The sequence below is a fragment of the Phyllostomus discolor genome, chromosome 6, assembly GCF_004126475.2.
Source record: "Phyllostomus discolor isolate MPI-MPIP mPhyDis1 chromosome 6, mPhyDis1.pri.v3, whole genome shotgun sequence".
Taxonomy (NCBI): Eukaryota; Metazoa; Chordata; class Mammalia; order Chiroptera; family Phyllostomidae; genus Phyllostomus; species Phyllostomus discolor.
Genome location: NC_040908.2, coordinates 62,660,902 through 62,805,080, shown reverse-complemented (window position 1 = coordinate 62,805,080; position 144,179 = coordinate 62,660,902). Strand labels below are relative to the sequence as shown.

Here is a 144,179-nt window from a genome sequence, read left to right as displayed (position 1 = left end):
AAATACTCTAAAATTATAATTTCCATATGAGCTCTCCATGTTATATGCTTCACACTATTGTATATATCATATTTTGTATACATTGTTGCTCAAACATACCTGCTGTATTTTATAGGCAATATTTAGTGATAATTTTAACTGTGTATAATTTTCAACTTACATGCTGGATTTGGAAACTAACTCCTACCCAAGAGACAGTAACTTGAGTGTATTTGTCTCAACCCAGGCCCCCAGAATGTCCTTTTATGGAGAATGAGTCCCCCTCGGGGAACCGCCTGTGGTTCTGCCCCCCACGCACCCTTTCCCTTTAACTCGTCCCCCAGTGATTTGACATCGATCCGTGGGGAGCTGGGTGCAGGGCCTTATACTTTGGCAAACCCAAGGGCTCTGAGGATCAACTGAGGCAGAAAAGGAGCTGGGGGTGCTCATGGGGGAGGCCCTGAGCTCCCCTCACCTTCTGCTCACAGCTCGGCTCCCATCTGTTGCCTATGGTTACACTTACCTGTGAGACAGCATTTGAACAAAAGGGTTTGTGGTTAAAAGAGCTTGAAAGCCACCTCTGGTTTTGCTCTGATGATCCAGGTGTGGACAAAATAATCCAAGGGCCTCACAGATAAGCTGTTCCAAAGTCAAGGTGCGATTGGGAGCAGACATCCTCAGCCTAGCCTCTAACTGGCCTCGGAAATCCGTTCTACCAGCAGGCCTCCAGCTTTTGGCCCCTTGGTGTGCATTTATGAAGAGCTTATCTTAGAAGGTACTGCAGGAAGTAACACTCTTCAAAGCTAGAGCCTTTTGGGCTGCTTTTGTTTAGCTTTAAAAGTTTTTTTAATGATTAAGATGGGCCCTAAAAACACACTGACACAGAACTCCTGGCCCAGGCTACTAACAGAGTGAAGCCCTGCGTCCTTGTTTGCCGTTTGCTGCAGGAATTCAATAGCGTTTGTCTGAAAATAAGTGGTTTCACAACCTGCTGTTGTTTTCAGGTTCTATAAATGAGCAGAGAATGCGCTTTGGGTGTCCTGCTACAACAACACGTTGGTCAGAATGAACGAGATCTGGAAAAACGAGAGACGAGGGACACGCTGAGTGAAAATCTCACTGACCCGCTGAAGCTGCCTGCTTTAACTCTGCACGTTCTTTCTGTGGGCCTTGTGCGTGGGGACAGCCTGTTAGTTGGGCATCTGGAGTCTTAGAGAGAAGGCTCCAGAGCCCCGGACACTTCCTGCACCTCGGGCACACTGAGCACTGAGTAAGAAATGCCACCCATGGCGCCACTTCCTGCTCCTGCACTCGCCCTGGGCTGGGCTGGGACCTCTGGGGTTGGCCGTCCAGCCACTGTCCGCAAGCTGTTTTGCCCTGGTTGGGCAGTGACACTGAGACCTGAGTCACAGCATAGCGCTGGGCTGGCTTCCCCTTGTTCTTGCCAGGCCGGGCTGACTGTCCTCACAGAGAGCCCAGGGGTCAGACGCAGCTTGAAAAGGAAGCCTCCAGGAGGGGCTGAGCTGGCCCCTCACAGTCTGGTCCATCTCTGAGGCCAGGTACTTGTGGTTTTGGGTGCAAGAGATCACTTCAGCTCCCAGTGGGAACTTCTTGGTCCTTGGTCCTCATTTTGGCCTTCTAATGGCTTGTATATTTCTTCTTTCACTTTCTGTTCTCTTTTTATACAAATGTCTTGGTTGTAAAAATAAAGTCCTGAGTAAAAAATCAAATGGCTCATGTGATATAAAAGCACAAAAGCCCATCTATTCAGCAAAGATGTTGATGCGTAGTTAAAAAGAAATAAGGATAAAACTTGGACGGCCCCACTGGTCCCCACAGCATGTCACAGTTCATGCTGTAGGCACAGAGAGGGCTGAGGGCTGGTAGGCACCAGGACACACAGAGCCAGACAGCAGGTCCCCCAGGGCTGAGGTCCTCTGGCCCACTTCCAAGCTGCCTTCACTAGCACCTGTTCATTCCTGTCAGGGCTGGAAACCCAGGGACTCCTGGCCTCAAGACCAGTGACCTTGCTCAAAAGAAAAGGTGAGAGGCACCAAGATCTCTGATACATGTCCATTGATTTTTTTTACTGTCTCTCAATATCGATGGTCAGAGAAGAAAAAGGCAAGGAGAAAAGGCTGAACTGGAGAGGAGAGTCAAGATGAAGACCCGCGGGCTTTGAAAAGGTCTGGGAATCCTACCTTAGGTCCCCGCCCTGGGCTTTAGCATCATAAGAGCTATTGAGCCAAAAAGAATGCAGCCTTAGCCTGCATTTACAGAAGCACCATGCCCAGGTCAAATGACAAGCGGGTCCCACCTGCTTTTCCAGCCCAGCTATGGACTGGGAGGTATGATATAAGAAGGGCATCGGCAAGCCAGATTCTGTTCAGAGGCCTCTGGCAGCCACAACGCAAAGAAGAGACGGTGCAGCCACCTCTGTCATCTGAGAGGTTCAGGGCTAGAGGGCACAGCAGGACTTGGTGTGGTAGGTAGGAATTAGAAGGACACAGATGCTGGACGTGCTCAAGAGAAGCAATTGCTTTCTGCCCGTCAGCTTCAAGGGCAACAGGACAGGCTGCCTCCCCAGGCTGGAGAGGGGGCAGGGGAAAGGGCCAGGGTCACCTGGACCAGACTCTTCCAGGGATCACTTTTAAGGTGGGCTCCTTGCTCAGAGATGTCCTATGTAAACCATGAGAAAGTAAGGCCCAGGCAGGCGGACTGCCCTCCCTCCGGAAGCACACCCAGTCCACAGTGAGGTAAGAATAGGCCGCAAGGGCCCTCATCTCACTGCAGGCTCTGCTCTGCAACTTAAGTGTCTCCCCGCTGCCGTCTCTGGGAATGTGTTTAGTTCTTTGCAAGTGTGTGGAGGGGGGCAAGGTTGTGGGGGCAGGGGTGGGGGTGGGGTGCTCCTTGGTGTTTACTGTGCCGCAGGCACCTGCTGAGGCAAGACCGCTCTGCTGGGCCTGCCCAGGGAACGGGCTTGGCTGCCAGTAGTGGGGGCTGCGGTGAGGAGGTCTGCACCCGGCACCTGGCTTTTGTTTTGAAGAAGAAACTGAGCTGTTGCTTCTTTTTAGAAAGCCATTATGGCAAAATATCAAAAAATAATTATTTTTTAATCCAACTGTCTTTTGACTATCAAGTCCACCTGTAGGCATATATCTTTTTAAAAAACACACATCTCAAAGTTAGATACACAAAGAAATACACACCAAATTGTTTCTTGTCTTTGGCTTATTAGCCAAAGATCAGAAACAACTCAAATGCCCACCAAAAGGAGCCAGTGAGAGTAACTGTGACACAACCTTGTAAGACAGTCCATGCCAGCTGTCCCCGAGCCAGGTCCATGTATGCTGGCATCAAGTGATGGCCACTCTACCTGCACATATTCTAACAACATCTGTATTGATTATTCTCACATTAAATCCAATACACGCTTAAAATTCAAGCACAGAAAAAATCAGGTAAGAGGCATAGACATTAGAAGTCAGGGCACGGTTGCCCTTGGTGCGGGGTGAGTATCACAAGGCAGCACAAGCGTGGGTGTCAGCACTTCTGCCGCTCAGTCCAGAGCTGGGCACAGAGTGCGTGCAGCTGTGAAAAGTCGCTGAGTTGTGCATTCACTAGATGTTAGCTTCTAAGTATACGTGTGACTGTAGATGCAGATTATACTTTAATAAAGAAGTATTTTAACATTCAAGTACAGGACATTAGAGAAATGTGTAAAACCAGTATTTAAAAGTTTCTTGCTCTTTCATATGTTTTCTGCATCCACTTTTTAAAACAGAACATTGCAATCTTGTAAAGTATATAATAATTAGATATAGAATACAAAATTGAATCTTATTATTCTGCAAATTTTATTCTTTTGTCTAATGTTATAACAAGATCTGCGAACATATTTGTTTGTATATGTGTAAAAGAAGGTCTGAAAAATATCTTCTAAGTTGTTAATGGCGGTTACTCTGGAGAATTTCCATTTCTGAGTTGTTTATTTCCATGTTGTATGAATTTTTACAATTCATACACTTGCAATTGAGGGGAAAAGGTTGAAAAAAGAAACAGTCTATTTTATTTTATTAGGTTTTATTTTATTTTAATTTTAGATATGGAACACTGCACGAATCTGTGTGTCTTTCTCACGCAGGGGCCATGTCCATCTTCTGTGCGTTGTCTGGTTTCAGCCCACATGCTGCCCAGCGAGCATGAAACAGCCCTTTTGAAAGAGGCTCTGGTCACTATAATGTTAAAAAATTGAAATCAGCTTAAATACCCATCAATGAGAGACTTGTTCATAAATTACGATTTTTTTTCCCAAAATCTGTCCCAAGGAAGTCTTGTGGTGCACGCCGAGGTGGCCAGAAGTAGGGCCTCACTCTACCAGCTGTGTGACCTGGGGCAAGCTGGTAACCCCTGTGTGCCTCATTCTCTCCTTTGAAACCAGTGACGTGTCCCCCTCCGTCTTGCCCTGGGCCTTGAGAGACTACAGACAGGAAGATCTGGGAGCAGGACTGGTTTCCTCCCCTCCCTCCCTCTCACTAAAGGTGAAGAATTCTGGGCAGCAGCCTGCAGCTGTGGCGCCCAGCAGGGCCACGTTCTAAGGGGGAAGGGGGCTCCTACAACACCTGCTTCCTTTCATCCTTACTCATCCCCACCCCGCCCCAGCAGCTTATGTCTCTACTGTAGGAAGTGGGCAACTTGTTTTCAGAAAGTGATCCCCGACCCTGTGTGGGCTGCAAAGCTGGTGCGAATCTGCTACCCAGTCAAAGGGAAAGAGAGAAAGAGCCCAGTCTTCAGAAGCCTTTCCAGGTGTGGAAGATAAAAGAGATTTCCTCTGTCACTTCTTGGGAAACCTCCTCAGATGCGTCACTCACTCCTCGGTGACCATGAGTCACTGGTTCCTAGAGTCTCCTGGCTACATAACTCAGTGCATTGACTCAAACAGAGGGAACCCGTATTCCCCAACACCACGGCAGCTGGGGGTTTCACAGCGATGTGCACGCCAGTGAACACAGGAGTGCCGCAAAGGTGCTTCTGCATTCCTGCCCAGCCTCCTTGGCTAGCCAGGAGTCCTTTTCTTTTCTTTTTTCTTTTTTTTTTTTTTTCATTAAATTACTGCCTTTGACATGCGAGTACCCATTTGGAGCTTATCTTAGGCTTCTGAATTTGAAAGGAAACCGGCTGCATTTCTTTCATATATTTTTAATTGCAGACCATCTCCCATTATGTCCCTCATTTATGAGTGAACTCACCCTGCTCCTCTCTCTGCAGTTAGCACTCCTATTCCTTAGGTCTTCTTGCTGCAGTTCAAATATAATTACTCAGGCACCTTCTGTGTGCCCGCCTGCTCTGTGCTGGGTCTGGGGGTGGCCAGGACAGACTCAGCCTCCAGGGCATGCATCTTGCTCTTCGCACTTAGCAAAGAGGCTTCCAGGCTTCATTTCCCTTCTTACTAGCCAGTCTCTCACCTCCTGGGGGACCAAGGCCTGGGGGAGCTGTCTTGCCATCTGTGGAAATGGTCAGCATCCCCAAGCCTGGAGGCCAGAATCTGAACGAATAAACAAAGGGAACAGAAGGCTCATCTAGGAGGTCCTCAGGCTCCCACAAGCAGACTCTGCTCCAGATGTCAGTGAGCCGGGAGACTCCTTGGTGTGCCCTGCCTGCCGGCACCCTGACCCGGCACCCCCACGCCCAGCTCCTCCAGGCTGCGAGGACCAGAATTCCCCACACTTCTGAATGTTTGCTCTGCAGACTGTAGTCGACAAAACCCGTGGAGAACACATTGCTCGACAAATTAGATATTAACTGAGCAGCTTTTGTGTTCTTGGAACTAACACGTGAACACATGCAGACACTGTCCCCCAAAACATGGGCTTACATGATCTTGAGAGGCACAGACACAAGACCAGCACTTGTGTGACCCCGAGACTGCCCTCAGCACCCTCTCCACCCCACCCTAGTGCCAGTCATGGACAGACAGTAAGCCAGTGAACAGGTAAAGCCAGGCGATGTGAACATGGGCAGAAGGCAAAAACTGCCTCCTCAAAAAAGTTGTGTTCCGCGATACAAGAGTTTGCAGCCTCTCACAGGAGATTTTGTGGAGGTCTCTGTGGTTGGGTGGGGGCAAAGTTAAGAGGGGAAGATTTGAAGTGTTGGCGGGGAGGTGGAGGCTCACCTTCCCCAGCACACCCCTCCCAGTGCCCCTTCAGCATCTTGTGGGCTGAAAGCTGGTGGTGCGGCTAGACCTGCTGGCTGGGTAGGACCAGGCCAAGCAAAGGGGAGGCTGGGACTCCTGTCCCTCTACTGTCTCCCATCTGCAGGCCTCGGCCAAACTTGGGGAGGAGGGCCTGGGGAGCAAAGAGCAATGGGAGACTCCGCCAGCACAAAAGACAGGACTGGCTGGAGATCACCAGGCCCCTGGGTGGGCAGCACAGAAGAAGGGGAGTTTGGGTTGTTCCTTCCATCCCTTGTCTTCCCTACAGCCACGAGGATGCTTTGGTTTCAGGAAGGGGAGGGAGGCTGAATTCCACAAGAGAGGCAGGCCTCTGTGGGAGTCCTCTCCTGGGCCCACTCAAAGCCCACCTCCCCAGAAACTCAGAGAGCCATCCCTGGCAGCCAGTCTTGTGGTGTGGGGGTTGAAGGAGGTGAGAAGAAAGGTGTGCTGGGACTCAGATGCAAACCAGTCCTTGCTCTAATGGTTTCTCACAGCTCCCTCTCTCAAGACTCTGCCAGCCTCCCAGCACATAGGGAGCTTATCAATAGAAATAATAAAAATAATACTATTGGGATTTTATCTATGTCACTTCAGAGTGAGTGTGCTCCTGCGTTCCATGTGCGGTGGGGGTGGGGTATCTGCCTTGTAAACCGCTCCTGATTATTGTGGTGCACAAGGCTGCTCAGTGGACGGCTGTCCCAGAGTGTAGCCTGGTCAGACCCTGCCGATGTTAACTCAGGTTCTCCCTGCCCACTCCCCTGCCTCTGTTAGTGTCCAAACCGAGTGAGGACCTCTGAGTGTGTCTGCGTGTTCAAGAAACGGAGGTTGATCCACATGTTCTCAGTGTTCTACCATGACCTCTGCACCAAAATTTCTTCACAGAATGAGTTGTGACTCAGTCAAGGTTAAAAATACATTCTCCAGAAATGTGGAAATTTGTCATTTGCATGGAAATGCCACTGGGTGGGTGAAAATGTGAAAGAGTGATCCCACTGTACCAGAGAGGACATGGACAAGGGCGCTTAGTACAGGCCTTTTGGAAAACAGTTTGGTAATACCTAGTAACATCTTAAAACAAATCACATACTTTAACTCAGCATTGTTAGGAACACATCTCCTGGAAAGCAAAAGCATCGTTATATAGCACATGGAAAAATACAATGAACATTTTTTTAATCTGGTGAAACCACTTTGTCCATCAAAATACAGTGATGACAAAGAAAATGGCTTTATATTCTTGTGTGTTCTGTAGTTGACCCCAAAAGATATGGTCATCATGTTCCGTGAGCTTTGTTAGGGGTGATGAGCGACTTTTTAACAGACCTCACAGCACACTCCATTATCACTACGGTTCCAGTGTGAAAAAAAAGAATAATTATATAAAGTTGATTATTTCAACGTCATGCTTTTGGACAAAATAAAAACTGGAAACAACCCCAAGTGCATTAATAGGGAGTCCTAAATGAACGGTGATCCCTCCACGCCCTAAGTATCATGCAGCCCTCAAAGAATGACTTCAAAGAAGGATCTGGTGAGACTGCCAGGAATGCTCCAGGAGGAAAAGCGGGATGCCAGAGCGTATTTAGAATATGGTCCTATTTGGTCAAGCAAGCAGTCACCTGCAGAGCCCCGCGCACGTCTAGAGCGGAGCACGAGTGTGACTGCGTGAAGAGGCCCCGGCCCCGCACGGCACCCACCGGCCGCCCGCAGCGGCGGATCGTCAGAACGCGAGCGTTCCCCTGGCAAACACGCTCGTTTCGCTTCACGCCGAGAGACTAAACCCGAAGCATTGTTCCTTCTATTTGATTAAGTTGACTGTTAAAACTGAATTTTACAATACACCAGAAAGCACCTTAGCATCAATGTAATTAGGAAAAATCGTCAATAATATTTAATAACTATGTGTTAAATAACTATGCTGTACACAGGAAACTAATACAAAATTATATTAATGTAAACTGTAATTTAAAAATAGAATAAAATTTAATCAAAATACTTATTTATCCTTGCACTGCCTGTTTGCTAACAGGATTCGGGGGCTCGGCGAGCCGGCACGCGACAGGAGCCCTGGGCGGGAGCACGGGGCGCAGGGGACTCGGCCTCTCGGCGTGCAGGGGCGGGGGGCTGCGTCCCACCGCCCAGCTCCTCGCGGACTGCGTCAACACCTGATGTCACCGTGCCCGACGTCTCGTTTTACACAGCTCCTCCTCCTTTCTGGCTTTATTTTTTGATCACTCACGTTAATTTCTTTTCCCCTCTGTACTCGCCCCCAGGTACAGCTCCACCCAGGCACACTGAGCGGCTGCGGCTGTGGGCCTCTGGCGGGACGCCCGGTCGTCCAGAAGCACGACCGGACGAAAGGCTCGCCTTCCACTCATTCACACTTTTGTTTACAGAGGTGCATTTGTTGTTACAGCAGCCAAACACAGTGTCAGTTTTGACATTTAAAATGGTGGCACTGCAAGCACAGGGACCGCAGAAGTTAGACTGAGTGAGGCGGGCCCTATGGATCTGCTTGTCTGTTTCCTAAAAGCTTGAGAACAATGCCCCCTTCGCTCCCCCAGACTCCCAGCTTTCAATTTCTTATCTGGGTCTCAGAACCCAGCCCACTCCTCGAAGTGGAGGAATCCCTGAGACTAATGCTCCGTTTCTACTGTGAACCCTGGGGCGGGGGTTTCCCTCAAGCTTTTTGCAGAAGCTTCATTACTGGTTGGCCAGGTTCTGCATTCTGGGTTCCTGCTTCCGCACGTGTCGCTCTGTTTTCCCATCCTCCAGTACTGGTAGAGAGAGAAGTGGAAGAGATGAAGGAATGTGACTCACCCATCTTTTTAGAATCAGAAAGATGTTCCTTCTCAAAGGCAAGAGCCTCTCCCTCCCAGTGGAATTGTCAGCTACTAGATACATAACTAGTCGATTCACAATTACCAATTCCAATGATTAAAATGAAGCGATACAGAAGATGTGTGGGTCACAGGATAGAAGTGGCACTCACAGACACGGGGAAAGAATGGGTGATACAAACAAAGGGTGCTGAGACAATTTGTTGTTAGTTCTTTGGAGAAATTAAGTTTGAGCCCTCCAATCTTACCAAAAAAAAAAAAAATTCCAGGTGGTTTAAATAAACGAATGTTTTAAAAATATACTGAAAGAAAGAAATCAGAATGTCAGGAAATTAAAGAGTAATAAACTCTAATAAAAATTAATACAGCTGGCAGAATGGCTCAGATGGAGCGTTATCCTGTATGCCAAAAGTTTGCAGGGCACTTACGGGAGGCAACCCATCAATGTTTCTCTCTCACATCAATGTTTCTTTCTCTCCCTCTCTCTCTCTCTCTCTGCCCCCACCCACCTCATTCACTCTCTCTAAAATCAGTAAAAGCATATCCTTGGGTGAGGATTTAAAAAATAGTAGGAAAATTAAATACAAATGTTGTAATAACTGTGATAACTATATATGGTGTCATGTGGGTACTGGAAATATCAGGAAAAACACTGTTGAAACATGTTCAGAATGGATTCGGATGTTGGAACATTTAAAAATGTCCTGGAGGTTCCTCAGCCTCTCCTCACTTTTTTGAATTCTTATTTCTTCACTCTGTTTTGGTTGAATATTTATTTCTTCCTTTTGGTCCAACCCGTTCATTCGAGTCCCCATTTCCTACCTTTCACTGTTGGTTCCCTGTAAATTTCCCTTTATTCACTTTTCATAGCCTTTACTTTTTCCTCTATTTTGCCACCATACTCAACTATTTCTGTGAGCATCCTGATTACCAATGTTTTGAACTCTGCATCTGATAGGTTGGCTATCTCCTAATCACTTAGTTGTATTTTTTCTGGAGCTTGATCTGTTCTTTCATTTGGGTCATAATTTTTTGTCCTCCAACACCTGTTAAGTAGTAAGGGGCGGAGCCTTAGGTATTCTCCAGGACAGGGCAACCCATGTCACTGCATTGTGGTGCTGTCTGTGGGGGAGGGGTCCAAGAGGGAACAATGCTGCTTGCTCAGCTCTTTTGGTCACTTTCCCAGCTACTTACAAGCAAATCGGGCCCTTCTGGTGCTGATTCCCGAGTGGGGGTGTTCATGTACATTCTAGGACCACGTGGGTCTCTCCAATGAACACTCCTGTGAGGCTGGGAGTTTCTCTGGCTGCCTCAACCCCCACAGGTGTTTTTAGTCAGAGGTTTGAGGCTTTATTTCCCCGTGCGGGACCCCTGGGTTGCTCGGTCTGTCTCGCTCCCCAGGTGTTCCTCCCAGTTTATCCACATGCAAAGGTGGGACTGACCAGTCCACCAGCCCTGTCTCACTCGGTCCACCAGCCCCTGCCTTACCCCAAGTCCTCTCTGCTGGGCTGCCTGTCTCTGCCCCCCTACGGGTCTGGATGAATGTTTCTTCTTTAACTTCTTGATTGTCCGACTTCCATACAGTTTGATTTTCTGTCAACTGTGGTTGGTTTTTGTTTTTAAATTTGTCGTTGTCCTTCCTTTGGTCGTGTGAGGAGGCAAAGCATGTCTACCTATGCCTGCACCTTGGCCAGAAGTCCTCTGACAAGATTTTTCTTTAAATGCACACCAATATGACAGCTGTCACAATACAATCTAACAAAATTGTTCCGAATGAAGTTAAAAAAATTAAGAGCTACTAGAGCCATCTTACAGGGAAAAAAACAGAAGAAACTTTTGGCCCATCCAATATATGATTGTCTAACCACTATTGCTGTATACCTGAAACTAATACAAAATAATATTGAAACTGTAATTGAAGACATTTAATTAAATACAAACTAGTGTCCAATATATGGCAAGGGGGGCAAAAGTAGGTTTAGAATTGTCTGTATGGAAAAAATGATAGATAATAAATAATAAAACAGCCCTGGCTGGTGTGGCTCAATGGATTGAGCACTGGCCTGGGAACCAAAGGGTCACTGGTTCGATTCACAGTCAGGGCACATGCCTGGGTTGCAGGCCAGATCCCCAGTCGGGGGCATGTAAGAGGCAATTACACATAGATGTTTCTCTCCCTCTCTACCTTCCACTCTCTCTAAAAATAAATAAAATTGTTTTAAAATTTTTAAATAATAAAACAAGAATAAACTCTGTGTTTCACATACTCACAACTGTAAATCTACTTTTGCCCAACCCTGTATGTAGATTTGAGTTGTTTATACAACAAACAAGAAAAAAAGCAATGCATTTATAAATGCATTTTACCAGATTACACCAGAATATAGTATTTCAGGTAGGTGAGAGAACTTATAAATGAGACCGTTCGTGTGCTGCTGCCAGGAGTGCAGCCTGGTTGCCATCATAAAGGACAATTTGGTAGTGTAAATCAAGAACCTAAAAGCTGTACATATTTCTTTGATCCGGAAATTCCACTTTTACAAACATATAATAAAAAGGCTATTATGGTCATGCACAAGGATTGTTAGAGGCAAAGGCAGGCATCACACTATTGTGAGCACACTGAGAACGTGCCAAAAGCCAGCAGTGCAACGAATGATAATCCATCCACACAATGTGACAGGAGCCATCAAAACGATGCCGTGCAAAAATGCTTCATAACTGGAAAGATATTCGCAATGTATTTTTAAATTTGAAAATCAGGTCATAAAATGTTAGACATTATTTGTACTAAATCTCAAAGGAGAGGGAATTACCTGTGTATAAGAAACATGCGTTAGAGAAAATAGTCAGAGAGCATATGTGCCAAAATGTTAAATCTGATTGTAAGGGATTTGGGGGAGGTGGCAGGTTATAGGTCATTTTTACTTTCATGTTTATGCATGTGCATTATCTCTACCTGTGTATCACATTTATAGCCAGGCAAAAACAATAAGCAATTTCAATTTTGAAAAAATATACAAGGGTGGACAAAAGTGGGTTTACAGTTGTTTATATGGAAAAAGACATGCAGGTTATGATTATTACAAAAAAAGAACAAACTGTGTTTCACATCCTCACAACTGTTTAAGCCTACTTTTGCCAACCCCTGAACATGAGAGAAATGTGCGATGACAGGGAAAGTTACTGTGTGAAAGTAGAGAACAACTAGAATAGGGCCCATTTTTAACAGAGAGGGAACCTGGAAGGCAGTAGAACAGAGGTTGCTGGTTGTATCATCGGGGGTAGGACTATACAAATATTTTTTTCTCTTTTCTTTGCTATATCCTAGATTTTCTCTAAAAATACCATGATTTTAATTTAGAAAATAATGTTTTTAAGGCTGTAAGTATTTAAAACATACTGGAACAGAGCTTTACCGTTCGTGTTGGCTTAAAGTATCCTGGGCTCGCTGCCCTGCGGGTTGCACAGCCCTGTACCCAGGGCCACGGAAGAGGCAGCGCACTTTCAGGAACAAGCTCAACTGCAGCATCTCTTGCAGCCACCAGCCTCCTTGGAGACAAAAACTATAACCAGCAAGTAACACAATAAGCACAAATTGTAAAATTGCAAAACATACTTTATACATCTATTTTTAAAAGTTGTCGAGCCCTGGCTGGCATAGCTCAGTGGATTGAGTGCGGGCTGCGAACCAAAGCATCGCAGGTTCGATTCCCAGTCAGGGCACATGCCTGGATTGCAGGCCAAGGCCCTCAGCAACTGCACATTAATGTTTCTCTCTCTCTCTCTCTTTCTCCCTCCCTTCCCTCTCTAAAATTAAATAAATAATTTTTTTTTTTAAAAAGTTGTCATCAGTTTGACTACACACATGCACACAGAAACACACATTTCTACGTGTTTTCGAAGAAGGGTTGACTACATCCAATCTCACAAAAGTCTCAGGCAACCAGATGACCCCATCTCCACATGTTGTTAATTGACATCGCTCTCACTTCCAGCCACCACCTCTACTTACTCAGTGTTTGTGACGTGGCTGGTGCTGTACTGTTTTGCCTGTGTTCTCTCAGCGCACCCCTTACGCATGGATGCACTCTTGCCATTTTGCACACAGGACAATAAACCTAAGCTCCATGAAGTCACCAGCCTAGAAAGGGAATGGCGAAGATAGAACTTTACCCACCACCATCCCATGAAACCTGGTGAGATATCTTGTTCCCCTCCCCCAATCCATGGAGATGAGAGCAAGAGCAATTTAATCTTAGGTCCTGCACAAGTTTACCTAATCTAGTCACTATGTGAAGTTCCAGAGTTCATGGTCCCTGCATGTAAGCCATCCCCATGGGCTCTTTCTCTACTGTACTTATGGCTAAAGCAGCAACAAACTGTAACTAAAATCCAAAAATCTTTGTGACTGGTTAAATCTGATCCTTTAGAGTTATAGACCTCTATGTTGGGAAAGGAACTTAAAGTCTATCTAATTCAGCTTCCAAAACAACACTTGAACACCCTTTACGATAACCCCGCCAAGTGCTTGTCCACCCCACATTTAAACACCTCCTGTGACGTAGAGCTCACTTTCTCCAGACAACCCACTTCACATTTAACTAGCTCTGCCAGAAAGTGTCTTTCTCAGAGGAGGTCCCTGCAAGCTTCCAAAAACCCCTCAAAAGCAAGTCTACTCAATGCCGTATGCTTGACTGCAGTTTTGGATCGTTAATGCACCAAGGTGGCCGTTTTATCCATGTGTGACCACGTCCATGGCCAGGTCCCCATGTGCCATCTACCATTCCATCCTTTCTAGCCCACTCGAGGAAGACAGTGACACTGTTTTATAGTAATAATCTTGAACCTGCTTCCCCTTTTTTTAGAGAAGTGGGTATTTTTAATTGCCACGCTTCACACCCAGCAGAGACGCAGTAAGGTATCTCTACAGAGAAAGTTATGAAGGTGAGAAGGAGTTCTTTCCATGTGGCAGGGCTCAGGGGACAAAACCACTTCCAGCAGTCTGTTGGAGCTCCCCGGGCCCAGAACCCCCGCAGCTTTCGGTGGTATCATTATGAATTGATCAGCGGTTCCTGCTTCCTCTGCATTTACAAACCCCTACCACAGATTCTCAGAATATTCCATTGTTTGCAAGAAAGTCACCTTTTAAAGTTGTTCTTTGTTTTGTTTATTGGGACAAGCACACTGGCTTTATAAATCCATCATCCTGCCACAAACCTGGGGTAGTGTCCTGGGCTAACCAGGGGGCAGGTGTGACTGCCTCTTGTCTCCAGTGACCCAGATGGAACCCTCTGACAACAGGGGTAGAGCTAAGAAGACAACACAAGCCTTTGCCTCTCCTGTGCAGCGCTTCCCCACAAGACCACATTTCCTCCCGGGTTTTCAAGGCACATCTATTGATAAGATACATCAGACATTTTTAAAACCACCTAAAAACATGAATGCCTCGGCCTGCTTGGTCTACAAATTTGTCAAAGCTTGGGGGAGCTGTCTTGGATCTCTTCCCCCAAGAGCACCAGCCGTTGACATCCACATATTCAGGTAAGTGCTCCCGTTCCCGACCGACGTGTCTCGTGTTACCTCCCTGAGGACAGGGTCTGCGGTGCTGTCCACAGTGTGTCCTTGGGAGCAGCTGACAGACACATGCTGAGTCATGCAGCCCGGTTCAGCCAGGTGGTGGCAATTAAAAGGCAAGGGTGGATGTGCAAAAGGTGAGCAGCGTGGCACCTCATGGGAAGGAAGTGGCCCTTTCTGGGGAGCGCCCACGCTTCTGGTCATGGTCTGCTGACCGTTTAGACTTGGAGGTGGCAGCCAAGAGCTCGTGCAGCACTTTTCTTCTCCCTTGTTGCTTCTGCACACATATCCCTTCCGCTGGTTTCTCCCACAGCCTTCTGGCTCACGGGCATCAATCAGCCAATCAGAAGCTGAATGGACTGAAGCCCAGGCTCCTGGGGCTGAGGTCTCTCCCAGAGCTCCAGGGCTTTTCCCAGCTGGGATGTGCTGGGTGGCACCCGCCAGGGCAGCCCTTCTCTGATTCCAGATCACAGCGACCAAAAGGCAGCCACAAGCCTCTGTGTTTGTGACAGTTACAGACTCGGGCTGTACTTCAAACAGAGTCAGATTAAAATGTGTAGGAATCCTGGTACCCTGGACTCTTTCCCTGGTTAGAGCATGTCCTTTAACAAAGGAAATAACCTTAGGAGGGGCTGGAGGGACCCTTGAGACAGGTGAGTCCCTCTCGAGCACAGGGTGCCAGGGAGAGCTGCTACAACCCTACATCCCCCCTGCACACCTGCCCCTTTTATGTGGGGATGCTATGTAGGGCAGCCCTCCCCCCTCAGACAGTGCCCCTCACCCCTACCCACCTGCTTGGGACAGAAGGAACCAGTTTATTTAGAAAAGCACATGCATTGTGTCAGCCCCTCGGTGGGGCCACCACTGCCTAAGGCTCTGTGCAGGGCCAAACCCACAGGCCCAAGGAAACTGCTCAGACCTTTGAAACCCAGTCTGGAGACCAGTCCTCAGGAAGCACCACTTTCAGTGTTATTAGCATTATTTCATAACATTGTTTATGTATTTTAGAAATCTCAAAAACAACCTAAATGATCAACAGTAAGAGGTAATTGTAATAAATGTGGTCCATTTACTTGGTAGACAGTTATTCAAAGTCCCACAGTTATGACCATGAAGAGTTTGCAAGCGACTCAGAGAGTATATATGCGAATGACTGGAAGGGAAAGAGGCCACGACACTGTATCCACAGTAAGTGAGGTCCCGGCCAGGCCTCACAAAAGAAGCACAAGAAAGCACCATTGCGTGTTCTCCGGAGAGCCTAGATTTTTTTTTTCTAATCTTCTGTGGTGGGCCCTGCTCCCCCTCCACTCCTCTCCTCCACCTACAGCCCTCCCTCTCTCTTCTCAGGGGCTGGCAGAGCGATGAAAAGCCCCCTTGCCCAGGACCCTGGGAGGGAACAGCCAGGGAGAGGGTGTCTTTTCTCCCTTTTCATTTGCTCCTTCATCCAGTCACATTCCCTCCTTACTCACTTGCTCCTCCACCTTGGGCAGCTGGCTTCTTGTCCCTAAGCCTTGGTTTCCACTCCTACAAACTGGAAATAACAATCGCCTCCCTGCTGAGCCCCAGACACTGTACACACAGCCACCCAGCCAAGCACACAGATCAAAGGGTGGTTCCACCTGGGCTGTGCCCATTTAGCGGCTCTAGCTTGGGAGAGACTGCATTGATCTGGGCCTCAGCCTCAGTGTCTGAGAACCCCAGCTGCTGGGTGCCTGGCCTAGGAAGTCATGTGGGTACAGACTGTGGCAGCCTTGGTGTCCAGCACCAGGTACTAGCATTTGTTCCTCACCTTGACTGTGCCCTCAGCCAAGCCCGGGGCCCTCCTTCCCCTTCCCAGGCCTGCCATCTCCCACCGGACCCACACTCAGACCCACACACACTCACAACAAATGCACGAGCTGCACTCGGGATCCCTCCACCTTCAGGCTCTGTGCTCCCTCTGTCCAGACACCCCAGGGGTCCCCCTCACCCCCTCAGGGGCCACTCCCCAAGTCATCCTACAGACACTTAGATTTTCAAAGAGGCCCCACCAGGCTGGCTGTTACCACACTCATCACGTTCTGTCCTCCCCTCTCTGTTTTCCTTGTTATCACTGCCCCACTACACTGTCTGCCTGCAAGACCACATGTGCTCGGAGCCTCACCTAACCCTCTGCCGACCACACTAGATATCACATAAGTGTGCAAGTGAACCTTACATTTGAAATGAAAACAAACCATGGACTTGGTCCTTATCTTCAGAGGGCTTTAAAAATGGTTGTGGAAAAAGGGCAAATGTATGATTACGCTTATAGGAGGCAGCTGAAATAGTCCAACCCGTGGAGACACAGAGCAGGTGGTGGTCACCGGGGCTGGGAGCCAGGACATGGGGAGCTGGTGTTTAGTGAGGACTGAGTTCCGTCTGGGCGGGTGAGAACTTCTGGAGACGGATGGCGTGAGGGTTGCACAACAATATGAATGCACTTACTGCCACCAAACTGTACATTCAACAATGGTAAAAATGGTAAACTGTATGTCAATATACATTTTACCACAATTTTTAAACATTGTTAATGGTTGTGGAGAAAGACACAAACATATTAGCCTGGAGAACTGAGAGACAGCACATGAACGAAGGGTACAGACAACATGGGGAAGGAGTGACGTGCGCACGGCCAGGGCCGACCGCCCGAGGCGGAGAGTCGGGCCGAGGCTGTCCCTGCCTGCGGCACGTGCAGCTGTGCCCTGGGCGTCTCTGCCCGCGGAGGGAAGTGAGTTCTTTTTAAGTCTTCCATTTGTAAAAGTAACATAATTACGACAAACTATTCTGAAGAAACTTAGAAATTAGAAAAAAGAGCAAGGGAAAAGCATCTTGTATTCTCCTCTAATGTTTTTAAAACCTTTTTGCATACTTGTAATCATGCTGAATGTGTGTTTATACAATATACCATCTGCATTTTTCTTGTTCCTACAGTTTCATAATTATAACTTTTTATCATTTTAATTCTTAAAATTGTATTGAATGGATTATCATAGTTTACTTAGATCAACCTTTTATTTCTGAACATTTCAACTGCTTCCAACATTTAAAATCTCTATTCATACCTTATTGTGCCAAGTCTAAAATTACATCTACTGGAGAAATTTTCCAGAGCGGTATAAACATTTTTATAGCCCCTAATGCTCGACACCCAACTGCGTTCCCAGCCCCCACCCAGCGTGCACCCAGTTCCACCCACTCTCGCCTTCTTCCCCACAATGGTTACAGTTGGGAAATACTTTTACAAGCATTGATATATAATTTTGTGTTAGAATATTGCCACATTTTTAAAAGACTATTTTTTTAAAGCAGTGTTAGGCTCGCAGCAAAATTGAAGGGAAGGCACAGAGACCTCCAACTTCCCTTTGGCCCCACACTTGCAGAGCCTCCCTGTTATCGACGCCTCCCGCCAGGGGGTACATCTGTAATGATCCATAAGCCTATACTGACACATTGTTACCACCCAGAGTCCATAGCTTGCATTAGGATGCACTCTTGGTGTCCTACATTCTATGGGTTTGGACAAATGTATAAATGGCATGTATCCGCCATTATAGTGTCATACAGAGTAGTTTCACTGCCCTAAAAATCCTCCGTGCTCCGCCGGTTCATCTCTCCCTTCCCCAGCCCCCCACAACCACTAATATTTTTACTGTCTCCATAGTTCTGCCCTTTCCAGAATGTCATCTAGTTTGATTCTTACAGTATGCAGTCTTTTCAGATTGGCTTTGACCACTTAGTAATGTGCACTCGAGGCTCCCTCACTTCTCGTTAGACTGAATAACAGTCCACTGTCTGGATCTTCCACAGCTGATAAACTGTGAGCACTCACCTGCTAACGGGCATCTTGCTCTCTTCCAGTTTGGCAATTATGAATAAAGCTGCTACAAACATCTGTATGGACATAAGTTTTCAATTCCTTTGGGTAAGTGACGAGGAGTATGATTGCGGGATTGTATGATAAGGGTATGTTTAGTTTTGCAAAAAAAAAAAAAAAAAAGGGGGAAAACTGCCTTCCGAAGCAGCTGCACCAGGCTGCACTCCCACCACCAGTGAATGAAGGTTGCTGCTGCTCCACCTCCTCACCAGCATTGGGTGTCGGCAGTGTTTTGGATTTTGGCCATCCTAATAGGTGTGTAGTGGTATCTCATTCTAATTTGAATTTCCCTAATGACATACAATGTGGAGCACCTTTTCTTATGTTTATCTCCTGTATATCACCACCTGTATATCTCCTTTGGTAAGGTATCTGTTAGGATTTCTGGCCCATTTTTAAATCGGGTTGTTTGTTTTCTTATTGCTGAGTTTTAAGAGTTCTTTGTGTATTTTGGATAACAGCTCTTTATCAGCTATCTCTGCAAATGTTTTCTCCCAGTCTTCGGCTTATCTTATCACTCTCCTGATGTGGGTTAGCAGAGCAGAGGCTTTTAATTTTAATGACGCCCAGTTTACCAACTATTTCTTTCATGGATTGTTTCTTGGAAGAAAACAACATTTTAAACTCTGTGTTTCCCAAGTGGTACATCTTTCCTTGAAGCGCACAGAACTGCCTGCTGTGTTTACAGAGATAAAGCACACAGCTTATGCTGGAAACATGACAGGAACTCCAACCCTAGCTAAGGCAGCTGTTTCACCTCCACCACGTGCCTGGGGCACAGGAGGGCAGGCCTCTCTGGGAGCCCTCATCTAAGTACAGGGGTGCACGCGGTCGCTTAGGGAGACAGCAGGAGAGGCTCCTTACCTGGGTAGCGGGAACATGGACAATCCAGAGCCTGAAAGCTGTGCCCACGGTGCACTTGCCTCCAAAACAAGAGAGCAGCAGGGTCAGAAAAGGCAAAAGGATGTGGAGCTAAAGAGTTAAGCAGGGAAGAGTGCAAGCAGCAGGGTTCACGAGCAGGCACAGCCCTGGCCAGAGGACTGCCCCTTCAGAGAGAACTGCTTACTGTGAGGGCTTTCCCCCTCTGCAGCGGGGGCTTGCTAAAAGTGAAACTGTGATTTTCCAAGGGTTCTGAAGGGGTTTGCCCTGGGGGGAAGATGTTCCACTTGGGGGTCCACACTGACTTAAAAACGATCCCCACCTGCTTTTAGGAGATGCTGAAATGGGCCCCAACTCGCCCTGTGCCCCAGCCTGGGCCAGAGTGTGAAGGAGCCCAGCTGTGTCTGACAGAACTAGACCCCTCCTGCCTCCTCACCACAAGACATTAGGGTGATACAGCTCCCATTTGCCCCATGCTTCCCAGGCACCGGCACCGTGCTGGGGACTGTGCGGCCTAATAAGGCAGAGAGCAGTGACCCTCTAACAAACGAGGAAACAGGCTCAGAGTGGCTCTGTGGCATGATCAAAATCACACAGTGTTTAATAAATCAGAGAGCTAGGGTTCAATTCGAAGCAGCCTGACTCCAATGCCTTCCCTACCCCCACACAAGGGCCAGACATAGCCCAGCTCTTCCCTGCCACTTTGAGAAGAAACAGGCCTATGAGTTTAGAGAAAAACCTGAGTTTAGGGGAAGAAAAACTATGAGTTTAGGGGAAGGCCTGTGTAACCTGATAAAAAGTCTGAGTTATTGGATTATTTGAGGAAGAAAACAAATAATTAAGCCTGGTTCTTTCAAATCAAATAAGCCCAGCTACACTGGAGAAGAGGTGAGGCTGGAGGGAGTTGGGTGGGAGCAAGTGGACAGAGGACACAACAGCTCAGTAGTCAGGGCAGCTGGCAGCTGCAGACCCCAGCAGCCTGTGTGACTGTGCACGAGTGACCTTGGCTATTCCCTCCCCCCGCCCCATTTTATTGGGATATAGATGGTACATAACATTGCATTAGTTTAAGGTGCACAACATAATAATTTGATGTATGCATATATTGCAAAATGATTACCACAACAAGTCTAGTTAACACCCATCACCTCACACAGCTACATTTTTTTTCTTGTGGTGTGAGAACTTTTAAGAGCTACTCTCTTAGCAAGTTTAGAGTATTGTTAACTATAATCATTGTGTGTACATTACAACCCCATGACTTAGTTTATTTTATAACTGGAAATTTGTACCTTTTAACCCCCTTCACCGCAACCACCAATCCGTTCCCTGTTTCCATAAGTTCAGTTGCTTTTAGATTCCACGTATAAGTGAGATCATGCAAACTTTGTCCTTCTCTGTTTGACTTACTGCACTGAGCATAATCCCTCAAGGTCCATCCAGGCTGCTGGCAGGATTTCCTTTTTTACATGGCTAACCGGTATTCTACTGTCTCTGTGTACCGCCTCTTCACCCACCCGTCCACCGACGAACACTCAGTTTGCTTCCACATCTCTGCTACTGTAAATAGTGCCGCGCTGAACACGGGGATGCAGGTGTCTCTGTGAGGCAGTGATCTTGTTTCCTTTGAGCATTTGCCCAGAAGCGAAATTGATTAATCATGTGATTATCCTACTTTTAATTTTCTGAGGAACCATCACACGTTTTGCACCGTAGCCATACCAGTTTACAGTCCCACAACAAGGGTTCGCTGTTCTCCACATCCTCACCAGCATTTATCTTTTTTATTTTTTCAGTGACAACCATTCTAACATTTCTGAGGTGTTACATCGTGGGGGTTTTGATTTGCATTTTTCTGATGATTAGTGATGTTGGGTGCCTTTTCGTGGGCCTGCTGGCCATTTGTATGTGTTCCTTCAGTTCCCCTCTGCTCAATTTTTAATAGAGTTGTTTTGCCTTTTGCTATTGAGTTGTATGAATTCTTTATATCTTTTGGATATTAACCACTTATCAGATATATGATTTGCCTGGCTTTTTTTTTTACGAACCTAAATCACACCTTCACTCAAGGCCAACAAAAGAATGTTTTATTAACCTTGGAAATTCTGGTCCTATTAACAACACAGAGAATGTAGAGGCACCAATCCCCCAGAGACATGAAAATCCAAGTGTAATTAGCATTTTAGCTGTGCCCAGAACACAGCAGGTTCTCATTACATGTAAGTATTCTACTGACCTTTTGAAGACAACAGTTTTTACATTTTTGTTTTAAAGTATGAAATGTGTCACTATAAAGGAAGTACCAGAATTTTATGAGATACACAGATACTCCTGTCAGATTTGCAAATTTTAACATTTTGTCAAATTTTCTTCAGTTTTTTATTTCATCAAAAATAGTTAGTACCTACTTTACCCCCATCCCACTTGCCACCACCATTCAGCACCAAGGCAGCCCCCATCCTGCAGCTTGTGGGTTTCACCGGCTCAGGCTTTCTTAGTTTTATGCTTGTAGTACTTTTATTATATAGCTGTGTACTTATAAATAATGACATAATAATAAATAAATAACACATAGCATTAGTTTGCATGCCATTTACTTTTATAAATGTCACATTTCATGTACACTTAAGTAATAATTTGCTTATTCATTGAACATCACACTTTTGAGACTTATCTGTTGAAGACTATGAGTCTAGTTTATTCATTGTGTTATTTAATTTATTACTGTTTATGTATCCACCTGTCTACTACTTATATTTAGTTTTTTTCCAATATTTGTTATTACAAATTTCCAGTTTCTGTTCTTTGTACCTTCGTGAACACTCTCATACGTTCAACTTCCTCTGAGTGATGACCCTAAAAGTGGAAGTGCTGGCAAGGGGGGGCTGGAGAAACTGTGCATCTTCGCTTTTACTAGATGTCGCCAAACCATCCCCAGGGTGGCTGCACCAGTTTATATTCCCATCAGCATTGTGTGAAGGTTCTGCGACCATCTCCTCTCTCACGCTGGGTATCATTAGTCTTGTTAACTTTTGCTAATCAGGGTATGAAGTGATAGCAATTGTTTTAATTTTCATTTTCCTAATTTAAATAAGGTTTAGTGTCCTTTTATAATGTTATTGCCTTGTTCAAGTGTTTTGCTCATTTTTGAGTTATTTGTCTTTATCTTATTAATTTGCAATAGTCTTACATATTATAGATAATGATCTCTTGTAGCTTCTTTGCATTGCAAATATCTTTTCCTAATCTGAGATTTGTTCTTTCACTTTGTACTTACTGGTTTTTGTCCCACGTTCTTTTTAAAAAAATTTTAATATGGTAACCATAAGGTCTGTATTTTCCTGTCTTGATCAAGAAATTCTGCCCTTACACTATGTCATACAAATATTTTCTTCAGAAAGTTTTAAAGCTTTGCTTGTCACATTCAGTCTCTGTTCTTCCTGGAATGCTCTTTTGTGAGTGGTTTGCAATAGAGGTCAAGTTTGACATTGTTCCCACACGGAAAGCCAATGGTTACAGCACCACAGACCAAATCCTTCACCCACTGCTGTGGACAGCCACCTCCAGCATGTCCATGTGTATCTTCTGGGCCCCTTCTCCCTTCCATTGGTCAATTACTGTTTAAATTCCTACAGCTTGTAAATCACAATATTTGGAACAGTGGTGCCCCCGTACCCTTCAGTAAAATTATCTTAGCTATTTTAGATCCTTTACTTTCACATAAAATTTATAATCAGCTTGTCAAAAATATCTGGTTGTGCTGGAGTCCAGCCTCGGCGGGTCTCAGGGTCCCCGAAGGAGGAACGGCTCGGCGAAGGAGACAGACACCAGATGGGGTGCCGGAGGACAGCCAGGCTCTCGGCCTGACTGACTCCCCGAGAAGAATCAATCTTTATTTTTATAGGGGAGGTTATACAATACTCAAATGGAGCAGATGCACAGTGTGATTATTAAAACAGAAAAGGTTACCATAGAAATAACTTCAAAAAGTACAGGAGGTTTTACAGCTCAATCAAGTTAAACAAAGAAATAACCGGAAAGTATAGGAGGTCCCAAAGACCAACCATGTTAAACAAAGGTTATTTCAACCAAGAGGGTTATCAATCAGCTAGCCAACGAAGCTATTCAGGCACAAACTTTCAGGTGCCAATTAGTAACTAAATGTCTACTAAGGTTCTATAGATTGATCTAAATTAAAAGGGTGCAAGGGGTGATTTAAAAGTCAGCTATTGTTTATTGAGGTTAGATCGTCTAAGCTAGATAAATGGTTTTTTGCCTAGGTCTATTGACTTATACATCTTGGAGGACCATGTTTTGCATTAGTTTCCATGTATTGAGATTATTATATTTAATTAAAACTCCTTTCTTCTTTACCCACCTGGTCCCATCAATAAACATTCCTGTCCAGAGTAGGGGAGAGGTAGTGGCTCTAATAAATCTTGAGCTTTTAAGTGGTGACTCCTTAGGGGACATTCCTAGCAATAGCTTCCTCCAGTGTTCTGGCAGCTGGTCTGCCCATAGTTTAATTTTGTCCTTAACTTTCCAGGTGGGGGAAGTAGGCAGCATTAGGGTTGTCAGGGGCTTCTATTCTGTGGTCAATAAGTCATTTCATGCAGAACCAAAGGCATCGTGCAGATTTTTTGTTATAAAGCACAGGTGTCCAAAATTCCCACCACCTATTGCTAGCAGGGAGGAGATAGACAGGAGATCTGGCCACAGTCACCGCTGCTGTGCAAATGTGTCTCATCCAACCCGACTGTGTCAAGGGTCAGCTGTTGGTAGGCTCCCGACATGGTTGACATTTAGAATACACTGAATCTGTATTACCTGAGGAAACTGACGCCTTGAAGCTCAAGCATTCTTGCCCAATATAATGTACCTCCAAGGGGAAGTTGCCAAACAAATTCACTGATACTTGGGACAGATGGGCTTGTCTTCCAACATGAGAAGGCAGCATCGACCCACCTCACCACCATCCTGGGAGAAATTTTAAAAGCATGAGGATGTAGCCCTGACCCACATGGCTCAGTTGGTTGGGCGTCGTCCTGCAAAGCAAAAGGTCATACCAGTTGTTTTCTGGTCAGGGCAGATGCCTAGGTTGAGGGTTTGGCCCCAGGTCAGGGCACATAAGAAAGAAAACTGATTGATGTTTCTTTCCCTCTCTTTCTCCTTCTGTTCTCCTCTCTCTAAAAATAAATAAATAAAATCTTTAAAAAGAAAAAAAAAAGCACGAGGATGTATCTTGCAGCTGTAGACCCTTACATCCTTGATTCCCAACATCAGGGAACTAATTTGCAGGTCACACCCTTCCAAAATTCATCTGATTAACCACAGTAATAAAATCCAGAGTGCTGCCCTAGAAGGAAGGGTAAAACCCTCAGCCCACTTCCCCAAATGAGATTAACTTGCTTAATTTGGGGGCATAATCACAATAAGTGATTCTGGGTGTGCAATTTCCTTTTTCTGAAGAAATAGAAACAGAGTTTGCTGGCTTCAAGGTCCTGAATTAAATCAGCTGGATCCCGCTGTAAACCCAGGCCTGTTAAGTGCTATAAACCTGGCTTCTTCTATGTGTAAGTTGACACAAATCTGACTGGCCGCCTGTGTAATAGAGAAAATCAATCTATCATGTAACCAGAGTGTTGCCAACTTGGTGCACATATGGAAGCCCTCTTGTCTTTTGCAGGGCCTCAGAGGAAAAGTGTTTCAGTAATTCTTGCTTCTTGTTGCCTGTCTGGAAATTTAGCCAAACTGTAATCTTACCAAACTGCTTGGCCCCTGGATCCCTGAGAAGCTTAAGGGCAAGCAGCACAGGTCCACATGAGTGGGTCTTTTCATATTTGACCAGATTCCCTCCCTCTACCACCAGGGGTCTTCCAGCACCCCATGCCCAGAACCTTTCCTGCCACCACCACCCCAAATTCTAGGATTCTCTCACTTTGCCCTGGTGAGCCCTGCTTCTGGCCTTTGTGAACTATAGAGTGTCCACCTTGACTCAGCTTGCCCAAAGTCCTAGAGAATTCGGCAACAGCAGTACCGGAATTGGCCAGAGCGTGGGAACTCCCTTGCTCCCCGTGCCTCTAGCTCAGATCGCCGGGGCTGTGGCGTGCCTGTCTCAGAGGAGCAGTCCCGACTCTGAGGCTGGAAAAGGCTGCTTGTGTCAGACAAACCTCTCCTTCAGAGGAAAAGCACTTCGAAGCTTCTTTCATTTTAAAAAAGCTGAATGCAATTTTGTCAGAAATAAAAATGTAACTAGCAGGGTTTTTTAGCTTTCTCAAATCTGCCATCATCACATCAGTTTGTATACCAGAGCTGTTTCTGTGCATTTACATACAGACACAAACGATTTTTATGTAAAAGAATCACGATGTATATATTGTTCTACAGCTTAGTTTTCACCGAACAGCATATGTTAGGGTTTGTCTTGTTCGAGGATGTGTGGATGGATCGGCTTACTTTTAACTGCCACATCGTATTCCTTCAGGGCGGCGAGCCCGGATTCCAGTTCCCACTGCCCATTGATGAACGCTCATCTGCTCCCCAAATTCGCTTTATAGGCACAAACACTTTTGTGCCTGCCTCGTTGTGTACGGGTGTGGGGAAGCATATTTTGCTGCATAGAGCTACACATAATGTTGCTCAGGCAAGTACTGGGAAAACATTGATAAATAATCATTTCTATGGATGGAGCAGGAGAGAAAAAAATAACCAAATAAGTGCAACTAATAGAAAACAGTTATAAACCTGATAGATACTAATCCAACAACATTAAAAATAGTTTTATGTCTCTAATATCTTACTTTTTATTATGGTAAAATTGGCACATAAGATTACATATATTTCAGGTGTACAACATTATAATTTGGTATTTGCATACATTACACGGTGTTAACTATTGCAAGTCAGGTTACCATCCATCACCATACTGTTAATCCTCTTTACCCAGTGTGCCCTCCCCCTCCCCCCTTCCCTTCTGGTAACCACCAATCTATTCTCTGCACCTGTGAGTTTGGTTTTGTTGTTGTTCAGTCTTTTTTTTTTTAGATTTCACATATAAGTGAAATCATTAGGTGTTTTTCTTTCTCCATCTGACTAATTTCACTTGGCATAGTGCTGCCAAGGTCCATCCAGGTTATCACAAATGGCAAGATTTTCTTGTTTTCTTAATTTTATTTATTGATTGATATTTTTAGAGAGAAGGGAAGGGAGGGAGAAAGAAAGGGAGATAAACATCAATGTGAGAGTGAAACATTGACCGGTTGTATCTCACACACACCCCAACAGGGGACCGAACCCATACCCCAGGCATGTGCCCTGACCAGATATCAAACTGCCAACCTTTCACGTTATGGGATGATGCTCAACTGAGCCACACCAGTCAGGGCAATTTCCAAGAAAGAAAGGAAAGGGAAGGGAAGGGAAAAGGGAAGGGAAAGGGAAGGGAAAAGGAAAGGAAAGGGAAAAGGAAAGGGAAAGGGAAAGGAAAAGGGAAGGGAAAAGGGAAGGGAAAAGGGAAGGGGAAGGGAAAAGGAAAGGGAAAAGGGAAAGGGAAAGGGGAAGGGAAAAGGGACGGGAAAGGGAAGGGAAAGGGGAAGGGAAAAGGGAAGGGAAAAGGAAAAGGAAAGGGAAAAGGGAAGAGGAAAGAGAAAAGGGAAGGGGAAAGGGAAGGGAAAAGGAAAAGGAAAGGGAAAAGGGAAATGAAAGGAAAAAGGGAAGGGGAAAGGGAAAATGGAAGGGAAAAGGGAAGGGAAGATGAAAGGAAAATGGAAAGAGGAAAGGAAAAAGGAAAGAGGAAAGGAAAAAGGAAAGGAAAAAGGAAAAGGGAAAGGAACAGGGGAAGGAAAAAGGGAAGGGAAAAGGAAAGGGAAGAGGAAAGGCAAAAGGAAAGAGGAAAGGAAAGAGGAAAGGAAAGGGAAAAGGGAAGGGGAAAAGAAAGGGAAAAGGAAAGGGGAGAGGAAAGAGGAAAGGGAAAAGGGAAATGAAAGGAAAAAGGGAAGGGGAAAGGGAAGGGAAGATGAAAGGAAAATGGAAAGAGGAAAGGAAAAAGGAAAGAGGAAAGGAAAAAGGGAAAAGGAAAGGAAAAAAGAAAAGGGAAAGGAAAGGAAAAGGGAAAGGAAAGGGAAAGGAAAAGGGAAAGGGAAAGGAAAAAGGAAAGGAAAGGAAAAGGGAAAGGAAAGGAAAAGGGAAAGGAAAAAGGAAAGGAAAGGAAAAGGGAAATGAAAGGAAAAGGAAAGGAAAGGAAAGGAAAGGAAAGGAAAGGAAAGGAAAGGAAAGGAAAGGAAAGGAAGAAAGCAGCCTTATTGAGATATAACTCACATGTAACACAAAGCTCACCCTGTTAAAGTATGCAGTTGAGTGTTTTTCAGTATATTCATGGAACTGTGTGTCCATCACCACTAATTCTAGAATATTTTATCACCTCAAAAAGAAATCCCAGGTCCCAGTGATAAGCAAACACTCCTCATTCCTTCCTCCTTCAGCCCCTGGCAACTGCTAATCTACTTTCTGTCTCTATGGATTTGCTTATCCTGGACATTTCATATAAATCAATCCATACAATATGTGGTTTGTTGATAATAAACCCCTTTTTAAAACTTTTTATTGAGTTTATTGGGGTGACTGGTTAATAAAATTATATAGGTCTCAGGTTCTACAACACATCATCTCTATATTGTTTCGTGTGTTCACCATGCCAAATCAAGACCCTTTCCATCACCATTTATTCTCTCTGTACCCTCTTCTACCTCGCCACACCCTGCTTTCCCTCTGGGGATCACCATACCACTGGCTGTATTTATGAGGGGTTTTTTTTTTGGTTTGGTTGTTTGTTGTTTTCTTAATCCCATCACCTTTTTCTCCCAACCCTGCAACCCTCCCTCCCCTAAAAATTTCCTTCTTTTTATGAGTAGTATTTCCTTGTATATATGTACCACTTCTTCATCCATCAATCCATCAGTGGACGACTAGATTTTTTCCATATCCTGGCTATTTTAATGCTGCAATAAACACACAGGTACATATATATTTTCATATTAGTGTTTTGGATTTCTTCAGATATAGCAATAGAATGGCTGGGTCATATGGTGGGTCTAGTCTTTTGATTTTTCAGTGAATCTCCACACTCCTTTCTATAGTGCCTGCAACAGTTTACATTCCCACCAACAGTGCACAAAGGTTCCCCTTCCTCCACATTTTCTCCAACACTTGTTATTTATCTTTTTGATAATAGCCATACTAACAGGTGTGAGGCAGTATCTCATTGTGATTTTTTTATTGATTATGATATTACAGTTGTCTCACTTCCCCCCTTCATTCCACTCCACCCTGCACACCCTCTCCCACACCCTTTCTCCCCCTTTAGTTCATGTCCATACGTCAAGTTCTTTAGTGTCTACATTTCCCATACTATTCTTGCCCTCCCTCTATTTTCTACCTACCATTTATGCTACTTATTCTCTGTACCTTTTCCCCCTTTCTCCTCCTCCCACTCCCCTGTGGCTAACCCTCCATGTGATCTCCATTTCTGTGGTTCTGTTCCTGTTCTAGTTGTTTGCTTAGTTCGTTTTTGGTTTTGCTTTAGGTGTGGTTGTTAATAATTGTGTTTGTCATTTTACTGCACATGTTTTTTTATCTTTTTCTTAGATAAGTTCCTTTAACATTTCATATAATAAGGGCTTGGGGATAATGAACTCCTTTAACTTGACCTTATCAGAGAAGCATTTTATCTGCCCTTCCATTCTAAATGAAAGCTTTGATGGATAGAGTAATCTTGGATGTAGAAACTTGCCCTTCAGGAGTTGGAATACTTCTTTCCAGCCCTTCTTTTGGGAAATCAGCTGACAGTCTGATGGGAACTCCTTTGTAGGTTACTGTCTCCTTATCTCTTGCTGCTTCTAGGATTCTCTCCTTATCGTTAATCTTGGCTAAGGTAATTATGAAGTGCCTTGGTGTGTTCCTTCTTGGGTCCAACTTCTTTGGGACTCTCTGAGCTTCCTGGACTTCCTGGAAGTCTATTTCCTTTGCTAGATTGGGGAAGTTCTCCTTTATTATTTACAATAACTTCAATAATTATTGTAGTTATTTACTACAATAACTACAATAACAAATAACTTTTCCACTTGTTGCTCTTCCTCTTCCCCTTCTGGTACCCCTATTAATTCAAATGTTAGAATGTTTAAAGATGTCCTGGAGGTTCCTAAGCCTCTCCTCATTTTTTTTTCTTATTTCCTCATTCTTTTCTGATTGTTTCTTTCTTTCTTCTGGTCCATTCGATTTATTTGAGTCCCAGTTTCCTTCCCATCACTATTGGTTCCCTATGTGTTTTCCTTCATTTCACTTAGCATAGCCTATAGGCTAGCTATCTCTTAGTCACTTAAAAGTATTTGCTCTGGGGCTTTGATCTGTTCTTCCATTTACGCTTTTTTTTTTTTGTCCTGTCGTGCCTGTTACCTATGAGGGGCGGAGCCTTAGGTATTCACCAGGGTGGGTCAGCCCAGTAGCTGGGTTGTGACACCATCTGTGGGGGTGGGGTCCAAGAGGGAACAATGGCGTTTGCTCTGCTCTCTGTTGGATTTCAGTCCCTTCCGCCACTTTCCCCAAGCAAACTGGGCCTTTCTGGTGCTGATTCCCATGTGGGTGGGCTTGTGCACGTTCTAGGACCCTGTGGGTCTCTCCAGCAAACTCTCCTGTGAGGCTAGGAGTCTCTGCCACTGCGTCAACCCCCACAGGTGTTTTCAATCGGTGTTTTGAGGCTTTATCTCCCCAGGCTGGGGCCCTGGGCTGCACGGTCTGTCTCACTCCCCACCTTGGCCTGGTTTGTGAGAGAATATGGGGTTGCTTGATCAGCCAGCTGCCCTACATGCCTCACTGGGTCTGCCTACTGCCACCCTACACCCAGGATCTGTCAGCCTCTGCCTGTGCGCTGGAGTCCGCAAGCCTTTGCTGTGACCCAACTCCGCCCCTCCTACTGATCTAGATGAATGTGTCTAACTCCTTGGTTGTCAGACTTCTGTACAGTTCAATTTTCTGTCAGTTCTGGTTATCTTTTTTATTTCTAAATTTTATTGTCCTTAATTTGGTTGTGCGAGGAGGCACACTGTGTCTACCTATGCCTCCATCTTGGCCAGAAGTTCGTGATCTCATCGTGGTTTTGATTGATGGTTTCCTTCACTGTACAGAAGCTTTTTAATTTGATGTAATTCAATTTGCTTATTTTTTTTTTGCTTTTGTTTCCCTTGCCTTTGTAATCTTACCCCCCCAAAAATTACTAAGACTAATGTCAAGGAGCTTTGTTTTGCCTGTTGGTATTGCCTGTTTTCTTCTAGGAATTTTGCAGTTTCAGGTTTTACATTCAAGTCTTTTATCTATTTTGAGTCTATTTTCGTATAAGGTGTAAGATAGTGATCTAATTTCATTCTTTGGTATGTTGCTGTCCAGTTTTCCCAACACCACTTATTGAAGAGACAGTTTCTCCCCATTGTATATTCTTGGCTTCTTTGTCGTAAATTAATTGTTTATATATATGTGGGTAGTCCTGGGCCCATACCACACTGTTTTGATTGCTATAGGCTTGTAGTATAATTTGAAATAAGGGCACAGGATATCTCCAGATTTGTTCTTCTGTCTTAAGGCCACTATGGCTATTTGGGATCTTTTGTTATTCCTTACAAATTTTAGAATTATCTGTTCTAGTTTTGTAATAAAAATGCCAATGAAATTTTGATAAGAATTGTATTGAGTTTATAGATTGTTTTGGGTAGTATTGAATTTTTGGAAAAGATTAAGTCTTCCAATCCATAAACATGGAACACCCTTCCATTTATCTGTGTTGTCTTCAATTTCTTTCAACAATGTCTTACAGTTTTCCGTGCCAGGTTTTTCTCCTCCTAGATATTTTATTCTTTTTGATGAAATTGTAAATAGAATTGTTGTCTTGCTTTCTCTTTTTCATTGTTTATTATTTATATATAGAAACCATAATTTCTGTATATCAATTTTGTATCTTGCAACTTTACTGAATTCATTTATTAGTTCTAAGTTTTTTTATTGAATCTTTAAGGTTTTCTATATATGGTATGAATCATGCCATCTGCAAATAGCCACAGTGTTACTTCTTCCTTTCCAATTTGGATACCTTCTATTTCTTCTTCTTGCCCAATTTCTGTGGCCAGGACTTCCAATACTATGTTAACTAACAGTGGCAAGAGTGGGCATTCCTGTCTTGATCCTAATCTTAAAGGAAAAGCTTTCAGTTTTTGTAATTGAGTAGGATGTTAGCTGTGGGCTTGTCATTTATGATTTTTATTATGTTGAAATACATTACCTCTATATCCACTTTGTTGAGAGTTTTCATCATAAATAGATTTTGGATCTTGTCAAATGTTTTTCTGCCTCTTCAATAATCACTTTAAGTGTGAATGGTCTAAATATACCAACTAAAAGACAGAAATTGTCAGATTATTTAAAAAAGACCCAATCATATGTTGTTTAGAAGGAATTTATTTTGAATGTAAAGACTCAAATGGGTTATTAAGAGATAAAGAAAGCCATATCATGTTGGCAGTAATCAAAAGCTGGAGCAGTTATATTCGTTTTAGATGGAGAGACCATCAGAACAAGCAAAACTATCAGTACTAAATAGGGGCATTATATAATGTTAAAGGAGCCAATTCTCCAAGAAGAATGAACAATCCTTAACAGAGGATTCTGGTTACATCCTCTTTGGATGCACCTAATAGAGCATCAAAATATGTGAGACAAAACCCAACAGGACTGCAAGGAGAAATAGGCAAATCCTCTACTATAGCTGGATACTTCAACATCTTACTCTAATTGATAGATCCATCAGACAGAAAAATCAGTAGTGCGCTAATTGATCAGAACAGCACCACCACCCAACTTGACTTAATTGACTTTTATAGAACGCTCCACCCAACAGCAGCACACACATTCTTCCCAAGCTCACATGAAATAGTCACCAAAACAGACTACATTCTGGGCCATCACATACACCGTAGCAACTTTAAAAGAACATAAATCACACAAAGTATGTTCTCAGACTACAATAGAATTAAACTAGGAGTCAATAACAGAAAAATATCTGGAAAACCCCCAAATAGTTGGAGATTACAGTAAACAAAATACTTCTAAATAACACATGGGTCAAAAAATAAGTCTCAAGAAAAATGTTTAAATGTTTTAAACTAAAAGAAAATGAAAACACAACTTTCCCAAATGTGTAGGATGCAACAAATGCAGTGTTTAAAGGGAAATTTATGGCATGAGACACATATGTTAAAAAGGAAGGAAGACATAAAATCAATAATCCAAGCTTCCACCTTAGGAAATAAGAGAAAGAAGAGCAACATAAGCCTAAAGCAAGTGAGGGCAGGTGGGGGGGGGGGGGGGGGAGAGAAATAAGAATTAGAAAAAAAATCAATAAAATTGAAAACAGGAAAACAGAGAAAATCAATGAAACTAAAAGCTGGTTCTTAGAAAAATATCAACAAAATTGATAAATTTCTAGCCAGGATAGCTAAGAAAAAAAGAGAAGACCCAAACAACTAATATCAGAAATAAAAGAAGGGTCATTTCCACTGACTGCATGGGCATTAAAAGGAAACTGAGGGAATAGTAGAAATGAATGGGGACACCTGTATGTGACAAGCTGGGCCATTTCTCCTCCTTCTTTGCCCTGAAAAAAGCAGAGACTCCCTGCACGCCAGGCCTTACTCTCTCTTCCTGACACGCCACACTCCCTTTATCTGACAAGAAATTCATGTAATCTCACTGGGCATCACTTTCCCCCCATATTTCAGCCCCATCACCCTAAATTCTCATCCCTCTAAAAGAGTTAAAGAAACCCCTCACCCAAGTTTAAAACCTTTAGGGCCCACAGAACCCCTCCCTGGTTTGTGTGTGCACTGGAAGTTCTGCTCAGGCCCAGGGGCACTGGGGAGAAAGGCAGTGAAGGTGAATTTGAAGTATCTACTTTAATAGTCTAATTTTTTTTCTTTTTCAATAACATGTTTTATGGTAGAATAACATAAATGTAATTCCTAAAATGTAAGAACTGGAAGAGATTAACCTCCTCAAGTTAAAAGTTAGAAAACAGAAACACAAAAGGACAAGAACAGACAATCCACATGTAAAAAAGAAAACTCAGCTGATTATCAGACCTACAGTCAATGTCAAAAGTCAATGTCAATACACATCCAGGAAAATTTTTTAAGTATCTCCGTTTCTTAGCCCTCTCAAAATAACACCATCTTGTTTTCCTTTTGTCCCCACTGCTGACCAGGGCTCAGTGCAGCAAGCCGCTCACGTGGCGGCCCACAGTGCACTGTCACACTCGTCAGGGGCCAGTTTGGCTTTCAAAGCCATTTCCTTCTGAAAACCCCGTCCAACAAAATAATTTAAAATGCATAAAAATATGTATGACCATATGTTTATTTGCTTATCATACTAACAGACATGTGGTTTTCACACTTCATGATATCTCTTTAAAATACAGAAATTAAATGGTCAAAGGACACAAACTTCCAGTTAAAGATGAATGTGAGTTCTGGGAATGTAATGTACAGCATAATTAACAAGACTGCATTGTATGTTTGAAAGTTGCTAAGAGAGATGATCTTAAATATTCCCAAAAATACATTTTTTGTGTATTTTGTGCAGTTACACACAAAAAATGTCACTATGTAAGGTGATGCATATGTTAACCAACCTCACTGGTAAATCATCTTGCAAAATATTTGTATGTATATGAAATCATCATGTACACCTCTTAAATTTGTACAATGTTATATATCAATTATATCTAACTAAAGTTGAAAAAATTAATAAATATGTAAAACACAAACTCTTCAAAATATAAGTGATAGAAATAATAATAAAGAAAATGGTAAATCCACAAACATTCTGAAAACTTACGGTTCTTTCAGAAATTAACAGATCAAGTGAATAAAAATAAAGAACATAGCAAGTATGGAAGTGTGATCTAATATGTAGAATTTTATACTCAGTTATTCATTCAAAACTATGCTGAAAGTTATATACAAAATCAACCATCAACCAAAAGTTCAATACATTCCAAAAAACATCAACACATCTCATATTCTCAGACCATAGGGCAATGTGATTAAAAGCAAATGGGAGAAATCTATCCACTGAAAATTCTGTAACATCCATCCGTGGCTGAACCCGCGGCCTTGACCTTTGTCTTCACAGCAACCTCCGCGTCCTGCGCAGGAGACCAGGGGCCTGACACTCCGCCTGCCCCCAGGACATCCCAAGCATCCGCACGTGGTCCCCTTCCTGCCGATGTTCCCTTCCCCCTTCCCGCCCAGGGGCCCAGGGACCGCCCCCCTTCTCGGGGCTACAGGTCACCGAGCTGATCGAGCGGCAGGATCCCCGCCTCGACTCAGCGGCCTGCAAGGGGGCCAGCAGACGGCGGCCAGGTTGGCCCCGGGCGGGGCTCCAGGTGTCCGGGAAATGGATCTCGAGTCCGGTACCCCCGATCTCCAGTCGGTCCCTTGAGGAAAGGAGAGTTGGGAGAATCCCAGTCTGACCCAAAGAAGGGGAGTTCTAAAACTGAGAACTCCTACCCACCATTAAAGCGTTGGCATTCTAGCTACTTCCACGGACAGTGCCTTGCACAGGTGCCTTAGTCCTAATGGGTAGATACCGAGGGGTTGGGGGAGGTTAGGAGTCCACCGAAATATCCTCCCGCCTGATCCTGGGCCAGAAATTCCATTTTGTAATTAATGTCACTCGATCCCTTTAAAAATGCAAATCCCGCTCTCAATCCCACCCCGTGCCCCCAACGGGAAGCTCCGTCGCCAGAGAAAAGCAGAACTCTACAGGCCCGTAACAGGACAGGCGTCGGGGGTCCGGAGGAGCGCCTGGGCCGGAGCCCCGGCGGGGAGACTGGAGCTAGGTGGGGCGCGCACCGGGCAGTACCGCTGGCCGGGAAGGAACACGCTCACCACCTGTCTCGCTGGCGATCCGGCACTGCCCGAATTCCCGTTCCGTCCTGGCCCCTACCACGCCCAAGCAGAGCAATGTCGCCGCCTGCTGGGCGGACGGTGCTCTCACTTTACTGAGGCTCGCACGCTGGCGGGGAGGGCGTGGTAGGCTGTGTCCATCTCAGCTGCTCCCAGCTGTCAGGGCCTCTTGAGATACTTGTAAAACCTTCTGCCTCCTTGGGCCCCCGTTTTTCTTCCTCCATAAAATAAGTGTGTTTGATCAGAGCTTCTCTGAGTTCACTTCCAAGTCCCGATTCCGGATCCCTCCTTTCTCTTCTCCTCCCAGGAGCCCTCAGGGGTTCTTCCCCTTTCCCCTCAACACAAGGCCCTGACCACCCCACTATGGGACCCCAGTTTCTGCCTCGGTGCTGCACGCTGAGCTCTGTGCCCTCCCTACCAGTGAAGCTGCGTAAGGCCAGGGACTTGACTAGTGCTTTCTGGGGTAAGAGAGGAAATGCGTTGACTGCCAATGATCGGGGCTTGCTATGCACAGAAAAATAACTTCCAGGGAGATATGGTGGGAAGGATCCAGGCTTTGGATAAACCAGGGTGGATATTTTAGACCTCTGCCAAGGCTGGCCCAGAAAATTGTACAGAATGAGCAACTGATCAGGGGAGGGAATACAAGCTCCTTCCACGTGCTGCTGTGAACCGGCCCCCACACTGCACCTGCATTAACCGGCATAATGGATGCTGGTTCCCCAAATACACTAAGCAGCTTCTGGTCATTGCGCCTTTGCAACAATGCCCGACTGCAGCCTGGCTCGCACCACTGATCCACCACGCCTGCTTCTTTGCCTCCTTTAAGACTGAGTTCAGGCACAGCGGCACCTAGTCGCCATGCTCACCCTCCCCCACTACCCCCCTTAGTCGCTGAAGAAGTCATCCTGGGCTGGGCTCCTTTTGTGCGGGTCCTAGCTGTACCCACCACATCCTGGAACCCCTATGTGGGTGGTATCACGTGTTCCCTTGTCTGCCCCCACTGCTGAGGTGTCCTTCCGCACTGGCACCTGCAGAACTGGAATCAGAAGGCCATGAAGTAGGGCACCAACTGCAAACTCCACCAGGCACCCCAGCTCCCTGTAGCTCCTACTTGCTGCACAGCCTCCAGGATAGGGGTGCGGGGGTATGGATGGGGAGACCTTATTTTGTGGTTGTGCCTCTGGACACATGTAGGAACCTTCCAGATGGACAGTGTACCTCAGTGTCTGAGGTATGGAGACAAGTTCATTTCTCTCCTTTGCTAAATGGAATAAGTGAAACTCATCCTGGGAAATTCTCTAATCCCCACCCAAAGAAAGAGAAGGAGGAGGAACTGGAGGGCTAGCTGAGGAGGAAATACTTTGGCTTCTCCATCTTTTTTTCTTTTCTTCCCAAGCTCCTCCTTTTCTGCCTCCTTCTCCAGGGTCACAACTCTCCTCCTTCTCTTCCCAGAGGTGAAAACTCTTGTAAGTGGGTCACTGTGCTACAGAAGGAGCCAGAGCCTTGTCAGCCTCAGGCTCTGGTGGTTAGCTAATGGAAACAATTGCTCTCCCCTCTTGCAATGTTTCCATTGCTGCTCCTCCACCTTCCACAGCTCACCCCACAGGCACGGGGACAGAACTGCTCAGATCCCCTCGGAAAGTTGCACGGGAGGGGGGGGGCAGGGGGGTGCTTCCTCCCTGCCAGGTCACAGTTTATAAAAGATGAGAGTGAAACCCTTATGGTTGAGTGGAGTTACTTTATGGATCCTCAGCCAGCACCCACTACAGAATGAAATATTTTGTGTAAAAGTAAAATTTTCCACTAACTTTTTAAAGTTTCAATTGGGGGTAAACTATTTCAAAACAATCTCTCTCTCTCTCTCTCTCTCTCTCTGTGTCACGCACACACACACACACACGTGCTTACATACTAAGATGAAAGAAATGAGCCTTTTGACAGGTCTATTTTATTTTGCCTCACGATGTTTTTTTCCAGAGTCTTAACTGCAAATACAGCAGGACCCAAGAAGGCTCATGAGCAAAAAGAGCTGAAGGCTCTTTGGTTGTTGAAATTAGTGGTGCACACCAGGAAGACACCACCACCCGATGGCCTGGGCAGGATGTTCCCAAGCTCTTGTTTTCCTGAGATCGCAACAGGCACACACGAAAGCGTATGAATATTGTTTCTAAAGGTTTCGTAGTGTTAGTCTTCCCTTCTGTTTTCTTGAAAGCTTGCAGACCCAGTGGCCAGGAGGTGTGGGACAGACCTAGCCTTACTCTTGCATAGGCTGTGGCTTTTCTGGAGACTTCCAAGCATCAGGACAGGGAATTAGAGTGGGTGTGCACAGGGAAAAGCATTGTTTAGCTAGCCCACTGGGGAAGAGCTTTCTGAAACTGGGGTAATTCTTTATAAAAATGTGAACAATGAATTTATTTTTTAAATAATAAATTTTTTTTTAAAACGGGAAACAATTTACATGTATATATTAATAGATCTTACAGTGAGTGAAGTAACTGTGTTTCTCTTTTTTCTTCTTTTGGTTTGTTTTTTGTTTGTTTGTTTGTTTGTTTTTCTGGTAGACTTGAGATGGTATTCTATTCTAGTCAAATATAAAGTTTTGTAGTGGGACCAGAAATCACTTATCCGATCCTCCCAACCTTCACCCCACCTCGACCTGACTCTGCTGGGTTCAAAGTTCCAGTCAGGCTTTGTCAGGCCACCTGGTGTCTTTCCTGCAAAAGGCAAGATGTGCAGCCATGAGCTGAAGGGTGAGCCTACAGACCCCAGCCCAGGGAGCAGACAGGTCCAGCAACCAGGGATCTAAGCTAACCACAAAGTTTTTCACACTGGGCTGTGAAGGTAGGAGGAGTAGGTAGGTAGCTTCTTCCCTCCTGAAGGGGGAAGGGGGCAGATTCTCACTCTCTGTTAACCTGCAGTCCAGGGGATACAGGCTCCGAGGCTCTGGAGCCCTGGAGCTCCGAAGCCCTGCCCTGGGGTTTCCCAGGAGCCCTGGTCCCAGGTAAATGTGAATGGAGACAGGTGTGAGGGCCTGTCCTCAACCTTGATGCTCCCCAGCCCCCGCTCCACACACCCAGCCTCAGGCTGTGCTACCTAAGAGTCTTTCCCTGGCCCCACACACAGCTGCTCAGTGGTCCTTGAATTGGAGGACAATCAGGTGGCACTTGCTAATGTGAGACAAAATGTCTTATTTGGCTGTACCTGCTTATGGTTTAGCTTTGTATTTTAAGAAAAGGAAACAAACTTGAAAATGACTTGTCATCATAGAAATAAAACAAAAAATAGTTATTGCCAGGTGAGAAAAAAAGAGAAATTAATGGTGCACAATTATTGGAAAGAAATCAGGTTCTCTAAGCACCAATAAAATTTGTCTTTTAAGTGATGTGAGCTCTGGAAAGCAGAGACAGCGTGGTGTGTGGAAGTTACATTGTTGCGGCCCAGCACAGCAGTGGGCACAGAATGCAAACAGGCACTTCCTCGGGAGAAGCAGGCTGGGTGGCCAGCCTGTGGCAAGATGCTCACTCTCAACCTCAATTAGGGAGATACAAGTTTAAACAACAATGAGATACCAACTCACACCTATCAGAGTGGCAGAGTGGCAGAAAAGACTGACAAAACCAAAAGTTATAAACCATATGGGAAGTGAAAACTCAGTAGCTACAGGGGGTTTTTTTGTTGTTGTTGTTTTGGTTTTTTCATCACCTGGTTTTATTAACTAGCCAAAGGCCACCTAGGAGAAAGAGTTAGTCTCATTCCTTTAAGTTTAGTTTTTAAGGCATGGTTACCATAACCTGGCTGAGTAGCCGCTATGCACACTAACATATTTCTCCCTGTAGGATTCTGTTTTAAAGGCTACCAAAGTATAACATAACCAGAGTCTATGATTCCACGTAGATTTCTACATCAGAAAATGTTTTATCTTTCCAACTCACTTTAACATCACTATCAATACACAAGTGGTAAACGCAAGTAGTTTTGCAAAAAGTTTCCCTGTAAAATCCAAATAACCAATCTCTAGTTTGGGTCTGCTTATGTGAAATGTTACCATTTGGGGAAGCTGGGGGAAAAGCGTACAAAGGTGTCCTGTATTATTTTTCCAGTTTACTCTGAGACTATAATTATTTCAAAATAATTAAAACAAAAAGGTTACTCATGAAAATGGGAGTATAAACATTGCAGCTCAAAATATAAAAAAAAAAAAATCCGAATAGGTTTTGGAGAGCTTGGGAGTCGCCTGACAGACATGATGCCTCAGTCAGGAGGACCCAGAGGTGCAATGAAAAGAAGCCTTATGTATGCATAATGCCTCTCACTAATTCTGACAGCGATAAACATCAGATGAATTGTCGCTTCTGCTCTCCCCAATTCCCAGACCAAGAATGCTCTGAATTAGCTTCAGCTACCAAGGAACAATGTGAGAGGGAGAAAGGCCCCCTAATTTTGTGAAAACCCAGGGAGAACATTCTGCATATAATTTCAGTCTGTCTGAATCTGAGGCTCAATCACACCAAATGCACAGTCCCGGGCAAACAGTCTGCCGAGTGTGCCAGGGCTCGGAGCTGGGTGGGGTCCCAGGGCTCACTGGCTTTCATCTCCCGCCCTGCGCGCCAGCAAATCGTCCTGGCTCAGGACCAGCTAGTCCTTCTCTTTCTGCAAGACCTGCCCCTCTCCCACGTAGCGCCTGGTCCACCTGATGGTCTGCGAGCACGACGGACTGATATTGCTCACGGAAGAGACGCTCACCCTCCTCCGAGTGCGGCTGATGGGGCCGGACGCGCAAACGCATGGGCAGGAGGAGGAACTTGTCCTCCTTGATGTCCCAGAGTCGCATCTGAGCCCCCAGCACCCACCAGCAGACCCACGAAGCTCATGTCCAGGATGTGGTCCTAGAACTCCGCCCCAACGGGGCTGCAGGTAGGCGCAGCGAGCCTGGTCGAGGTTGGCCTGAGCGCTGTACACCAGCGAGCAGACGCCCAGGTTCTCGTGCTAGGCGCCCGCGTCTCCGCAGCCAGAGCATCTGCTACGCGTACGCTTCGCGGTCGCTTTTTCTCGTAGCGAGTACCTGCAGCAGGAGTGTCCCTGAAGCATCGCAGCGAGCAGCGTCTCCTTCCAGGCCACGGTGCCGGCAACCTCAAGTACACCAGGGCTGGCCAGCGTGGGGCGGGGTAGCCGCCGCCCTAGCCCCGGAGCAGCAGCAGCAGCAGCAGCGGCGGCGGCGCGTCCCTGGGCGCCCAACCTCACCCACAAGCCTGGCTTCTTGGCTGCCGGCTGCCGACCAAAGTCAGTAGCTACAGGTTTGAAGAGAACCGTGGTCGAGTCAGTCATTGCTCTCTAAGTCAACTTGCTTCTAAGTCATTCCTGGTCATTCTAGGGTGGTGACCTCCTTCAGGTCACCACCCTAGAGAAAATCTTGTACATGGACTCTAGGGAATATGTATAAGGCTATTCTCTGTAGCATCTGTTTATCGCAACAAAAGCAGCCTAAAGGTCCACCAACAGAGGAATGTGTAAATAAGCAGTGGCAGCTGTGATTCATTCTTACTGTTCTTGCATTGTGCATCCTCCAATATATGGAAGACTATGTACTCCTACATTCACTAAAAAAAATTTTATTGTGGTAAAATGCGTGTAACATACTAACCATCTGAACCATTTTCAAGTGTACAGTTCAGTTGTAATAAGGATAGCTACATTACCGTGCAATCCATCTCCAGGACTCTTACCTTGCCAAACTGAAAGCCTATGCCCATTACGCACTAACTCCCCACTCCCCTAACCCCTGGCCTTGGCAGCCACCAGTCTATTTTCTGTCTCTATGATTTTGGCTACTCTGTGTAGCTCATGCGGGTAGAATCACATACTGTTTGTCTGTGACTGGCTTATTTCACCTAGCATAAGGTCCTCACGGTTCATCCACATTGTAGTATATGTCAAAATTGGCTTCCTTTTTATTTTATTTTTCATTTGCAAAAAAATGTGTGTACAATTCTATAGTACATCATTTGTATATTGTATTGTGTGTTCACCACCCCAAGTCAGGTCTCCTTCCATCACCATTTATCGCCCCTTCACCCTCCTCTACCTCCCCCAACACCCTTCCTTTTTAAGGCTGCAAAATATTTTATTGTACGGATGTAATGCATTTTGATTATTCACTCATTCGTCCACCACTGGGGATGGGGGTAGCTCACACCTTAGCTGTTGTGAATAAAGCTACTACCCACTGGGTGTGCTCCTTCACTCAGTTTTAACTTGACATCATTCTTCATAGAGATTGCTTTAAAGCATATAATTCCCAATGTGTTGTAAATGTTGATATTTTAAAATAAAGCTTTTACATCACTCTTTTAATTGTTTCTAATAGACTATAAATAAATGTCAATTTTATTTCAACTATCACCCATTTTAAAAATATAAGAAAAAGTTCTTCCTTAACTTTTAGAAGTTTTTTTTATTATTCTTTTTCTCCTTGAACTTACGATTCCATACACTTGAAGATTTTAAATTGATCATTCTTCTCTACCAAAAATGCATATAAGTTGACATTTTAATTTCCTGTAACCATAATTTCTAAGTATTAAAAAATTATTCAGATTACACCATCATTACAACTATTAGTAGTGCACAATTGTTCAAAAATAACATAAAGAAGTTATAAATCTCAAAAATTAATTATTAAACAAAAAGTAGCCTTTGGCAATATTGCACTATAGTCAAGCAAGGCGTTACCATCAGGGGAAGCTGGGTGGGTGAAGGGAATTCAGGATCTCTTTGTACTATTCTTATAACTGCAATGTCAAGCTACAGTTATTTCAAAATAAGAAATTTAATTTAAAAAGTAACTGAGCCTCTAGCCGGTGTCGCTCAGGTGATTGGAGTGTCATCCTGTAACGGAGAGTTTGAGGGTTCCATTCCGGTGAGGGCGCACACCTAGGCTTCTGGTTCAATCTCCAGTCCAGGCGCGTACTATTCCCGTCCTGGTGGGTTCCAGAGGCAACCAGTCACTCCTCACTCACACTGGCATTTCCCTCCCTTCTTCTCTCCCTTCCTCTCTCTCCCTGTAAAACAAAAGCAATAAAAAAATGTCTTCCAGTGACAATTATATATATATATATATGAACTTTGAGGAGAAATTCAGTTCTCAAAGTGCTGGATAGGTCTGGGCCAGGGTGAGTGGCAGAGGGATGGAGACCACTGTGGGTTGTGAGGCCACCTCTGGAGAAATTCAGTCAAGATTGGTAGATCACAGACCAGCTATGGAAAGTGAAACCCATTATTTTGTGAAAGAATCTAAAGAAAACTATGGCCTTGGAGAAGTGTGAGCTCTTGAAAATTTGAAGGGTATAATCAATGAAACAAATGAACACATTTTTCCCTAAGGTAGAGGAACAATGCAAGACAACTTACACCGAGTTCTCCAGAGACTGCAAGCAGCTACTGACTCGGGCTGCAGACTCTAATAGAGAAAGCAGGAGTAAAACAAGATTCATAATGACCATTTAATAGTAGGTGAACACCAGCATACATACAATGCAGTGTGAAGATTTCATGAAAAACAACATGACAAACAGGCTGAAGTGGGCGAAGAGCACAGAAAAGCTATGGAGAGGCTTAAAGAACAGTATACTGAAATGGAGAAGGACCTAGAAAAATTTTCGCCCTTTTAAGAGCTTGAACCACAACAATGACAAACTAATGAGAAACCATTGACATCCCCGGGAAAACTATTCCCACCAAACCATTTAGCCTCTGCTTCAAGCTTAGCAATATATGCATGGCACTCATATCAGAAACAAAGAATTCTACTGAAGTTTTAGTTAAATATTTGGTGGAAGAAAAGTGCTACATCTTTCCAGTTTCAAGTGTATTTATATGTGATTATTTGAATGGGGAGGAGTAGGAGGGAAAATGGGATATTTATTCTTTGTTAATCAGAATTGGTCTTTTTACTGATTATCAGAGAACTGTAAAGACTTCTTAGAGAGAAAAATAGTTAAGTTAATTCTTACAGAGGGTTAAAATTAGTTTATTGTTGTGGTTTAGACTGCAGATATAATAGTATTAGCCTCCTCGGCTACTGGAGCGATGTGTAAAGTGTTATTCCATGAGTCCTGCAGACACAAACAGCTGTCCTGGGAACAGGCCACATTTAAGAGCGTGAGCGGACTGCAGTCTCTGCTGCGGCGAGGGCAGTCTCACTGGCCCGCGAACGGCCCGTTGGGAAGGGCACAGACTGCGCAGGGCAGCACGATGCCACGTGTTTCCTTGATGACAAGACACGCTTGTTAAGTTTGTGGCCTTCAGCACTTAATATTTTCAGCTATTAAGTATGCTCAGATGGAAAGGCTTACCAAAAATATAGCTGACTTTCAGCCTGTCCAAGAACCATAGTATTTACCTCATTTTTGTGCCTGCTTTGCAGTGTGTGAGCCTTGTATAATAAGACAAATAATGCCTATACATGTTTCAACTGTTTGAAGTGTCATCAGCAAAATCTGCCAAGAAGTCCCTCTGGAACCAAATAAAGATCCTGGCTCAGACTAGACCAGGAGCATTTGCCCACATGGCAAATGACCCATGTTAAATGTTAATCGCTTTTAGTGTTTAATGTCTGTTCTCATAAGAAGGTGTATTATGATGAAACAGATACTGATTCTGTCATCACTGTGATCTTCAAAAATCTGCATTTAACAGTCTAATTAGGGAACTAAATTGATTGTTTATTTGCCATAAACAAAGCAAAACTAAATGCAACCATTTCAAGAGATTTATGCCAAATGAATTTGAGGTATGGATATATCTTTCAAATATTTTTTATTTTTCTTCAGGAAAGAAAGGCACAAGAAAGAAAATACCCAACTCTTGAGTGATCTCAGTGTTGCCGGCGGAGAAAGATGACAATGCTTGCTTGTGTGAATTACAGCTCACTGTCAAAGCTTCATTCTTGGCTGCATGTTGAAGATGTGAGTAAAGTTCATAAAAGAGATGAAAAACAGTTGGCTAGGTCCAATCAGTTAGTGAATCCATAGGGTAACATTACTTGTTGCTAGAATGAGAAAGGTTCTCTACCCCAGCCAAGCTGTGACTATGGATCCCTAAAACATGATTCAAACACTGTCTCAGCGTCCTCTAGCATTCTGGGATGCCTTCCTCTCATTGCTTTTGATGCCTTATGGTTCTCTTTGCTATGTTCAGAAAGGGATATACAGTATTTTCACTTGTTCTATTTGGCACTTTAAGCCAAAGGGGGGTTGGATTGAGGGTGGGAGGTGGGGGTGGGTGGAGCTGGGGAAAGTGGTGGCAGAAAAATGGAGACAACTGTACTTGAACAATAATTTAAAAATAAATAAGTACGCCCTGGCTGGCATAGCTCAGTGGATTGGGCGCAGGCTGCGAGCCAAAGTGGTCCAGGTTCGATTCCCAGTCGGGGTACATGCCTGGGTTGCGGGCCATGACCCCCAGCAACCGCACATTGATGTTTTTCTCTCTCTGTCTCTGTCTCCCTCCCTTCCCTCTCTAAAAATAAATAAATAAAATCTTTAAAAAAATAAATAAGTAATAAAAGATACAAAATAAATTAAAAACATAAGAACATGTGTCATTAATTGTGGAAAATCTTCAGCCATGATCCCTTCCAATATTCCTTCTCTATATTCCCTTTAACCTCCTTTTTCTGAAATCCTAGCAAACAATTCCCAGCGCTGACCCACACCGCCACAGCTTTTCACACTGCTTCTGTCTTCACCGCTTCAGTGTTTATCTGCCTGCTTTACCTTCGCTGTGAGTTCCTCACTGCTAGCTTCTAGTGTACTCACTTTCCTTTCATCTATATCCAGCGTGGAGTGTGTTCTAGTTTATATCTACAGTTTTCCTTTCTAGTATGCTCACTATTTATTGTTGTTCAGTTGTTCGTGTTTAATTTCCGCATTTTCTACATGTCCTTATTCTCTTTCTTTTAAACTCTGTCCAGGCTGCTACATGTACTGTGCATCTCTTTGGGAGTGACTTCACATCCAAACTGAGTTTGTGATCCTTACGTGCACTACTAACACATCTACCTTCTCCCCGCCTCCTTCTTTTCCTTTCGGCCACACCACAACTACGTGCTAAAGCATCATGTCAGCACCATCTTGACTAAGTCCAATGCCTTGTTCTAAACAACTTCTCTCCCAGTTCTAACTTGTCTCCAGACCAGCCACTTTGTAAAGCCTTTCCTGACCACACTCACCTGATATTGACTACCTCTGTCTCTTCTGGTTTGCTGCACCCTGCTTTTGCTTTCATTTAGCATTTACCAAACAAGGGTTTCTTGAAGACCAAGAGTGTGTCGTACCCTCTGTCAGGCACCACAGTATAAACATGAGCAAAACAAGGTCTCTTCCTCAAGGAGTCAAGGGTCGGTCATCAAGCCAGATGAATAAACAAACTACTGCTCTGCAAAGTAAGTGGTGCAGTCCACGAATGTCCAAGGTCCAGGTGGAGGGGGCATGGAGCTGAGCCCCACAGAGGGGAGATGCTTGAGCTGGGCCTTGAGGAACAGGAGTTTACTAAACAGAGCTGAGGACATTCCTGGCTGAGGGAATACCATGCTCAATGGCACTGAGGTGGAAAAAGAAAAGGACACTTTCAAAAATATCAAGACACCAAGCCTAGTACATGCGAGGGAGGTGAGCAGGAAAGGGTGGAGATGGGGCTGCAGAGCTGAGTGTGCAGGGCCTCAGGCAACATTCAGGACTACTGATGTGTCCCTAGGCACCATGCAAAGACCTTGAATGTTAAAGCAGGAGCTTGGCAGGACAAGGTTTTCACTGGAAGGAACCGGAAGCAATGGAAGGGACCAGAGTCAAAGTGGGATGACCAAGTAGGAGACTAAAGATGACAGCAGCCTAGATGACCTTGAAGGTCCCAGGATGGAGGAAAGTGGGAGTAGCAAAAGTGAGGTAGAGTTGACAGTTACATATCTGTGACTGAGATAAAGTAAGGCCTGACAACTCTAAAGCTGAAGGCCTTCCTCCACCAAACAAGCTAACCCCTTGGCAAGGGGAGCCAGCAGGCCACTCCCATAGCCATTATTCAGCATCTCAGGAGCTGTGGCACCGGGCCTTGAGTCATTCCCTACCATGGCCCTGCCCAGTTACACATTGTTGGATAGGTCTTTAATTTGTGTAAATTAAAGTTATTTTATTTCCATGTTTTAAGGACAAACGCCTTGGGATAAAAAACAGACCCATTTAAATTCAGCATAGAAACTGCTGACTGTCTTACCCTGTGTCTCTCTCTGGATATTTTTTTAAAAGTAAGGGGCTCACTTGGCAGAGTGCAGTTGTTCTCATTTCTTCACGCCATCCTGTGTGGGGGCAGCAGTGTGGGGGATGGGAGCTTACCTGGAGGTGAGAGGCAAGCCATATCCAGCTCTGAACACCTGGCCCTAGAGTGAGCAGGCATCTCCAGAACTTTTGTAATTGCATCTGCTCTTCTGCTTGATACAGAGCGGATGTCGTTGTGGTTACATTGAGAATCCACCACATTCTGTGAAAAATATCATTGGGGTCACAAGCCTCCTTGGTGGGTTTGACATGTCGCCATAGCATCCCCCCACCCTTCGCCATGCTCTGTATAAAAGGGCTGCCTCCAAGCCAGCTGCAGCTCCCTTCTAGGAGACTGAAATGGAACTACTCTATTTTCACACATTGCACCCCAAAATCTGACCATCAACATACTCACGGGCAGAGTTTCCAATATCCAAATATCTGTAGGTTGAGTCTAGCCCAACTCCATGCTTCCTCCACTGGGCAAGGTACACTTTCCCAGCTGTGTACTCTCATACCACCCTCTGAGTGCATCCTTTAGCTCACAGGGCCATCTGACACTCCTCCTTGCAATGGGAACAGAAATGAAGCAAAATGGGAAGCTGCTGTCTAAAATGAAGATTGCCATGTTGGAGACCTGTTTGGACTTAACTGTTACCTTCACTTATATGTCTACACAACCAGACACACACACACACACACCCCAACATGCCAGGAGATCCATTCCTATGTACCCCATTCATAACCATCATTACAAAAGGTTTCCTTCCCCAACCACCCTCATCTTTAGTTTAAAAATGTTACATGTATTGGTGCAAGTCCTCAATGATACAGATACATTATATCTACTACAGCCTTACTAGCAATGACAAAAATTGAAAAACTGCTTAAATGAAAATGCCCCCATTTAGAAGAATGGGGTGGCTCTACAAGAACTGACATGAAAAGCTTTCCATCTACTGTTAGATAAGAAAGATAAGTTGCAAATATATATGTGTGTGTGTATATATATATATATATATACACACACACATACATAGCACAGCTACACCTTCTAAAACAGTGTATAAACATCTGTTGATGAATGGGTAATATCTGAGGAACACACTCTAATGTAACAGTGATTTTCTTTGGAGAATGGACAACTACGAGGAGAGCTGAGCCGGAGGACTTCCCCTGTACTCTTTTTTGTGTCATCTGAAGTTTTTCAAGAACATGTAATTCTTGTAAGGTAAAAAACACTTTAAAAACATTTTAAATATAAAATGTTAAATTTTCCATGTTTTAGTAAACAACTGACTGCTTCAGGAAGGAGTACACAGCATTGAAATCAAGGTAATTCTTTTGAAAAGTCCATTTCACACTAAGTTCAGATTCCACAAAGGGAGTACAGTTCATAAACACAGCTCGGCCTAAGCTGAGGCGTGTCTGAAACAGGGTCCCCACAGGACAGAACTCGCAGGTGGGGCAGACACATGGAAGAGATAATTGAGCCAGGTGGCTTGGTTCTAGAATCAAGCAACAGGATGAAGTGCAGCTACCATAAAACTCAAAGTGAGAAGACCTGGAAACCCTGAAGAAATGGGAGGAGGGCACCCACTGGGTCTGGAAATGTTTCAGAACAGCAACAGACCAAAAGGAAGGGGACACATGTGTGCCAGGGCCAGACAGGGAAGACTGCCTTCACCCAGGCTACACCCATACCCCTGCTCAGCACCCAGAGCAGGGGAAACAGAAACGAGATCGGAGTCCCACAGCACCAGAGTGGGCCTCAGGGCTTAAGCAAGAAGTCTGACAAGGGAAAGGAACAGCAAAGGCAAGAGCAGCCCCGAGTGTGTAGACGAGCTCAAGCCGGTGCGAGTGCAGCGGTGGGGACCTGAGCAGAGGCTGGAACAAACCCGCACTCACACAAGGGCTCTGAGCCAGGCCAGGGGGAAGCTCTCATCCAGTCCTGCAGGTCATGGGAGATGGCAGGAATGATTCCATCACATCCCTGTATGAGATTAATGTTCACAGCAGATGGCTGGAGGACTGGCCAGGAGAGAGAGGGAGTATGGAGGCTGTGGCAATGGCCCTAAGAAAGGGTTATTAGCTGTGTGGCAAAGGTTTAGCCGCTGGGAGAAGGACCCAACCGGTGTGGTCCGCAGAGCACCGCCAGCCCCAGCCAGCCCCACAAGCCTGGGGTCGCGGATGCACCGCAGTCCCTCCTGGGTGAACCCCAGACTCTGGCCGAGTTCTTGAGAAGTGGGCAAGTCATTAGCGCCTCTTCCTTCTCGGCCCGCAGTACCCATTTTGCAAAGCCTCGTGGTAACAGTGCCAGAGACACTGCGAGTGAGCGCAAAGGAAGTGGACACTCCTCTCTGCCTTCCTGCTCACTCTTGCCCTCATTTCTCGAGGTGTCTAATCTCTCATTATCTTCTGGCACTCCCACAAGAATGCCGCGTCGAACTTCTCAACTGCCCCGGACACCCGCAGGGGGTGAGCCTAGACGGCTCCCACCTGCGGGCCCAGCCCCCTCGCTGGGCTGGAAGGTGACAACCGCGAAAGGAGGGCGAGTAGCTCCTCGGCGGAGCTTCGGGTGACATCACATCCTCCCAACGGGAAATCAGGCTCGCGGCCGTCCGAAGGACTCAACTTCCCCGCTCGGCGTCGCGCCGCCTCCTGCGCGCCTCCAGCGGGCGTCTGAGCGGGCGCCGAGCCGCGCTGCGGGAGCGCGCCATGACCTCGCGGGCGACACGGGTGGCCCTGCCGCTGGCCCTGATGCTCCGTGAGTTAGCGGCCCTCGGGGGTCGCGGGGCGAGGACGGGGTGGAGAGGCTGGTGGGGGCGCGGGGCTCGGGCTCAGCCTCCCCGCCTGCATGCCCGCAGACGCCGCAGCGGTGCTGGTCCTCGGGGGGAACGAGTTCCGGCTGACGCCGCGCCAGGTGACCGCGACCGTGGGCAAGCAGGTGGACCTGCGCTGCGAGGTGATGGTGAGCAAGTCGTCGGGCTGCACGTGGCTCTACCAGCGGCGGGAAGCTGCCGCCAGCCCTGTCTTCCTAATGTACTTGTCCAGTACCCGGAGCAAGATAGCCGACGGGCTGGACTCCAGGCGCATCTCGGGCCAAAGGGTCCAGAGCGACATCTACACCCTCACGCTGCACAGCTTCAGAGAAGAGGAGGAAGGCTACTACTTCTGCTCGGTCGTGGCCAACTCGATCGTGTACTTCAGCCCCTTCGTGCCCGTCTTCCTGCCAGGTCCGGGAGCCGAGGGCGTGGCACCTCTCGGTGTGAGGGTTGGGGCTCTCCTCTGAACCCGCTTTCACGTGGACGCCCCGCTTTCGAGCCTCTTAGTGCCCCTGGGAGCTACTTAGATACTGTCCTCATTTCACAGACGTGGAAACTGAGGCGAAGGCGTGGCAGGGTAGAGGCTAAAGATGTCTTTTTTAAGTCCAGCCGATCTGGACTCGAGTTCAGGTGCTGGTGAGGTCCAGGGCACCGCACTTAAATTCTCTGAGCCTCCGTTTGCTCGTCAATAAAATGCGGACATCAACCCAAGCCCTCAAGGGAGCGTGCCAACTGGGGCTGAGCCCTGGAGGGAGGCTGCTGGTGGGGAGCGGGCTGCTGCGTTCCAGTTGCAGGCCCCGAGGTGCCCTTCACGGAGCCTGAAAAGAGGGGCTGCCGCGCCTGCCGTGAAAGGGTCAGCGAAGAGCCAGGAGGTTCCCACCCCATCTCCCTCGCCTTGAGAGCGGAGTGACGCGCGGCAACTGTCCGTTCTTCCTCCGGTGGAAACCGGGAGGAGACGTCTCCTAGGGCAGAAGCGCGCGCGGAGCTGTGGGGAGGGTTTGCGTCGGGATCTCTAGCCCGACCCCTAACCACGCTCCATTGCTCCCGCAGCGAAGCCCACGACGCCGGTACCACGGCCACCCACGCCAACGCCCCCCAAAGTGTCGCAGCCGGTGTCCCGGCGCCCAGAGACTTGCCGGCCACCGGCCAGCAGCACAGGTGAGGCTCGCTCGGGGTCCCGAGGTGGGGGGTGGGGTGAGGGGGACCGGCCAAGGGCAGTGCAGACCGCTCGGACAGCCCTACTAGGGTCAGCCCTGATCCGAGAGGTAGAGCCGAGGGCGGTGCAAGTAGTGGGAAAACCGAGACCCGGAGCTGGGAGACGTGCTGGGGCTTCGGCAAGGGGTGGAGGATCGGATCCTAAATGTCTGTGTCTTCGGTGTCGTCAGTGGAAACGAAAGGGAAACACTTCGCCTGTGTTATCTACATATGGGCTCCACTGGCTGGCCTCTGCGCGGTCCTTCTTCTGTCCCTGGTCATCACCGCCACCTGCAGCTACAGTAAGTCCCAGGGAACCCAGGGGCAGGGCGCTCCGCTCCGCAACCGCGCATTCTGCTGCTTGATCCAGGCAGCTCTTTTGGGGAGATGGGGTTGAGATTTCTGGGACTCCAAGCTGCATCGCAGGACCAGAAACAACTGGTTTCCTCCTGGAGATGGGACGCGGGAAAGCCCTTTCCCACTCCTCTTCCACTCTGCTGGAAGTTTTTTAAATGAAGGACAGATCCCTACCGAACCCCCAGCGGCGGCAGCACTTGTGTTCCTTCTGCGCCGCGGGGAGTGCGTGCACAGGTTCGGGCTTACCACGGACTCCGCCGGGGAGGTCGCCTCTGGGGCCCGGGGCCCAGTGCCCACGGAGGCTGGGCCAGCTGCACCACGGGGTGATGTTTGTCCCTGGCCCCTCCCCATGAGCCCCCTACCCGACTTTGGTTCCCACGCAAGTGAACCACAGGTGTATTTGCAATGTGTTTAGTATGTTTGTTTTCAGTCTTTTTTTTTTTTTTTTTTTTTATGAGAAGAGGGATGGAAAAGAAACCCTGACCTGGACTCTCAAGAGTTATAAACCTAAAGAAACAGGAGCAGGGAAGGAGAAACCATATTTGGGGACTATTGGGAGAGGCAGTCACTTTACCCCTTCTTTTTTCTTTATCCAGGAAACCGAAGACGCGTTTGCAAATGTCCCAGGTGAGTCTCTCATAACTGGTGGGCCTGCTAACCCACTGAGCAGCCCTGGGCTCGGATCCCAGCTTCCCAAGCAGCAGACGTGGGAACCTTTCCCAGAGAGGCTGTGGCAGTGGAATCCTGGGAACAGGGAATCAGCACAGTGCTGGAGCGGCAACTGGAGAAAGTGGAGACCCAGGCTGGGCTGATGGGGGAGCAATGTGACTTCAGTAAATCTGCATCTGATTTGGCCTAGCACCTGAAAACCCATCTGAAGGATTCCCCCAGTTTACACAAGCTCTTCAAAAGACCTGAGGTCTCTTTACCTGGATGATCTCAGCTGGGTTTTGTTTTGTTTTTCTTAAGAAAGCTTTTTTCTCCCTACTTGCTTGATGTAGTTTTTTTTTAGAGTCAATCTTTTATCATCTGAACCAAATAAATAATGGCCTTGGTTCCTAATTTCCCTGTGTCAGCGGCAGGGCCTTGATTTGCTGCCAAGAACTGGAGTGAAAGAAAGAGGGGACCAGAGGCAGCTCTCTGGCCACTCAAATGGCTGCCCCACCCATTTTCAGGAGAGGATCATTCTGAAATGGCCATGAAAAAAAACAAGGCCTTGTCTCCTTTCTCTCTCTGGCTGAGGCCAAGGCAGCTCTGCGCTAATATCTAACAAGCAGCCCCCCTGGCCCTGCCCTGTGATACAGGTCCAACTCAGGATCTCCCTTCTCCTCACAGCAGCCCCGTGTGGTGGACACCAGGGTCCCGGCTCACAGATCTCCCACTCAGAGATCAGAAAACCTACCCAAGTGGGCAGAGACATGAGTACACTCAGATTATCAACAGTAGTAGCCACCATTGGATGAAATCCAGTTACCTGCCATAGAAATATACATGGATATTTATTTTCAATTTCAAGTTTCGTAACTTTTAAAGCAATTCCTATGACCGCTATTTTATGGATGAGAAAGCTGAGGCTTAGCACATGTAGTAACTGGTTTGAGGCCATTATGCCAGCAAGTAACAGAGCTGCAACTTCTGTCCAAAGCTCAGGCTCCTGCCTGTAGTTGGGTACTAAGAGAGGAGGGAGTTAAAGATAATCAATTATATTCACCAGTTCTTTTCAGTAGATGAAAACACTTCAGATTTTATACCTGGGGTTTGCATGTTTCTCTGCAGGGATCCAAGTTCAACATCTTACACATCATTATTTTTAACAATGCAGATGAATTTTCATTCATATATTATAATGCATATATTATAGGTGATAAATCATAATGAATTTTCAGTGCATATATTATAGGTGATAAACCAAGGGGATAAAGGCATTAAAAACAGAGAAGGATTTTTAGCAATTTCAATATTTGCAGTGCAGTGGGGAGCTTTTGGAAGACAATCATCCCTTATCTCTACCTTTTCTGAAAATTCTCATTTTGAAATGAATAACTGAGAATAAAACTCTGCCCTGAAATACAAAGCTGTGCAGATTAAGCATGTCTGAGGAGTCCATGTAGCTGAGCTAACACACCCAGGGATAGTGGAGGGCAGCTCAGCTCCCACAGAGAGGGTTTGGGGCGCGGTGTGTATAGACCTGACAGTAATAACTATCAGCCCATTTAGGAGGTGCTAGCCCCATACTGAATTAGCACACATTTCTAGTGTGGTTATCAAGGGGACTTTTAAATAAAGAGCTCTATTTGGCTGATGGTGGTGGCTTGCTCATATCTTCCCCTATCCCTATGAACCCTCCTAGGAGCTGAGAATCGAGCTTTTGTTATCAGCCTCTTTCTCTCACCTCTAATGGGGACCTTGATAAAGACCCTGGGTTCAGATCCTGGCTTCACCACCTCCTAGTTATGTGACCTTGGGCACGTTCTCTGACCTCTCATGGCCAGCACATACCCCTCAGGTTGCTGTGAGGACTGAACCAGATGGCACAAGTAAGGCACTTGGCAGGTTGCTGAGGTCATTCAGCCAGTCTGGGGCTGGTATCCCAGGGAGAGTGGGTGGACATGGGTGGATGCAGCACTGCATTGCAGGGGCTCTTGCTACAGTGATGGTCGCCTCTCTTCTAGGCCCCTGGTCAGACCAACAGGCAAGCCCAGCCCTTCAGAGAGATACGTCTAATATGGCGACGGGCCCTGCACAACAGCCACTACAAGACTTCAAACTGAGAACTCTCCTCACAAGGAGGGCAACAGTCCTTCCCTTCTGGTTTTTTTCAGCCTTCCTTCTTTATGTATTCATTTTCATTATTATTACTTTTTGTTGGGTGGGGGGTGGAGGGGTTACTCTTTCTTTGTCTTTAATTGACACAGAACAAAACCATATGTCTACAGTACACCATCGGGCACATGTATCAGGGGAAGGGACAGGCTGTGTTCTCAGAGCTAGGCCGTTAGAGCTGGTGGGGGCCTCACAACCACCTGGTCCACACCTCGTCCCTGGCCATCTCACAGAGGAGGAGGCTGAAGTCCAGGGGAGCTCGATCAGAGTCACAGCAGGGCTGGGGGGGCCCCTCCTCCACACCACTCAGATCTCTCTTCTGGAGGCGTCTGTCCCCGCGTGGGGTTCTGTGCCTCAAACCACAAAGGAACCAGTCATTTCTTGAGCGCCTGCGATGGACCCATTACTGCACCCAGAACCGTGAGAAGGTAATGAAATAAAAGAACCTCTGCCTTTCACAGAGTTCCGTAATGTAGTCGAACAGTAGCAGAATTTTTTATAAGAAAGCCTGAAATTGTATAGACAGACAGTAGGAATTCCTCAAATTAAAGTGAACTGAAGTCTGGAAAATGAATACCTCAATCTTTAAAGAAAACCTCTCTGACATCCCTAAGTGGAGGTGAAATTGTTCTCCCAGTCCTTCATTGCAGAGGGACCCACGAAAGAGGAGAGACCATCCTTTTACAAATATGATTGGAGCGTTGATAAAGTTGAATGGAGATCTTTTTGGATCTCAAAACTTCAGATGCCATATTTGAACATGCTCCTGGGACCACTGATGACTTTTTAGTTTGTAAAGGCAGAATTGTCAGAGAGCTGCCAGCACCGCTCTGGCCTCCTCTCAGTCAGGTGGGGATGTGGCAGATCAGACTCTGCCCTGGTGAGGAGGGGCGGAGTCTGTTTGCCTGAAGGGTTGCTCCCCACACGCACCCCCTCCCCTATGGTGGTGTACTAGAAATGTGTTCTCACTGGAAGAAAAACATTTAACTAGATAAGGAAATAAGAATCATCTGTAATTCTTTGCCCCCAGTATAACCCACTGTTAATATTATGGTATACATCTTCAGATTATTTTCTATGCATATATGTAAAATATATTCTTTGTTTTTTCAATGGAATTGCATTATGCTTTTTATAAGTGGCTTTAATAAACAAACATTTGCAGCATACTTTTTTAAAGTATATTTTATTGATTATGTTATTACAGTTGTCCCAGTTTTCCCCCTTTGCACTCCCCCTCTCCACCTAGTACTCCACTTCCCTCCAGCAATCTCCCCCTTAGTTCATGTCCATGGGTCATGCATATAACTTCTTTGGCTTCTCCATTTCCTATACTATTCTTATCCTCCTGTCTACTTTGCACCTACCAATTATGCTTCTTAATCCCTGTACCTTTTCTCCCATCTTCCCCCTTCCCCCTTGCTGCTAACCCTTCAAATAATCTCCATATCTATGTTTCTAATATAATTCTTGTTCTAATTGTTTGCTTCATTTGTTTTTGTTTTTTAGATTTAGTTGTTGATAGTTGTGAGTTTGTTGTCACTTTAATGCTCATAGTTTTGATCTTCTTTTCCTTCTTTTTTTTTAGAGAGGGGAAGGGAGGGAGAAGGAGAGAGGGAGACAAACATTGATGTGTGAGAGATGCATCGATCAGTTACCTCTTGCACGCCCCCAACTGGAGACCAGGCCTGCAACCCAGGCTTGTGCCCTAACTGGGAACCAGCAACCTTTCAGTTTGCAGGTCAGCACTCAGTCCACTGAGCCACACCAGCCAGGGCTTCTTTTTCTTAAGTAAGTCCCTTTAACATTTCATATAATAAGGGCTTGGTGATGAGGAACTCCTTTAGCTTTTTGCCTTGTCTGGGAAGCACTTTATCTGATTCCATTCTAAATGATAGCTTTGCTGGATAGAATAATCTTGGTTGTAGGTCCTTGCTTTTCATCACTTTGAATACTTCTTGCCAGTCCCTTCTTCCCTGAAAAGTTTCTTTTGAGAAATTAGCTGACAATCTTATGGATACGCCTGTGTAGGTAACTCTCTGCTTTCCTCTTGCTGCTTTTAAGATTCTCTCTTTAACCTTTGGCATTTTAATTATGATGTGTTTTGGTGTGGTCCTCTTTGGGTCCAACATGTTTGGGACTCTCTGAGCTTCCTGGACTTGTATGTCTATTTCCTTTGCCAGATTAGGGAAGTTTTCTTTCGTCATTTTTTCATATGAGTTTTCAGTTTCTTGCTTTTCCTCTTCTCATTCCAGTATCCCTATGATTCACATGTTGGCATTTGTGGAGATGTCCGTGAGACTTCTTATTCTCTCCTCATTTTTTCGAATTCTTGTTTCTTCATTCTGTTCTGGTTGTTTCTTCCTTATGTTCCAAATCATTGATTTGAACCCTGGCTTCCTTCCCTTCACTGTTGGTTTCCTATGGTTTGTCTTTATTTCCCCCAGTGTAGCCTTCATTTCTTCCCTTATGCTTTTGCTATACCCAGTGAGTTCTCTGAGCATCCTGATCACCAGTGTTTTGAACTCTGCATCTGATAAGCTGGCTATCTCTGTTTCACTTAGTTCTTTTTCATGGGTTTTGTTCTGTTCTTTCATTTGGGACATATTTCTTTGTCTCCTTGATTTGGCAGCTTCCTTGTGTCTGTTTCTGTGTATTAGGTAGAGCTTCTTTTACTCCCTGCCTTAGTGTACCTGTTAAGTTGTATGGGGCAGAGCCTTGGGTATTCACCAGGATGGTGCAACCCCCTTCACCATTTTGTGGCTGTGTATGTGGAGGAGAGGTTAGAGAAGGAGCAATGCCGCTGGCTGGCTACTGGAGGCTTGCTGAGGATTTGTGCCATTTCCAGTCACTTCTCCCTTTTCCTGTATGTGACTGGTGTCCCTCTAGCTGCTGCCCCGGAGGTGGTTCCCAGAGTGGGTGAGTTTGAACACATTCTAGGACTATGCAGGTCCTTTAAATGGACTCTCCTGTGAGATTGGCAGTTTCTTCTGTTGCCCCAACCTCCACTGGTTTTCACAGACAGAAGTTATAAGGCCTTATTTTTCCAGTGCTGGAAACCTGGCCTGTGTGGTCTGGCCTGGACCTGGGATCACTTGCTCTGTGGTGGAGTCCAGGTAGCAGAGTCTGCCTACTGTGGCTGAAAGAGAAAATAAATGCACAGGTGACAGCAGTCCTATGGAGAAAAAGGGAACTACACAGCTACTCTCTCAAGGGGAGAGAGAGCCTATGAGTGCCTCAGCCACACTCTCAAAAAGAGAGGACCCCGACCCTTGCCTAGACAGGCTTTTATTGTTTTTCTCAGGTCTTACATCAGAGAAAGATTTATTATCTATTATATAGAATATTGTCTACATTTTAGGTACAATCAAGGAAATGAAAATAACATGCAGAGGGGAATGGCAGCGAGCTGATTAGCTCTGTCCTTGGGAGAATTCACACAGGCTTTGGGAGTTACCTTGAAGATAGACAATACACATTTGTTGTTTTAGACCAGGGTGATAGAGTTTTTAGCAAAAGCAAGCCATAACAATCAGTATGCATTTTCTAGGCCTGATTCCCACGGGAAAACTCAGTTTGAAGGTCTGGCTCCTGCCCACCACTTAGCTTCTGTAGGTTTTCCATACAGAGCTGAGTCACATTTGCCAGACTGAAACAAACCGGTCCCCTACATTGCTCCCAAGGAATTCCTCTCAATTTTTATCCACCGGCACGTGAACGTGGAACTGCCCATTCAGCCAGCTGCCTCGCTGCCCCCACACCACGTGCTCTCCACCCCAGCTCCCCGCCTCCACCCCTCCTACCTGTCTGGGTGAATGTGGCTTCTTCAAATCCTTGTTTGTCAGACTTCCATACAGTTCAATTTTCTGGCAGTTCTGGGTGTTTTTGTTTTGAGGTTAGTTGTGGTCCTTTTTATGGCTGTGCAAGGAGGTGAGGCATGTCTAGCTACACCTCCACCTTGACTGGAAGCACAGCATACTTTCTAGTGGCAAAATAACATTCCAATTTTTGGTTGTGCCATCATTTATTAAACTCTTATTGACCACTTAATTGTTTCCAATTTTCCACTTCTATGGCACTACTAAAACTTTGTACACATCTTTGTTTCTTTAAGATAAATACCCAGAAGTAATTGCTGAGTCAATCCACCTTGGACTCCCCATTTTCACATAAATTAAAACAAATTAGCCTCTTCTTCCATCACCTTCTTTTCTTCTTTTTTAAAAAGATTTTATTTATTTATTCTTAGATGGGGAAGGAGGGAGGAAGAGAAGGAGAGAAACTTTGCTGTGTGAGAGAAATATCTATCGGTTGCCTCTCACATGCCCCCAAACAGGGGCCTGACCCACAGCCCAGGCATGTCCTGACCAGAATTGAACCAGCAAACTTCCAGTTTGTAAGACGACACTCAACACTGAGCCACACCAGTCAGGGTGTCCATCACCGTCTTTCCCTTTGTTATTTCTTTGTAACATGAGCTGACACTCCTCTGGCAATACATCGCAAAATCTCCACTCTTTTTGTTGGTGTAAAATATGTGTAGAGAAAACCACACACATCAGAAGTATAAGCTCCAAGACACCATTAAGTGAACACATACAGCTAGCACCATATCAAAAATAGAACTTCTCCTACCTTCCACATACTTACTGCCTTCTGCAACCTTAACTGGTAAAACCCAAATGCTTTTACAGAACAGAAAGCAAGAAGAAAAGGTACCCCAAGTGTCAGAGAGCAGAAGTGAAAGCTGAAAAACTTCCAATAAGAGAAAGAGTCTAATATGTCCTAAATTAAATCATAGCAGGCCAGAGACTGGTAGAGACAAGAGTAATTCCCAGTTAATAGCTGTGGGCCAACTAAGAAAGGACTGCTCGTGTTCCTGACTGTACGTTGGAGCTTTGAATCAATGGAGGGTGGCTGTCTAAAAAGTAGCAGCAGACCGTGAGATGCCAGCACCTCCTGTTTATGAGTGAACTTTTCGGACGGCTGCCCACAGCAATGGATAGTAAACATTTCTTCCTTATGTGCACCTATCCTAGAACTGACCCCACTTCACCTTTTCCCTTATCTATAGCCAATGTCAATTCTTTCAAAAGAACTTCCACCTTTTCCCCAAAAACCATAATGTGTTAAAAAGTCATCAGCCCCAAGGCAGTGGACGGTCTCCTGCATCCAGCCCCACTGCCGGCGGTTCAGGCTGCACGTCCCAGGACCAGTCCCTTGCCCTGCCAGCATGTAGCTCAATAAACACTTTCTTTCAGAAAAGCTTTTGGCTGGGAACGTTTTTAGCATTTCCTGTGAGACAAAGTCTTGCTTTTGCCCCCTCCTCCCTGAGTCTTGCTTTTGCCCCCTCCTCCCTGAGTCTATCCAGCTGACCAGAACCAGGGGCCACTACACCCCAGGGATAGAGGCTCAGCTCCAAGCGGGTTCTGAGGCCTCATGGGGAAGTAGGGCCTGGACTCTGGGCTGTTCTCTGGGCTGTTCTCTGGGCTCCCTAGAAAGAGTGAGGAGGAACATCCTGCACAGGCACTGGCCTGTTCGTGGAGGAAACCTGTGAAGATGGCCGTGGAGATGAGTGTGGGCGAGGGTGAAGACAGGAAAAGGGAACTTCCGCCATGTGCAGCACGTTGCTCGTCCACACGCAGCTCAGGCACCGAGCAGCTGGGGAGCCATGCTGGGGAGGCTACAAAGAGAGTTAAGTACTTACTGACTCTTTTTTCATACTCCCTAAAGAAGGGTTTCACTTACTACCGTCAGTAAAATAGTAAACAATAACTTGGAGATTAAAAGTATCAACAAAGGAAAAAGTATTCATTAGACCAGCCTTCAGAACCGGGTAGAAACTAGAAAACACATCCACAGGCCACTCGGCCTAAAGCATGCTGACACAGGCTGTGCACTTAGGAGGGGGCTCCCGGTGACCACTAACATGCAACCCACTTGCTGTACATGTGCAGAAGGAGCACCCACAGTTCAAAGCCAGAAGCCTCAGGTCCAAGAGTAATATGTCACTTGCCTGTTTCTAGCCTCAAGCATTGTTTCTATAAATATTTCTATGTGGAAAATGCCCACAATGCATTTTTTTGGACCCTGAAAAACAGGAAGTAGAGAAATGACTTCTCTATTATGCTATAAAGTTAGTATCAGACATCTGAAATCAAGTCTCAGTGTGGTTCATTTAACAAACCTTCCCTCATTTAACAAAAACATCCTATTTGTGGAAGAAATAAAGCAGATAAATTTGTCATTTTTTTCCCCCCAGCTGCTACACAGCTCTTAAGAGAGCCCACCCGACACTGGGAAATCCCCTGCAGCTCTTCAACCGGTGGGTCAGAGATAGGTCTCCCTGCCCTCCAGCAGGAAGCTGCCCCCTCCCTGCCCCGCCACCCCCGTGTGCAAGTCCTTCCCTGCCCATGATTTCACAACCACCTGGCAGAGGTGCCACTAAAGCTGCCCCTAAAAGCAGTGTTTCTCCACCAAAGGGAACCAAAGGAGGCCCTTATTGTCCTAAGTTACATGTAGAGACTCTGAGAGCAGCACCCAGGCTCCATTTAGTAACTGTGCTCTCTGGCAAGTGACCTAATGTCTTGATACCTCAGTGTCTCCACTTGTAAAATGGGGATAACAATAGTCCCAACCTCTATGGGTTGGTGGGAAGAATATATGAGCTTTATGTTTTTTTCTTTATCTTCACCTGAGATCATGCTTACTGGTTTTAGAGGGGATGGGAGGGAGAGAGAAGGGGAGAGAAACATCCATGTGGGAGAGAAACATCGACCCATTGCATCTCACACTGGGGACTGAACCTGCAGCCTAGGTACGTGCCCTGACTGGGAATCAAACCGTGACTTTTGTGGTTTACAAGACTACTCTCTAACCAACTGAGCCACACTGGCAGGCTTATATGTATTTTATTAAAGTGCTTAGAACAGATCCTAAAACATAGTAACAAATAATGCTGAATAAATTAATTTGTACTGAATTTTTCAAAACGCATGTCATACCAGTTAAACTAAATACAGCCACCTGTGTCTGATACTTCCCTTTTTTCTGAAAAAGCGTACCTGGTAACTGGTCTCAGTGGATACACGTTACTGTGTATACCCAGTGACCTCAGTGTCCCAGTGCATGGGAGGACAACCCTTCCCGTGTCTCACAAGAGCTCAGTCCCAGAGAGGCACAACCTCTGCACCATGTCATTTGAAGTTCCCCTCAGCCTTGCCTCCTGACCACCACCACCCACTGTGCTGTTGCAGGACGTACCCGTGTGAGGGCTCTGCCGTGTGTGAGCAGCTGGAGAAGGCTGGCAGAGCAGGAAAACCATGTGTTCCACTGTTCTGCCATCTCAGGCCCCATCCCTTCAGGAATACCTTACCTTTGCATAACAGTTACATTCCTGTTTTCTGCTCTCCCTTAGCTAGTTGTAACCTTCAGATGAGATGTCTTATGTTTTAATGACTTAATAATAGCTACCAGCTACTTAGCATTCACCACAGGCCAGGTATCTCATTTAGGCCTTGTTAGAATTATGAGGTAGGGCCCTGGCTGGTGTGGTTCACTGGATTGAGTGTAGGCCTCTGAACCAAAGGGTGGCTGGTTCAATTCCCAGTCAGGGCACATGTCTGGGTCCCCCAGGCCAGGTCCCCAGTTGGGGGCACATGAGTGGCAACCACACATTGATGTTTCTCTCCTTCTCTTTCTACTTCCCTTCCCCTCTCTCTAAAAAATAAGTACAATTTATCATAATCTTAGAAAAAAATTATGAGGTAGGAATTATTACCCTACTTCACAGATGAGGAAACTAAGGCATAAAAAGTTTTTATCACTTACCCAAGATGACACTAGAATCTGGTGACATCAGGATTTGAACTCAGGTCTAACCCTATCTTTTACACTTAAAAAATTATTTATTTATTTATTTTAGACAGAGGGAGAAGGAAAGAGAAAGAGGGGGAGAGAAACATTAATTAATTGGTGGCTTCTCACACCCCCCCAAATGGGGATCTGGCCGAAAACCAGGCACGTGCCCTGACTGGGAATCAAAACAGTGACCCTTCGGTTGGTGGCTGGTGCTCCATGCACTACTGAGCCACACCAGCCAGGGCTCAGGTCTAATCCTGTTGATGAAAGAACTTCCAGACTAAGAAGTCTTAGAAGAAGGAAAACAATTGCTAGAGAGCAAAATCTCACTGAATTGAGAAAATGCTCCAAAACATGGCAGTTATGCAGCTTACTTTATACATTAAAACCAAAGCAGGAAACATAAGGGAGGTTACATTAAATTCATTGGAGAGCAGGAGAAAGCAAAGCAGGGAAATGCTCTAGGATTGGATAAAAAGCCAAACAGAGAGACACATACTTCTTTTACATTGGCGGGACCGAGACAGTGAATAATTACCACTCACAGCACATAGAGATGGTATGTGGACAAGATAACAATGTGGTCCCACACTATGGTGCTGGTGGTTGTGACTTCAAGGCTTCCAGAAAATATTACTCTGATATCTCCAAGGTATGTTATCTTAGATGCACAGAGACAATAGACAACTTCAAAAGTAAAGGTTGACCTTTGTCAATAAAGCAACAGGCCTAGCATGCAACTTCCCATCATGATCCGTTTTTAGTTAAGAATTTTATTTTCAGACCACCTGTGTGGTTTCTTTCAGTCTCTAGGTTTGTAAGGCCCGCCATGTGAGCCTCCCCTGAGTTGTCAGGGTTAGTATCTGGCCCACTGGTCCAATTCTGTATTATTATCAAGACAGCTCTGCTATATTGAGCTTTTTATAGCCTGTTTTTAATTTTTAAATTAGGTGAATAAAACATTTTAAAATTCTCTAATAACCTATAAGCACCTTGAAACCAAAGAAACTTTTCCCCTGTGCAACCCAGATAGAAAACAAAGGTCACCACCTGCTGTGAGATCGCATCAAACGGGAAGGCATCCTTGCAGAGCGAGAGTAGAGCAGCGCCCCTGTCTGAGGTCAGGCCAACGCTTCTCCTTCTAACATGAAACCACTAGAGTCTAAGAAATGCGGCTGGAAATATGTCAGTGAGCTAACATACTTGAACATCTCAGGGCAGGTGAAAAGCTGCATTGATTACTGGTGCTGATGGCTTAGTTCCATTATGTGAATGAAATTTCATTGTTTCCTGGCTGAGATGCACAGTTAAGTGCGGCAAAGAGTGCAAGTTGCTTTGCTAACTTCATTCTCCCCTTCTTCCTTACAGAACACTCATTTTATTACAGGCAGCAATGTGCCCTGCTAAAAGACCATATTTCCCAGACTTCCTTGCAACCAAGTGTGGCTTTAAATTGCTGGGCAGTGCTTCCTGGAAAGACTCTTAAAGGGGCTAACTCAGCTAGGTTATTCTTACCCCACCCCCTTCTCCTTCATTCCTGGAACACAGTTATGATTAGACAGAGGTGAAACTGAGGCTACATGTTAAGGCCATGAAGCAGAAGGTTGGGAACGTGGTCTCCTGATGGCATGAAATCACCATACGGATCCTAGACTGCCTTCTCCACACACACCGCTACCTGGTACACACTAATAGAGGCAAAGGCCCTCAGCCCAACTTTACTGAACTACCTCTCAAAACTTTCACAATTTAGTAATTTCCCATGAAATTCCTCCGTAGGGCTGACTAGCTTACTTATGTAAAATAACTGAAAACAACCAGGTCTTGTGCTTAAGAATGAAAGGAAACCTAAAATGCATTTCTAATCTGTTCAGAAGGGGAAAGCTCTAGAAATGATTAGTCTAGATTATTGACAAATGTTTCCTTTTAAGGCACATTTTTGCTTTAGAGGGAAAATGACACCAAAGTCCTTCATTTGAATGGCAGCACTTGCATGGTGGCTGAATGTCATCTTCCAAAGGAGTAAAAACTCCAACCCCAATTGGAAACTGGCAAGCCACACAAGCCACACAGTGCAGGAGACCAATATTTGTAAGAAGAGTATGCTGAAGCTAGAAATACACCATCCTAGGAAATGTAGACGATAGAAAGAGGAAAATATTTGAGAAGACTAGAGCAAGAAAGCCCATCACTTGAGAGACGAGAACATCCTGATGCTCCTCCAAATTGCAAAAGGGTTCAGAGCACGAACTTGCTGTATTTTCATTACATTTCTCACTCTGGGATTATCTTGATCTCCACTGCATAGAAGCCAAGTCTGTGTTGTTCCCCACTCTACCCCCAGGACCTACAGTGCTCAACAAATACTAACAACTCATCTTACCTGCCTACTGTACTGGCCTACCTGGCTCTAACCTTGTCTCCTCTCCAACTACCTTTCACCCCCCTGTAGCCACAGTGGGCCTTAAAAATACACAACTTACTGCACCTCTTCCTTCTCTTCTCTTCTCTCCCATTATATCCCACTAGTTAAGTCGCTGATGGAGTTACCTCACTACGGGGTCTTGGTCCTCTACTCTTCTGTATCTATCAGTAGTTCATAAGATCCAGGAGGCCAAGGACCCTCTTTCCTCAATGCATGGAACTTAAAAAATCCCATCACATCACTGAGGTGCCATACCACATGGTAAATACTTTCTGCACTTGACATACACACACCTGTTTAAATGATAAAACTAATGGATTCTATTGAACAAGCGAATATTTAGCATGAAGCATTTTTCACTTTCTCAAGCTGGGAGGAGACATAGCTAAAACTGAAGAATCCTTGATACACAGGAACTCTTGCATAGGCAAGAATATTTCTAGTGTTTGGATATATTCACTAACATAGAAAAAACTCAGTAAGAAACATCCCATTGCAAGAAAAGCTTTTTTGGAAACATCTTGCTCTTGCTGCATGCTGGTGTTTGACGATGCTCCCTGCTTCAGATTTACCAACAGCATGAATCAAGAAAAAATAGCCAAACTTCAGGCTCAGGTCCAGATAGGGGGCAAGGGTACAGCTCACAGAAAGAAGGTGGTGCATAGAACAGATACAGCTTATGATAAAAAAACTTCAGAGTTCTCTAAAAAACTGGCTGTGAATAATATAGCTGGTATCAAAGAGGTAGACATGATTAAAGATGATGGAATAGTTATTTATTTCAACAATCCCAAAGTCCAAACTTCCCTTTCTGCCAAAAACTTTGCAATTACCAGTCATGTAGAAGTCAAACCAATCACAGAAATGCTTCCTGGAATATTAAGTCAGTTTGGTGCTGACAGCTTAACAAGTCTTTCCTAAGAAAGCCAGCTTGTTAGCTGTCCAGCTTGTTAGCTGAACAGTTCCCTCGGCAAGTGTTCAATAGCAAAGCACCAAAACCGGAAGACATTGATGAAGAGGATGATGATATTCCAGATCTCATAGAAAATTTTGATGAGGTATCAAAGTATGAAGCTAAATACAATTTTCCTGGTTTTTGGAAGGTGGCATGGACTAGATTTAACATCAGCTATGTGGTCCCAAAGTTTTACAGACAGAGAATATCCACTGGTACTAGTTCAATAATATAAATATCTTGTATATTAACAATGCTCTTTGTTCAGCATTTTTTGGTCATTTGGTTTTGCATTTTGCACTTCCTCTCAGGACCTACTCTTTTGGTCAAAATAAGAAGTATTGGTGAAGCTTAAGGGTGTTTTGATTTTTGATTCTTGGTTTGTTTGGGATATTGTTGGTGTGTGTATGTTTGTGTGTGCGTGTGGGTATGTGTATATACAGTGGAGAACAGATTGGAAAACAGTTCTATTTATCCTCCTCCTTCCCCCAGTAGAAATAAAACAAATCTTTATATTTACTTTTTTTTCTAATGCATAAAATTAATGAAAAGTGAATTAATTTTGGATTTCAAACCTGGAGAGATTTTATCCTTGAAGGTTTGGTTTTCATTCGCTTGGTTAACACATTTTTCATACATTTCTCTGGGTTTAAAATGTCTTGAGACATTTTCACCAGCTTTCTGCTGGTTTAATAGGTAGCATATCTTTGGTGCAGTTGCCTTAGATTCATTTACCTAGTCAGACCCAGAAGAAATTTCTGAATGCCTTTTTTCCTCTCCTTTGACCTCCATGTGACCTGGCCCATCTTTGGTAATGCTCTTCCTCATCTTATACCTAGCCTCAGAAGAATGTTCTCCATAGAGAGTTAAGAGAGTGCCTAATCCCTTTTTTTGGGGACTTTGTTCCCTTAAGAAATAATGCTTCATCTTCAACTATTTCCCCCTTGATTTTACAGTTTGTTAGATTTCAAACTGGAATAGCTAGCATATGCTTGCTAAGTAATTTTATGCCAGCCTTATCCTGTATACTAGCTGCTCTTAATAGCAGGTGCAAAAATGCTTTTTTTTAAGGAAGGTTGGAACTGGGAATGTCTTTTTGAATCAGAAAAAAAAAAAAGCCATATACTCATCCCCCAGCACCAAAGGTCATTCTGGGAAGAGTTATTGGCCCGAGGAGGATTTCTTCAACCACTCTCCTACTCTGGCCTTGAACCTACCTCTAGATTGGATCTTATTGCTGCTTGCAGCATCCTCCTGCATGCTTACTAGAGTAATGCTTTGGGGAGAACACTGGTAAAACATGGTATTTAATTTTCATCTCCTTTCAGAGGACTTGGAGGTAGGTTGTGTTCATTCAAGTTTCCCTCTCGATGTCTAATGATAAAAGCCTGCATTTTGCTACATCAGCATTTGTTTTAGCCAATATTTAAGAATAAGATTTAGAAAATCTATCATTTCCTGGCCCAACATCACAGAATATCAGCTTTGTTTCAAGCTTGATCTTTATTTGACATCTGAAGGGCAAAACCAACAACGTATCAAGCAATCTGTAAACACAAAGGCAAAGCTCTTGTGTTTTGTCGTCCAGACACCTTATTTTATAAATGTGTTCATTTTCCTGCTATGTTTTATATAATATATGGGCTTAAATACAAAATAAAATAACAAGAGGATAAAAAAACTTTTTTGGAAAAAGGAAAAAAAATGTTTTCTATCATACATGTATTGACAGAGATTTCAAAGCAGCTTTGTGAATGGATCATTTCATCATTGTCCCCTAATGCTAGGTTTTTTAAACTGTGGATCTTTACCCATTAGTGAGTCATGAAATCCATTCAGTTTTGATGAACATTAAATAGGAGAGGCTGAACATATCAGAGTGTATCACACATTATAAGGATTACTGATGCAGACACCGGCCAGCAGTGTTTGCGCCGTCATGGGTGAGACATGAGATACATTCACAGGGACTACCGAGTCCTGTGGAAGAAAAGGGGCGGCACAGCTACCCTCTCAAGGGGAAGGCATCTTGGAGCAGCCTGGCCACTCTCTCAAAGGAGAGCACGCGGATCCTTCCTTTCACAGGGCTTGTATTAGCTTTTAAATTGCACAGAATACAGGTAAAGCTCATTAATCACTATCAGACAGTAAGGATCAAACAATAGATAACATACAAAGAACTCTGAGGGCCTATTCTGAGTCAGGGTCTGTTAGCGAAAAGGCCACAAAACTTTAGGAACTTCATTTCCTGCTCGGACCCTTATCATTTAATTGAGAGCATTCTTAGCAAAGTAGGCTTCACAGGAGTTTATGAATTCTTTAGCAGGCCTGATCACCCTGGGGAACCCACCCTTTCCAGCACAGGGCTGCACCCTCCTCTGTCATTGTTTCAGGCTTAAGTCAGGCAGGGGAAGTAAGGCAGCCAAGAAATTAGAAGACTTCTCACAGACAGAATGAGGACTCAGGCTTTTTTAAAGCTGAGGGCAAGGGTCCATTACCCCCTTTTGCTGTAGCCCCCCAAGTCCATCCCTGGGGCCTCCCTGTGATCGTACCTGTCTTAGGTCATCCCTCCCTTGAGGAATGTTACCCGTTATTGGCTAACCGATCAAGCATTGGGGCCCAGTTATGGAAAAAAGAGCAGAAGCAGCACTCCTGCCAGGGAGATAAGCTTTGTCTCCTTAGTGGCTTCTGGTCCAAAGGTCGCTCACTCAGCCTTAGCCATGCGGGGGTTACAGCTCCTGAAACCAGGCAGGGTGGTTCACAACAGATTACATAGTTTTGTACAACTTGTTTTAGAAACATAACTTTAACTTCATACAGGGTTATGATAGTGAAATTATTTCTGAAAGGGTGCTGGAAAAAAAAGTTAGGAAAGGATGTCATCTGGGAAGTGATATTTCTGTTTGCTTGGTATATTCACATCAAGCTTCTCCACTGGGAGTGAGGCGCTTACAGGTTGTATTATCTTAGGTGTGTTTCCAGTCTTTGCCATTACAACATCCCACAGCTTCACACCTCTGGTGCTTCATCCTTCCCCACTTCGGTGGGGAGGAGGTAGAAAATATATTTTGCCTTGCGGCAAATATAACTCCCTCAATACCTAGATGCTCAAAGAAATACAGTCAAACCACAGTTCTCAAACGTCCCCCATCTCAAACAATTTGGTTCTTAACCAAGTTGCTCACAGAAATGTCTCAGTTGCCAACTTTGGTTCTCGACTCAACCCTTTTGTGCTGATAACTGTGTGAGCAGTCGCACACCTCTCAGGTGACAAAGGAGATTCAGTTTTTTAACAAATCACTTTTCAAACAGCCTTCCAGAACAAACTAAGTTCAACAACCCAGGTTCCACTGTATACTGATTTTTAAAGTAACTGTGCACTAAGTTTTCTCAAAACACACTAAATTTAACTCAGTCAAGAAATGGTAAAACTTGTACTCATGTTCAGTACATGTGATCCTTACCTGACACATTTAAAAGGGATGACACTTCATCCAGGAGGCTCTTTAAGGAATGCCAGTCTGCTCACAAACGTGCAGATTCTGACTCAGCAGGTCTGAGTCAGAGGCTCAGCATTCAACCTGTCTGACAACACTGCTAGGACCACATTCAGGGGCCCAGAGAGCCCCAAATGCTGCAGAAGTAAGTGGTGAGATCTTTGGCCCATCCTGCCAGACCTCATCTAGACTACCTGAGCCGCTAGCTCTAAATGCGGTTGGGTGGGACCCACAATGGTTTAGGTTTTATCTAAAATCTGATAAGAATGTATCTTCCCTAGAAAAATATACAAAAGGTGCACCAATAGATTGTTTCTATTACTTTAGCTTGTCATTGAGTAGGAGAGACAACTCAGCCTCAGTGCCTCCCTGACAATGCCGAGTGTCAGCCACGCTCCAACAGCCTGGGTAGAGCTTGTCACACTGGTCAGAGCAGGGCAGAGTCCTGGCTGTCCACTGGGTGGACATCAGAGGACACGCTAAGGTAACCCTTTTTTTTTTATTGAAGGGGTAAAGTTTTACTCATTCTCCAAGTGAGAAGAGGGGCATGGTGTGAAGAAACATGTCAGCATTGAGGGGTGGGGCTTTGAGCTTTTATTGGATTATAATTGGATTAAAAAGCTGGAGGGTTTGCTGTTGCGTGGCCCCTGTGGGCTGCAGGAGGTTCCAGTTTGTCCCAATGTTATCTTCTGCTTGTAGCTGTAGGGAGCAGTGGGTTAAGTCTCCTATTCTTGCTTTCCAGTAATTTCCAGTCCTGAGGAAGAGCTTCTACCCCAGCACTGACAAAACGTACCCTGATGGATTTATACCACAGCTGACATGTAGGTTTCCCCACTCGGTCACTGGCTATGACAGTGAGGGAGGAGGAGGATCAGAATCCTCCCTCCAGACCACACAGACACAAGGTCAAGGGGTTAGCCCGGGTCAGCTTCCGCTGCCTGCTGCTCCCCTAGTCAGAAGTCTCAGGAGGCTGGAGGAGAGGAGGAAATAGAGAATGTCCCCATACGGGCTACCAAAATATTAAGGTGGGTGGTGACGGGGCTGAAAGAATTGGTGAAAGAATTCACAGAGAAGAAAGTGTAGAGAGGAAGGATTTTATTTGCTCTCCAAGAGAGGAGAGGGGTGTGGTGTGGAGAGGTACACCAGCATGTAACCACTGATTTAGAAACTGGGGACTCAGCTTAGCCACCTCTTCTCTTCACACTGCTAGTGGCACAGGAACAGGATGAGATGGTGACAAAAGATATTTTCTTAAATTTTTAACATGCAGACCCTAAGCAAAGGCATTCAGCAACATTCTCTTCCCATAGCTGGCACCTCCATTCTCCCTCGCTCATACCCCCATTACATTTATACAAACTGGTTCCATAAAATTTTTTAAATGTCCATTTCTTTAATTTTAAAAAATATATACAGGAGAAGCCATGTATCTGACAAAGGAATACACATATTAACAAAGCATTTCTTATAGTTCCCAAAACTCTATTATCAGTCTGAAATTCATAAATTAAATATACCAGAACTTTTTTAAGTTAAAATAATTCCCTGTAACTAAATATGCTAGATTTTTTCCAGAAATCAAATGAACCAAGAATATGAATATGGTTTGTGTTAAATAAGGTTTATTGTTAGCTTTATTGCCTATTGACTATAATATGCAATTTTATTGTGCCTTTGCAAACAGGATACATTGCTTAAAAAACTGATCAAAATTTTCCATACATATATCTCTATATAATAGATTACAGTGCAACACTATTCTTGTTACATAATTATAGAAATACTATAGAACCCAAGAGCACAGGGTAAGCAAAAGAAATACAATCCTGAGCCATCTGAACAAGATGGATGAATCCTTTTAGTGTAAGTTCAGAGAACACAGAGGGGGAAACATGCACACTGCAGTCATGAGCAAAATACATTAATTACCTGTTCCTTGCTAGACACACGTGGGGGTAATGGTGAATTCAGAGACATGCACACTCACTCACACTCCCATTTTTTTTCTCCTGCTTCCCTCCCATCTCCAATACATTCACTCCCTCCCCTTCCCAAAAGAAAAGATCAGGCACTAAACCCTAGTGAACCCCACATCTGCCTTGATGCAGAACATTAAATGACTACTAAAATGAGTGTAGGTCCTCACCCATAACGGGAAACAAAGCATGTGCTGTAAGTCAATCCCAGCTGCTTTTGTCTCTATGGAAGTAATGAAACATATGCCTACTGCAGTTTAAAACTGTAGAGGGAAACGTCTTGAAAACAAAGCTTTGTTTTCTCTCCCTATGTTTTACAGTAAAATTGACAGTGGAAAACTCACCCTAAAACTAGATGCTTCATCTATTAAAATACATTTGTCATTTTGTTTTTGGTATGTAATCAATTATAATTCAATAAACAGTCCATGAAGTTTGCACCTGCTTATGGTAAACTGACCACAGCTAGACAGGTGTTCATTAGTCCTTGCGAACATTCCCTCAAGACCAGAATGTGTTAGCGAAGATAATGTATGTTGAGTTAAGTAATGAAAGGTATTTGGTTTGTGTCTTCACTTTATACAGCTTAGTGATGAAATCAACCAAATCATACCTCCATGCCTTCCCTGAAAATAACCTGAGTCTTCTGACTACGCAGACTTACCAGTGTGACTGGCAGTCCACTTCATCAGAGGTTGAACCGGAAAACCAGAGGGCTAATGTCTACGAGCAGTTTGTCTTGTGCAGATGACCAAGAGTTCTTGGTTTTTGCAGGATCTACTGTCCCAAAGGCTGAAATCACTGAGGTGGAAATAACTCACAGCATAAAGAGTACGGAACGTAATTGCATAACCTGCGGAACTACTTGGAGACAAAAAAAGGATCCTCATCCCCCACATAATTTGGTGTGGGTTTTAGTGTCTCTGTATACACAGCTGCTACAGAAAAATCAAAACAAAAGATTTACTTTATAACTTTCTTATTTTCAATTAGATGCTCATACACTCATAAAATACTCACACACTCTATGAATATGAGGTGGCTCTTCAAAATTTTAAAATCAAGAGGCACCAATACCCGTTCATTTATGTATTAGAAGTCTCACATAATCACCACTAAAACAACAGAAATGGCATCTGTGATGATCACACCACAGAGAAAAAAAGATCAAAAGACAACTTTAGCCACGGCACTTCAGATTGTACTTGAAAGCACAGATGCTCTGGCTAAATCAGAATCTAAGGATCTAATAAGGTTTTATTGGTTTAGCATAGTCCAGGACAGACAAATGGAAATGGCTCCTAAAGGAATTTAAGAAACCACTCTGAAATTGTTTTCAATGTACATTATTTTAATTAGTCTGACTGTAAAAAACCTTGGTTCTACCATGACCTCTTGCAAGTGGAACGCAGAGAATGATGAATCAAAGAGCATTCCCCCACAGTGCTGACATCCACAGCCTATGGACCTGACACCACTGGTGAGGATGTTTTTAGAGTAGCAAGGACAGCATATTCTATTTTAGTATCTTTGGTTAAGGCCTGGCCTCTTCAAATCCACCTACCCTTCACATTTAAGTCACCAGTGAATTTTAGTCCACACATTTAGTTAAAGGTCACAAGACATAATTTTCACGTTAAATCGTCATGTCAAGGGTTTCAAATATTTGGCCCTAACCCTGGCCAGCAGGAGGACTACAAGGACCTGGCACAGGAAACTGCCAACAGGATTCCCAACCCTGGGGGAAGGGCAAAGCGGAGCTCTAGCTTTTGTCCTTGAAAGTGGCCTGAGACAACTATGAGTCTCTGGCTGCCAAAAATATTTACCACCAGCCTCCAGTGCAATGTCTGTACTGTTCAAACCCTATGTGGAGCCCAAATGCCATGTAGGTGTTTCTGCTGGTAGGTGAGAAAAAGTTGTGAATAGCACTAAATCTGGTCTAGCAAAAAAAAGCTTAAAAAAAAAAAAAAAAAAAGAAACCCTGGGTTTTAATTCAAAGGAAAAAAATATATAATAAGCCAGTTTTACATCCTCAACCAGAGTATTGCCTTGAATACTCCACGTTCTCTTTTGGAGTCCAAGGAGCTTCTCTCTGCTTTCTTCCTTCACTGCTTTAGTGGAGAGAGGGGGAACTTTAGAGAGGGTTGTAACAGGAAAGCAGAAACACGGGGCAAACGTACTGCGGGGCTGAGAGGTTGAACAAAGCAAGCACTCTGAGCAAGCTGATCCTGATTCCTGGCTCACCCACACAGCACACAGTAGCCCTCAACCTAAGCCTGGCCACACACCAGTCAAGCAGGGCTCTCTGCAGTACCCTCTACTTTACAAACAAAACCCAACTCTCCCAGGTAAGCACTTCAGGACAAACCATCCAGGCTGGTATACTATGGCAAGTGCTGCCACTTTCCAATTAACTTAGCACCAAATCTGTTCTCTCCCTCCCCCCAAACTAAGTCAATCTGTAGTTTAAAATGTGAAGTGTCACAATTCTCTTTCCTTTGTTTTCTTCTTTTTTCATTGTCTCATGAAGTTTTCCTATATTGATGCTCAGTTCCATGTCAGATGAAATAATGTTCCAAAATATTTGGGGATCTCCATATAACATTCTTCTTACGATGACGTACTTAAAGGGTTGTAAGTCAAAATTATGTCCACAAAAGTCTTTTCCATGTAGTTCTTCATACAGAGAAAGACTCTTACACATGGCTATTTCTGGATAGTGCATTACATGAAGATGCCTCACGAGAGAAAAGATCATTGTGTCTCTGTAAGAATAACACAGAGACTCAGTCCACGAGCTGACACACGCTGCAGCGGAGGCATTGAACATTATACTACTCAAATACAGAAACAGCAAGAAACATATTTTGCGCTACAGAAAATTTGCTAGATTCTAACTGTAAGGATTTAATGTAATGACTGATTACTGCATTTTAGAACTGGAACATGCTTCTTCCCTTCCAGATGCACAATGTTTGATGCTGGTGCACACACACACGCACACACACAATACTGTGTCTGCAATGATATACAAATGCAATAGACAGCCAAGTCCTAAAGGCAAATTTCAGAGAACAGGGCTACTAAGACCAAGAGAGCAAATATCAACTTAAGAACACTTCTAACTTCAGAATTTCATTTTATTGAACACACTTTTAAAATAAGCACCTCTTGGCAATAAAAGCAAAGAAACAACAGTGCTCCTTCCACTCTATTCCAGCGGAAGACTTCTCACACCAACCTGCTAAATTCATGGTGGAATTTTAAAAATAGGCAGCCAGGCCACCAGCAAAGCTCAAATGCAGGTCTGCTGACTTTTCAGTGAGAACTGGAGCAGAGAAAAAGATCAAAAAGCAAACTCAGAATCTATCACAGCTTTCTTTCTTAAGCAAAAAAAAAAAAAAAGTTTTATAACCACAATTCAATTTTTCAAACTTTTTCTGAAGAATTTTCATTTAATTATGTACACATAACAGGAAATAAAACCTTTTCACAAACATTCTCAAAGCTTACAATTATCAAGAAAATGACAAAAGTAAAAGCAGGAGAAATACTAATCACATGGCAGGGAGGTCAATTTCCATTTCTGCTCTTAAAAAGTAAAAAAATTACCATATAATTAAGTACAAAAACCTGCATTGAATGACAACTGCTGGTGTATTTACTTGATCAGAAATGAAGACCAAGAATATAATAGAGCCCTATGATCATATTTATCTGGAACACTCCCTCAGTGTGTACACTAACGTGTTGGCAACGTCCCTGGAGCATTAGCTTATATAAACACGGGAGTCCTTGGTTAGCTGCATTAAATGGAACATTCTCTTCTGAAATGCACCCACAATTCAGTTTCACTTACAAATTACAAACTAAATTATTTCTTCAGAAAAATATCTGTTTGGCGTCTCCTGGACTTTGTTCCATTGGACAATATGGACATTTTAATCTGTGTAAACACAAGGAAAAAAAACACCGAGTCAAGGAACAGGATCAGTATTGAGCATTCCGTTTCATACAGTCATAAAGTATCTTTAACAATTAATACACACACAGACTTACTCACAAACACACACAATGTGTTATTCGAGGGTGAACTATGGTTTCCCTTCACGTAACAGCCAAGCTTTGAAGAGTCACAATTAAAATCATGTAAGCCAGACCCTAAACTGAAAGGCTCTTCTTCAGCAGATGTCAGCAAAAATCATTTGGTAAACAAAACAAAGACAACTCTTCTGAAAATTGCTTTTGGAGTTTTCAGACGTAAATCCAAGGTTTAGGATGCATCTGTCTTCAAATGAGTTTCAAATCTACTGGTCACACAATCCACTCAAATGCAGCAAATCAGATGCCAGCTGCCAAGCCCACAAAATACGTGGCCTCCCAAGAGCGGCTGATGTGTCTTGTAGTGGGGCACACAAAACCAGCATGGATGCATGGTTTGGGGAGGGCACAGACACCTCTGTTACATGCCAGGAGCTCCTCTTAAAGGAAAGACTTTATCATAATGGTTTGCAATGGACTCCAGTAAACAATTTTCTAGCTGCCTAAACTAAAAATAGGCTTTGAGACTTTTGAGCTCTAATGTATACAAATTATAAGTATATGTACCCTTTGAATCAGCAGTTTCAATTATTAATATATAAATAAAAATATATAAATATATATACACCCTTTGAATCAGCAATATCACATATAGATAATGTAATTCACCTTACAGTAATAGAAGTTAAATGCTCACCAATAAGGGACTAGTTTAATAATTATCATTTCTACATAATAAAATAATCTGCAGCTTTAAAAAGAGAATGAGGGCTCTTTCTGTAGCATATAAAAGAGCCCCAAGATGTATCACAAGTGACCACTCTATAGTATGCTACATGTTACCATCTGCGTACAAAGGCAGGATGGGTGGGGGCGATGACATTGTGTTGCCTACCCAAGAAGAGTTAAAGATCATGCTTAGAAGTCTAATCACTAAATTCATAAACAAATTTAAAAACTGACCAAAAAAATAAAAAATCAGGTACCACCCACTATGCTAAATGAATAGTTATGAAATCTATTTCTACATTCTAACAACATTTACTTATTCTCATTACTTTTCATCCTCACACTAAGTTACAAAAGAAATTTTTTTACTAACATTTAAAAAGCCAGACACTTACTTGCTACCATTAAACATTTTGTTCAGGGCGTCTCTTGATATAATATGACCACAGACCAATTTCATGGGTGGATTGTTATCTGTTGTTTGCTGCCGAAGAATGGGGCAGGCAAATATAGAGTGATACCAGCACTTTTTACCAAGGTCCACTTCAATCTGTTAAAAAAAAGTAAAAAGACTCAGGTTATAGCTCAGGACACCTTCACAGCAGTGTGCACGCACCGTGCGGCAGAGAACACTGACCCAATGTACTCCTTTAACACACCTTTTTACAGCACTCTTCTAACTTGAGAGGGACAGTCATAGGATTCAAGTATTATTTCATAATTCTAAATTAACCTTCAAATTTTTGTTATAGAGAATTTTTATGAGTGTATCTGAGCCAAACTGACGACAACTGCAGGGAAGCAAATCTCAATGGCTTGAGAAAATAAATTATTTATGATACTTTCAAACAAAATTTGATGCCTGAGAACTGAGTCAAAAGCAAGCAAATCAATGCTCTAGAAGTCAAACACGCTCGACAAGTCATTAGATACACCTAACAGTAAAACCCATCAGAAATCCCGACTGTTTTACAGCACACTTAGCTAGGTGATAAAACTCAGTGCATTAATTCCTTTAAAAAGAAACCAAACATGGTTTGTTTCTATATGAACTTCACATCTAAGTTTCCCATGCTTTGTGTATAATGGTCCACAGAAACCTCCTGAAACAAGGGCCTCACACTGAAGTTCAGCAGGTCCTCTCACAGTCACAGTCCACAACACTTGTGTCAATTACTTCTCTGTGCAGTGAGCAAAACAAGGAAAAGCTATGGAATCGCCTAACACAGAGGTTGGCTATGGTAGGGGCCCAACAAATGACAATTTGGTTTTCTTTCTTTCTTAATCTAAAATGGCTATCAATATAAAAGTCTTTCAAGAAAGCTGACAAAGTGTAACAGAAAAATCCTGAGAAAAAAACAGCCAGATCATTACTTCCAAGTGCTTTATTATCCTTGACACACAGACTTGAGGTGAATTCAGATTTCAGTGTGCTCCGTTCTAGTGCATGAGTATGAGAGGTATACATCACTGGGAAACTGCCAAGGTCTTGCAGGAACTTGCCTCTGCAAAGCAAGTGAAGGTTCAAGTTCTAAGGGCACTCAAAATGAGCAGCAGTCAAGCAGGGGTGCTGCTGGTGTCCTGACCACACTCAGGACTGGAGATGCACCTGTGCTTTGCATCAAACCAGATGTCTGAGGAGAAGCTGGGGTAACCAACCAACAGTTACCAGCTGGAAGAACAAGGTAACTGCAGATAAATCTGTGCACAGGTGTGGCGGAAAAGAAACAAAAAGCCAAATGCATGTTTTAGCCCTTTAGGGTCTGTGATACAACCATGCAAAAGTAACTCCAAAGTTGTAGTGCTTACTGTCAGAGGCCTGGTGGAAATACACCTACAAGAACCTTTGTCTCCCTATGTAAGCAAACCTGAGTACTTACTCTGTATCCCATATTATTCTAAGCATATTTATGTTTCCTCCAGCCTTTAATAGTCCCAAAAGAGAAGGATGGTCTCCATTTCAGAGATGAACAAACTACTTGGAGAAGTTAGGAACTGGCAAGTTACTGGAAGTGACGTTTAAAACCATGGCCTATTCCACGACAACAGTGGACACACAGTACTGGAGGTACACACTGATGACTGCAGGTGTCAAAGGATGACCTTTAATTTAATAGCAATGCACTTACTTTACTTGGTATTAGAAAAATATAAAAAGCACTGGCTGGTGTAGCTCAGTGGACTGAGTGCTGGCCTATGACCCAAAGGATTGCTGGTTCAATTCCCAGTTAGGGCACATTCCTGGGTTGCAGGCCAGGTCCATGGGGGGCAGTGTGCAAGAGGCAACCACACGCTGATATTTCTCTCCCTTTCTTTCACCCTCCCTTCCCCTCTCTCTAAAAATAAGTAAATAGCCCTGGCTCGTGTGGCTCAGTGGATTGAGCACTGGCCTGTGAACCAAAGGATTGCTGGTTCGATTCCCAGTCAGGACACATTCCTGGGTAGCAGGCCAGGTCCCTAGTGAGGGCCATGTGAGAGGCAACCACACACTGATGTTTCTCTCCCTTTCTTCCTCCCTCCCTTTCCCTCTCTCTAAAAATATATAAAATCTTAAATAAATAAATAAACAAATAAAACGAGCTCAAACCTATGATCTCATAAACAACAATACTAAGATAAAACTAAATCCAATCAAATTGACTCACTGCTTTTATGTATTTTTTAAAAATCATAGTATGTGGTGTGTCAAGTGCAAAACACATTACATGCTACAGTATTTCCCACCCTCCCAACTGCCAGTGTTTTCTTCATTAGCTTTCATTGCCACTCTAAGTCAAAAAATTAAGAAAACCCCTCCAGTGCCTCCAAAATGTACTTGGCCCCCCACTTCTATTATTTAATCATGTGAGCATATGCATAAAAAAAACCCTGTCAAAAGGCTATACAATAATGTTCCCCAGTTAAAAGGCAAGACCAACATTTTAAATCCTTAACATTCATATTCTTCTAATGGCAGGAAAGGTAAATAACCAATAGGAAATGGAACTCACGGGTAATTCATCCTTCTGGTTCCAAACTCCAGTGCACTGCCTCTGTTCAATCACAGCTTTAATGTTAATTAAAGCCGGCAGTGCCACGCAACCTGCTGAGAAACTGGGAGAACAGAAGAGGAAATGTCAGTGTCAGGCCAGTGTCAGACAGCTTGGTCCTACAAATGTCAATTCCTCCAGACTCTGTGTGCAGAGAGCTATTACAATCGGACAGGGCACAGAGCTCTCCGCTCTGCTAAATTAGCACATATGTGCACATGCGCACACATAGGTTTTAAGTTATACAGAACCACCAGACTTAACGGGCTCTATCTATCAGTCATTAATGACATTCTGAAACATTTTCTTGCATGGTTCCTTCTAGAGCCAGATCACCCCTGTTCAGGGCACAAATACTCAGATCTAGAAGTGCCACAGTCAATTCTCAGCACAGTCCCTCTTCAGGACTTTCCACTGACTAGGGTCACATCTGATGAATGTTCCACATGGATACAAAAGCCCAGCCCTGCTGTCCCAATATCAGAGGTCCTCAGGGATGGGTTGAGGCCTTTGGTTAGCCTGCATTCACATTTCAACTTTTCCCTCTGCCTAATCTTGCTGCTTTTATCCCCACCACAGGGACTGATCCCAGTAACCTCTTCCTGTCAATCTCGACCCATTTCAGAGTCTGGTCCCCAGACAACCTGACCTGCGGCCTGGGCCTGGGCCTGCATTATAGTTAAATGCACGAGTGTCTCCTGCAGTCCAATGGCGCACCCTATGGGACGCAGACTGTACCCCACACGTTGCCAGGCACACAGCAGAAATTAAAAACACTTGAGGAATTAAATGAAGAGTAAAAAAAGTTATTTTCTTAAAACAGGTTCTTAAACTTTTTGGTTTCTGGTCCTCTTTGCATACTTAAATATTAAGGATATCAAAGAGCATTTGTTGTGGATATTGCACTAGAAATTAAAACAAAATTTTTTAAAATATTAATTCACTTAAAAATAATAAACAATACATGTTATAAATTATATTCTTACTCAAAACCCCCTATTTTCCAAGCCCAAAGTAAATGTGTGAGAAGACCTTCAAAGAATTAGCATATCTAATTATACATTATCAAAAAAATTTCATTAATATCACCAAGCAAATCAGAAAAGTCTTTAAATATGGGAAAGCTGGCAAGCTTACAGTGGCAGTACAAGTTTTCCAAAATTTCTATCTTAGCTCAAAATTTTAATTTTATCATTATGGCAAAAGATACTGTCAGCTGCTTTCCTTGATAACAGGCTCACTTTATTTTAAAAAATGTATGCTAAACACCTGAATATGAATAATTATAGTCTGTCTTTTAGTGATTCTTTCAAGTAACAGCTGTGTTCCATAAAAATAAAAGAAAAAAACTAGCTTATTAGCTCATAACTCTAACAACATACAGGTGCTTTTTCCTGAGACGATAATCATATTTGGGCATGAAGCTGAAGTGTTTTATATGAACTTCCTACTGTGACACACAAATATTAAAAAGATGTGTACTCAAAAGTCAATATTTAATAAAACTAATCATTTTAATGTTTTATCAAGAACATTCTTAAGTAAAACCAGCATGTCTTAAGCCGCAAGTATGTGGTGGTGAGGAAAATGGGATTTTTCAGACCACTGCTCTGATCTGTGCTAAGGCTCAAGCAATTAACTCACCACTGTTTCTGCACCATCTGTGCAAATGTCCACCTAGTGGAAGAGTCTCAAGACCCCCCAGGTTCACAGATTACACTTTAGAAACTGCTGCTCTAAAATTGTCACTGTCAACCATGACAATCTCTTAAAATACCAACTGCACTCTTCTTTGGAAAGACAATCTCTCGACTTTAAACATCAAGAACTAGGAAACAAGTTAAGAACTAACCAGTATGATGCATATTTCAGTAATAGGACCAATTTCCATACCTGACACTGAGAGGGGATTCCACAGAAAGCCCCAGGAGGGCACAGGCATCCCGTGTAAAGATGTCACAAATGTCAGCCCACTGGTTTGCATCAAGCAGGTGAACATATGGTGAGTTCTCAATCCCTTGTCTCAGGTACACGAGGCTTCCCATCAACACCTGAATGTCTAAACAAAAGCAGCAGCAACTTAGAGGTGTGAATGATTATACCTGAAATAGAGCTGGCCTGCAGGTAATAATAGGCTGAGAAAGGCAAGAATCCCTGAAACTGACACAGCCTAAAATAATTTATTCACAATGTCTTTTAGAATTCTGGTCTTTAAGCTTGGCTTCTCCCTTCACCTTGAAGAAACAGTACAGAGAAAAGGGAGGGAAAAAAGAAAGCACTCAACATTGGTCTTGCAGTTATTTTATAGTTACAAATAGTGTAGTACAATTACCATTATTTTCAAGAACAATAATTATGCTATAAAAGGGGCCACCACATATTATTTGACTGTAGAACTACCCACTACTTCCACTGTGACACCTAGGGGTGCTCTGAAACACTCTGCTGTAGCAGTAACAGCAGCATGGGGGCCTGGGAACGGGGAGCAAGTGCACACTTCCCTCTTTCTCATATCTCCTCTCAGTTTAGTATCAAATCCCCCCAAATGCAAGGTCTCTTTCTGACTTTTTTTAAGGGAGGGTGACTAGTTATTTCAGAGAATTCCTCTCTCCACTCAGCCTCAGTTTCTCAACATCAATAACTTGATATAGCTCCACACAAAGTATCCACGGAAAGCTTACTGTTAGAGAGATCAGTAATAAAAACTTATTTCCAATGTTTACAAAAAAAATAGAATCGGAAACGTAACATGACTTTTACAAAGTCACAAAGCTTGGAAGTACATAGTGAGGCCAAGGCCCAGATACAGATCTCCTGAAAATTCATCCAATGTCCTTTGGCTACTGAGTAATTATGTATAGAGCACTGAAGAAATTACTTGCTTTAAATTAACTTAATCTAAGAGGGCTCTATGTGCAATCTTTATTCTTGAAAGACACTATTTGGTTTTGTACCTATCCAGGTGAAAAGTTGATGAATGTCTTGAAAATAAAGCAAGCTGTATTGAGTGTGCATTAATTTCTTGGCTAATATTTCAGTTCACTACATTAGAGCCATCATGATCTGAACGAAAGAGCATTTCTGCTTCTAAATACCTGAATTCCAATTTGAGGCCTGTCAATCTAACTGGACTCATAAGTTGGCTTCATCTGATTTTCTCTGTTTCATAACAATATAGTTTAGTATTTGCTAGGCTGCATTTGATCTGGCATTTCACTTATGAGTCTAATACTTTTTTTGCTCCAGACCCAGTCACAGCTTTTTCTGTGAGTATCATCTACAACTGTTTCCATTCACTACGAAGCACATATTAGATCTACTTAAGATATGATTCAATTCCAGTGGTGGCTACAGGTCTGCTGCAAACATTAAAAACATGATTCACTTAGACTTCCTGTCAAGATGGCCACATAGGTAAACATGGCTCACTTCCTTGCACAACCACATTAAAATTACAACTAATATATATAGAACCACCACCACCAAGAACCATCAGAAATCAAGCTGAATGGAAGTCTGACAACTGAGGAATTAAAGAAACCACATCCATGCAGACTGGGAGGAGGGGCAGAGACACAGAGAGGGCTGGTCCCACATTCACATTTGGTGGATAAACATTCGGAAGGAGTATTTAAGGGAGCAAGGGATTCCAGCCAACACCAGGCATCCCAGCCAAGGGTTCCAGTGCCAATAGGATAAGTCTCCATAACTCCTACCTGCAAAAATCATGGGTAATTGAGTCAGTGGAAAAACCTGCTGGAGACCCAACCAGTTTCTCTTAAGGAACCCACACACAGACTTACTCAGACTCACTCCCTCTGACCTCCAGCACTGAGGTAGCAGCTGGAAGGCACTGGTGGCATACAGAGAGGAACTGAAGTGTCTAGCATCAAGGTGAGAACTGGGGGACCAGCTTCCTCCCAGAGAGAAAGATGGACAGAGGCCACCGTCTCCTTTCTGAATCCTCCCCCGCACATAGCCACACAGCCAGCAGGCGAATGCCACATCTGAGATTCCATCAACCTGGCTAACACTGTTTGCCCCACCCTGGAGATCCCTTCAGACTCCATCCCACCCAATTTACCAGGATACCCAAACCGTTAACAATGATGTTTCCATATGTATGGCAGGTCTTGGCTTTAGCTTCACAGCTTCCTAAATCCTCTTAAACAAGCAACAGCTGGCCTCAGTGAGCCCCTAGCCCCCTGTATCTCTTGCTAAGTGGCCCCAGGCCTGGCACTAGCAGCAGCCAGTCTAGACTAACAGCTTAGCTTCATCTGGGAAACTCCAAGCTCAGCACAAGCAACAGCCATCTCAGACTGCTTTAGAGTCAGGCAGAGTGGCCTCAGGCAGAACAAAGGTGGGGGTTAACCTTGGCCAGCACCACCTGGGAAACCCCAGAGCAGTGCACCCAGTGGAGGGCTACAGACCACACCGGAGCACTACCACACTGCCCCTGCACGGCTGATCCTCCACAGAGGATGGAAGTTGGTGGTCAGTGGTCACAACCAGTCCTTGCAGCTGACTGGCCTAGGTAAATCCCTCCCAGTGACCTGCCAACAGTCATCATGGCTCAACTACAAGATGAGAGTATAATCAGCCCACCCAAAGGGTGCACGTCGAGTACCCAGTGTGGGTAATAGTGGAGGCAGTGCCACTGGAGGTCACCTGCTACATTAGCTGATACTACAAAGACAGGGAGTCATAGTAGCTCGACCTAAACATAAAAACAAACACAAGGAGGCTGCCAAATTAAACAAAGACAAAGAAACATGGCCCAAATGAAAGAACAGATCAGAACTCCAGAAAAAGACCTAAACAAAATGGAGATAGCAATCTATCAGATACAGAGTTCAAAACACTGGTTATAAGGATATTTAAGAATTTAGTGAGGACCTCAACAGCATAAAAAAGATCCAGTCAGAAACAAAGGATACACTGACTGAAATACAGAACAATTTACAGGGAAACAACACTAGAGTGGATGTAGCCGAGAATCAAATCAGCGATTTGGAACATAAGGAGTCAAAAAACAACCAATTAGAACAACAAGAAGTAAAAAAGAATCCAAAAAAATGAGGACAGTGTAACCAGCCCTGGGACAGCTTCAAGCATTCCACATTTGTATTTTGGGTATGCCAGAAGGAGAAGAGAAAGAGCAAGAAATTGGAAATCTATCTGAAAAAATAATGAAAGAAAACTGCCCTAATTTGATGAAATAAATAGACATGCAAGTCCAGGAAGCATAGAGAATCCCAAACAAGATGGATACAAACTCCACTCCAAAACACATCATAATTAAAATGCCAAAGGTTAAAGACAAAGAACCTTAAAAGCAGCAAGGGAAAAGTAGTTAATTACCTACAGGGTGTTCCCTTAAGACTATCTGCTGATTTCTTAAAAGAAACTTTGCAGGCTAGAAGGGACTGAAAAGAAATATTCAAAGTCATGAAAAGCAGGGACCTATAGCCAAGATTGCTCTACCCAGCAAAGGCATCATTTACAATCAAAGGGCAGATAAAGAGATTCCCAGACAAGAAAAAAACTAAAGGAGTTCATCATCACCAAACCATTACTCTATGAAATCTTAAAGGGACTTAAATTTAAGAAAAAGAAGATGATCAAAACTATGAACAATAAAATGGCAATAAATACATACCTATCAACAGTTGAATCTAAAAAACTAAGCAAATAAGAGGAACAGAAACAGAATCATGGATACAGAGAGCATTTTGATGGGTGCCAGACAGGAGGGTGTTGTGGGGGAATGGGTGAAGAGGGGAGGGCATTGAGAAGAACAAATAGGCAGTTACAGAAGAGTCACGGGGATGTAAACTACAGTACAGGAAATGGAGTAGCCAAAAAACCTATGCCTGACCCATGGACATGAACAATGGTGTGGAGATTACCTAAGGAAGTGTGGGGGATCTAGGGAGGGGGCAAAAGGGGAAAAAATTGGGACCACTATAATAGCATAATCAATAAAATATAATTAAAAAACAAAATAAAATACATTAAAAATATGTGACTCGGGACTCACCTTTTTGATGATTTAGGGCAAATGGCTGAAAATTTTTAGCATATTGCAATGCTTCCCGCTGATTTGTAGTTCCACCCATTAGCAAGCTAATAAAATACAGTCTATGTAGCTTAAATTCCAAGGAGCTGTTTTGGGCTATAAGCATTTCTCGGTTTGATACTGCCCACCTAAAGAAAAAAGCAAACACAATTTTAACAATTATTAACAGCTTAAGTAAAGTATTAAAAATTGTTTGAAACCTAGTAACATGAAAAAAAGTGTTTGGCCTGCCATCTTGTGGAAGTTGGTGGTAACATCAATCCCTAGGCCCAGAGACATTTGTATAAAAGCAAGCATAACAATTAAAACTGAAGAGGCTTTCAACCAATGAAAAAAAGAAAAAAATATTGTTAGATGACAATTACATACTTAATATACTTTTATACTAAGGCATAATTGACTCTGATAAGTTACATGACAGATCTGGAATTGTGCTGGCCACATTTTGAAAAAGGTGTCAGCCATGAGACTCACTACTGAATTGCCTAGATCCACTACTTTTTTCCTGTTAAACTGAAAATGAATCACCAGATTCTGAAAGGGAACTATCAGTCTTTAAACCTTTGTTAGGTGCAAGATTTTGTGCTACTCACTTTGGAATTAAAAACAGTAAACACCAGTATTTACTCTTAAGTTGCTTTCAGTCTGATCAGGCACATAAAGCCATATAAACATCATAAGCAAGGATGTCACACTCATTTTCACCTGGGCCACATTGGCCTCGTGGTTGCCTTCAAAGGTCCGAATGTAATTTCAAACCCTCAATAGTTAAGGAGTAGTCACATTTATACAGTCCTAAAGTTATTTGGCCCTTTGAAGGCAACCACAAGGCTGATGTGGCCCCTGGTGAAAATGAGTTTGATGCCACTGCTATAGTGTATTATACTGTGCCAGAAAGATATGAACAAACATAGAACTAATGAGAAAAAATACTGATGATCCAAACAACAGTGACTCGGGCCTCTTAGTACGAACAGTTTGAATAACCAATCTTGAGCTGGAACTACCAGTTCAGGTAAGCACTAAAACAGAAATGTGTAACAGCCAGCAGTTAAATTCAATTTTGGAATCAAGTGGTAAGAAGCATTATTTTGATTTTTTTAGCATATCAAGATATAGAAGCCATTAGTATTATATTCTTCTTTAACTTGACCTTTAGTTGGACAAATATTCCCCACCTAACACAATTTACCAAGGACCGCTGGATATGTTAAGGGAGGGGAAAAAATGGTGTGATGTATAGAGAAAAGTAACTTCTAGTTGACAGAATATTTAACATTAATGACTCCCCAAAAGTTGGATTTCACACATTATTTATCAGCTACTATAGCATCTACTATGATAAATCAGAACAGGACACCAACTATTTGAGCACCAAACACCAAGGGGCTAAAAACAACCGTGAGGACACACGAATGAACAGCAGCTAACAGTACTCCAGATGACAATGATTTTAGAAGTAGTCTATGCTGACTATGTCTTCCAAGTTTTCTACAGTAAACATGTACTACTCTTACATGTAAAAAGATAATACATAATTAAGCTAATGCAAAAGTAAACAAAATTTCTTCATTTTCATCAAAAAGCTAACAAAGTAATTGCAAATTACATTTCCTACAATTCAAACCACAAATTATAAATTCAAGTTTTTCAAGCTATAAATATAAGTGCCCTATTTTTTAACCTGGAGGTGTTTTAGACCATGTAATTTCTAATTTATTACTTGAATTTACTTGTACACATTTTCAAATTCTGTTATAAATAAAGCTACAAAATAATCAGAAAAAACTAGCATTGCTAATTCCTGCCCCTTCCCCTGAAATTTTTAGAAAAGTAAATTGACATCCATTACAAAAATGAGGTGATGGAATGCAGGAGAACGCAAAACCCAAATTCATAGGATACAAGTTTTCACATGTCTGTTTCTTAGTTTTATTTCTTGTCGTTCTATCTGAATGACAATAATGAATTAAATGTATTAAATTCATTTAACTTCTGAATATTGTATTAAGCCTAAATCTCAAAAGGGAAGGGGTTTAGAATAACTATTTGTAGGCTTCTCTCCCCGGCAAAATGTCATTTTCTAAACTAGGGATGATATACCCCCCAAATACATAAGCACCAAGGTGAAACCCTTGCCCGATAAGACCTCAGTCTCATACCCCCAGGCCTGTACTTTGGCAAACGCATTTATATTTTCCTGACCCCCCCAATTCCTTTTCCACAAATAACTGGACAGATAAGCATAGGTCATACAGTCACTCTGTGTTCTCTCCTAATTAAAAAAAAGGTTCATATACCTTTATCTCTTTTATGACCACTTCACGACCTACATCTTTTGTTGTATAAGTTCTTGATGGGGTTGTATTCCTTGGCAATCATAACATCCATCTTAGCTGATCTCTGAACTCTGGATATAAATCTCACAGCAACATTCTGATCCACACTAGCAGCTTCCCCAGATAACTTAACATTGGTGAATTCATGATAACTTCTGAGACAATGACATTTATTGAAAAAGATATAAAATATAAAAAACATCATACACAGGACAATGACATCTCAGTTCCCTACAAAGTAAGCACCTTGGGAACTCACACAGTTCTCCCAATCACCATCAGCTGCCCCATCATATTTTTCTGAATTTTTCTTTCAAATTTCCCTGAATCTCATCAATAGTCTGAAATCTCTTCCCTTTCAAAGGTGATTTTAGTTTTGGGAAAACCCAGAAGTTGCAGGGTGCCAAACCTGAGGTATAAGGTGGCTGAGTAACCTGGGTGACTTGATGTTTTGCCAAAAAACTCTGCATAAGACATGATGCATGAGTGAGTGTGTTTATCGTGATAAAGCTGCCACTTACTAGTTGCCCATAGATGCAATATTCTGAATCATCCAGTTTCCACAAAGGACTGTTCAAGCTTTAACGCAAAATCTGATACAGATCAGTTGCTCTACTCGCTCAGTCATTTGAATATGATGGCCACACAGTACACATGCTTACTCAACAGTATCTACTGCCCCAATGACCAGTGCAGTGAAGTCATCATTGTTCATGATGCACATTCATTCCAGTCTACTCTCCTTGGCTGCCAGATTACACTGATGTCATTCCCATTATATTAACAATGGCTGAACTTTTACCAGACAGACCTCATATATTTTACTGATTAAGTTGTTACAGTTCCCCCAACTTTTCCCCCTTTGCCCACCCCAACCAAGCACCCTGCACTCCCTCATGCAAAATGCACCCCTTTATTCATGTTAATGGGTCACGCGTACAATTTCGTTGGCTATTCCATTTCCTATACTATACTTTACATCCCCACGACTATTCTGTGACCCATTCAGTACTTCTTAATACTCTCACTTCTTCATCCCTCCCCTCACATCTCCCCATCCTGGTAACCAACAAAAAACTGTATCCATGATTCTGCCCTTGGTATTCTTGTTTGCTTAGTTTTTTAGATTCAATTGTTGGTATGTAATGTGTTTATTGCCATTTTATTGTTCATAGTTTTGATCATCTTCTTTTTCTTAAATAAGTCCCTTTAACATTTCATATAATAATGGTTTGGTGATGATGAACTACTTTAATTTTTTCTTGTCTGGGAATCTCTTTATCTGCCCTTTGATTCTAAATGATACCTTTGCTGGGTATCATTTGATATCACTGATAGAGCAATCTTGGTTGAAGGTCCCTGCTTCTCATGACTGAATATTTCTTTCCAATCCCTTCTAGCCTGCAAAGTTTAAGAAATCAACTGACAGTCTTATGGGCATTCCCCTATAGATAACCCACTGCTTTTCTCTTGCTGCTTTTAAGATTTTCTCTTTAAGGCTTGGCTGAATACTGTGTTCTTTTTCTCAGTAGTTTACACAGCCAGACATCATACAAAAGTAAAGTCTTCCCTTTAAAGTGGCTATGATGGTACGCAAAGTGTCTTCATAGCATATCATTACTTTAAAAAAAAAGATTCTCTCTTTATCTTTAACTTTTGGCATCTTAATTATGGTGTGTCTTGGAGTGGGCCTCTTTATATCCATCTTGTTTGGGACTCTGTCCTTCCTCGACTTGCATGTCTACTTCCTCACCAAATTAGGGAAGTTTTCTTTTGTTATTTTTTTCAAGTAGATTTCCAATTTCTTGCTCTTTCTCTTCTCCTTTGGGCACTCCCATGATGCAAATGTTGGTACATTTTCTTTTTTCTTCTTCTTAGCTTCATCCAAGAATCAAAGCAATGATATGCCCAGGTCTTTTTTAGCCTGTTGAGGTACTAAGTTCCTTGAGCATCCCCATAATCTGTGTTTTCAATTGTGCATCTGATAAATTGCTCATCTCCATTTCATTTAGTTCTTTTTCTGGAGTTTTGATCTGTTCTTTCATTTGGGCCATGTTTCTTTGTCTCCTAATTTTGGCAGCCTCCCTGTGTTTGTTTCTTTATGTTAGGTCAAGCTGCTATGACTCTCTGTCTTGGGAGCATGGCCTAAAGTAGCAGGTGTCCTGTAGTGGCCAGTGGCACCGCCTCCCCTATTACCCAACCTGGGTACTCGAGGTGCACCCTTCTGGTTTACTGAGTACACCCTCTCCTTGCAGTTGAGCTTTGATGCTGTTGGCAGATCAATGGGAGAGATTTACCCAGTCAGCTACAAGGATTAGCTGTGACTACTGACTACCAACTTCTACCCTCTGTGGAGGATCAGCTGTGCAAGGGGCAGGGTGGTGGTGCTCCGACATGGTCTGTAGTTGTTCACTGGGTGCACAAGCTCTGGGGTTTCCTGGGTGGTGCAGGCCAGGGTCAGCTACCACCTATGTTCCACCTGAGGCCACCAAGCATGAGCTACAAAAGCAATCCTCAGGTGACTGACACTTGTGCTGGACTTGAAGGTTCCCAGGTAAGGCCAAACTGATCCAAAGCTGACTGCTGCTAATGCCAAGCCTGGGGCTGCTTAGCCAGATGTATGGTGGCTCACTGAGGCTGGTTGTCACTTGAGAGGGCTTAGGAAGATGTCAAGTCTGCGCTGAGATTACCCATTCATACGGAAAAGCCACTGTTAACAGCATGGGTGGGCTGTAAATTGGGTAGGGCAGAGCTTTAGGATTTCCCCATGGTGGTGCAAACCATGTGAGCCAGGTTAATAGAGTCTCAGGTATATCCCCCACCTGCCAGCTCTATGGCTCTGTTGGGGGAGGGTTCAGAAAAGGAACAATGGCCTCTGCCCAGTTTTCTGTTTCAGAAAAAGCTGTCCCCCCAGCTCTTACCCTGATGGCAGCCATTTTTGTTCCTCCCCATATGCCACTGGATCCTTTCGAGCTGCTACCCTGGTATTGGAGCTCAGAGGGAGTGGGTCTGAGTAAGTCCATGTTCAGGCCCTTTAAGAGGCACTGTTTGGGAACTAGGCTGGGGTGCTCGGTGTAGGGCTGGGGCTCCTCGCTCCTGAGATATTCCTCCTGAATTTTTATCCACCACACATGGGGGTGGGACCAGCCCATTTCACGTCTCCATGTCACGTAACAGTCTGGATGGATATGGTTTCTTTGTGTATTTGTTGGACTTCCATTCAACTTGATTTCTGATGGTTCTGGTGATGTGTATTCTGTTGTTCAGTTGTAATTTTGACGTGGTTGTGTAAGAAAGCAAGCTGTGCTTACCTATGCCTCATCTTGACCAGAAGTCTGATCTATTTTCTTTCAATGAGGTTACTAACTTCAATGCTTTGGCCTGAATGTTAGTTAAACCGAGCTGTTTTTGTCTTTTTTTTTTAAGTCTTCAATCCAAAGCAGAATATATGATCCATCATTTAAACCACAAGGAGCTTTCTATTTCCTGTGCAATTTTAATTATAAGATGTTGAAGTAAACTTGATTTTTATATTCAGAAAACTGTTCTCATATGCTTTTTTACTACAGCTTTGTGCAGGCCTAGGTTTTGTCACAGCTTCACTTTGTTGTTTTCACTTTCAAATCTTTCTAATAACATTCTATTAAACTTCCAGTAATTCATTTTTGTTGACCAAGTCTCTCTTTAAATAATCCATGTAATATGTTACATGGGTTTATCACTGGGAGAGAGGTGCCAACACAACCACACACTTGCTGTCCGAGGGTGTGATATATAACAGATGCAGAGTGAACTAATCGCTGAAAGACTTAGAAAGAAGTGATGCGACTAATGGTGATCATGAGGCACACCTGTTATTTATATAGTGATTTGTAGACTGAAGAGTTGACATGGAAGTTATGTAATTATTCACAGTTAACATATATTACGGTAACTGAAATTTGAACTGTGTTGTTGGAGAACCAATGTTATTCAAACTGTGGTACATAAAATTTGGGCATATTGTACAGAGAGGGTTGTCCATAGGTGCAATAGAGAGAAAGAACATAGGGATCTTAGAGGCAGGAGGTTACTTCATAAAGACAAGGAAGGCTCACAGCGGTACAATAAAGAAAGATGTAAATTTGAGGAACTGATCAAGTTTGGGATTCTATGTTCTATTACCATGGACCTGGAAGAATTAGAAAAAAAATAAGATTAGTTTTCTATTTTCCACCAAGATGTCTGCCCCTCCACTCTTCTTTTTTAAGGCAAAGGAGGGCTAGGCTAGAAAACCAAAGGGTTTATGCCAGGAAGGGATATTATGCAAGCAGTGGATGAAGAAAGCAAGGGTTGTCCAACAGGATAAATTAAAGGCATCAGTCATGTAATATGAAAAATTAAAGAAGGAAAATAGGCCCACTGAGAATAGAATGAAGGTAGAGAGGTGCAGGCCAAGAAAAACATGCAAATATGTTCAGATAATCTGGTCTAGCAACTTGCATTACCATCAACAGTGATGTGTCCAGGTGAATTAAAGCTAGTCCAGTGAGAAGACTTGTTCCCTCTACAAAATTAAAAGCCTTTCTCCCAACATAGATGCTAGTTAATTTTTTACAAAAGTACAAACACAAATTGAGTAGCTGAAAATAGGGTTGAAAAATTCAAGGCCAAGGTTGAATTACCACACTTTCCATAATTTTCCTAATTTACTGAACTTTAGATGTTCTTCACTTGAACCTCTCACACGGCTCACTGTATAATCTACTTGGTAGGAAGGTTTCTGGTCTCATAAGGCAGGGATTATGTCTTGCTCATCTTCTCACACCCCCTACTTTGAATGGGATATACAGATAAGGAGTATAGGTTAGAAGAATCAACTATTTGTGGACTTAAATCTAGCTCTGCAGTGTGAATTTGGGCAATCTACTACCTAATTCTCTAAAAGCCTATTTCCTTACTATTAAATGCGGGCACTTGGAAGGGTTGTGAGCATTAAAAGAGGAGACTGGTTAAAGCACTGTACACAGAGACTGGCACAAAAAGACATTCAATAATAACTTAGCATGTGTTTACTGAATGGATGAACTGTTACCATTCTTCAAAGTCATATTTTCAGTAAGAAAAGTATATTTAAGATTATATTTTTTAAAAGTTTCATGGGTACTTCCATGTAATACTCTGTGCCACTTTACTTTTTATAGAAGCAACTGTATGAGAATATGACAATGTGCATGTATGAGTTAATCCCCTTAAAAAATGTTTCAAGTTCTTAGCTAGAAGTTCACACTGAGTATTTGGGTATTTGATCCATGGGGCAAAAATGGGGGTAGAAGATAGTCACAGGCTTAATGAACCTTGTAACAACCAAATCGAAAACCTGCAAAGCACAAAACTATAATCAGAACCAAAAGATTAACCCACTGTCTACAAAGCACTAGAAAACATGACCAAAAAGAGATGAATCTAGTTAGTGATTTGAGGATATAGAATGCTATACTCTGGATAATGGCATTCTAGCAGAACACTTTTGATTTTTAATTTTTAATAAACCAATCACCACTATTGCATAAACCAGCAGGCTAGTAAACATTCAGTTATATTATAACTTTACTGTGATTTTTTTAAAAAAGAAATTCTGCTCCCAAATCTCCAATGTAGGCTAGAAGAGCATCATCAGCTTTGGAACCACTCCTTTTTAGAGAAATACTGCAGACAAAGAAATGACACCCATTAAGGTCACAACGTAACAACTGTCTATCTCTGTTCACTGCCCCTGCATCCTCCAGACCTTTTGGGCCTCTTCCATAAAAAGACCCTAATACTTACTTATTAGCAACCCACATCTACACAGTTACCCCACAGAAACACTAAGCATTAATTATCCTGCTTGTCAGGCCTCTAAAAAGACTTGGCACATTGTTAGCTCCACATTTAGAATTTCCATATCATTCCAAAAATAATTAACACAAGATTCTACCTTCAGTTTGCGGTTCTCCCCCAGGAATCTAACTGACAGAATTAATCTGTTTTTCTCCCTCCTCTCACAATTTGGCCAATCTGTGCTGGTGTCTATTTCTGGTAATAGTGAAATAAAAATGCCTCTTGCCAATTCCCACAGTACACTCCACTACAATCTGTCATTGCATTTTTCAAGGCTTACGAGTATCTCTTTTTTCTAGTTTCCTTTAGGCCTGTAGTCTTGGGGGTAAAAAATGAAGTTCAGGGAAATGAGTGACATTTATTTACTCCACAGGTGTGGACTTGGCTGATCATTACTGGCGACTAAATCAAGTGCATAAAAATTCAGAGAACTGCAAAAATGAAAATGAAAGTTCAGCCAAAAGTTAGGAACCCTATAAACTTTGCTTTAGAGACTGAAATGGACAGTTAACATATTATTTGTGAGAGATTTTCAATAGTAATTTCTCAAATAAGAGTTGACTCCATCACTGGAATTACTAACATTTTACTCATCTCAGAACTGGTGTGAATCTTCGTCCTTAACATAGCACTTAAGAAACTGTACAAACTGTAGAATTACACATTTAAATCTACTTAAAAACACAATACAGACACCTCCAACTTTACATGAGTTTCTCAGAAATGCAGTTTGGTAAATGTGCCTAATAGCAGGTGTAGCAGGGGCCACCCTATTGATCAGCACAATTCTGTACACTGGTGGTTCTTAATACAGTACTTAAATATACCATTGCCTTATTTACTGCTAATTTCCTACCACAAAACCAAGAGATTTTATTAACCTAAGTTAATAATAAGCATTTTACAAGCACCAAACTCCAGTGTCTTTCTTCTTAACTCCCTGTCCTGGCCTAGTCTAACTCCTTCCTCTTTAAAACAATTCCATGGATAGTTTATTTCAATTTTCCTCTTATTTCTATAGAGATTCTCAAGTTCCCTATTGTCATGGCTTGCCTATTCAATTCCATGGTGAGAATATATCCAGATGAGTGCTATTCTTCCTCCTGAGGAGTATCTATTGTCTTAGAACTTCATTTAAATTTTGCCAGCAGCAACAAACATAAAACAGACCATGGAAAATGATATTATTACCCCAAATATGTTTTTCCCTCTTGGCCTTTACATTCCATTGTGTTATCTTCCCTTCTGTATCCTTTCCATTGGACACACAAACTCACAAATATAAGGGCAGGAGCAAAAAGTAGGCAGCTTCCTGATCTGTAAGTGTAATTAGCTGTTCTTCTGCCATTTCTCTCTACCATAGAATCATTCTTTTCTGCCTTCTTTCCATTGTCTCTCACTATTTGCAATTACTAGCTAACACTCTCCAGACTTCCTTCTCATCTACTTCTTCCATGGCCTCTGTCCACATTAATTTTTTTGGCTGGCCTATCTCTTCAACTGCCTAGGCTGCCTGGAAGAAACTACTGCAGCCTCTCACCTTCCTCTTTCCCTTCTTAGGTCATTCCATATGCTTTCCTCCCAAGAGGTACAAAAAGAAGATGCCACACAATTGAAAGATATTTTCCCCTTATATCTGAACCACAATTCCCCAAACTGATGTCCTACATTTTTCAACTTTTGCTACACACAGAGTGAATTTTCTCCACCTTACCCATAAAAGATGCTAAGTAAATACTGCTTATATCCAGTGGTAATAGGCAAGAATTGGAAGAGTTTGAGTTGTTGTAATAGAGATTTCCATTAAACTATCATTTTGCAAACTTATATTCCATAGAACTGCAATTTTGTGGGTTTTAATAGGCATTGTGAGAGTGTGGGTGGACAAGGATTCTTTTATCAAATATGCATGGGAAACACTGGACACAAAATTTAATGAGTTTCTTAAGGATTGCTGATGGACCATCTAATATACCGAAGTAAATCTCTTACAGGAGAGTATTAAGGAAATATTTTGTAAAGCATTTATCATACAACCTTTGACTCTGTATCTTTTGATTTTCAGGTAGTATGTTCCAGATTTCAATTCCTCTTCTGTAAAATGAATACCTACTTCATAGGATTATTATGAGGATTATAAGTTAATACATGTAAAACATCTGTTAAAATAATGCATGTTAAAGTACGTATTAATGCATGTAAAATGTTCAGAACAATGCTAAGTACATTATAAGTACTCAACACTATAATTATCACTACATCCCCCCATGCTGGTATATATCAATAACATGGCAATAGTCCCAGAAAAGTGAAATGAAAAAACTTTTACTGTAATTTACACTGTTACCACCAACTGGATGGAACACGTCTTCCCTTTGCCTGAAAAGCATTGCTTGAGACAACAGGAAACATTTACAGAAAAAACTGATGTGTATGATACAGTTATCAGTAAGACATTTAGATGTTATAGAAAAAGAACAAAGTTAAAAGGGTCTTATCAATTTCCTTCATTCCAAAAGGAAAAAGCATTGCATACTTTGCTGAGGAAGTCCAAATACTAAGTACCATCTCTGGTACACAGTAAGCACTCTCAATAAAAGTTCTGATGAAAAGCCTGGGAAATTAATGGATAAATAATAAATACTACTTTGAATAACATATATTATTTCCAAATCACTATATAACGTCTGGAAAATCCATATATTTTTATTAGGTTCTCTCACTCCCCTTTATAGATGTTTTAGCTATACAAAATAGGAAAGGAGACAGAAGAGTGGTTGCCATACTTTATTTAAGAGGTATTAGAGGTATATGAATTTAATCTTCCAGGTGTATCACAATCTGAAATCTTCTTTAAAAAAATCAAAAAATTATAAAGGTACTATGCATCAATAGCCAATGGTACCATTTAAGTAACATCTATCTTCAAAAATATAGTACCTACCTATCTCATATTTAACTTATACAGGAATTTATAATTTATAAATTTACACAGAAATGTATCTATCTCTACCTGTTTATCAGGGCTGGTTCAAGAACCCAATAAAAATAAGTTATAAAAATTAAATAGGTTAATAGAAAAAAAATGTGTTTTATGAAATCAACAAGGATCTTCCAAACAATTTTTTTCTGGTAATAATAGTCTCAAATACTGCCAACTTTAAAACACCAGGATTCTAAGGCCATGATCTCACAACAGCATCACTGTTTCTATCAGCTAGTTTCTTCCTTTTAGGAACTTTTCTTTTTCTCCCACCCCCTTTCTTTCTTTCAATAAATAACCCAGTAATCCTCACATTAAAAAATTCTAGGACAAGGGTCAGCAAACTATGGTCAAGGGCCAAATATGGCTTGCTGCTCATTTTGTATGCCAGATGGCCAAGCTGGTTTTTTACATTTTGAAAGTGTTGTAAAATAAAACAAAGAAGAACATGTGATGGAAACCTTATGTGGCTTGCAAAGCCTAAAATATTTACTATCTGGCCCTTTACACAAAAATTTGCTGACTCTCTCTAGGATGGTATTTATCATGGCTTAATAATTTCAGACAATTCATAGCGTAACAAGTTCACAGTAAATAATTAAATTTTACAGTGGTAATTAGAACAGAACTCCATCATAACAATCTTTGTTCTCTTTACACATACAAGTTAGCTACAATTATATTGTTTTTTAGAATACTAGTGCAGAGCCTGGCCCATTATGGAAGTTCAAATATCAATCTCAGCCTGCCTGAATAACAGTGCTCAGTTACTAGTCTAAAGTAATGGTATAGCCTGGCTACAGGAAACCCTTTCTCTCATGGGAATTCAGATCAATTGATAAGTGAAGTAAGCTCTAACCGTTCCTCGTATTATACATCTCCCATATTCCCTTAGCTAAAAGAAAAAAAATAATTCTCCCTTGATTTCTCTGACACATACCCCAGATGTGATACAGATCTCAAAATCTCTAATGTGTTTTCTAAAGAAGTCTTCTTACAGGGTTCTCTCAAAGTATTCAAAAGAAAACAAACTCAGTAACTTACTCCAGAGCAGGTCTCAGAACTCTGACTTTTAACGCTTCTAATATTCGATTTAACTCCACAAATGGTTCTTTCTGACTGGGGTCAACAGAAAGACCAGACTCCTAAAGAAAAAAAAAAAAAAAGACAGAACTTTTGTTAGCAGTTATTGGGATAAAGAGATATACTAAAAGCATATTATAAATTAAATATGGGACAAACCATTCAAGATCTTTTTTACATGTATTTCTATGGCAGAGACTGATGACTGAGACCCATTATCATTCCTTCTCCTTTTCCGAAGTAGCAGAACCCCTAAATTTTAGCTTGGCATATAGTCATGTGAAATAAAGCTGGGTATGATTGCAACACAAAGTTCTAGCCAATGACCTATAAGCATGTACTCTTTGCCCCTTCCTGGAATACCAAAAGGTACAGCTTCACTGGTATACTTGACCACGAGGACGGGGGCAGCTTAGAAACAGGACAGCTACAAAGAGCCTTGGTCCCTAAGAGCTTCATGAAACATAGTATATGCTGTAGATGACTTACTACCTCCTATTTCTGTGCAAAAAAAAATTGTTTAAGTCAATGGTATTTTGGGTCTTTGTCACTTATAAACAAACAATCCTAAATGACAATTTACTTGAGGAATTTTATATAGACAAATATAATTCTCATAAAGTATGGAGAAAGACATGAGTTATAGTTTATCTGTTTAAAATATAAAAGGACTAGAGGTTTTGTTTACAGACTAGCCTGTAATTAAATTATTTAATCCTTACACTCCTTCAACAGAAAATACAATAAAAAAGCTCCTCTGCGTTTTGGCTAAGATTAAGTGTAGTATCCGTTCTTATCAGAAAATACAATAGCACATGGTAGCAGAGGACTCAATTTGAAGAGGCATAAATTTGGGACTGAATCCTACCTACTTACTTTACTAAGAACCTGTATGGCCTTGGGAAAGTTACTGCTCCAGACCTCAGATGCTACCTACCAGGAGGACTGCCATGAGAAATAAAGGTAAGTGGTAAGTACTCAGTACACAGCAGCTGCTACCATTATGATTAGATGGTATTTGGTAAACTGTTCTGAGATCCCTATACTTATGTCTAATAGAAATAAAAGATAAATGATACCCATCTGAAGTAAATTTTAGCTTGAAATTCATCTGATGAAATTCTTCAAGTTGGACTAGAACAGAAGGCCAGATATAAACCTCTTTGTTCTTTTCTATATTAACCTTCCCTATCAAAAGAGTAAATGAAAACAGTAGCACCCCTTCTGATGATTTTTTTGAGGACTCAGAACCAACATTTTGGGGCAGGAATAAGGAAATAATCCAATCAAGAAGTTCTAGGATTTTTAATGTTCTCTAATTACAAAAAAGATCTCCTAGTAAAATGAGGTCAGTCCTGATAATTAAAATACTAAAAATCTATCTATGGCTAAAAGAAGACTCAAAACTCCACAAAGAGTTCCTTTGTTTCTTTTTCACCTTCTCACGGTTGGCACACTGTTACCTGGCAGAGCTCCTCGGCTACGTCCAGCATTCCTTGTCGAAAGAAGTGCTCCACCATCACCTCATTGAGAAGCCTCTGGCTGTCTGCCTGCCAGCAGCCATCTATTCCCACACTGCTTATGTCAGAATCAAAATTCTGAAAAAAAGAAAGTAACTCATGAATTGATTAGGATGCATCACTGTACACAGTTTTCACCCTATCTAAAAGAAAGAATGGCCTTCATTTCACTCTGAGATACCCCCAATAAGTACCTAATTCAAATTCATCTGTAGCCTGAGACAGGAAGTAGTTTTTTCCATTGCTCCTTTCTAAAACTTGACACTCATTGGTTATTGCTAGGAGAATAAACAGGTGATGTTTTAGAGGGCATTTCCCAAAAACATATAAGTTTAATAATAATTTCTGTGAGTAACTGATTTCTAGGCATTATACAATACCAATTATTTTCAGAGGTTCATAGTGATGCCTGTAAAATCATGTTCAATGCAGTACTAATAGGATAAAAAAAAAGGAGTGAAAACCCATATGCTCAATACAGAATTAGTTAAACAATCAAGTTTAACTTGACAACAACTGCAGTGCCACGGTGGGCAATCGAGGTAGGGGCATGACCAGGTGGTTAAGAAAGCAGGCTCTGGAGCCAGTCTACTTGGATTTGAATCCTGGTTCTATCCTTTATCAACTGTGTGATCTCGGCCATATTACACAAGGTTTTTGAGCCTCAGCTTCCTTACCTTAAGGGGAAAAAATAACACTACCACCCTATCATGGGCTGCACTGCATCCTCTCAAAATTTCTGTGTTGAAATCCTAACTCCCAATATACACCAAGTTAAAATGAGGTCTTTAGGGTGGGTCCTAATCCACTAGGACTGGTATCCTAATTTTTTAAAAAAAAGGAAATTAAGACACAGACAGGTACAGAGGGAAGACCATGTGCGACGGACTGAATGTTTGTGTGTCCCCCCGCCCCAATTCCTACATGGAAGGTCTAACTGCGTATGACTACAATTGTCCGTAAGGAGGTGATAAAGGTTAAATGAAGTCGTAAGGGAAAACAAGGAAGAAACACCAGGGCATGTGCTCTTGCATGCTCTACCCCCCTTCTTCTCCCTACCGCTTCCCACCATCTGAGGATGTAGTGAGAAGTAAGTCATCAGCATGCCAGAAAGGAGGTTGTCTGCCCTCAACAGAAAATAAATTGGCTAGGACCTTGATCTTGAACTTCTCAGTCTCCAGAACTGTAATAAAATAAATTTTTTTTGTTTAAACTATCCAGTCTATGGTATTGTAAAATGTCATAAGCTGACTAAGGCACCATGTGAAGACACAGGAAGAAGATGGCCATCTACAACCCAAGCAGAGAAGCTTCAGAGGAAAGCAATCCTGCCAACACCTTGATCTCGAACTTCTAGGCCTCAAGATTGTGGAAAATAAATGTTTGTTTAAGCCACCTCGTCTGTGATACTATTATAGCAGCCCTAGCAAATTAACTATACTCCCATACTGGTTAAATGAAATGGTAGTCGCTACTATTTTAGTATTACTATTCACAATTAAAAAGTGAGGTTCATTACTGTGTATCTACTAATATGTAAAAATGCCCGTAATACTTTAAGTGAAAAAAAGCAGCCTTGAAATGGGAGGGAGGAGGGGAGGGTTGGGTGGGTGGGTTGGGATGGAAGTAAAAGATAGAAAATCGTATTGCAACAACAATTTAAATAAAATTTTTTTAAAAAGCAGCCTCTACAAAATTATGACCCCATTTTTACTGTTGTTGTTTTTTTTTTTTAAAAAAAGAACACCTGCAAATGTTTAAGAAAAAATATGCAAGAATGTACACTAAAGTATTAGCAGAAACTACCACTGGAGATTACCACTCTCCACATAAAAAAACAAAATTCTTTTCATAATAAACTAATTCAGTTCCGGATAAGATCAAGTAAGCACACTCTACCCTGTCTCTCCCACTGAATGCAGTTATAAAATCAGGACAGAATAAATAAAGCAGCTATTTGGGAACACTAAAAAGTGAACAGTAGTACATGGATTGAGAAAGGTCATAGAACTGGTAGTAAGTTTACTACTTCTCTCTCCTCAAGATCTCTCAGATGGATGCAATGCAGCCAAAACCCAGAACTTGGTGCCCACGATGTGAACAGAGAGCTCTAGGGAAAGCCATTTTGTTTTGCCATAAGGAAGAGAAATGGGCTTTCCCACCATTCAGAGAATAAGGGAAATTGCATGCCTTTTACCCCTCCCTTTATTTTCTTCCACCTCTAGCTCAAGGCAGTCTGCAGGTATATTCATTTTCTATTGCAACTTAAAACACAATTTTATTACCTCACAGCTCTGTAGGTCAGAAATCCAATAGACTCAGATATTTCTCTGTTCCAGGTGCCACAAAACTGAAATAAAGGTGGCAGTGATCTGGCCTCTTATCAGGAATCTGGGAAGAAACCGATTTCTAGGTTTCTAGGCTGCTGTCAGAATTGTCCCATGCAGTTGTAGGGCTGGAGTCCCTGTTTCCTTACTGACTAGAGTAGTGGTGGTTCTCAATTTCTAAAGGCTACTCACATTCCAGGCCTCAAGCCCCATCTCCTATCTTCAAAGGCAACGACAGAAATGACATCCCTCTCACACTTTGAATCTCCCTGCCCACCTCTGCTGCTTTTAAGGGCTCATGGTATTACACTGGGACCACCTAAATAATCTCCCCATTTTAAGGCCAACTATTTAGTAATCTTAATTATATCTGTCAAGTCCCTTCACAGCAGTACCTAGATTAATGTTTGATTGAATAACAAGGGAACAAGAATCTTAGGAAGGTAGCTTTAGAACTCTGCCCACCACAGCAAGCTATCTAAAGCTCTGAAAGCGAGGGTCCTTTCCAGTCAGAGGAGTTATGGACCCAAGAGAGGGAGGGGGGAAACCCCCTAATGCATCTTTGCTCTCTGTCCTTCCACTATCTAGGCCCAGACACAGACACCATCAAGGCAAGTAAGTGAAGCCGCAGCTTTCTGACCAGATTACCAAAATAGTAGCCCTAGAGAACCGTAAAGTACCAGAAAGACAAAGAGAGGGAAGAACTTAGAAAAGTGACCCCTTAAAGTTGTTTATGAACTCCTTGGCTTATACTTGAGTTGCATGGGCCTGGTTATGACCCTAAGCAGCACACCACAGATTGAAAACTGAACTAGGGGACAGGTCTGGTTTCCAAGTCCTAAAATGGCTACTGGTTGGCACACAAACAGGACACAATGAAATAGCTCTGTAATACCTTTGTAAACAAAGCTGACATTGAAACTACAACTCAGAGAAAACTGGTCACAACTTGTGTAATGAACCTACCTCCAGGTCAACTGCATACTAAAACAAAAACATCAATATTTTCCATAGAATTTAAATAAAATGTAGAGTCTCATAACAGAACACTAAAAATGTCCAGGATACACATTTCACACAGAAGCAGAATACACGTTCTTTTGAAGTGCATATGGAACATTTTCCAGGATATATCACACGGTAAGCCAAAAAACAAGTATCAATAAATTTAAGAAGATTGAAATCATATCAAGAAATCATATCAAACATCTTCTCCAATCACAAAGGTATAAAAACTAAAAACCAACTATAAGAAGAAAACTAAAAAACACACAAAAACATGGACCATGATTTATCATGCTGTTAAATACATGGGCTAACAATGGTATGAAGAAATAAATCAAAAGATATTTAAGACAAATGAAATGAAAATACAATGACCCCAAAGTATCTATGGAACACAGCCAAAGCAGTTCTTAGAGCGAAATTCATAGCAATACAGGCTTACCTCAAGAAACAAGAAAATTCTCAAATCAACAATCTAATTTTACACATAAAGGGATTAGAAAAAAGAAAAAAAACCAAAGTAAGGAGAAGAAAGGAAATAATAAAAATCAAAGCAAAAATAAACAAAATTGAGTCTAAAAAATACAAAAGATCAATGAAACCAAGTCCTGGTTCTTTGAAAATATTACAAAATTGATACACCTTTAGCCAGACTCATCAAGAAAAGAGGGCCTAAATAAATAAAAACAGAGATAAAAGAGGAGAAATGACAACCAACACCAGAGAAATACAAAAGATTATAAGAACATACTACAATTACATGCCAACAAATTAAACAAACTGGAAAAAATGGGTAAAGTCCTATAAATGTACAATCTTCCGAGACTAAATAAGGAAGAAACAGACCAGTAAGTACTAACAAAATCAAATCAGTAATCAAAAACCTCCCAACAAACAAAAAATTTTGGACCAATGGCTTCACAGGTGAATTTTACCAAACATGTAAAGAATTAATGCCTATCCTTCTCAAACTGTTCCAAAAATCTGAAAAGGAGTCTAGGATCCCAAACTCATTTTACAAGGCAAGCATTACCCTCAGACCAAAACCAAAGAAAGACATTACAAAAATGAAAATTAAGGTGAGTATGTCTGATGAATACAGGTGCAAAAATCCTCACCAAAATATTAGTAAACTGAATTTTTCAATATATTAAAAATATGACACACAATGATCAGGTGGGATTTATTCCTGAGATGCAAAGATGGTCCAACATCTGTAAATCAATTAAATTTATAATAACTGCCTAAAACACAATAAGGATAAAAATCAAATGATTTTAGAAAAATATTTGACAAAATCCAACATTTATTATAATTAATACTCTCAGCAAAGTGAAGACAGAAAAAACTTATTCAACATAATAAATTCCATATATGACAAACCCATAGCTAATATCATATTCACTAGTGAAAAGCGAAAAGCTTTAAGATTAGAAAAAAGACAAGGATGTCCAATTACACCACTTTATTCAACATAGTACAGGAAGTCCTAGCAAAAACAGTAAGAAAAAAAAAGCATCCAAATTGGAAAGGAAAAAAAGTCGTTATTTATAGATGACATGATACTACATATAGAGAGACCCCTAAAAAATCCACCAAAACTATTAGAACTGATAAATGAATTCAGTAAAGTAGCAGGAAATGAAATTAATATTCAAAGTTGGTTGCATTTTTTATACCAATAATGATTTGTCAGAAAAAGAATTAAGAAAACAATCCCATTTACAATTAAATTTAAAAATATAAAATAGCTAGAAATAAATTTAACTAAGACCTGTACTCAAAAAACTAAAGACACTGAAGAAAGAAACAGAAGAAGATACAAATAGACAGAAACATAAACTGTGTTCATGATACAGAGAATCAACTTCATTAAAATGTCTGTACTACCCCAAATAACCTACAGGTCCAATGCAATCCCTAACAAAATACCAATGGTACTTTTCACAGAACTAGAACAAATAATCCTCAAATGTGCATGGAACCACAAAAGACCTTGAATAGCCAAAGCAATCTTAAGAAGAATAAAGTTAGAGGTATCCCAGTGAGTTCTTGAAGCATCCTGATAATCTGATATCAAACTATACTACAAAACTATAGTAATCAAAACAGCATGCTACTGGCATAAAAAGACACATAGATCAGTGAAACAGAACAGAGAGCCCAGAAATAAATCCAGAGAACTTCTGGTCAAGATAGAGATGTAGGTAAACATGCCTTGCCTCTGCATACAACTATAGCAAAAAAGACAGCTACACTACAAAACAAATATCACCCAAAACAGAAAATTAAGCTGTGTGGAAGTCCAACAACCAAAGATTTAAAGAAGCCACATTCATCCATACAGGTAGGAGGGGCAGAGATGCAGAGTGACACAGAGAGACACAGAGATGGGAACAGCTGGTGCCACAATTATATGTGATGGATAAGAAATGGGAGGGATACCTCAGGAGCCAGGGATCGCAGCCCAGGTCTCAGCACCAGGAAGATAACTCCCCATTACTTCTAGATGTAAAACCAGTGATGGTTGGGGCTGCAGAAGAAACTGCATCCTCTTAAAGGGCCTGCAACAGACTTAGGTCTCACAAAGACCCATACCCTCTGGGATTCAGCACCAGGGCAACAGCTGAAAGGGCACCAGTGGCATATGGGGAGAAAGTGAAGTGCAAGTGGGGAGACAGCTTCCCCCTGGGCAAAACTCCAGAGGCCAGGTAGCTGCTTTGTCCCCCTGCAAGCCCTCCCCCACAGAGTGACAGAGCAGTGACACAGGTTGTCCAGCCCTGGCAATTATTTAAGGCAATGACCCATACAACTTAACAGGTGCACTAAGACAGAGAGTCAAAGCAGCTCTACCTAATACACAAAAACTAGCACAGGGAGGCTGCCAAAGTGAGGAGACAAAGAAATATTGCCCAAATGAAAGGACAGAACAAAACTCCAGAAAAAGAACTAAATGAAATAGAGATAAGCAACCTATCATATGCACAGTTCAAAACACTGGTTATCAAGATGCTCTTAAGAACTCACTAGGTACTTCAACACCATAAAAAAGTGGCGAGGATGAAGCCAAGAATCAAATCAATGATTTGGAACACAAGGAAGGAAAAAGCATTCAATCAGAACAGCAGAAAGAAAAAAGAATTAAAAAAAAAAGGATAGGCTTAGGAACCTCTGGGACATCTTTAAACATACCAACATCCAAATCATAGGGGTGCCAGAGAAAGAAAAAGAAAAGCAAGAAATTGAAAACTTATTTGAAAAAATAATGAAAGAAAACTGCCTTAATTTGGTGAAGAAAACAGATATACAAGTCCAGGAAGCTCACAGAGTTCCAAACAAGATGGACCCAAAAAGGACCACACCCAGACATATCATATTAAAATGCCAAATGTTAAAGATAAAGAATCTTAAAAGCAGCAAGAGACAAGCAGATAGTTACTTACAAAGGAGTCCCAGTAAGACTGTCAGCTGATTCCGCAAAAGAAATTTTGCAAGCTAGAAAGTACTGGCAAGAAGTACTCAAAGTGATGAAAAGCATGGACTCACAACCTAGATTACACTATCCATAAAACATATCATTTAGAATGAAAGAGCAGATAAAGTGCTCCCCTGAGAAGGTAAAACTAAAGGAGTTCATCATCACCAAGCCATTATTATACGAAATGCTAAAGGGAATTAATTATATAAAAAAAGATTAAAATGATGAACATTGAAATGGTAATAAATTCACAGCTATCAATAATTGAATCCAAATAACAAACTAAGCAAACAAGCATAGATATGGAGATCATTTGGAGGGTTATCAGTCAGAAGGGGATAACAGGGGGAAAGATGCAGGGGGAAAGATGCAGGGATTAAGAAGCACACACTGGCAGGTAAAAATTAGGGGGATGTTAAGAACAGTATAGGTAATGGAGTAGCCAAAGAACTGATATGCATGATCCATGAACATGAACTAAGGAGGGAGATCACTGGAGTGAATGGGGATACTGGGCAGAGGGCAACAAAGGGGAAAAAACTGGGACAACTGAAATAGCATAAATCAGTAAAATATATATTTTTAAGAAGACATAAATCTATGCCTCTATGATCAATTAATCTATGACAAAGGAGGCAAGAATACACCATAGGGTAAAAACAATCTCTTCAATAAATGGTATTGGGTAAACTAAAGAGATACATACAAAAAAAAATGAAACTTTAACTTTTTTTTCTATTTAACTTTCTTATACCATATACAAGAATGAACTCAAAATGGATTAAGGAGACAGCATGGATGGACTTCAACAGCATTATGCTAAGTGAAATAAGCCAGTCAGAGAGACAAGTTCCAACAGATTTCACTCAAATGTGGAATCTAATGAACAAAATGAACTAACAAGCAAAATACTGACAGATTCATAGATAACCAGCCAGTTGACAATTGTCTGGGTGGGGGGCGGAGTCAGAAGGGGTGAAGAAATTGAGCAGAGAAGAAACTCATGGACATGGACAACAATGTGGCAACTGTAGGAGGTATGGGAAGGTGGGTGGAGAGAAGTGAAGGAGGGTATGGGGGATAAACGGTGATGGAAGGAGACTTGACTTTGCAGGGTGAACATACAATACAGAATATAGATGATGTGTTATAGAATTGTGCACCTGAAATCTATATAATTTTGTTAACTAGTGCCTCCTCAATAAATTCAATAAAAAGGAAAAAATGGATTAAAGACTTAAATATGACACCTGAAACCATAAAACTCTTAGGAGGTAACACTGAAAACTCTTTCATTGTTCTTAGTAATATTTTTATGTCTTCTTGAATATGGGAAACAAAAGAAACAAATAAATGGGACTACACCAAAATAAAAAGGGTTTGCATAGTGAAGGAAACCATCAACAGACCAAAAAATAACCCACTAGATGGGCATTTGCCAATGACATATCTGATAAGGGGTTAATGTCCAAAACATATAAGGAACTTGCCCTGGCTGGTATGGCTCAGTGGATTGAGTGCCAGCCTGTGAATCAAAGGGTCATGGGTTCTATCCCCAGTGAGGGCACATGCCTGGGTTGAGGGCCAGGTCTCCAGTGGGGTTGTGCTAGAGGCAACCACACACTGATGTTTCTCTCCCTCTCTTTCTCCCTCCCCACCTTCTCTCTAAAAATAAATACATAAAATCTTAATTAAAAAAACATATAAGGAACTCATATAACACAACACACACACACACACACACACACAACGCCTGAGGACCTGAATTAGACATTTCACCAAAGAGGACATAGAGATGGCTGGCCAACAGACATATGAAAAGATGCTCAACATCACTAATCATCAGAGAGATGTAAATTAAGACAATGAGGTGTGGTCACCTCACACCTTTCAGAATGGCTATCATCAATAAATCAAACAGGTGTTCACAAGGTTTTAGAGAAAAGGGAACCCATTTGTACTGTTGGTGGGAATGCAAATTGGTGCAGCCACTATGAAAAAAAAAGTATGGGGTTCCTCAAAAAATCAAAAATAGAACTAACATATGACCCAGCAATTTCACTTCTTGATATTTACCAAAAGAAATCCAAAATACTAACTGGAAAAGTTTATGCACCCCTATGTTTATCCAGCATTATTTACAACAGTCAAGATATAGAAAACATCTAAGTGTCAATCAATAGACAGGTGGATAAAGAAGATGTAGGACATATATGCAATGGAGCATTACTCAGCCATAAAGGAATGAAAGCTGGTCATTTGCAACAACACAGATGGACTTAGAGGGTACTATGCTAAATGAAATAAACCAGACAAAGATAAATACCATATGGATTCACCTTTATATGGAATCTACAAAACACACAAAACAGAAACAAACTCATATATAAAGAGAACAAGTCGATGGTTGCCAAATAGGAGAGGGGTTGGGAGACTGAGTGAAAAGGTGAAGGGATTAAGAAACATGAATCAGCAGATATAAAATAGTCACAGAGATGTAAAGTACAGCATAAGGAATTTAGCCAATATTGTAGTAACTATGTATAGTGTTGGGTGGATGTTAGAATTATCGAGATGATCACTTTGCAAGTTAATGAAATGTCCAATTACCCCACTGTACACTGGAAACTAATATAACACTGTATGTCAACTCTAATTGAAAGATGAAAAAAAGTAGAAAAATTAAAAATAAAATAAAAACATCTAGGATACAATGCAGAATTATTTGGTATACAAAGAACCGGGAAAATCTAAACTTTCATGGGAAAAGATGTTCAACAGACACCAATGCTGAGATGATGCAGATGCCAGAATCATCAAAGACTGTAGTGCAGTTATTCACATTTTGAAAGAAAAATGCAATCTGTTTATTTGCAAAGAAAATATTCTTGAAAGTAGCTAAAGAAAAGTAATGCATTCCTTATAAGAGAACTATGATTCCAATGACCAGATTTCTCAAAAGAAACCATGGAGACCACAACGAAGTGACATGACATTTTTCAAGTACTGAATGCAAAAAACTGTCATCCCAGAATTTTATATCAAGTGAAAATATCCTTCAGGAATATTCTCTGATGAAGGCAAGTTGAAGCTAACACCAGAAAACCTGCTGTAAAAGAACTGCTAAAGTAAGTTCTTCAGACAGGAAGGAAATGATACCAGAGGGCAACCTGGAACATCCCACATGAAGGAAGAACAAGTCCACCTTGTGATCTGACATTTTTCCCTGCCCGATTTTACTTCCACCCCCTTTACCTTTCATTGGCAATACCCTCAACAGACCTCTTGAATTTCTTTTTTTTTTAAGGCATATCAATTTAATTAGACAAGATCATTAGATTAATTGAAACTATAATCCAAACAACACAGGATTATTTTATAGTACATACAAGAACAGGTACAGGGTAACCTGCAGTAGAAACTGCAAAACTCCCACCATTTATACCACCAAAATGCATTAGAGGTCTCTTCTCCAAAATTAAGCACATTTTTCTTTAAAGAGCTATCTAGCCTATTCTTAGATGCCAAGTCAATAGCCTAAAACTAAATACATACATTAAAATTTGGAAATAATCTGACAAAAAACAAAAAGGTAAAATTACTGTCAGTCCTAATTTTTATTCATTTTCTTTTCATAGACATCTTCTTTGGACTAGTACGTGTTTAACTTAAAAAATGGAGATAATACAGAGTAACTAGATAATATGGAGTATGCGCATGAAAGCTAAAGCAACAGCTTTCATGCACATACTAAATAGATTACCCCTAGCTCTGAAGAGCGAGCATGGATCAAGTTCTCTAATTTCGTATCTGCTCCTCCAGATGCTTCTGCCTGTTTTGATGATTTTATAATAGTCCATCAATACCATTAACCAAATTATTTTACCTTTATGCTCTCTATGACAACTAGAACACTGGAAGTAGAGATGGTGCTTTGTTCCCCTTCTAAAGTAGAGGCCTACAAGGGTGACTGATGTCACGGATACTCTCATATTTTACTCCCCCAGAGAAAAAGGGTCATTCAAATGAATGAAGATGACAGATCTTATTACAAACTCAGGAATCTGCCAATAACTCCCTAAATGGCTAAGTGAATCCTATAAAGAAGAAGTGAGATTAATTAAGAATCTTCACCAATCTATCAACCTCATTCAATCCACATACAATGTTCAGATTTCTACTTGTTCATTTAATGATTATTCTCCAACCCTATCAACTCCCAACAAATATACCAGGTGTCTATTCTACAGTAAAGAAATAAAACAACTTTGCTCAGCTCAAAGCACAGATCAAGTTAAAACAGACAATTTTATTTGGCAGTATGCATTAAGTCAGAATGTTAATAACTACCACCAGAGTTAACTGTGCAGATCAAACAGAAGAATTCCTTCAAATCTTTCCTTTACGTACCAAAAGGAAGCTTTGATCATCTAGGAAACTTTAAAATATAAGAGTCTAATATTTCAACAAATATAAACAGTTTTACGACGATGCTTTTCATGTACCTTTATTTGCATGGCACCTTTATATACCACTGTCATATCTATACAGGTAAGCAAAATCATACACCCTTAACATTCAGGATAGCTCTACTACATTCAAATAATATAACTTAACTTGCTAGTCTTGGAAAATACAGCTAAAATGTGAATAAGCAACAAATTCAATGAAAATTTCTGAATTCCCTTCTACCATTCTGATTTTCTAATTCAAACCACTAAGGTAGATAAGTAAACTTTTTTCATAGGTTATTTTCTGTTCACCTATAGTAAAAAAATGAAAGCTAAAATTATTTTAAAAAGAGGATGAGGAAATGCAACACAGTGTGAGAACTCCTTTTGTTATAACTGCACATTCTTACTATTGCATCAGAACTAGGATCAGTTGTGGCTTCTGTTGCTAGGCGACCAACCTAGTTTGCAAGGCTGCCCAGAAAATCAGCAGCACTCTAAACCAACCAAGTGGCTAATGAAGAGATACATCTATTATTAACACTTCTGTTTTGTTATACTTTTTCCTTTTGAAAAAAAGAAGAGAAGCCCTGGCCAGGTGGCTCAGTTGTTTGGAGCATGGTCCCATGCACCAAAAGTCTGCAGGCTCAATCCCCAGTCTGGGCATGTATGGGAGGCAATGGATCAATGTTCCTCTCTCTCTCTAAAATCACTAAGCATGTCCTGGGGTGATGATTAAGAAAGGAAGGGAGGGAGGAAGGACCTGGAAAGATGTTCTTAAATGTGAAGGCAGGATTCAAAGAATCAAAAATAAAACACATGAAAGAGATATGGAAGGAGTAAGACAGAGAAGAACATCCTCATCCCAAGACTGAAGACTGTGAAGCTTATTATCTCTCTTCCACATTGTATTAGGAGAAGGTTCATTAGTTAAAATGCCTTGTCTTCCTATTTGATACCCACTTGACCCATAATAAAAGGACTATGTTAACCTTCCAAAAAAAAAAAAAGGAAAGCATACATTCAAGGGTGTGTGTGCCTAGAGAAGACGTTATGACTTGGAAAGAGAAATCCAAGACACACTAATTCATAAGCCATCTCATGTACTTTTAGCATCATTCACATTTGGACTATTAAGTTTTAAAATCGGGAAGAATAAATTATGAAACTGAAATCTAAACAGACCGTCCTATCACTTTAACCATAACATGAGCATGCTTACAAACTGGTCAAACCTTAGGCTTTCATTGTTCACCATCTAAAAACAATCCAATTCTGAAATACATTTTATAAAATTATTGAACACAGTGTTAACAGTACATGATCAAATGCAGCATTTGTTTTAATTCCTAAGGGCCAATTCTTTAGTACTATTAATTTTTTAACTCCCCCATCTATTTTTGAAAAAAAGTTGGCACTTTTGGGCTATTGTTGCACCTACCAGGAAAAAAATTTGCTTCTAAGCAACCAGCTAATCTAGTTTAAGAATAACAGCTGTACTTCAAAGAAAACTTAAAAGAGAATAAGATTTGCATTTTAGCTCCATTCAGTCTGAAATAATATCTACTTTACATATAACCCACAAAAGATTAGTATCCAAAAGTTTTTTAATTCCCACCAATCAAAAGTAAAGACCAACAACCTAACAGAAAAAAATAAAAGGTCAAAAAATAAGCGAGAAACTCACAAAAGGGAAAAATTGTAATAATCAAATGTAGAAAAAGGTGCTCATCCACATGAATAATTTAAAATTTTTTTAAAAGCTGGTAACACCAAGCATACATGAGAATCTAAGAAAGAAGAACTCATATGTAATGGTAGGATTGCAAATTGATATAAAACCTTCAGGGAAAAATTTAGCAACACCAATAAAGCTGATGATAAGGCACATACCCTATGATGAAATAACCCATATTTAGGAATATACCAAACAGCAGTGCTTTGCTAACTATAGACTAGAAAATAATTTAGTAGTGTGTCATAATCAGCATTTTCAGATGCATTTTTTATATGTAGATGCCACCTTTTTAGACATTCCATTCTCTCCACTGTATGATATTCATACCATTATCTACTTTGGTTTTCTTTTTTAAAATATATAATTTTATTGATTATGCTATTACGGCTGTCCCAATTTTCCTCCTTAGCCCTCTCCACCCTGTATACGCCATTTCTCATGCAGCCCACACCCCCTAGTTCATGTAAGTTCTTTGGCTACTCCGGGTAGGTTTTGCCAGATTAAGGAAAGGGGGTGAAGAGGGGGGATAAAGCCAAACTGATTAGTTTTTACTTTATAAACAAAGGAGAGTAATGTAGCATGGTCAGAGGTATGCCAAACTACTCTGCTTGGCTTTTAAGATCCTTAAAATTCTCTATAATTTAACCATCTGTCACACTTGCATACCCATCCCCTCATAATTATTTTGCACATCGTTTTACACACCTTTTGGTCTGGTGAGCTGCTTCTCTACCTATCTATTTATCTGAACAGAATAGAGAAATCTGAGTGACTATTTTACTAATTCTCCCAAAGATGGCACATACCTCTTACCATTTAGATAAAGTGGAGAGAAATTCAGGTCACTAGTGATTAATTCCCTCAAGGAATTCCACTTAAGAAAAGCTCCTCAAAGTCTTAAAATTTGGGTTTTTAGCCCAGCTCTTCCATTTGCTTTCTAGTTCTGTGATCTCAGGGAGGTTACTTAATCAAAGACTTAGTTTTCGCATCTCCATCTGCAGACAATAATCCCTACCTTACAAAACGTTGGTAAAGATGAAATTAATAATGTACACAAAACTCTACCAGGACCTATCCCACAGGAAGCCTTCGATACACAGTAGCTGATTCTGAGAGGCAGGTCTTGCCACCAAATCTTCCATTCTACATTTAAAAGAATCTTCATTTTAGAAAACATAAATCACTTGAATACAAATTACAGACTAGATTAGTTGACACAGCTTAATATGCGTAAAATCCTTTTTCCAACCTCTCAACCCAACATGACTTGGATACTAAACCAAGCACAGCTATTTCATTTTGTAGCCTCAGGCAAAAATGTGTCTGTACCACCTCCAGGTCCAGGAGAATTCCCTGATCCTGCATCCTAATACAAGATCTGATTGCAAAGGTCCAGGCTTTCCTCTAAGGACTAGACTATAATTCAACAAATAATTACTATTACCAACTAAATAATGTTGTTTCATTCTGCTCATAGCAGAAGTATAGTAAGAACAAGATAGGCCCATAGCTTAGAGCTAATGATGTAATGGGACAGAGAGCAGAGAAAGCAGAACTCACCTTCTCTTTTGAGAATGCTCTTGATACTGAAAGGGCAAAACCAATATTGTTTCACAGGCACTGAAAACCCAACACAAGCAAAGAGACCCAGAGAGCATCTAGCTGCTTGCAGGAGTCAGGACTCTTGGTTCCTACAAACAAGTACCTTTTGCTCAATGAAGCTGGATTTAAAGAAAGGCTCAGGTAACCAGGGTCTCTTGAAATCAATTGTAGGCTCACACATTCCCAGCCCTTCTTTCTGTAAGAGCTCTAATAAGAAAGACACTAGAGAAGCACCTTGAGACACCCTCCCTGCAACAAATAACTGTGGCCAAGCCTGGGGGAATCAAGCCCATTCTCAAGAGCATGCACTCTGGCCAAAGTGAATTGACTACTGAGAACATGGCTGGTCCTATTCAACCCCCATAAAAAACATCTTCCATCTTGACCACAAAAATATAAGATTTTAAGCCCTGGCTGGCGTAGCTCAGTGGATTGAGTGCGGGCTGGGAACCAAAGTGTCCCAGGTTCGATTCCCAGCCAGGGTACATTCCTGGGTTGCAGGCCATGACCCCCAGCAACCGCACATTGATGTTTCTCTCCCTCTCTCTCTCTCTCTCTCTCTCCCTCCCTCCCTCCCTCTCCCTCTCCCTCCCTTCCCTCCCTAAAAATAAAAAATAAGTAAAATCTTTAAAAAAATATATATATAAGATTTTAATAAATACCTTGCAAAAATTTAGACACATTGTCTACTATACTTTCTTGGATTACTCACTAGTAATTCTGAGGAGGGGACTTAGTTTGATGTTTTCTTTTTAGTGAAAACGTTCTTAGCTTTTTAATCACTGTTGTCTCTTTATAACTTTATTATTCCTTTCAAATAATTCTAAAAATTCTACCTAAAATATATATCAAATTATCTATCAGATATATCAGAACTCAGCAATTTTTCTTTTTAAGCTGAGTGAATTTTCTGTCTTTGTTATTCCCTTTCCCCTGCATTAACAGTAATATCTCTCTACTACACAAGGATTTACCCATTACATTAATAACAGAACTTCAGAGCTAGAACATCTGACCTCACCCACATAGTCTATCTAAACTACCTACCACTTAAGGCTAAACTCAAGACATTTTCGACCTCTGGTATGCTTTTTCTCCTCTCATACCTCAGTCATATCTACATAAAAGGCAGTTCCAAACTGCTCACCAGAACTATCTTAAAATATTCTATACTACTTTTTTTATAGCATTACTCCATTTGTTTTTTCAGTATAGTCAGCATTTGCATCATCAGTGTAGGTACTCCATCTAGGGGCAAAAGATCAGTTAAGGAAATGTGATTTAAAAATTTTTTTAATCATTATTCTCCTCCTTAAAACATCACCAGCCCTGCGTTGGCCTAATTTCCTACTATAGCAGTGTTTAAGAACAGATTCTTGAGATCTTTTCCACCTCCTGATTCATCACTTTGAAGTTGTACACCTGGGGTATGTTAATATCTCTTGAGTCTTAGTTTCCTCATATGCAAAAGGGGAATAATGTACCTGCATGATGAGATATAAATAAATATACTGAGCATAGTCAACACTCAGTAAATGATGGCCTCAACTGCTTTTATCATTCAATCTCTTTTCCCCTAATTCTCCTTGGATCAAATCCTTAGGCCCTCCATCATTTCCTGTCCCCCAACCTGATCTTGCTCTATTCCCGACAGGGTCAGCCACTCTAATCAAGTCCCTGCGAGTTTTTAACAGGACTCAAGCATATTCTCAATTGTCATTCAGCCCCTCTCCCAGACCAACAGAAACTACACCTCACTGTTCTCTTGCTCTAAATCTTACCCATTCTTCCAAGTCAAATTTAAGTCACCAACTCCACAAACCTTAAATTAATCAACAGCACAATGATCTTCCTTTTATTTTGTAGTAAGCAGAGTCCAACCCTGTTTCCTCAGAATTTTTTTCCGTTCTTCTACATATATGAAAAGTCAAACTACACCACAATCTTCTAAATAACATGTACTACATATCTCACTTTCAACGGTCCCACAAAAAATTTTAAATACCTTAAAATCTTAGCACCATTTATTTTCACACACATGCACCTCTAATGCGGTAATCATTTCATTGACTTTTCTTACTTAGGAAGTAAACTAAAAAGTCAAAAGACAAACAAAACACTGAATAAAATGCCCTTTAACAGGAGAGAGTTCTAAATTTTCTGAAAATAGGGGAGAAAATTAAAAACAGACCAACACACTGTTTTAAAAAAAATATTGCCACGGAACCCAACAGCTAATATTATGTACTTTAAATAGTGATCATAAAACTATGGACATCTGAAAAGAGTCAATATAAAAGCAGAAATCCTCCACATTTTATGTTTATAATCATTAAAAGACACAAAACACCTTGGCTAATACCACAAATTTCTTTTCTGCTTACATTTTCAGAGAAGTGATAACTAGAGAACATTAGATAACTTTAAAACACTAGAAGCATTAAAACACTAAAGGGGAGAAAACTCATTCAGTGTGTCAGAAATTTACTGCAGTTCCTTACTCAGAATGCCAGCTCACAGAGGAGTCCCAGTGTCTCTGGCTGTCCGCCTGGGAGGATGAGAACACTGTTCATCTACAACACGTGCTCGCAGGATGCTGGACAGCATTCCAGTTATTACTCAAGTCTGTCTGCTGTGGTTTTTAAAGGTTTGTGTCACGCCCTGGCCTGTGTAGTTCAGCTGGTTGGAGCATCGTCCCATAACCAAAATGTTGTGGGTTCGATCCCTGGTCTGAGAACGTACAGGAGGCAACTAATCAATGTTTCTCTCCTACATGAATGTTTCTCCCTCTCCCTTCCTTTCTCCCTAAAAGCAATGGGAAAAAAAAAAAAGGTCCTCAGGTGAGGATTTAAAATAACTAAAGGCTTATGCCACAACTGGTTCAGCTCCATCCTGAATGTTTACCACCAATTCCCGTAAGATTCCACCAAACCTTTACAGCAGGTGGTCCTGGAAACTTGTACAAATTTACCAGTTCAAAACTTAAAAAGAAGATGAAGAACATGACTTTATAAGTTAATGGAGTCTCTTATGACAAAAGCCTACACAGAGTTCCTCATGTTTGTGAGAAGCTCATGAACAATGTCTAGGTAGTTCTTGTGGACAAACATCTTCCTCTACAGCTGAGTCCAAACAGATGCCAATAAAGACAAATTGGAACCAGCCCTGGCTGGGTAGCTCGGTTGGTTTGAGCATCGTCCCAATACACAGAGGTTATGGGTTTGAGTCCCTGGTCAGGGCACATACAACAATCAACCCATGATGCATAAATAAGCGGAACAAGAAACTGATGTTTGTCTCTGTCTCCTTTCCTCTCTCTCTAAAATCAATAAATAAAAATTTGTAAAAATTGGGAGAGAATATACTAAAAGATGTTAGAGAACTAGGCTAAAAGATCCAGGCTTTTTCCTTTGGCCTAGGACTATGATTCAACAAATACTTCTCAGTATCAACTTAGGAACGTAGTTTCATATGATGGGTCAGAAGAATCTAGGTCACCTAGAACTTAAACAACTTTCATAAGAACATAAAACTACCAAAAAAATTACTTGAAAAAGTCCTTGTAACTTCTAAATACATGAAATAAATGTCTTCAAATGACAAATGAGTAAATTAAAATGTGTTAATTAGGAACATTCACCTTAAACACATCCCTACCCAAAAAGCCAGAATTGAGGTTACTCCCTATGTGTTCTCTTGGTATCCCTTCTCAAAGAGGTACTGCCATTTCTAGTACCAAATACATTTAAATGCTTTGTCTCAGAGATTAGCCAAAAATACCTGGCAAAAACCCTTATGAACATTTGTAAAGACTTGCTAAATCAGGTGGAAGACATGCTCGACAAGTTACCAGTAGATAGGGGGACAAGAGTAAAAAAGGATCGTGATGATAAGTATGACTGGACAACAGACACCAACTAGGAAATGGGGAAACCAGTGATTGAATGCAAAGTTGGTAAATTATTTGCCCAAATGATTCTTATCCTGGTGGCCAGTACACACTTGAGGTCTGGTTGCTGAGGCTGTCCCCACCTGTTCCCAGACTTTGGGATTTCTTAAGATATTTTTTCTGACTGGCTTCAGCTCTTCTCACTGTCATGGCATCTTCTGGTCCTGCTGTCCCATCCTCTGTCGTAACTGCAGGCAGCCTTGTGGTCAAGCAATCCCTCCAGGAACCTTCTGGAGTTTGAACCATCAAAAAGACTATAACACCTTGGGCACTGCCAGCCACTGAAATCTGAAGCTTCCTAAACACTACCAGTAGTTACTTCACCCTAGAGAAACTGAGGGTTTTTCTCACTCACAGTAATTAAAGATCATCTCTACAGTGCCTCACCACCATTCCAATATGTCCTTAGGCTAGTATACAGCAAGAGTCACTTCCCATAACAACTGAAGACTTGCAGTGCCATAGCCCCAAAAGGTCTGATGCCAAAGCCTCTTCCCAAGCTGGGTTCACTCCCTCAGAGTTACCAATCAGGCATCACAACCTCAAAGCTGTATCGAAAATGTTCACTGCCTTTCCAGCCTTTGCTGGCAACAGCCACCAATGATCCAGAAATGGGACTGCTGCCACCAATACCACTTCTCTGGTCTCTTTTGCTGAGTCGAAGCCCTCAGCACTATGGAAGTGATCAAAGCTCTCTGAAAAGTCACTATCACTTCTGTAAGCCACAGCTACCCAAACAGTTCCCAGAGCCCCTGCCCCTTACTGTCCTGACACACCACACCTACCAGTTAATGACATTTCCTTAGGAGCATATAGTTCTGACTTAAGCTGCCTCAATTTAGCCTTTCGACACTACTGTTCCATAGGATAGTTTCTAACAGGTTTATCCATGAGTTAGAGCCATTCTCTGGATTCCATGAGTTCCTTCTATATTACAGTTAGTGCTCTTGTGTGTACAAACTAATCAACTAGTTAGGAGATGGCTTTACTACAAAGAGCTCTCCCCAAAAGTTCTTCCTACTCTCCCAGAATTTTACAGTGTGTGAACAAAAGTGTCCATAACCAGTCACAAACCCTACAGTGGCTGAAGTGGTCAGGATTATCATCCCTTAGGCCACTTCTCTTAGGCCCTACTAGGGCTATAAATTTTAGCACTGACTCAGTGCTACAAATGACAACTGCTTATAAGTAAACCACTAATTCAAAAATTCAAGAGATGTTATAATAAAAATCACCCAACACCAATGACCAGCCTTGCTGGCTAGCAACCAACCCACCCATATAAACCAATACTGGAGAAAATCAATTAGCATGCACATAGGAAGACAACAGAAGTTAGGGTGATACACAGGAGACAAATGCAAGGATATTTCTTTAATCATTCCACAACACAGACAGAGTCACAGCCAGGAAATTATTCAAGGAAGTAGGAAAAGTTACGTCTATAAACAAATTCCTTCATAGTAGGCTAAAATTTCTTTGGGAATTTACTCATCGTGACATTAAGAACTATATTCATATAAACAAATGGATAAATAACAAGGATATAAAAAGTTTTTTATTTTTGATTTTTAAATAACTGCGACCGGTAACTTAAATAACATAGTAAAAAAAAAAAAAGATCTGTGTAAGTTATTAAAAATAGAAAGGAATAGCATAATTTGTAAAAGCTAACGTCATCAAAGCAGTGACAAGAGATGAAGGATGATGCTTAAAAATACCACAAACTTCCTTCAACACCATACCTTATCAATGGCTTTTCCAACCCGAGAAACACTGCTGTGGATGTCTTTGTGATCTGAGGCCAATTTCTGAACAGTGTCCTTTATTCTTTTACAGCACTGTGTCAAAACAAGTGAAAGTGTCCCTGACAACTCAGTATCTTGGCCTATAAAAAAAAAAAGAGAAAAAGATTGGTTACTCAAAAAGCAAGACCAAAGATGGCACATTTCCAATAGGCCCTTTGGAACACTGAAAGATGGAGGTGAAATAGATCAGTGTCTAATTTGAAGCCGAGGGCCACATTCATAACATTTTTCAAGTGAAAAATTAAGAAAGTTACCTTAATATTGTATTTTTTTGTGGAATAAATAAGAAAAATTTACCATGAAATAAACCACTTTTGTAATTACTAAAATCAGCACAAACTATAAATAATACTTCCAAGGCATTGTTTAGAAAATGTTTCAATAAACGAACTCACTTATTCAAACTGCTTACACTGTTCAAATCATTTTCAAGCATTTTAATTGTTATGAAATTTCCTAAAGAGAAGCTATTTAGTCTAAATGTTTTACATATTATATAAAGAAGTAGAATAAAAAAATAACAAACTTCTTTGGATATCATTGTGTGTAAAATAAGTTACCATAACACGCCTGAGACTGCTATCCTTAGAAAGGCCTGCTTGCAAAGCTGACCCTTGGCCGTCATCTGGGAACTTGGACTCCAGGAGGGTTCCCACCACCCTAACTGAAAAGAATGGTTCACTGTGCCTAAACTGCTGATACAATGTAGGTTATGCTAAACTCCTGCTTTCATTGGGAGTCTGGAATTTTGGTACATGCCAGGCAGATGGAGCCCACATGACCAGTCCCCAATAAAACATCCTGAGTACAATGTCTCAATGAGCTTCTCTGGTAGAAAACACTTAATATGTGTTATAATTTGATGTTGGAGGAATTAAATGTGTCCTGTGTGACTCCAATGGAAGAGGACTCTTAGAAATTCCTCCTGGTTTCCTCTGGGCCTTGCCCCATAAACTTCTGCCCCGAGCAGATTTTGCTTTATACCCTTTTGTTGTAATAAATCTTAGCCATGAGTGTGACTACATGCTGAGTCCTGTTTGTCCTCCTAATGATTCAATGGACACTAAAGATGCCATCATGGGGACTTCTTGAATCACATGATAAATGAGCCAAAATTTACTATAGTTTATATCCTCTTTCCCTATGCTACCTCCTCAAGAAAAGGAAATGAGAAGGGAGGGAGGGAGGACAAACTCAGTTATTATTTGTCAATTACCTCATACATCTACATAGCTCCACATGTAAGAAAAAGGCCTGGCTTCTGAAATCCTGCTCAATATTATATAGCAGTGGTTCTTAAACTTTAATTAAAAAAAGAAAAAAAACTTCAATTCATTTGCATCAGAATGACCTGGAGACTTAGTTAAAACAGAGTAGTTGAATACCATTTCCAGAGTTTTTAATTCAGGAGGTCTGGGATAGGGCCCAAGAATTTGAACAAGAACAAGCTCAAAAGTACAGTAGCCGTAGCATGTTTGTTCATTCAACAAACACTTATTGAGCACTCATTATGTGATAGGTACAGCAGTAAAACAAGACCACCAAAAATCCCTGCCCTAAAACTTACTTTCTGGTGAACAAGATAAACAATACACAAAATAAGTCAACTATATAGTATGATAAAGAATGATACATGCTACTGGTCAGGGGGCAGGAGGGGAAGCAGAGTAAAAGAGATAGGAGTATATGTGGGTTAAGCAACTGTAATCTTAAAATGGGTGGTCATGGCAGACCTCACTGAGAAAATGACATTGAGCAAAGACTTAAAGACAAAAAAGACAAAAAAAAAAAAAAAAAAAGAGGTGAGGGAATTAGCTCTCTGGTTATCTCAAAAGTAAAGGGTGGCAGGATAGCTGTTCCCAAATATGCTTCTTTAGCATAAAGATTACTTTGAGAAACAGCAAACAGAGAAGCAGCTCTGAAAACAGAGTAGAAGTTACCCTTTTGTAAGGAAAATTCACATTTATAAAAAAAAAACCCTCCATTTGTAAGGGTGTAACAGGAAAAGAAGGATAGCTCTAAATTACAAGAAACATTTACTGGCTTCCAGTCAACATGGCAGAATAGGTAAATGTTGTACTCGCCTCCTCCCACAACCACACCAATATTACAACTGAACTACAGAACAAGAATCAATGAGAACAGCCTGGCATCTAGCTAAACAGAAATCCTGTAACTAAGGGTATAAAGAAGAAGCCACGTCAAGACTGGTTAGGAGGGTAAGAGATGCTGAACCAGCTGATCCAACCACCACATGTAGCAGTGAAAAAGGGGGAGAGAGATGTCCCCCCCTGAGGAGCAAGGGGTCCCAGCCCCACGATAGACTCCCCTGCCCAGGGTTCCAGTGCCAGGAAGGTAAGTCTCCATAATTTCTGGCTAGAAAACCAGTGGTGATAGTGGCTGAGTGAGACTGAGCATCTTGGGAGTCCCAGGCATTCCTCTTAAAGGGCTCATGACAAACTTACTCAGACTCACACACTCTGAGCTCCAGTGCAGGGGCAATAGCTCAAAAGGCACCAGAGGCATACAGGGAGGAACTGAAGTGTCTGACATAAGGACAAGAGCTGAAGGGATAGCTTTCTCCCAGACAGAAATGCTGGCAGAGGCCACCGTTCCTTTGCTGAGACAGCCCACAGATCCAGCAGGCAGATGCCATTATCTGACCCCCCATCAACCAGGCAAACTCTGTTCACCCTGCCATGGTGATTCCCAGAGACCCCACTCCACCCACCTTATGGCCCACTCAAGCCACTTCCATTAGCTTTTCCATACAAACAGTCTGTTCTGTCACAGCCCATGCTGCAGATGTTCCTTACATCTTTCAGAGGTTCACAAACCCCAAACAAGCAGCATTTGGCCTTGGCATGCCTTGTACCCACTGCTGGGCAGCCCCAAGTAGTTGACCTTGGCCTGTACCTCCCAATAGGCCCAGAAATACCACAGCTGGTGGCTGGTGTCAGACCATGCCAAACCACTACCCAACCACAACCAAACAACACACTCAAAGGGAAGACTTAGCAGGCACCAGAGGCTTGATCAAGCAAATCATGCTCCACAGGGTCAGCCCCTGCACAACAGCTGTAGTCACAGCCAACCAGCCTAAGGGTCAATTCCCTCATTGAGGTGCCAACAGCAATCAAGCCTCAACTACAGCACCAGGGCACACACAATGTACACAAAGGATATTCCTGGAGAACCTGGCTCAGGTGATGAGGGAGGCTGTGCTATGGGGCCCTAGGGGCCACTCTTTCAAGATTGGGAGACAGCACCTCTACCAAATACAATAGAGAGAAACAAACACAGGGAGGCAGGCCAAAGGAGGAGACAAAGAAACATGTCACAGATGAATGAACAAAACAAAACTCCAGAAAAGAACTAAACAAAATGGAGACAAGCAATCTACCAGTGTTCAAAATACTGGTTATAAGGATGCTCGATGATTTCAGTGAGAACATCAACAAAGAGATAGGAAACATAAAAAAAAAGCAGTCAGAAATGAAGAATAGCTTAGAGGGAATCAACAGTAAATTAGATGAAACAGAGAATGGAATCAGAGATTTAAAAGTAAGGTAGCAGAAAACACCCAATCATAACAGCAAAAAAGAGTGGGGAGAAGGAGAGGAAGAAGAAGAATCCAAAACAATGAGGATACTTAAGGCAGTGGTCTCCCTATCTCCAGGCTGTGGACCAGTACTGGTCCAGGCCTATCAGGAGGAGGGCTACACACCAGGAGGTGAGCTTGAATGTAATGTGCTTGAATCATCTGCAAACCAACCTCCCATTCCCAGTCTGTGGAACAATTGTCTTCCACAAAACTGATCCCTGGTACCAAAAAGGTTGAGATACACTGATTTAAGGGGCCTCTGAGACAACATCAAGTGTATCAACATTCACATCATAGTGGTACCAGTAAGAAGAAACAGAACAAGAAACTTAACACCCATTTGATGAAATAATGACAGAAAACATCCCTAACCAGGTGAAAGAAATAGACATACAAACCCAAGAAGTACAGTGAGTCCCAAACAAGATGAAACCAAAGAGGCCCACACCAAGACATATCATAATTAAAATGCCAAAGGTTAAAGACAAGGAGAGAATTTAAAAGCAGCAGGGGGGAAAAAAGCAGTTTAGTTGTTTTCTGTTGAGAAATCATTTGACAGTCTTATGGGACCTCCCTTGTATAAAACTGCCTTTCCATAAAACTGTCAGCTGATTTCTCAACAGAAGCTTTGGAGACCAGAAGGGATCAGCACAAAATATTCAAATTGATGAAAAACAAGGACCTGCAACCAAGCTTACTCTACCCAGCAAAGCTATCATTTAGAATCAAAGGACAGATAAAGAGCTTCCCAGACAGGAAAAAGCTAAAGGAGTTCATCAGCACCAAACCAGTATTGTAAGAAATGTTTAAAAGGGACTTATTTAAGAAGAAAAAAAAATAAAGATAAAAAATGTGAACTACAGAATGGCAATAACTACATATCTATCAATAATTACTTTAAAGTAAATGGATTAAATGGTCTAATCAAAAGAAATAGGGTGGCCAAATCAATAATAAAACAAGCCCCTTACATATGCCATCCACAAGAAACTCTCGTCAGATCGAAAGACACAGACTGAAAGGAAGGGGAAAAGGTATTTCATGAAAATGAGAAAAAAAGCTGGGGTAACAATACTTACAAGAGACAAAACAGACTTTAAAACAAAGGCTATTAACAACAGACAAAGACGGCCCCAGTAATTTCATTTCTGTGTATTTATCCCAAGAAACCCATAACACTAATTCAAAAAGACATGTATGCACCCATGTTTACTGCAGCATTATATACAATAGCCAACATATGGAAGCAACCCAAGTGTCCATCAACAGATCGATGGATGAAAAGCAAGTGCTGCATATATACAACAGAATACAACTGAGCCATTAAAAAAGAATGTAACCTGAGTTCCCGCCAAGATGGAGGAGGCGTAGGTAGAAACCCTTCACTTCCTCGCACAATCAAAAGAAAGATAACAACCAATCTAAAATCAATAAATAACCAGAAGTGCCAGAAAAATCAAACTGCATGGAACCCCAATAACCAAGAATTGAAGAAACAGTCAATTAGAACAACCAGACTGGTAAGACCACAGACCAGAGAACCTGTGGCAAGGTGGCAGACCATGTGAGTGGGGCTGGCTTCCGTGAGGAGGCGGACCTTGCAGGTGGAGCTGACTGAACTGGAAACTGAGACTCAGAGCTGACTGTGGACTATGGTGGTTGCCCCAGTGGGAGAAACTCCCAGTCTTGCACGAGATTATTGTAAAGTAGGGCTAGAGCCAAGCAGGCAAGCTGCATTGTTCCTTCTCTGGCCCCTCACCCACAGGCAGTCCCGCAGCGCAGCAAGGAGGGTTGCCCTGCCTTGGTGAACACCTAAGGCTCCACCCCTCACTCTAACAGGTGCAACCAGACCAAAAAAAAAAAAAAAAAACAAGAGAGAGAGAGAGATATGGCTCAAACAGAAGAACAATCAAATCAAAGCCCCAGAACCCATCCTTTTAAGCAACCAAGAGATAGCTAACTAACCTATCAGATGCACAGTTCAAAACACTGGTGATAAGGATGCTCACAGAATTGGTTGATTTTGGTCACAATTTAGATGAAGAAATGCAGGATACAATAAGAGAAATGAAGGAAAATGCACAGGGAACCAATAGTGATTGAATGAAAGCTGGGTCTCACATCAATGGAGTGGACCAGAAGGAAGAAAAAAACATACAACCAGAAAAGAATGAAGAAATAAGTATTCAAAAAAAAATGAGGAGAGGCGTAGGAACCTCCAGAACATTGTTAAACAATCCAACATCTGAATCATAGGGGTACCAGAAGGAGAAGAGGAAGAGCAACAAGTGGAAAAGTTATTTGAACAAATAATAAAGGAGAATGTCCCCAATCTGGCAAAGGAAATAGACTTCCAGGAAGTCCAGGAAGCTCAGAGAGTCACTAAGAAGTTGGACCCAAGAAGGAACACACCAAGGCACATCATAATTACATTAGCCAAGGTAAAAATGAAGGAGAGAATCCTAGAAGCAGCAAGAGATAAGGAGACAGTAACCTACAAAGGAGTTCCCATTAGACTGTCAGCCGATTTCTCAAAAGAGACCTTACAGGCAAGAAGGGGCTGGAAGGAAGTATTCCAACTCATGAAAGGCAAGGACCTACATCCAAGATTGCTCTACCCAGCAAAGCTTTTATTTAGAATGGAAGGGCCTATAAAGCACTTCTCAGATAAGGTCAAGTTCAAGGAGTTCATCATCACCAAGCCCTTATTTTATGAAATGTTAAAGGGACTTATCTAAGAAAGGAGGATTTTAAAAAACATGTATAGTAAAATGACAGCAAACTCACAATCATTAACAACCACACCTAAAACAAAACCAAAAGAAACTAAGCAAACAACTAGAACAGGAACAGAACCACAGAAAGGGAGATCACATGGAGCGTTAGCAACAGGGGAGTGGGAGGAGAGAACAGGAAAAGGTACAGAGAATAAGTAGCATAGATGGTAGGTAGAAAATAGACAGGGGGATGTTAAGAATAGTATGGAAAATGGAAAAGTCAAGGAACTTATAAGTATGACACATGCACATGAACTAAAGAGGGGCAATATGGGTGGGAGAGGGTGTGCGGGGTGGAGGGGAGTAAAGGGGTGAAAATGGGACAACTGTAATAGCATAGTCAATAAAATATATTTAAAAAACACTACAATGAGAAACTACTTCAGACCCACTGGACAGCTATAATGAAAAAGAAGGATGACAATAGCAAGTGCTCGCAAGGATGTGGAGAATTTAGGAACCTTCATACATTGCTGATGGATTGTAAAATGATGCAGCTACTACAGAAACACTTTCACAGTTCCTCAGAAAGAAAAAAAGGAGTTAACATATGAGCCAGGAATTCCACTCCTAGGTGTATACCCAAGATAACTGAAAAAATGTGTCCACACACAAATTTGTATATGAAATATTATTCAAAATAGCCCAAAAGTGAAAACAATCCAAATGACTAATGAATAACAAAATGTGGCATATCCATACAATGGACTATTATTCAACCATAAAAAAAAAACAACAAAGTACTGATACATGCTACAATATGGATAAGCCTTGAAAACATTATATTAAGTAAGCCATACACAAAAGGACACATATTAGGTGATTCTACATATGAAATGTCCAGAACAGGCAAATCTACAAACAGAAGTAGATTCGTAGTTGCCAGGCGCTGGGGGTTGGGGGGTAGAGAGGGAGAGTGACTATTAATGAGTAAGAGGCTTCTTTTGGGAGTAATGAAAATGTTCTGGTTATGGCTGTACACCTCTGAATATACTAAAAGCTAGTTAATTGTATACTTTAAAAAAGGAAAGGGTGAATTTTATATGTGGACTATATCTCAATTTTTAAAAAAAGCTTTAAAAAGCAAGCCATAATTCCTATCCATCCAGACATTTTTATTTCTACAGTCAATAGACAACAAAGTAAACATAATAGAACAAAAAAATCAGAGACCAAACTGGGAGAGGATATTTGGAATTTACCAAATGAACTTCCATGCCCCAACCCTGAAAAATTCATAGATGTTTTCAAATCTTATATATCTGAATTTTGATGTTACTGTTACCTTTTCTTCCTTTACCATCTACAAGTCCCTATACTTTTTGGTTTTCAAGTTTATAAATGCTAGACACTAGTAGTATAAGGTCAGTTAATTAGCACTGAGAATTCTCAGTATGCCCCAAGGAAAAATAATTCCTACAAATTATTTGGAAGCTTAAGAAAAGTATAATGAAACAATCTGAAAGGGAATCCTGGGAAAGCCTTGTTCAAAGAGAAAGAGGCCACTAATGCATTTTCAGTGGAAAGCAGCCAAAGGTAAAAATAGGTTTGAAAATAACTGGAGTAACCAAACTGAGTGAAACCAAACTTCAATCGTGAAAGGCGAGTCCTAATTTCTTTTAACTTCTCTATCTGAAAAACAAAACCTGCTTCTAGGAAAATCTTTCTGTGAAAGAAATCTATCTAACTAGACTCAGTGCCTAGAGTGATGCTGTAAGGAATTACTGTGACAGCCATCTTCACCACAACTAAGGTAGATCTGAAGGTGAACACTGAAATCCAGGCTGGCCACTGTGGGGGTCACTTTTTACCCAGGATCAAGTCCTGTGTCAACTGTTTTTCAATGCAATAACCCCCACTGGACTCCAGCCCCTACATAATAATGAAAGAAATAGTTCTGAGGCATTGCTCATCATTTACAGTCATCATAAGTATTTTTTAAATATATATAATTTCAGAGCAGTTTTTAGCTTTGCAACAAAATTGAGAGGGAGGTACAGAGATCCCCATGCACACCTTGCCCCAACACATACACAGCCTCCCCATTATCAACATTTTTTGTTATTTTGTGCCAAGAACAAACCTGCACAACACATCACACTCACGCAATGTCCCTAGTTTACCTTAGAGTTCACTCCTGGTGTGGCACATTCTATGGGTTTGACAAATGTACAGACAGAGCATTTTCACAGCCCTAAAAATCCTCTGTGCTCTACCTATATTCATCTTCCCCATCCACACTATCCCTGGCAATGGATGAGCTTTTTATTGTCTCCACTGTTCTGCCTTTCTCAGAACATTAAATAATTGGACTCATTCAGTCTTCCCAGACTGGGTTCTTTCACTTAGTAATACGCATTTTCAATACACACACACACTGATTTTCAAATAAAACACATTCACAAAACAGAGCCACCCCAGTTATAAGTTTCTTCTCTCTTCCAAATAATGACCTTCCCCCAAAATAAAATAAACAACTTTAAACATGTAGGTAACTACTTGGCGTAAGAATCCACAGGATTGTGTTTTTAGCCAATTTCCCTGATTGTAAAAGAAAATTATCCCAAGGTTTGTCAAAGAAATGAAATTCATCTCAACTTTAATCCATAATGTGTTCCTATAAAAGAGTATCCCAAGCCAGAATGTAGGAATGTAGAACTTACAAGTTAAAAGGAGTGCCTAGTTCTCACCAAGTGAAAAATCATAAAATTCCTAGTTATACACTGGTTTTAAAAATAACCTCCAATACAGTTTAGCAATTTCTACATATATCTGTTTAATTATTTTCCTTCATTACTGATCACATAGCTTGAGACAATCACATGTCCAACTACGCAACAAAATTTATTCATTTTGGGCCATCTAATACAAAGATATTAAGATTGAAAACTATGTTTCTCATCCTTACATTGTATTTGCATTTTCAATTTTGTTTGATACTTGTTTTTATGACATGGTGGGGGGGCCTCAAATAATTGTACACACACTGTTAAAGAAAGATAGTCTTGCTAAAACCAAACAGCTGGTTGATAGGCAGCACTACGATCCTGTAGCTTGATGTCTGTTCATTGGCAGATAATCATAAATTCTAATTTGGTCTATAAAAGGCAATTCAGAGGTGTCAATTACACCATGAAGTATATGCTGCCTAAGAGTCAAATAGATGAGAAATGAGACCCACTATAATTGAGAGCACTCTATAAAAAATGGTGAGGCACAACACAGAAAGGCAGTACTAGAATGATTAATTCATAATGATTCAGATTTCAAAAAAGGCTGAAAACTTCACCACCTAGGACTAGAATATTTTGGTAGAAATAAATAGCAGGATTCCCCAGGAGTCACTAGTACCTGACTTACACTGTTACAAATATCCTGGAGGCAGAAAATATTTTAAATATGTAAGTGTATAAATATTACATGTATTACATTTGGTATCTTTTGAGTTATTAAAAGTTATCTCCAATTTCATAAAATGGACAAAGAGCTTAAATTCAATGAACACTTACTGAGCACTGAGCACCTGTGTCAGCAATGTTCAAGGTACAGATTGGGTTCTAGGCAGATTAAGAGGTTTAGGATGGGGGCAAAATGAGATCAAGGATAAAAGGGTCTAACATTGATTCTAAAGTCATTGACAAGATGAACATGGATATGCTTACAAACTATTAAAATAAAGAAACTAGAAAACATAAGGTTAGTATTAAAAAATAATACAAAACTATTTCATACTGTGAGTGGCAAACTAAACTGAGGCCTATTAAAGTTTTATGCTTCTTATGAGATACCTCAGCCAAGCAATCCCCAAACCCAAATAAGGTGAAAGCATGTTTCTAAAAGCCTCAAGTCCTGCCAGAAATTCTAGTCCCTGTTCTTTGAGGCATTAGACTAGCAACTAATCTAAGAGGAAGGCCAGAGTTTCTGCCACTCTTCTACAAACTCTTGGAACTTTAAAAAAACCACCCACTGAGAGATCACCTCCCTGGTATCTGCCAGCTTCTGGGAGTTATGTGGAGTACCACGGGGTTCCAAGTACATACCTTGGGGCCAGGGCCACTCCACAGTTCTCCCCAAAATTGCATTTTGGGGTTATTTTTAAATATTTTACAGATACAAAAAGCAGAGCCCCAAATAAAAACAAGTCATTTTAATACCCCAAGTAAAAAGTTTGCTAAAACACCATTTTTACCATCCTAATAACTAACAGACTAAAACATGAAAACAATGGAAATTTGTCCATTAGCTGTAGTAGGGGAGTATCACAGAAGTGCTGGCAAGTATCTCCCTGTTATTATCTGGCATTAGAAATTACATAAAAGATAAAATAAACTTAGGGAAATAACTTTACTATGTCAAGCATTAAAGCAGTTTCAAGTAAGTTCTCAAAGGTAACATGAATCAAATTGATTTTTTCTAGTCTGACAGATTAAATCATACTACCATTCAGTATTTGAATTATACAAATACTAGTGTGAGGAGGCAAGGCAAACACTGAGAAATAAAGATTGGGCTGGTCAAGAAAATATCTCAAAGAACATTTGCTATTCATGTAACTTGTATGATGTACAATGATAATACAGGGGTGGGCAACAGTAGGTTTACAGTTGTGAGTTGTGAAACAGTTTATTCTTGTATTATTATTTATTAATTATACTATTATTTTCCCTACGAACAACTGTAAACCCACCCCATATACATCCATAGTAGACATCTACCACTTCTGTCCTGGGTGCAAGTTCTCTTTTCTAGAACTCTCTTCTCTGTGTGATCAACAGTGGATCCCATGACCATACATCTACTGATGCAAGGTAATCACCAACTTGGCCAATGAACTGCACGTCCCAGCCCCAGTTACTGATTCAGGGAGACGTTTATACGACCTAAACCACGACAAGAAGGGCATTTCCTGGTAATTTTGTTAGGAATGCAGGCAAAAAGTATGTTTCTGTCTTCAGGGTCCCTAGCAATAAAGGAAGATGTGAGCTCCATTGGACATCTCCACCTCCACCTGGAGAAAGCTCCTTTGAGAATAAAGACAACCACAGAAACCACAGCTGAGAGGACGAGAACACAAGACCAGTCTTTATGACATCCTTTGTGCCCCTGAAGCCTGCCTGGCTTAACCTCAGCCTATTTAGCTATGAGTCAACAAATTCCATGTTGCCCTAGCTCAGCTGGTTACAGCGTCATCCCTAAATGCCAAGGCTGTGGGTTCCATCCCCAGTAAGAATCAACCAATGAAGGCAGAAATAAATGGAACAGCAAATCTCTCTTCCTTCCTCTCCAAAAAAAAAGAAAAAATCAATAAATTTTCTAAAAATTTTAAACAAATTTCACTTAAAACTATTAATTAAAACTAATCTGCCATCTACAACCAAAAGAATCCTGAGTGATATGCTAGTCTGAATGAATAAGGTGCCAAATAACAAAGAATTATATCCTACATGAGCCTGGAAAAGAATGGCTGACAAGGTTAAATCTGCTTCTAGACCCACTAGAAACACCAACAATGACCTATTCTCACCATCTAAAGTAGCTCAAGTAGTTTGGTTACTAGTCTATTCTCCTCCTAGAATATCTGAAAAATGGCTACTGTTATCCACCCAAACTTTGCCGACCTACTTATTTGCTACTTTCCAGATGAGATGTTAAACTAGATATCAAATTTTATTCAATTCAAAATTTAGTCATTATTCTCATAACAGTGCCTTGTTAGTATTCAGCAAAAAGTTTGGTTAACAAAGGAAATTAGGCTACATAGCCTACTCCAAGTATACCAAAGAACAATGCTGAATAAGCAAACCCCTAGACCCCCAAACCCTGATCCTTTTAAACTCATTCAACATTGGTAGGCTCTGAAAAGCACAAAGAATTTATATACAAGCATACTTTTCAATGCATATGTATAATAACACAAGCTCTAGAATGGAAAGTCATGCCTAACATGTGACACTGGTTTCTGTCTACTGATGCAAGACAAATCACATAAATTAAAACTATGACCAGCAAATTTGTTTTTTTTTTTTCCTTTCCTGCTAAACTATCTACTTACCACTCTCAAATACTGAAGAAAAAAAAAGAGGAGAAGAAAGAAAGGCAGAGGATTACAGTTTAAATGATTTTTACTACCAGGAGTCAAACCACACACCACACAAAGAAAGGAGTTTTAGATACTTCCCGCAAATAAAGTTGTTTCTACCAATTTGCAAATTGAGATAATACTAAGAGTAGATCACAGTAAGTAGAATTATATTTCTCTAGTGCTTCAAAGTAAAAATAATGACAAATTATTTACCTGATTTCTCTTAAAATTTTTTTCTGGAAATTAACATCTTTATGAGGTGGCCAATTAGGTGTTCCAGAAACAAGAAAGAGGGGGAGAAAGATTTTTTTTAACCAGGTATCCTTTTTTGCATGTGAGTTTTTATCACTATATGTATTATCTATTACAAATAAATAAAATTTAAACTTACAAATCTTTTTGAGAATCACTTTCAGAAACTATGTTGAAACTCCCTTTAATAGCCTAAAACTAATAATAAAAAATACTATGTACCCTTTACTCTTACAAAAATTGTAATTTCCTTAAATATACTTTAAACAGGTCATAAAACTGTTACCCAAATGTTTGGCTGCTTTTCTTTCACCAAATGTGAATTCAGAATATCAGCAATACAAGGTACATAATTCTTCTGGTGTCCCTTCCACCACAAATGGAAACACAGTATATAAAAGTATTTGCCAAAAGAAAAAAAAAATACTACCCTGACCAGTGTGGCTCAGATGACTGGGCATAGTTCCAAAGCAACAGGATGCTGTTTCCATCCCTGATCAGGGCACATGCCTGGGTTGTGGGTTTGTCCCTGGTAGGGGGCACCCATCACAGGCAAAAGACATGTTTCTCTCCCTTTCTCCCTCCCTTCTTCTCTCTAAAAATATATAAATAAAATCTTTAAAAAAGAAAAAAATACTAAAAAGCATAAATAATCATAAGTCAAATCACCAAAATTTATCCATACTATTTACCTGTTAACAGTTGTCCAAAGTGTGGTTCCCATACCACTGATGTGAATGGTGCTTTTACCCAAATGTAAAATATTTTAATAGTTATGAGTATATTTTTAATATGTAGTTTATCATACTGAACACACTAAGCTTACGACTTCAGAAATATCACTGCCTAGAATGAGGACAAGTCTACTTAAGTTAAATTGGGCACCCGTCTGAAAAATAAGAGTGCCCATGTGTGAGTGAAGCTTGAGAAGCACCAGTGCATTATTCAAATTAGATCAAGGCCACACTGGGAATGATCAAAGAGCATCACCCATACTGAATCTTAAATTAGATGGAACTTCAGGCTTCCAGGGAAACTCTCATTAAAAGGCTGGTGCAACTAAATGACAACAGTGCTCTCCTGTTCCCTCAGATTGGGGAAATTAAGATAACCTAAAGTTTAATCAAAACAATTAAGGATAAGAATCAGACAGAGCTCAGGCCTGGCTGGTGTAGCTCAGTGGATTGAGCGCAGGCTGCGAACTAGAGAATCACCGGTTTGATTCCCAGTCAGGGCACATGCCTGGGTTGCAGGCCAGTTCCCCAATGGGGACGCAGGAGAGGCAACCACACATTGATGTTTCTCTCCCTCTCTTTTTCCTTCCCTTCTCTTCTCTCTAAAAAAATAAATAAAATTTTTAAAAAAATAAAAAGGATTTAAAAAAAAGAATCAGGGCTCAGCACAATCCTTGAACTTCTGGAGAACTAAGTTGAAAACTGATACTCCGTCCAGGCCAACACCATCCATGCATCTTCAGTCACCAGTGAACAAACATTAGGCCCCTGACTCTATCTTCATTAGCCCTTCACTCTCACTTTATCTCTCATAACCAAAACCACATTCACCAGAGCCTCCCCGGACTGCCAGACCACTTCACCTCCACTCCCCTTCACAGGCGACCACCTAGGTCTGCTCATTTTTCCACATTAATATTTTAACTCCTAGCCCCACTATCGTTGCAGGTTTGTGTATTCCCAGGAGTTCAAAAGTGACTGTGGAGTCCAGAATGAGATGCTGTTGTAAGACTCCCTTACTACAGGGACTAACACTTATTCTCAACTGAAAGCCAACCGGGAAAGGAAGGTGTAGAATGAAGGAGAGGAAGAGAGAAGCTCCACTAGCGCCACTACCCTCATCTCACCTGTCACAAGTATCCGCATTTCACCCTGGCTCCCAAACCTTCCTTCCACAAACTTCTATTCAGCCGAGTTGAAAAGGCTTCCTCCTTCCCATGCTCCTGACTTAACCTATTCAATAAGTTCCTTTACTTCTTGATCAGAAGGAATTATCATTGAGACTATTTTAATGTAAGGATAGCAGATCTTTAATATTACTTAAAAAAACAAAAACAAAACCCCTTCTCAACCAGCTACCACAAGTTAACTTTGGCAAACTGTCTGCCTCCAGAGCCTAGGGCAATACTGAAAAAACCTAGGTAAAATATCTTCTACAGAGATTCTGCCTTCTAAAAGGAGAACAAGTAAAAACTTGATCAATGAAGGCCAAGTACTAAAAAACGTGTTCCACAATTTGCTTCAGGAAGAATTATTGCCTGTTCTTCCCCAGTTTCATCAGAGGCAACACTAGGAGGGCTGACCAGTTTGATTCAGCTAATTCCCTAGGAATCGTGTCAGCGCTGCTGCGGAGTTGAAGGGCCGCTTCCACACAAATTCTGAAAGTTGCAGGAGACACAATTGTGTTAACCCACAGCTAAGAATAACACTTGCCTAATTAAAAAAAAAAAGTAAGAAGAAGAAAGTGAGTCCTCAGCCAAGGATTTGGAACAGGGTGCCCCTCGGGTCCAACGCAATTCGCGGGGACAACGGGAGACCGCCCCCAGGAGGGGCAAGGGGCACCTAGCTGAGAGAGCCACAGTGTGCAGGTGCGGTGGACTGATCCCCACGCACGCTTAACAGGGCTGGAGCATCAGGCTCCAAGACAGGTTTCAGGGTGGGTTCGCACTCACTCTTAATTAACAACGAGGTCGGACGGGTTAGAGGCTGATCAGACGAGACGAGGAAGAAAAGTCACAGGGGTCTGACTGTCTCCGCGCGTCACGGGGGATGGGGGCGGGAAACGACACCCCGAGGGCACCCTCCCGGCCCGCCCTGAGGAGCGCGGGCGAGTGGGCCCGGCCCCGCGCGCCTCCCCCGGGGCGCCCTACCGTGGCTCTGCAAGATCTCGTGCTTGAGGCCGCCTGTGTAGTCAATGAGCTCCTCCAGGCCGCGCTCGCACAGCTGCCCGTAGCCGGAGAACTTGTGCAGCACCTTCTCCAGCTCGCGCTCCACCGTCACGCACTGATCCATTTCGGAGGCGGCGGCGGCGCTCGGCGTCCCGGCGCCCGGGTGTCCGCAGCCGTTCGGCCCGGGCCCGGCCGAGGCCGCGTCCTCCTCCTTGTCCCCCAGGCGGGCGGCGCGAGCTGCTGAGGCGGCGGGCACGCTAGCCCCGGCGCCGGGGAAACCCCGCACAGCCCGTGCCCGCCTGCCCCATGGCGCACGGCCTCAGACGCGTCGCAGACACCCCGCCTTGCTGCTCCACCGGCCCCGGCTCGCCGCGTTGGGATACGCGCAGCAGCGCCGCCGACTGTTTTGTTTTCAAGGGAACCGGCCGGTGACCTGGTTCTCCAGGGCGGCACCGAGAGCCGCCAACCCGAGATGGGGAGGGGGGGCGGGGGGAGGTTAGCCACCCCAGCGACGGGAGGAGGCGGCGCAGGCCGTACCAACAGCACGCGCGAGGGGGAGCAGCCCCGCGAATGCGGAGGGAGGAACGCGACCCGCAGCCGCCCGCGCCGCCCCTCTAATGGTGACGGCCGAACCACGCGGGAGGCGTGCAAGTGAGAGGTCGAGGGTGGAGCAAGGACCCAATTGGTCTGAGAAGCTAAATACGGAACTTTGGAGACAGCCCTGGAGCTCCGAGAGCACTACAACTACGCGCTTCGTAAACAAGAGGGTGGAAACCGTCCCTAACCACTCCGCCCAGAAACCGGGAAAACTAACCAATGATGGCGAGGAATACGTGAGGAACCAACGTCCTCCAACCTCTGGCCTAGGCGTAAACCTCCAGCCAATCCGGGTCTAGAGGCTGAACCAATAGTCTCCCTGTTGGAGGGGGTGACTTTGAGAGCTTACGGAGAAGCAAGTCATTTGTGGAAAACCGTGAGATAAAACGAGACAGAAATCAAAAAGTCTACTTTCCATAGGACTTGTCCCTGGCCATAAATTATTTCACCTCTGTATCACTCCAAAGTACGGTTATTCCGAAGTTTTGGAAGACGAATTCGCCGTCGCGATCGAAAAACCCAGGCAGGCCGGGCGCCTACTAGAATTAAAGACGGGGTGGTTCTGGGAGCGTTGATGAAAGATACTTGCTGACTGAGCGGTAGTCGCTCCAAGGAAGGCTCGGCACGGCCGACAGTGCTACCTGATGCCTGCGACACGACTAGGTTACATCCCGCACCCCCAAACCCCGGCAGGCCTCTGCCCTTTGACTCTGGTCCTGGAACCTTCCTGACTGGTTGCCTCACACCTCTGCCGTGTACAGGCTGCTTCGCAGAATGGAAACTGGTCGGAGAGCCGGGCAGCCTAGCTAGCCGCTGCCTCTTAGGCGCCTTATTCCATTGAATCGGAACGATTTGTCGCCCCCCGCCCCCCGCCCCCTTAATGTAACCCCTTCCCCTGATTTGGTGGCTTCTCCAATCTGGCCTGTATCCCTTGCTCACAAAGCTTCATTCAGCTGCACAAACCTTAGCATCGCTTAGGGGCCTAGGGGCCTTTGCGCACCTAGCCTTTTCCTTGGCCTAGAAAACTTCCACATTTCTCCTCCTAAAGTTCTCAGCTCACTTGTTCCCTCAGAGGGTCCACCCCTGACCACACTGATATAGCTTTACCTCCCAGCAACACCCTCCTCCATTGCTGTATCATATTTATTATAATATCAAGTATCACTAGTTTTATTATTTTCTCAGCACTTATTAAATCTGAAGTGATCTGATTCATTTATTTGCTTACTTTGTTTTTTCCAGTCTGCACCACATCCATAACAGCTCCATGAAGGCTGGCTCCTTGCATGTATTGTTCTGTGTCCAGAACAGAGCCTGGCAGCATAATAGACAATCTCTTTTTAATTACAACAAAACCTTTTTGATCTCCAATTTCCTTTTTTTATAATTGAAATTATTAGTACTTCATTAGAGTCTTAGGAAAATTAAGTGAGATAATATATGTAAATGCCCATAAACACATGATAGTGACATGATAGATGGTGGTGGTTGTTACTATTGTAAGCTCCCATTTAGCCTTCTTACTAGGATGTTTCTTTCCCCAGGTTATATCCTCAACCTTCTCTTTTCCCTTTATCTACTAGACTGAGAGAAAACATTACAATTGCCCCCTCCAGCCCTGATTTGTCTCATAAGCTCTAAATTCACATTCCCTCCAACCAGCAAGACATCATCATCCAGAGGACTCTTCCTCCAATCAACATGCCAAAAGTACTGTTTATATTTCTTTCCCCAAACCAACTTTCCTTGACTTCTCAGTCTTTGTCAGCATTACCTGAACTCTTCCAGGTCCTTCTGCCACTTCCCCATCTTCATCTTTAACTTACCTGTAGGATTCTTGAAAACCTTTTATATATCAGATTCCTCGGCCCCACCGAACTATTTCCATTGCCACTGATCGACATCTTTCTCAAGATACTTTTGCTAAATCAAATGCCTTAGCAAAACCCCAGAATCACTGATGTTCTGCAGGATTTTGTCCTCATCAGTATCCCTAAAGATAAAGATTGTCTCACTCCCCTTTTCATTCACCCTCCCCATACAGTCAGATATCAAGTTCTATTTAGTCTAACTTCCTAACGTCTTAAGTGGGGCTTTTTAATTTCTACATTCTCACCTTCATTAGTACCTTTGACAAGTTTCCAACATTATAATTTCTTCACTTATCTGCCTTTGGTCTCTTACCCTTATAGGACCACCAAAAGAACTCTTTATTTCCCCCAAAGGATGTTATAATAATTAAATGAGATAATCCATGTAAGACACTCAACATAATTCTGGCACATAGTGAGAACTATTCACTGATCAGAAACAATTATTCAAATCCTGAATCATTACACTGTACTCATGAAACTACTATAATGTTATACCTCAATTTTTTAAAAAAGAAAATAACCAATAACTCCCCATTACCTATAGTCTGAAATCCTAACTCTCAGATGTATGATCTATACAGGGTAGCTAGCCATTACAACCCCTCATCCAAACACTGGGTACTTTCACACACCCACATCCAAACACTTTCATACTTTCTGGTGTGAACTGAACACAACTTATTTATGCCTTTTCTTCTCCTGGAATGCTTTTCTTTATTAGTTATTCAGATCCTCCCCTTTCTTAAAGTAACAGGACAACACCTCTTTTAACCTTAGAGTTTAGCCTGCACTCTTGAATATGATAATTACCAATTATACAAGGGGGGGACATCAAAAAAACATGGAATTATTTTCTGGAGGGTGGGCCCTTGTAGTACAAGCTTCCCCTGTTGGGTGAATGTTCTAGGAACCCATCTGTATCAGTGTACCAGCTGGTGTTGTTCTGAGAGACTGCATTTGGCTTCAGTGAATTTTTATTTTGAAGACTGTTTTCAACACATTTGCCCATTTCATGATGGCTGATTCATGAGACCTAACTACGCTGTGTTCAGCAGTTTTTGACCCAGACGGCATGAATCCCTCTGCCCCACCCTTCCTATTCACCTAATCTTGCCCCAAGCAACATTTTTTTTGTTTACCCGCAGCAGTTTTTGACCCAGACGGCATGAATCCCTCTGCCCCACCCTTCCTATTCACCTAATCTTGCCCCAAGCAACATTTTTTTTGTTTACCCGAATGAAAAAAAAGTCCTCAAAGGGAAACATTTTGCCCATGTGGAAGAGGTGAAGCAAAAACACTGCAGAAGTACTAAAAGGAATCAAAATTGATGAGTTCAATAACTGTTCTGCGCAGTGGAAAAAATGTCTTGGTAGGTGTATTGCATTAAATGGAGAGTACTTTGAAGGTGACTACAGTTTAAACATGTAAGAATAAAAACACAATTTTTTATCAATTCTGTTTCTGTGGCTCTCCCTCATATATAGCCATTTAAGTTAAATTAAAAATTCCTTTCTTCAGTCACACTAACCATACTTTAAGTACTTAGTAACCACATGTGGCTAGTGGCTACTGTGCTGATCAGCACAGAAGGAACATTTCCATCACTGTAGAAAGTTCTATTAAGTGGTGCTGATCTAAACCATGACCACACAGTATAAAGAAACCAGCCACTCCTTCAACAGCTTATAGGACTTCTCTGTTGTCATTTAATGCCTAGGTGCACACTGCCCCTATATTTTTAAAATATTTGCCTTATTAGCTCAACTAGATTGTTAGCTCCTAGGTCAGGGCTATTTTTCTTTTTCTTCCCCAAAATCTAATAGCATAGAAAACAAGTATGAGAAGGGGCCTCAAATTTAACTGAAGAGAGAAAAATAGTGCTAGTATGGAAAGAGATCTTTATGTTCCCTTCTGACTTCCTTTTTAAAATATATTTTATTCATTATGCTATTACAGTTGTCCAATTTGCCCCCTTCACTCCCCTCCCCGCTGCCCACCCCCTCCCACCCACATTCCCCCCCTTGAGTTCTTATCCATGTGTCATAAGTTCTTTAGCTTCTACATTTCCCACACTATTCCTGCCCTCCCCCTGTCTATTTTCTACCTATTGTCCATGCTACTTATTCTCTATATCTTTTCCCCCTCTCTCCTCCTCCCACTTCCCTGTTGCTAACCCTCCATGTGATCTCCATTTCTGTGGCTCCACTCCTGTTCTCTTTGTTTGCTTAGTTTGCTTTTGTTTCAGTGTGGTTGTTACTAACTGTGAGTTGATGTCTTTCTTTACTGTTCATATTTTTATCTTCTTTTTCTTAGATAAGTCCCTTTAACATTTCATAAAATAAGGGCTTGGTGATGATGAACTTCTTTAACTTGGCCTTATCTGAGAAGCATTTTATCTCCCCTTCCATTCTAAATAAAAGCTTTGTTGGATAGGGTATTCCTGGATGTAGGTCCTTGACTTTCATGAGTTGGAATACTCCTTTCCAGACCCTTCTTGCCTGCAAGGTCTCTTTTGAGAAATCAGCTGACAGTCTGATGGGAACTCCTTTGTAGATAACTGCCTCCTTATCTCTTGCTGCTTCTAGGATTCTCTCCTTCATTTTAATCTTGGGTAATGTAATTATGATGTGCCTTGGTGTGTTCCTCCTTGGGTCCAACCTCTTTGGGACTCTCTGAGCTTCCTGGACTTCCTGGAAGTCTATTTCCCTTGTCATATTGGGGAAGTTCTCCTTTGTTATTTGTTCAAATAACTTTTCCACTTGTTGTGTTTCCTCTTCCCCTTCTGATACCCCTATAATTCGGATGTTGGAACGTTTAAAGGTGTTCTGGAGGTCCCTAAGCCTCTCCTCGTTTTTTTGAATTCTTGTTTCTTCATTCTTTTCTGTTTGGTTGTTCCTTTCCTTCTTCTGGTCCCTTCCATTGATTTGAGTCCCAGTTTTCTTCCCATCATTATTGGTTCCCTATGCATTTTCCTTCATTTTTCTTATTGTAGCCTTCATTTTTTCATCTAATTTGCGACCAAATTCAACCAATTCTGTGAGCATCCTGATCACCAGTGCTTTGAACTGTGCATCTGATAAGTTGGCTATTTCCCGGTCGCTTAAAAAAAAAAAATGGCTCTGGGGCTTTTAACTCTGCTTAAGCCATCTTTTTAATTTAATTTTATTTTTTCCTTTGGTCTGGTTACGCCTGTTACGTATGAAGGGTGGGGCCTTAGGTGTTCACCAGGGCGGAGCACCTCAGTGGCTGGGTTGTGACGTTGTATGTGGGGGTGGGGTCCAAGAGGGAACAATGGCACCTGCTCCTCTCTCAGCAGGACTCCAGTCCCCCTTGCCACTTCTCACAAGTAAATTGGGCCCCTCTGGTGCTGGCTCCCCAGCGGGTGGGCTTGTGCACTCTCTCAGACTCTGTGGGTTTCTCCAAGGAGCCTCCTGTGAGGCTGAGAGAATCTCCCGGCCTCAACTTCCACAGGTGTTTTCAGTCAGTGCCTTAGGCCTTGTTTCCGGGCGCTGGGTCCCTGGGTTGCACAGTCTGTGTCACTGCCCATTTTCGCTTAGTTTGTCTGCATGCGAATGTGTGGCTGCAGACAGCCAGCTGCCTTGCGCGCCTCACTGGGTCTGCTGGTTGCCTCCGGCGCCCAGGGTCTGCCACCAGTCCATGAGCTGTCCCTGCGCTTCTGGGGTCCACCAACTGCCATCTATGCCCTGCGCGCCCATGTCTGCCAGCCACCGCTTTTGCCTCAACCCCTCTCTGTAGGCCTTCGATTCCACCCCTCCTTACCAGACTGGATGTATGGTATTCAGATTTCTGTTCAGTTCATTTCTCTCTGTTCTGGTTGGTTTTTGTTTGTAAATTCTTGTTGTCCTTAGTTTTGGTTGTGCGAGGAGGTGCAGTGCGACCACCTATGCCTCCATCTTGGCCGGAAGCCCCCTTCTGACTTTCTATTGGCCTTTCTACCCAATGTATAACTGTTTTACACCTAAACCTTGATTTGTCAGAGAAGGGTCTCTAGAAGCAAGAGGAAAACAATTCAGTTTTCAGAACTGTAAGCTATTTTTCTATGATTGTATTTCAGCACACAACAAAAAAAGAATGTACACACATAAATACCACTCCAGTATCAAATGGACTCTTGCCCACATTCAGTTCAATCTGGAGAACCTTTCATTTGCAATCATTCTGGACCTTGCTCTGCTCCTCCCCTGCTCTCCAAATTTGATTCTTTGTAACATTTAAGTAAACATTTTTTTAAAGGAGACAAAAATACATAAATTTTTTTTCTAAAAAAATTTAGAAAATGTAAAAGAGTAAACAAATAATAATACCATGAAATCCCAAAACCCAGGGGAAAAAATCAGTTTTAACATTTAGGGTGAATTTTCAGAGTTTTTCCTGTGAATACACATACACATCTATATGTGCACTTTTATAAAAGATAGCTGTCATTATATGTAACTACTTCATAAACTGTTATTGATATCCACTTCAACAACATTTCTCTAGCAAAAAAAGTTTATGGAACCGCTTTTGACATCGTTTTGAAGTGTTAAATAGCTGTTAAACATAACTACATCTTAGCACTTACCCTTACTCAATGTATTTCATGTATTCTTTGCACTTTTATTTTTAGAGCCCTGAAACTAGGCAGAGGTAAGACAGAAAAGGTCAAAATTTCATCTTTTAGATTTGAGAATTTATTTGAAAATTACTTTAGAAATGTACTTTTATGTAAAATCCACTTTCAGATAAGTGTAAAAAAGGGTATGTTTATAATTACAATTGTAAAAAAAGGCCTTGTGGAAAAAACTTTGCTAATTTACTGACTATTCTAGCTGACGGACAACATAAAACCACTGGTCACCTGACAAAATGTGTTTTTATGAAATACTGAAGTCTGAAAAGTGTCATTCATTCTCATCATTATTTAAAATTTTCATTATTTTCAAGTCAAAAAAAGAATCTTCATGTGAGACATTTCTGGAAATTGCTACTAAGACCCAGTTTAAGATATCAGTGGAAGCACAACTACTACTAAAAATATTAATCTGAATGTTTTCTATTTTTAATAGATATTTTGTATTTTATTTTAAAAAAAGACTTTGTTTATTTTTAGACAGAGAGGAAGGAAAGGAGAAAGAGAGGAAGAGAAACATCGAAGTGTGGTTACCTCTCACATGCCCCCTACCAGGGACCTGGCCCACAACCCAGGCATATGCCTTAACTGGGAATTGAACCAATGACCCCTTGGTTTGCAGGCTGGTGCTTAATCCACTGAGCCATACCAGCCAGGACTGTTTTCTACTTCTTTTATATCCCCTGTGTGGTTTGGGGCACATTGCCACTTAAATGACTGTTTGGAGGTTGGCTGGATGACACTTGCCCCCATTAAAACCTACTTTTAGGAATTGGATAGGCAGTGTTGACAATAATGCCTTTTCTTCTGCATCTACTACCCACTTCCTTCATCACCCACTAATGTTTCTAGAAGACACCCTCTCTCACCAGCAAAGCCCTCCCAGTGTAGCCTTCACCACTTCTGAAGGCCAAGTCACTTCTAATTCAATGCCTATCAGTTAATCTACTCCCATATTTTTCATATATATATGGATGGTATATAGGCATTTCCCTCATATATGGTGCTCATCCTGGAGCGGGGTATTTATACCTTTCAGACCTGCTCCTTCAGGGTCTTATTGATCTGAATCTTTTCCTTTCTGGAGTCTGGGGTGTCTTTGTACATTTTTGTTTTCTGCTTACTCATTTATGTGCTTTGCCAGGTGTAGCAGGAAGTGTATTAGCACTGTAATCCTAAAGTAATTCATTCAACCTCGCCCAGCCTCAGTTTCCTTATCTATAAAATGAGAAGCTTGAAATAGATGACCTTTAAGTCCCTTCCAGTTAAAATTACAGAGATGGTGATGTTTATTAAGCAACACGTGAGGTGCTGCACAGCCAAACAGGAATGGACAGGTGCACCCTCCCTGCTTCTGAAAGTTTTGAGTCTGAATCATTACTTCCTCATTATGGAAATGCAGTGGGGTTTTTTTTTGCTTTATTTATTTTAATAATAATAACAACAATAGCTACCATTTATTAAGCCAGGCACTTTGCTTTAAATGTGTAATTATCCAATAGAACCTTTTAAAGTAAATATTGTGATCCTCATTTTACAGATTAAGAAACTGAGGCACAGGTGAATTTGATTCATCTCATCATTTAAGTAATTTTTTCCAAGATTACACAACTTAAACATGGTGGAGTTGGAATTTGAATTGAAATCTCTGACTTCAAAGTCCATAAGATACTGTACCTCAGAAAGACCAAATCATGCTCCATAATGACTTGTCAAGCATGACATTTCTAATAGAACAAAGAATCATTTACCCTAGGTAGTGTGGTTTGGTAATAGGATCCCAGGGCCAAAATTCACAAAAATCATAACACTTCTACTTACCAGCTTTTCAACCTTAGGCAAGAAACTTAACCAAACAGCCTCTCCCTTTTAAAAATAACAATACCTACTCCACCTACCTTGTACCATTGTTGAGAGTAATTTATATATACGTATAAATTCATACATTTAATTAGTAAATATTTGGAGTACATGTGTATAGAAAGTGTGTATTAAATAGGATCCAGAACCTTATCTGTAAATCGTGAAACCCTACATAAATTTAGGGTGCTATTATTCCTTTTATTAGGATTGGATTTGATTCATCTGTTTATATATCTTACTATGCATCTGTTCAGGACAGAGTCTCAGTTGTAAATTGCTGAAATACAAGCTTCATGACTTTGGACAACCTGGAGGAGACTCCAGGTGGTAAATTAAGCAAGTGTTTAAAAAATGGCCTTTTGAAGAGACTTCCAGTTCCACTAACATGAAATAATCCCGTTCCTCCCTAAAAACTCTGGAGAGACACACACAAAAGCATGGGAATACTTTGAAATGTAGAAAGAAGTTGGGCTACATAGGGATCTTGGCACTTGAGGAATGGTGTAGTGGTAAGTTCCTGGGTTTCTTTATTTTCTGTCTTATCTCTGACAGGGCACTGCAAAAACCTGAAACCCAGCACCATAAACAGGCACAGATAATAAAAGCTCCAAAAAAAACCTGTTTTCCCTAGCCAAACAATGGGGAAAAGGTTGGCATTACAATGGAAAACCTTATTTGGCAATATCTATTTTATTCCAGCCAAACTAGACAAGACTGCACTCTCTCCCACTTCAGGAGAACTGAGAAAGGAGTTATTTTTCCACTTAATCCCACTAATGCATGGATGGGACAGTCAATGCTCTATTCTCCTAAAAAATGGTTTTGGAAGGGCTGAGTGGGGAACTGACCTCCTACCTTCTGCCTGCAAAAGTGGGTGGTGCTCCAATTCCCCCAGCAGGTAGGATCAACAGGTTGAGCTCAGTGCTGAGTTTATATCCTGACTCAGAGGCAACAAGACAGTGG

At 42.1% G+C, this 144,179-nt stretch overlaps 3 protein-coding genes, 1 long non-coding RNA gene, 1 other non-coding gene and 3 pseudogenes across 5 annotated transcripts in view; 6 read left to right on the top strand and 2 right to left on the bottom strand.

The window, feature by feature from the left end:
- Positions 1–1,057, top strand: part of CD8B (CD8b molecule) — a 15,224-nt gene extending 14,167 nt beyond the window's left edge. The window contains exon 6 of the mRNA XM_028514396.2: positions 984–1,057. Within this exon, the coding sequence (XP_028370197.2) occupies positions 984–996 (13 nt within the window). The 3' untranslated portion in view covers positions 997–1,057. The remainder of the gene's footprint in view (positions 1–983) is intronic.
- Positions 1,058–35,510: 34,453 nt separating this feature from the next.
- On the top strand, positions 35,511–37,824 carry LOC118501152. The gene is made up of 2 exons (XR_004903755.1): positions 35,511–35,848; positions 37,366–37,824. It is a non-coding gene; the product is annotated as an uncharacterized LOC118501152 (long non-coding RNA).
- Positions 37,825–40,013: 2,189 nt separating this feature from the next.
- Positions 40,014–40,713, bottom strand: LOC114498480 (annotated as a pseudogene).
- A 1,859-nt stretch (positions 40,714–42,572) lies between these two features.
- On the top strand, positions 42,573–44,242 carry LOC114498481 (annotated as a pseudogene).
- A 4,649-nt stretch (positions 44,243–48,891) lies between these two features.
- Positions 48,892–55,071, top strand: CD8A (CD8a molecule). Its single transcript, XM_028517321.2, has 6 exons — positions 48,892–49,464; positions 49,565–49,933; positions 50,573–50,680; positions 50,908–51,018; positions 51,670–51,700; positions 53,746–55,071. The coding sequence occupies exons 1-6, from the start codon at positions 49,416–49,418 to the stop codon at positions 53,795–53,797; spliced, it is 720 nt and encodes a 239-aa protein (XP_028373122.1). The 5' UTR covers positions 48,892–49,415; the 3' UTR covers positions 53,798–55,071.
- A 9,638-nt stretch (positions 55,072–64,709) lies between these two features.
- LOC118501438 lies at positions 64,710–65,371 on the top strand (annotated as a pseudogene).
- A 4,864-nt stretch (positions 65,372–70,235) lies between these two features.
- Positions 70,236–134,862, bottom strand: RMND5A (required for meiotic nuclear division 5 homolog A). The gene is made up of 9 exons (XM_028514466.2): positions 134,232–134,862; positions 118,570–118,712; positions 98,218–98,352; positions 96,716–96,816; positions 84,449–84,615; positions 80,302–80,467; positions 78,370–78,472; positions 75,775–75,929; positions 70,236–74,555 (listed from the first exon to the last, which is right to left on the bottom strand). Exons 1-9 carry the CDS (start codon positions 134,371–134,373, stop codon positions 74,492–74,494), a joined length of 1,176 nt encoding a protein of 391 aa, XP_028370267.1. The 5' UTR covers positions 134,374–134,862; the 3' UTR covers positions 70,236–74,491.
- On the top strand, positions 88,325–88,462 carry LOC114501163. The gene has a single exon (XR_003684925.1). It is a non-coding gene; the product is annotated as a small nucleolar RNA SNORA15 (small nucleolar RNA).
- Positions 134,863–144,179: the final 9,317 nt, after the last annotated feature.

Bases quoted from the DNA above. Each gene is read 5' to 3' on its own strand.
- CD8A (XM_028517321.2), top strand. From the start codon at position 49,416: ATGACCTCGCGGGCGACACGGGTGGCCCTGCCGCTGGCCCTGATGCTC. The intron at 49,465-49,564 runs GTGAGTTAGCGG...GCATGCCCGCAG, and splicing joins GCCGCTGGCCCTGATGCTCC to ACGCCGCAGCGGTGCTGGTC. The intron at 51,019-51,669 runs GTAAGTCCCAGG...TTCTTTATCCAG, and splicing joins CACCGCCACCTGCAGCTACA to GAAACCGAAGACGCGTTTGC.
- RMND5A (XM_028514466.2), bottom strand. From the start codon at position 134,373: ATGGATCAGTGCGTGACGGTGGAGCGCGAGCTGGAGAAGGTGCTGCAC. The intron at 84,616-96,715 runs GTAAGTTACTGA...TTTTTTCTTTAG, and splicing joins GTTCTGAGACCTGCTCTGGA to GTGGGCAGTATCAAACCGAG. The intron at 74,556-75,774 runs GTAAGTGTCTGG...GTGTTTACACAG, and splicing joins AAAATGTTTAATGGTAGCAA to ATTAAAATGTCCATATTGTC.